The following is a 116,352-nucleotide window of genomic DNA, read 5'->3' on the forward strand; positions in this document are numbered from 1 at the left end:
CAGTGTCAGGGTATGGTGGGTGGAGGTGTGAGGGTGTGGTGGTGGAGTGGGGTGGGGTAAGGGTGGAGTGGGGCAGTGTCAGGGTGGGGTGGTGTGAGGGTGTGGTGGTGTGAGGGTGGAGTGGGGCAGTGTCAGGATGGTGTGGGGTGGTGTGAGGGTGGGGTGGTCCAGTGCCGCTCACCTCAGTCACAACTGCTGGGCTAAACCACACTTGCCCAGCAGAACCATCCAGCTGCCACCACTGTGCTGCCCGACGCGTTAAATCTGCACCAGATCAGGGGAGCTGTGAGACAGGTGATGGGGACGAGCTGTGAGACAGGTGATGGGGATGAGCTGTGAGACAGGTGATGGGGACGATCCTCCGCCGTCTCTCATGGAGATGTCTGCTACAGCACAATTACGCTGAGGAGATGCCTCCATACAAAAGCCAGTAGCACTGGTATTTTTCAAAGTAAACCTCATCTACTGGGTGCGAGGCGTAATTTTACAGTGTGGCATGAGCGGCTTTCTAAAACATTCATCATCTTCCACCCTCAGTCAATTTCGACGTTGTGTTTATTGTGCTTTTTTCACGTCCCTTTTGTTGTAGCGAGTGTTTATTTGTGCGCATAAGAGGGCTTTGACGTTTGGTATCTGAGCAAACAGCAGCGGAAAGTGCTTCAGCAAGTGGAATTAAGAGTGGAATTAATTAGCATGCTCTTAAACGGCTAGCGCAAGGAGAGTGTTTTTGTTTGTGGCGTGAGGCAGAGCAGTGGCCGCGGGGGAGGGGGAGGATCACAGGCAGGTTAAAATCACTTGTCATGGTGGAGATGGTTGTGATGGGATTCCAATTGGTCAGTGGAGAGAAACAATCAGTATGGGCAACTAGGCAGGGCCCCATCCTGCCTGCTCCGCTGGGTTGAGTGTGTGCTTGGAGTGTGTGAGAGAGGGCATAGAAGAGAGAGAGAGAGAGAGAGAGAGAGAGAGAGAGAGAGAGAGAGAGAGAGAGAGAGAGAGAGAGAGAGAGGGAGTGGGAGGCAGAGAGAGGGAGAGAGAAAGAAGGAGAGAGGGAGGGAGGGCAGGGGGGAGAGAGAGACAGTAGCAAACAGGAAACGTTTCGGCAAGGCCCTACTTGTGTATGTCAAAAGACAGAACGAGGATGAACTCCACCAAGCATTAGCGACACTTCATCCAAACATTATTACAAATGTGCTGTAGTATGGACCTCCACACCCTGGAGGGTCTGAAGTGGAGCAGAGGCGTTCGTCTGTCCCAGGCAGGACGAGATCCCGGGAAATGAACGTGTGTGTTTTAATCGCAAACCGCTTGAGATGAACAGGTCCCTCTCACAGCGTCTGACCAGAGCGCTCTCATCCGGGAACTAACGGGCAGAACCGACTACCACACATGGATGAGACACCCAAATTACAAACCTGATCTTTTTATATATATAAACCACTTTAGATGAACTAACTTTGTTAGTTAGATTAGAACTAACAAAACAATGAAGTTTAGATATGCCTAATCCGAAAGTGCGTGCAATAACATTCAATAAATTTGTGGAGGAATATATTTCTTCACCCATCAAAATTCATCTTCTTCAAGTGCGTGTAGTCAATGAATAAAAAGAGTCAGCATGGTGGAAAGGACAGTTAAGAGCACATGGGGCCGATTGTATTGTTTTGTTTTGCACAACCCGCTCACCACTGCTACCACTGCTAAGCTCCCGCACTCTGGAGTGGAGACACTTGAGACACCAAAAGTGACAGCAACTTAACATAAGCCGTGAGGGCCCTGTCACCACCCCCTGAACCCAGATGCCCTCTCCTCTCCCACCCAAACCAGTCAGCAGTGGATCAGGGGTCAGGAGCAGCCCAGCATGGAGGGCAGTCCGTTACAGTCACAGGTAGGGATTAGGGCCCTGATAGTCTACAACACACACACACACACCCCTCCCCACACACACACACCCTCCCACCCGAACAGGGCAGAATAAAAGCGTGAGCGATGGCCAGGGTAGGGGGCTCTTGTCCTCTCCGCAGCCGGCTGTAATTGTCCCCCTCAGTTCCCAGTCACAGGTGCCACCCAACAGTGCTGCAAGCATGTAATCCCCCCAAATCCAGCCTCTTCCGAGGAGTGTTAACCAGGAATGTTCCGCCGGGGTCAGCGGATTAGGCGGAATTCTGCGGTGGTGGCTTGGCTTGAGAGGTGGAATTAGAGGAAGAAGAGACGGAGAGAAAGAGAGAGTGAGGGAGAGCGAAAGAGAGAGGGGTGAGGCGGCGTTATATTAAAATGAGCTTACCAGGTGGTCCCCTGAAAAGTGGACAGTGTGTCGAGCGGGTCTGAAAAGCCCCCAGGCTTCTGCGCCTGCCGATTGGCCGGGAGCCCGCTTTAAAAAGCGAGAGAATGAAGGAGAGGAGGGAGGGAGGGGGGCGTCGGAGGTGGCACCGACGTGGTCCCATTGAGGCCTCAGTAAAATGTCTGTCAGGCTTGGTTTACCACAATCACAGCAGTGATTAGGCTTCTTTTGATGACAGGTTTAGTTTTCTGGCCATTGGAGAGAAAGCAGGGAGGAGTAAAGGGTGTGTGTGTGTGTGTGTGTGTGTGTGTGTGTGTGTGTGTGTGTGTGTGTGCATGGGTGGGTGCGGGTGGAGTGGGGGGTGGTAAGGAACAGGGAGGGGTTGGGGGGGTGGTCTGCCACAGCATATTAATGTCCCACACCGGGAGGGACCTCCTACGTAATTTCCCAGCGGGTCGCGGGGGTCAGGTTTGTATTTAGTTAGTGGTAATGATCTCGTTAGGGATCTGAATAGACCACCGTCTAAGCTCTTTCAGGCCGGTGAGCGTGCCTGCCTGCTCCCCCTCCCCCGCCCGCCTCTGTGTGGGCTTACCCAGCCCCTGAACTGTGATTAATAGACTTCCAGGGCTTAATAACTTGCAAAACAGCATTAAACAAGGGACGGCCTGGGACAATCGGCCCAGGGGAGGCTGCGGAGGCCGCGGAGGGGGGGGCCATAAACAGAGACGGCAACAATTGCCAATGCTTGGAATGAAGTAAGACGGGGAGCACAGCACACAATGCTACAGCTGGCCACTGGCGTGGAGCCACTGGGGGGGGGGGGGGGGGGGCCCATGGCTGCTTCCAGGTGGCCCGGGCTCAGGCCAGACTGAGCCCTTTCAGTTTTGTAAGTGTTAAAAGATAGAGGCCGATAGGGAGAAAGGGAGAGCTGGAGAGGGAGGGAGGGAGGGAGAGAGGGAGGGGAGGGAGAGATAGTGAGAGGAAGCCATTGAGGAGAGACAAGAAAGGGACTAAAGGGCAGGGACAGAGTGATAAGCAGATAATGGCGAGCATATTCAATGGAACAAGTAATCCTTGACACTGCGGAGCCGGAATATGAGCACCCTTTGTTTCTGCGTTTCGTTTCGCCCACAATGCTAAAGTGGGAAAAATGGGCACGGTGACCCACACGCACGCAAAACGCGCAGCGAAAACGCACACACAAACACACACACAGAAACACATACAAACACACACACAAACACACGGCGCCGCGCACACAAACAGCGCCTTGGCAACCCCCTTCCTGCCCCCGGGGGCCCACAAATCTGCCAGCCTCCGTGCTCCCCCTTTTTCCCACCCCTGTGTTCTCTTGTCTAAACTCAAATGTGCTCAGCACGGGAGCTTGTGAAGACTCATGTTCAGACCGCCCTCTCTTCCTCTAATGTAGCGTTTCTTTTCTCTCAGACCTCAGTGTGCATTTTCTGCCTATATATCACCCGTTTGTAAATAACCGCGGTGGAGTCCCCTTGTGGGCCCAAAGAAGTGTTTTTTAATAAACAAATCTGTCTGGATGCCCAAGGTTTTTTACTTCTGCGAGTGTTTAGCGCTGTGTGTTGCTTTAAACTGTATGTTCACGCTACAGTGAACAGCAGTATAGACGTTCGGCCTATAACATAGGGGCATGTCAATTACTGCCTAAAAACAAATCAGAAACGATCAAAGGTTCTAAAAATGGAAGTATTCGGTTTCAATTTTGAAATGTTTTATACTTGAATAAAAATTAATCCTTAATGAATGTTATTACTGTTACTATTATTATTATTGATGATATTAATTGATACATGTACATGTTGGGCTTTGTTGAATTTGCCCAGATAAATGATTTTCATAATTGTCATACAGATGTGACTGATGTACTTGTACAAGGGCACTAAATGTGCTCCAAACCACGAGAGTCTTTTTCACCTGAGGAAACTGGTGTGTTCAGAGAAGCTCACACTCGCTGCCGTAAACAGAGCCAGGATGTGGGCACCCGCGGGAAACACACTCCCACTGCAGGTTTAATATTAGGGAGAAGACTACAGAACTTCCAAAACCAAACTTAAATGTTCCAAATGTACTGGACACGGTGACTGGAGCCGGTCCCACCCTGGGGCTGACGCCTGTCCTTTCATGTACCGCGCCATTTGCATGTAGTCTTTTGTGTGGTTTTAAAGGGGAGTGGCTTAGTGTGGAATAGTGCTGTAATTGGACATAAATAAAGGCCACTTAATGTCCTGGTTAGGCTCCACGGGGCTGCTGTCAATTTGCGCTTGCCCTTAAAAAAAGACAGAGAAACGTGTGAGTTTATTGACCGTCTTTATCTCCTCCAACATTACGAGCCAACTCTGCAGAGCTGCAGAGCTGTTTGACATTCTCTTCAGAGTGTTTGCCAAGAAGTGAGCTGTGACTGAACTCCAAATGCCTGTCCACAGACATCCGGGACACGTCTTGTGTGTTTTTCCTGCTGATCAGGAGTTCTTCCTGCCACTATCTGTAGCAATGACTAAGCAACTCCATTATATTTCCACCAAAATATTTGCCCAGGTCCTCCACACGAGCACTGGCTGAGGGCTTGTGCCACGCCGGTCTGGGCATGTGTTTGTTTCAGAGTGTGAGTGTGTGTGTGTGTGTGTGTGTGTGTGTGGGGTGTGCAATCAGCCACACACGAGAGATCTGGAGTGTGTTTGGGCTCCTCGGCAGTTTCTCTTTTTTTTTCCGCGTTTGGAATCTTGCTCCTCCTCCGTCTCTTTTTCTTCACCTCAGTGCTTCACACCCTTCTATCACCTCCTTTTTTGTCTGCATTATCTCTTCCTCTGCTTTATTTGTTTTTTTTTTATCCTTTTTCAATCCCTCCTCCCATCCTCCTCTCTCTCTCTCGGTCCATCAGCTGCCGTTGGCTCTGCCCCGTCAGGGTGGGGGTCTGCGAGGGCTCGTCCGTACAGACGGTGCGGGTGGGCCCTCCGTGCTGCTAAGCCCCTGACTCCTTGCTCAGCCCCTGTCATGAATAATGGATCGAGAAAATACATTTATCTTTTAATAGCCCCGGCTCCCCCCAGCGACTCGCACTCTGTTAGGCCAAGGCCGAAAGGCTGAGGTTCACGCTTCTCAATTGTCTCCTGCCTTTTTGATGTTCGTTGCTTCTTAGTGTCCTAGAGACGAGTAATCAGGCTTGATTTGATTGGTTAGTGATGATTTTTTTTTTGAGGATAAACCACACCATCAGGACTTAATATTGTGATGGAAGTTCTATACTGAGCTGAACATTTTGAAATGGGAAATGTACATAACTGTACATAATGTTTGCACAGAAATTGTGCACATTTTTACTTTTAAATTTACTTAACTGTTGATTCATGTATACACTATATATACTATTACATTATAGAAATATTACATTATATATTTGGAATACATAAATTACAAACATGCATGATTCCCAAGTGCAGATATTTACTTAATTTACAATCTAAACAACAAAATTAATGTCTATTAGAAAGAAACAAAAACCCTACTTTGCCTTTGCCATTCAATCCCACTAAAAATTCCATATCGGAGCAGTAAGAGCAACACAGATGTGAGAGAGATTGAGAGATGGAGAGAGTTGGGGAGAGAGAGAGAGAGAAATGGAGAGAGATATTTGTGTAGCCAAATGAAGTATTTGCAGCCCAAATAAAGGAGCGCTCCTTCAACTGCTCATTTCCTCTCGCTGCTAATAAAGTGCCTTTGAGTCTCATCTCAACCAGGCTCTCGTTGGGCTCTCAGGCAGTAATGTAGCCCCTCTCTCTCGGCCACGCACGCCCAGCTCACTTTGTTTAAGCAGACTGAGGGAGATTTGGGAGCAGGAGAACACGTCTACCGTCTCAGCCCGCATCTCCACGTACGCCGCTGGTTCAGGGAACACTGCCAACATCGTGCTGACAAATTTGTTTATGTATTTCAAAACTGCATATACGAGGGTTTTTTATTATGGTTTTCATCAAACGGCTTCCTTTGCAGGCACAGATCCATTAGAACAATGCATTATTTGTTCGCTATGGGAAAAAAATCTAGTAGTATTTCTGCATAATTTAATGCATCAATGACTATGTATTTATTACAATTGTTCCTAATAAACATTTCAGAAATGTTATTGTAAATGCTTCTATTTAGGATTTAGAAAGTTTTAGAATAAAAAAAAAACACACCTTGAGAAAAATTATTGTTGTGAACAAATATTTGTTTTCATTTAACGTTGTCTTTGTTTAATTCACATAATTTGTGTCTTAGATTTATCTGTGCTAATTAGGATCACCACATGTTTTCCTGAGAGAACCCTGAGGCACATCCAGCTACCGTCTGTGTGTGGTGTGACAACACTGCAACTGGGATGAGACTTGCATTCAATTAATCATCATTTCAGTCATGGACAACAACAACAACAACAACCCACACATACACACACACACACACACACACACACACACACACACACACACACACACACACACACACACACACACACACACAGGTAGGCCACTACACCATTTGGTGAATGTTAGTTAGACGTGTACAGCGGGGTAAGGTAATAGTGAATTCAGTTCTGAATGTGGTATTTGTACAGGGTTTATCAGTTGAAAATGAGTGGTGGGACAATTTAGTCCAGGACGCTTTTCTAGTATATGTCTGGGCGCTATACACACGTAGAATGACTAATGAACTGTAGTCATTAAACTAAGCAAACAAATGAACAAACAAACATCAAAACCAGGTTTCCATGTCTAATATCACATTGCACCTCTTCGCTCCAGTAAACATCCCCACTCCTCTTCACTCCTTCCCACTCTTCCCTACTGTTCCTTACTCCTCCCCACTCTTCCCTACTGTTCCTTACTCCTCCCCACTCTTCCCTACTCTTCTCTACTCCTCCCCACTCTTCTCTACTCCTCCCCACTCTTCCCTACTCTTCTCTACTCCTCCCCACTCTTCCATACTCTTCCCTACTGTTCCCTACTCCTTCCCACTCTTCCCTACTGTTCCCTACTCCTCCCCACTCTTCCCTACTGTTCCCTACTCCTTCCCACTCTTCCCTACTGTTCCCTACTCCTCCCCACTCTTCCCTACTCTTCTCTACTCCTCCCCACTCTTCTCTACTTTTCCCTACTCCTCCCCACTCTTCCATACTCTTCCCTACTGTTCCCTACTCCTCCCCACTCTTCCCAACTCCTCTCCACTCTTTCCTACTGTTCCCTACTGTTCCCCACTCCTCCTCACTCTTCCCTACTCCTCCCCACTTTTCTCTACTCTTCCTTACTCCTCCCCACTCTTCTCTACTCTTCCATACTCCTCCCCACTCTTCTCTACTCCTCCCCACTCTTCTCTACTCTTCCCTACTCCTCACCACTCTTCCCTACTCCTCCCCAGTCTTCTCTACTCTTCCCTACTCGTCACTACTCCTCTCTATTCTTCCCTATTCCTCCCCACTCTTCCCTACTGTTCCCTACTCCTCCCCACTCTTCCCTACTATTCCCTACTCCTCACCACTCTTCCCTACTCCTCCCCACTCTTCCCTACTCTTCCCTACTCTTCTCTACTCCTCCCCACTCTTCTCTACTATTTCATACTCCTCCCCACTCTTCCCTACTCTTCCCTACTCCTCACCACTCTTCCCTACTCCTCCCCACTCTTCCCTACTCTTCCCTACTCCTCTCTATTCTTCCCTACTCCTCCCCACTCTTCTCTACTCTTCCATACTCCTCCCCACTCTTCCCTACTCTTCCCTACTCCTCCCCACTCTTCCATACTCTTCCCTACTGTTCCCTACTCCTTCCCACTCTTCCCTACTGTTCCCTACTCCTCCCCACTCTTCCCTACTGTTCCCTACTCCTCCCCACTCTTCCCTACTGTTCCCTACTCCTTCCGACTCTTCCCTACTGTTCCCTACTCCTCCCCACTCTTCCCTACTCTTCTCTACTCCTCCCTACTCCTCCCCACTCTTCCCTACTGTTCCCTACTCCTTCCGACTCTTCCCTACTGTTCCCTACTCCTCCCCACTCTTCCCTACTCCTCTCCACTCTTTCCTACTGTTCCCTACTGTTCCCCACTCCTCCTCACTCTTCCCTACTCTTCCCTACTCCTCCCCACTTTTCTCTACTCTTCCTTACTCCTCCCCACTCTTCTCTACTCTTCCATACTCCTCCCCACTCTTCTCTACTCCTCCCCACTCTTCTCTACTCCTCCCCACTCTTCTCTACTCTTCCCTACTCCTCACCACTCTTCCCTACTCCTCCCCAGTCTTCTCTACTCTTCCCTACTCGTCACTACTCCTCTCTATTCTTCCCTATTCCTCCCCACTCTTCCCTACTGTTCCCTACTCCTCCCCACTCTTCCCTACTGTTCCCTACTCCTCACCACTCTTCCCTACTCCTCCCCACTCTTCCCTACTCTTCTCTACTCCTCCCCACTCTTCTCTACTCTTTCATACTCCTCCCCACTCTTCCCTACTGTTCCCTACTCCTCACCACTCTTCCCTACTCCTCCCCACTCTTCCCTACTCTTCCCTACTCCTCTCTATTCTTCCCTACTCCTCCCCACTCTTCTCTACTCTTCCATACTCCTCCCCACTCTTCCCTACTCTTCCCTACTCCTCCCCACTCTTCCATACTCTTCCCTACTGTTCCCTACTCCTTCCCACTCTTCCCTACTGTTCCCTACTCCTCCCCACTCTTCCCTACTGTTCCCTACTCCTTCCGACTCTTCCCTACTGTTCCCTACTCCTCCCCACTCCTCCCTACTCTTCTCTACTCCTCCCTACTCCTCCCCACTCTTCCCTACTGTTCCCTACTCCTTCCGACTCTTCCCTACTGTTCCCTACTCCTCCCCACTCTTCCCTACTCCTCTCCACTCTTTCCTACTGTTCCCTACTGTTCCCCACTCCTCCTCACTCTTCCCTACTCTTCCCTACTCCTCCCCACTTTTCTCTACTCTTCCTTACTCCTCCCCACTCTTCTCTACTCCTCCCCACTCTTCTCTACTCTTCCATACTCCTCCCCACTCTTCTCTACTCCTCCCCACTCTTCTCTACTCTTCCCTACTCCTCACCACTCTTCCCTACTCCTCCCCAGTCTTCTCTACTCTTCCCTACTCCTCACTACTCCTCTCTATTCTTCCCTACTCCTCCCCACTCCTCCCTACTGTTCCCTACTCCTCCCCACTCTTCCCTACTGTTCCCTACTCCTCACCACTCTTCCCTACTCTTCTCTACTCCTCCCCACTCTTCTCTACTCTTCCATACTCCTCCCCACTCTTCCCTACTGTTCCCTACTCCTCACCACTCTTCCCTACTCCTCCCCACTCTTCCCTACTCCTCACTACTCCTCTCTATTCTTCCCTACTCCTCCCCACTCTTCTCTACTCTTCCATACTCCTCCCCACTCTTCCCTACTGTTCCCTACTCCTCACCACTCTTCCCTACTCCTCCCCACTCTTCCCTACTCTTCCCTACTCCTCACTACTCCTCTCTATTCTTCCCTACTCCTCCCCACTCTTCTCTACTCCTCCCCACTCTTCTCTACTCTTCCCTACTCCTCCCCACTCCTCCCTACTCCTTCCCACTCTTCTCTACTCCTCCCCTCTCTTCCCCACTCCTCCACACTCCTCCACACTCTTCCCTACTCCTCTCCACTCCTCTCCACTCTTCCTCCCCTATGTTCCTGCCATCCACCACCACCCACTCTTGCTCCTTCCGTTATGTAAAGCTTTCCTCCCACAGCTCTTTCTCTTCTCGGCAGTGGGTGCTGTACAGTGGCCAGAGCCTCCTTAGCACTGCTTTACATGCTCAGAGAGAGGGAGAAACTAGGAGAGAGGGGGAGAGAGGGAGAGAGAGAGAGAGAGAGAGAGAGAGAGGGAGGAAAAGAAGAAGAAGCTGAAAGCCCTATTTATCATCACTTGTGTGGGCAGTGTTGCCAAGGCAACACTCAGGCTGGCAAATGCCAGCATGCAGAATACTAATGAGGCACTTGGCAGGGCTGCTGGCAGAGGCTGGGTGGGTGGGGTGGGGGGGGGGGGCAACACTGCAGCCGCGATGGGCCCTCCCAATGCAGCCCAACACGCCAACAGACGAATCAATGAAGGGCCTTCCACAAGGCCTGGCAAGACTGCTAATCTGACAGGCCACATTTAAAATAATGCTGCAATCTGCCCATAATACCCTCCAACTCAAGAAAACTGGAAGAAGAACAACAGCTATAATAATAATAATAATAATAATAATAATAATAATAGTAATAATGACAATAAAAACAGCACATGAGAGAAAACAAGATAGTTTGCTTCCCACCAGTGTTACAGAGTTAACGGATACCACGTTTTATCAAAACAGAAGTCCACCCGCATTCTGGGCCTTTCATGGTTTTAACTGGTAATGACTGACCTTTGGAATATCTCATCATACTGAAACAGCATGATGATGAGCATAATAAAACATGATGATGAAAGTATTCTTCTCTTTGTGCTCATGCTTTGACAAGACACAGGGGTTACACCATATTTTATTAGTCTCTCTCGCTTTCTCTCTCCCTATATATATAGTATACTCTCTCTCTCATATGTAAATATATTAATACAAATATTTTCTTCCATTCCAAAGATGAGATGAAATCGACCTTGATATCAACTGAAAACTTTTCAAAGTTAAAGTTAAGCAGCACGAGGAGATAAGTGGGGGAGCGTTGTTTGGTTCTGAGTAAGTTCAGCGTGTGCTCCCACAGCCTACGAAGCTGCTTGGCACCGACGCGGACTCCAGGTACGCTTGCAGCGCTGAACCTGTAATTAACACCTCTGCCTTAGCAAGACTGGCAATTTCCACCTGACAGATTAGCGCACTCTTCCCCACTCCCTTTCCGTTTCTTGAGGAAATGGTGCAAGGAATAAATTGAGCCGGAGCATGCCTTTTCTCCATTCAGCGCTCTTCTTTATTGATTCAGACACTTTGATCGAGCGGGTCCTAATCAATTCTTCAGTGGGGAGACGGAGGCTAAATCATTTCCCTGACAGACCCCTTCAAACGACTTGTCATTAATTTGCCTCTTTACTGGCACTTGTTTGCGCAGAAAACGAGATGCATTTGGCTTTCTCTGTCTATTAGTGGGGGGTTGTGCTCTTTGGGGGATTTTCATGCCCTGCTAAGCGCCAGGAAGAGTGCACGGAGGGATTGGATACACCATGTTTGCTCATCCCTACCAAGTCACTTATTAGCGCTAATTGGGAGGGACAGTTCAAACAAGCACAGCAGAGTGGTGTGTCATGAGAGCATGACACGGGTACAGAGGGGCCTAAGGTGGTGATGGCGATGTCTGAGTGTGCGTTCGATCACCCCCCCCCCCCCCCATATCTCCCCCTGCACCAGCACCGTGGCCCCTAGCTTGGCAGCAGGGAGGCTCCCCTTCTTGGCCCCCTGAAAAAGTGACTTCTTTGTCTGCCTCTTGTCATTAGTAGTCAGTGAAGCTCAGAGCTGAGGCTGGGGCCAAGCCAGTGGCCCCAGTTATAAACACGCACGGCTGTCTGGAACACTTAGCAAGTCAACAGCAGACGGAAGGTTCCTGACAAATGGCATGACTGTCTCTTGTGGAATATATGATAGGCATGAAATATCCCCCCCTCTCACCCCAGCTCATTAATTCACATCCAGCACACAGTCTCAACAACCATGTGACATTATTGACAATCCTTGTTGGCCCAGGGAACCTTAAGCTAATGAAAAATCATACAGTTTCAGTGTCAGCACCAGTACCCCTCTCCTCTCCAAGCACCCTAACAGCACTGTGTAGGATGCATTTTGGCTGAAAGACACTAATTTTCGAGGATTATTTACCGCCATAATAGCTGCAATTATATTCCGTGCTAACCGATTTAAGGTATAAGCACCAATTAGTAACTGGTCATTATCCTGAGCGTTTGAAACTCGCAGTGAGGTAATAGGCTGACATTTGCAACTCTGTGTAAGAGACTGGAGTAGAGTTTCTATAATTAGACGCTGTTTACCTTCAGTCTTGAGAAAATGATGCATATTCAGCTCTACTGTACAGCTGCAATAACCACTCTTATATTCTCCTGAAACATCCTGTTCAATTTTAGTTCAGAAATGTAATAAACCAGAGTCTCCCCCCCCACTTCCACCACTGAATGTAAGATACACCAAAGACTCCAGAATATGTCTAGACCCACTGGAATACCACACTCAAAAGCATTCAGCGTGCTTTGTGTCAGGGTAAAGCAAATTTGATTGGGGAAAGGAGAAAAGGAAACACTTTTCCCAAGGATCAACATACAGCAAATAGGATTGCTGACATCTGCTATAAAGAAAGTCCAACCACAGAAGTGATTCTTTTGTAGAACGGCATGTGAACGTTTTAGACCATCTACGTTATGCTTTAACCACTTTAACTAAGAAATTCCAACAAAATAATTCTCCGAGCATGAATACACTTTCTTGCAAGTAAACAACAAATAACATTTTTGTGCTGGTAATTTAAAAATGTCATAGATTCACTAAACAAGCAGAAAATAAATAATGCTAACCAATAATGGAAATGACAAATGTTAAAGATTAAATGATGTAAACTGTGTTTGTAGATGGAGAGAGCTATAGAGGTTGCAGCTATTGTTGGCCACGACATACCCAATACAGTATTGCATCTGGTCAGCAGAGAGTTACCATTGCCTCATAAATCAAGGGAACACATTGGACCTGGCTAATAGGTGTTTAACAAAACCTCTCATTTCTAACAGTTTGACCCCGTGTCCTAAAACACAATGTGAAAACTCCCCCTAGGATTAGCAGTGACCCCGAGGGCAGGCAGGCCACTGAGGCAATGAAAGAAGCTGCCATTGTTTTCTGTAGGAGCCAAGGGTCCGTGTATGCGCGAGTGTATGCATGTGTGTGGAAGAGAATCGTTTGTGTGCGTGTTTGTCAACGCGGCGTAGATGCATGGCGGTGGGTGTGCACGGGTCACTGTAATGACGTTTTGATGGATCATCATTCACGCCCACCGAACCTGCTCTGTGTCTGGATGCTTTTTAATTAGACTTTGTGCTCCTCGTCTGCAGACACGGCAGACAAACAGTCCGCGGGAGGGGACATGTTTACAACATGGCCGCCTCCTCTTCTTCCGTCCTTTATTCCCTGGGTACGCTCCTGTCATGATTATCATGACCTGGAGTACCACGACCAGCCACTCTTCCCCCTATTTTAGCCTCACACCCCCTTTACCCCGTTCATTAGCATACACGCCAGTGCTGGGACGCGTGCGTCTGGAATGACGGCACCTCGGGAAGAGACTCTGTTGCCATGCGAGCTGAAGCAAGCTCTGCATTTGTGAGGCAGGGACAGCCGTCTGCATCCGGCGTGGTGGAAGGAGCTGTGAGTAGCTCACAACCGAGCAGCCCACAACCGAGCAGCCCACAACCGGGCAGCCCACAACCAGGCAGCTCACAACCGAGCAGCCCACAACCGGGCAGCCCACAACTGGGCAGCCCACAACCAGGCAGCTCACAACCGAGCAGCCCACAACCGGGCAGCCCCCGTCCACCGGGCAGCCCACAACCAGGCAGCCCACAACCGAGCAGCCCCCGTCCACCGGGCAGCCCTCTTCGCGAGCCTTCGCCACGGAGACGCTTTTCACAAAGTATATGAAATATATATATCAATATATATAAATATATATAAAGTCACTTCAGAATGTGAGAATGACACTGTTCTCTCCAGAAGGGGTCCTATTGAGGACTTGATGAATATCCTCATTAGAGGAGGGGATCTACTTTTTCTCGCGAGCTAGGCGAAGGAGGACGGACGTCGGGAGCAGCCAGGAAGTAATGCGGATTTTGTTTTCTTAGTAACCGACCTTGATCAGCCTGGCGAGGAGGGGGGGGGGGGGGGGGGGGGGGGGCGACTCTTGGGTTGGCTTTGTAGGGCCCGCGAGAATGTTAATGAATAGGAGCTCTGCATATTAACATTCAGCCAGCGCTTTTTCAGCGCCGCTGTCAAAACTGCGACGGCATTTCGAGTACCTTTGGCTGAGAGGCGAGAGAGATCTGGTGGTAACACGGGACGGAGGGGACAGAGGAGTGTGGGGGGGGTGGGGGGGTGAGAATGCGGTTGGAGCCATTCCACTCCTTTCCAGCAGGGTGGGCCTTTTCTTCCTCTTTTTGCCTCGCTCTCGCAGACGCTGCCACAGTGGCGTGCGAATGAAAGAGGCGGTAAATAAAAATTAGCCTCGAATGAGGGCCATGTGACATTGTAGTGTTTCAGAGAGCACAATGGGGTCTTTCAGGCCAAGCCTCGCCATTTCCGCCGCCCTGGAAGTGTTTGGAGTTTTTATCAGCGGTTTTGTTTGGTGGACAGCTGCAGGCCTTGTTTGTCTTGGGCTGGTTTTGATCGGTTAGCATGCTTGAAGAGGGCACGAGTCACAATTGTTTCAAAACAGAGTCTGGCATTGTGGCCAGCAAGGGCTGTTTAGAGATTGCTGGCTCTAAAATGCAAACATAACATTAAAGAAGCAGACACTGTTCTGAAGAGAGATGGAGAAAGAACAGTGACTTTGACTGTCAGTAGGGCAGTCAAAACAACACTTACTAAAAAAAAATCCTCACATAAAAATTTGACTTCTATTGGTAAACCAAGTTTATCATGCCAGCTTTTATCCAGTTACATACATTATGTGTATATAATTTATATATATATATATATATATATATATATATATATATATATATATATATGTATATAAAAGCGTTATATATATATATATAAAGTTTTAGTGCATTGAATAGATTATAGGTTACTTTACATTTTATTTTCTATATGCAACTGATACATAATATCAGTTGCATATTATCAGTACATAATATAAATTGGTCTCTATCAGAAAAATTTATTTGCAATGTATCTGTTAATCACTGATGAGAAATTAATGCTTTGATTTAAGAAAAAAGACACTCTATTTGGGAGCATTCAAATAAATAACAATTAAAATATATAAATATATTTTAAAGAAGTTTATGTTTAACAATTAATAAATATAAATTAAATGTACTGATGCAATTCATTTTGTCACCCCATAACTGTTAGTTGAGTGTGACTTTCCTCTATTTCCCTAAGCAGTAAATGCCTTATTTTTAGATAAATAACTGGATTTGGCTTTTTATGATTTTATGAATTATTATTATTATTATTACTTTGTCCAAATAACAGACACTGAAATGTTAATTAAATTCTGTGTTTTTGGTACATAAAATATTTTTAAATGTTTGCTGAATTTTGCCACACCATGTATAGAACCTAATTCAGCGCCCTCAGTTCAGAAAGACAAGCAAGCAAACAACAACAATAACGCCCCCCCCCCCCCCCAACTAAGCTGTCTTCTCAAGATCACCCTCTGCCCACTCTCTTGTTCTGAAGTATCTCTGCATAGAATGGAGGATATCCAGAGATGCTATTTAACACTCTCTTTAGAGGATCCTTTCCACAGATTCAGACAGTAAGCTATGATGACATATCCGAGAGAGAGAGAGAGAGAGAGAGAGAGAGAGAGAGAGAGAGAGAGAGAGAGAGAGAGAGAGAGAGAATGCACTGGCTTGTTGAACCCCTAAAATCCTGGTACAAACATCTCAACGCAAAGAGCTATTCTGTCGTATCTAGACTGCCTTTGTCACATATTTTACATGGCCGCAGCTGGGATGAAAAAAAAATCGAACATAGGGAAATATATCAGCAGACAACATCTGCAGATGGTGATTAGCATTAGGAAATTGCCTCCTTGAATGAAATTGGAATGTCGACTGTCAATTTCCTTTCATGCTCGCGACTCCTTCTCTGGGAAGCTAGAGGGCACTGCTTTGTCCTTAAATTGGTTACAATTTGGATAAAGGAAAAAAAATCTTTTTTTTTCCTCGTGCCTGTTATGATGTAGCCTACTATATAAGAACAAGAAAGAGACACCATTAATTGTGCTTAAAACGAAGAGCTGTATTTGGTTAACTGTTTCAAAGCGTGGGTTTCGTGGAACTTTCTTCCCTCTGAATGGCGCCCTCTTCTTTTCTCTCCGTTATCAAGATGTTTGCTCTAATTTTACACTGAGCTCGCGCGGGCTCTCGTGCGGGCTCTCGCGCGCCGTAGTATTATCTTCGGTATTCAGCTCTCGGCGCGTCCCGCGTTCGCCGACGACGAGGCAGCGTTTAATTGGGCTGGCGCTTTAAAGTCTGTAGAGCTCTCCAGCAGCTCAGAGAGTTGCATTCACGCTTCGCTCGTTCACTTCGAGTATGTTAGATGTCTAAATATTATTTACTTTTATACTTAAAATCAAAAGGCTCACACCCTCGCACAAGCCTGCGTTCACTGGCAACACGGGGAACCCGTGTGATTTTTGCATTTTACCTTTAAATGATGCTTCCCCTGAGGAAAAAAAAAGTTCTATAATAATGTTTAAATTCTGCTGATATTTTTCAAAAAACAAATAGCATATTTTACAAAAAGGTACAAAACCTGGATATTTATTTGTAATATTGCATAATGTAAATATCATAGTATAATAGTAATTTGGCACTGTTTAATATTATTTATTATCATTTGTTCTTTTTTTTTCATGCTGAAAAATTGCAGGTGGTTTTTGCACTTTTACATTTTTGCGTTTTTTCTAGTTTACTATGCTAGAATGTGTCTCAAAAGGGGTTTAGGATATTTGGCCCTTAAAGTGTATTTCTACACTCGTATTTGAGTTACTGTATATATATATATATATATATATATATATATATATATATATATATATATATATATATGAATAAATATTATTTTAATGTTTTCTTTAAAAAAAAAACCATCAACCACAGCAATCGTGAAAGGCACATTGTAGCCTCTATTTAATAGGAACTATTAACCGTTTATGAAGACAAAATTCCTTGTAGTCTAAGCTGCCGTATACAACAGCAGAACACTCTAATTCTTCTCTCCCTCTTGACTATATAGGCAGGATTTACAAAGAGGCCAGATGTGCTTCATTACGGTTTTAACGCTGAAGCTGTCGATGAGGGCACTGGCCGTTACACACACATGCACACACAAAACACCAACGCATCCTAGCAATTAGCACGGCCATTAAACCACAGCGTAGCCGCTAAAGAAAGATGCTAAACGAGAGAAGACCGAATGTGACCCGCTTATCTCCACCAACTCCTATTGGCTTCTGCTGTCTTTTTAGTGCCACACGTGCTGTTACGCCGTTACACAGAGTGTCCCCATACTGAACCTGTGAGGAGGAGAGAGTGTCACTCCAGCAGGGCTGATGAACTCATGGAGATGTAGTGATATTTTCTCCTGCACCGACGCTGCTCAAGCTCTCATTAGTTAGTGTGGCTCGGCAAAGCCGCGCACAGGCATAAATGAGCCAGCTATCAGCCACTGCCTCCATAGTCAGTCTTATCTCATTAGGTTCCACATCAAAGTTAATCAGAGATGGGCATGGTAATTGGTGGAGGAGACAATACCATAGATCGGGGCGGCCGGGGGTTGTGGGGGGGGGTTCATCTTAAAACACTGGCAAGGCTGGGATTAGTAGATAGGCAGTGTCAGGAGAGAGAGGAGAGGTAGAGTGAATGTGTGTGTGTGAGAGAGAGAGAGAGAGAGAGAGAGAGAGAGAGAGAGAGAGAGAGAGAGAGAGAGAGGGAGGGAGAGAGGGAGGGGGAAAGGAGGGTAGGAGAGATAGGGGTAGAAGCTAGAGTGGAGGAAAAGGAGTAATGGTAGAGGCATAACAAGCAAGCTGCTCAGAATTAATGAGCTTAGCCAATAAGAAAAGAATAACCAATCAGTGTGTGTTGGGCAAATATAATTTAGGAATAATTGCTTGATTGCTTTTCTATAGTAGGCTGATTTGACCACACACAAGAACTGAGAATTAAGATGTCAAGACAAGAATTAATTTGGCATGCGAGGGCGCACAAATTCACTCTCCCCCCGCCTGCCGCCCGCCGCCCAGCTATGGGAGCGGAGTCGTCGTGCACTAATGATGAAAACACAGAGGTAGATTGCACAATCATTTCCTGACTCTATTATCCATAAGGAGTCGCTTCTCTATTGCCACAGATGCCCGATATCATGAAAAAGAGTGTGTATGCTAACGCATTTAATTGCTGTTTTTGCACAGCACACTCCAGGCGTGATAGCTGCCACGTCTGATTGTGCAGTTTGTTTCCGTATTGATTTCAGCCTTTTATTTATTTATTTATTTATTTACATTTATTTATATATTTCTTTGAGGATGCGTGGCTATAATTGTAATGGTTGACAGGCACCCCCACCACATGCACCTCCCACACACACACACACACACACACACACACACACACACACACACACACACACACACACACACCCAACACAAACACACCCCACCCCGCCCGCCACGACTCTCTCCCAGAACAGTGCTTGTTTTGAAGCCCTTTCTCTTCTCGCTGGATTGCTAATGTGCGTCAGCTTAAGAGAGCGCGTTTTATTCCTCACCTGCTTTGAGAAATGAGGCGTGACCTCTCTTGACGCGCTCCTCGGAGGACTTTTTTTTTTTTTTTTTGTCGCGTAACGCTGTCAGTGGTCGCACGTCTAACGTCTGGAACCTCACAACGCACTATTCACCAATAATTAACTTCATCAAAATAACCAGCCTCTTAGTAAAAACAATTGGTTTATTTTGACCAGGGTAGTAGAAGCAGGCCTACATGTGGTTAGTTATTTAATAAGGAAGGAGCTGGTGATAACCACTGGATCTAATTCAAGACCGGGTCTGACATTAGTGTGAACATTTGGATTGAGTTCGAGCAGCCCCAGCTCAATTTATATTTAAATAGGTGGTGCGTCCAAATAGGAATCCATGCATATGAATATAGTCGTGTGTTTGCTCCCACATGCGTCTGCTACTTACTTCCAATTAGGCTGAAAATACTGACGCTGATTCTGAGCACACCACAGCGCCTGACTTATCACTGCTCCACAGGTTTCACTGCTGTGTGTTTATTTTCACATGAATGAGTGTGTGTGTGTGTGTGTGTGTGTGTGTGTGTGTGTGTGTGTGTGTGTGTGTGTGTGTGTGTGTGTGTGTGTGTGTGTGTGAGAGAGAGAGTGTTGACATAATTTCACCAGTGGGCCAAGTAAAGGGGGAGTAAATAAGTCGACAGGGCTTGTCAGGTGGGTGTTGCGGCTGCCCTAGGTCTGCCTGCAGCTGCAGTACACACACACACACACACACACACACACACCCACACACACACACACACACACACACACACACACACACACACACACACCCGTAACTCTGCTCCCTCCGGCTTTACTTCCACTATATCACACACTGTGTGGACACACAAGGGGCACAAGGTACCTTTGCTTTGATCTGCATGGGGCCTAATTGAGTCACAGCCGTTGACTCTATCTCTCCACATCAAGGAATTTGCCAGTGTTCGATTATTTTCACTGGGGGATTAAACCTCATTTTGGGGTGTTCCGCATTAACCTATTAGGCGTGCTCATCTGCATTGCTAATGCAGGCAGGGACAGCTGTCAGGGGGCGAGTGGGGGGTGTGTGTGGGGGGGGGTACATGATCACGCAAACCTTGAGTGATCCCGGCTCCGATTAGCAGCGGTGAAGTTCGCTGAGCCTGAGTGATAAGGCAGGCAGAAATTCCCAAGTTGCCAATAGCTGTGAAAATTATCAGACTGTAGGCAAAGGCGAAATTGTGCCTGGCGGCTGCCGGGCTTCAATCCAGGAGCTGCCCAGATTGACATTATTTAAAGCTATGGAAATGTAGCCTGCCTATCAGGCCACAGCTGAAATAAGATTTTTTTTTTCACTCCCGCTCCATTTATGCACATGTCCAGGATGCCGGCATTCTCGAAAAGGCAATTTGAGCGCAATTTAACAATTTTATGATCTAATCTGGATAACGTAAATAAACAAACATGCACAGTGGCATCCAGGCTGGTGGACGCTGCACTATAGGAAGTCTGAGATAATCATCCCCAAGCCCATTTCAAGGAGAACAGAAGCAAGTGAACGGTGTGCATCACACATTGTTTCTCTGGATCATCCTCGCTGTAGCCATATTTGAAGAGTCATCATATCATACATTTTTTTCCAGTGCAGTGGTTACTTATTATCTGCGTATAGCTCATTTGCAGCATATATGTTTTTGCCCACAGAGAAAATTACAATTTATTCTAGCCAATACTCCAAGTATTCTAGCCCACTTTCAGGTGAGTACTGTGGTGTTATCGTCATTGTTCACTGGATTGTTTGACTAGGAGAAATGGGGCCCTTCTGTAAAATTTAAAACAAGTGCATAAGCTTCATCTCAACCTATCGTAGCTGCTAACGCTTCCACAACTGGATGGGTAATTATAACGAGGCACTCTGAATTGATGCCCATCACGGTATAAATGCAGTGACTGCTTTCTAAAGTGTCCAAGCGGACCTATTTGGGGAGTGCTGTCACCGCCCCTTTGTATGTCGAAGCATATTAACGCAGGTCATCACTAGACGTGTTGTTGCACAAAGCACGCTGGAAAGGATGGGGTGGGGGTACGGGGGTAGAAACCAACCCGGCCCAGCAGTCAGTCTCAGCAGAGTACATAGAGAGCATGGCAGGCCAGAATCTAGTGGTCTGCTATGCTGCTCTTCCACTAAGCATGTGTCCGCTCTGGGTACGACTGGACCAGTAATGACAGCTGAGCTGCATGTTTAGCGCGACATCTCTGGTGTGCAAATGTTGGTTCATAAAAAACACATGAAACGGTTCAAAGTCGTCATCACTTACTGCATTTCTTACTTTTGAATGCAAACGACGAGTGCTAATAGGACTATTAGCGGAACGAGGGATGTCAGAGTCCCACCAAATCTAATCAATGTCAGAGTGGAGGGGAGAATCCTCTGGCCTGGCCTGTTTAACTTAAGCGCTCCGTTTGTGCTCGCGTTGATCCCACAGCCTTTGTGTACATTGTAATGAGCGTTGCCATAATCCTGGGATTTTCTCGCGGGTCGACCCATGGCAATACCTCCTCTTCGCCCCGCCACACCAGGCCTAGAGTTTAACCCAACAAGGGCCGTGAGGGGGGGCTCGGGGGAGGGCAACAATGACCTGTCTCCCAAGAGATACCTCCATTTATGGCTGGTTTGGAGGTTTCTGATAGACCTGCTAACCCGTTTTAATCCTATTAGAGCAAGCCCACAAAGGGTGAATCTGCAGCAGGGCAGAGCAGACAGAGAAGAGTCCTCATTTTGGACATGGGGGGACAGCACAGTTCTCCTGTCAATGCTCATCTATTAGAGGAGAGGACAGAAGAATGGAAAAAAAAGAAAAGGAAAAAAAAACAACAACAACAAAGCTAAAATTCCAGCAACAAGCAGAGCTATTGTGCACAGAGAGACTCAAAGAAGAGGACCACCAGGGTCCGGGCATCTACAAAGTCAACTGACTGGACATTCATCTCCGTGCATAAGGGACGTGCTTCTGACAGGCCTGGTGATAAATTTCCTGCAAGGCGAATCGCAGGAAGTGGCACTGCAGTGCCTTGTAGGCGTCAGTACCTAAGGGTCACCTCACAAAAGCTCGAGCAGGCTGGGAGGCCTCAATGTGCTTTTGTTCCGCACTCCAGTTATGGGACATGCGGTGGCCAAGTGTGCTGGTGGTCTGTCCTGTTGCCCCATCGCCAGTGCTGAAGCTTAAAGTCCCCCATTGTGATGTACGAGGAGGGAGGAGTGACAGGGTTCGTGCAGACAGAAAAGTGTTCTTTAGCCAAACAGGGCAGGATATGACTCTTTAAGGGCCAGGCGTTGTGAATGGACAATGCCACCATGGAAGAAAAGATGCTCTGAGCAAGGCGTGCTGAGAGATAATGCACTTTTCGCGCCAAACATGTCCTGGCCAAGATGCCTTTATACAGTTGCTGCTTTCACAGAGCTCTCCCTGTTCCGTATAGTCGAGTTATACTGGAAAAAAAAAACACAACCATTGTTGAGTTATATTGAAATCCTCTCCAGTTGTGATTCTACATGCATATGGAAAGTCCTTTACTCAGGTCAATCTCGTCAGTCATCATTCGTCAGCTGCAGGACCACGCGTGCAGCTGCAGGGCAACCTTAAACATGACATCATCCTTCTACAAACTTCTAAATTCATGTATTTCAGTAAAAAACACTCAAAACCTTCTCAGAGTTTTATACATTGCTAGAACCCTTTACTACTCATAAATGTGACCAGTGGCTGGGGTGCCGATAAAGACATGTGACATGATTCCATGATTCCATGATTCATTCTATCCATTCATCCATCCATCCATCCATCCATCCATCCATCCATCCATCCATCTTCACCCCTGATATGCAGTACCTTGACATCATTACGCGAACAATCGTTACAGTGTATTTACTATTTGTACACTGGCAGCGTAGGGAAAGGCAGGCTGGGCCCTGATTGATGGATGGCTACAGCTCTTTTAAAGCAACACTGCGCTTAGGTCCCTGGCCCTGGCTCCCCTGGGGCTACTGTGTTTAAAATAGCACAAACCAGGGATGCGAAACTCTGTCATACATTTATGTATGGACCTGACCTTTTCTATAATGAGTTCACATCATAACCGTTGACCTAAAACAAATTCACAAATGTTCTCTGCTGAGGTGGGCGACGAAACGAGGGGTAAAAAAAAAAAAAAAACACAGAATATTCTGAATAATGCCTTCCTTGTACAAATGTTAATTCTATGTGCATGTTAAAAGGTAATTAAAACTTGATATTTAAAAAAGCCAGTTTGAAAATGGTCAAGAACCTAATGGCTCTGTGATAAATATGCCGGTCTACAGTGTACTTTCGAAATCCAGAGGAACTTGGATGCCAAGGTGAATGAAACAGTACGTTTATGATAAGGAGATATTTAGACATGATTAGAGCAAAGAAAAAAGATGCAAAAGATGTAAAGAAAGAAAATGAAAATATTTCCATATTCTTCTAATGAGATTTATATATATATACATTATAATTTTCATTGCAAAGTAAATGTGGCTGCTTAAAATAATTTGAACCACTTCTAAGCTGCTACATAATTATTACAGTATTTCACATAGAGTTTTTAAATCTTAATGGTTTTTACAGGAAAATGTCAAAGATAATAACGGTCCACGGGAGGAAAACTGCAGACATGGGTGAGTTAAACATGAGAAGGAAAACATTCCTATATCATTTCACTGGCCTCCTTATGAAACATCTAAACTTTCTTCATAAAAGACTCACAAATTATTTAGCACTGGATCCAACCTCGGAACTGTGTCAGCAAAATTGACAAGTAATATTGACTCTGACCCGCTGCCTACAGTTATATGATAAGCACTTATCAGTTTGCACCGCGCAGTCATTCAGTGCATGTTCCTCCAGTATGAGTGTCCTCCCCCCCGCCCCTCCCCCTCCTGTTTGCATCCTGCGTTAATACATCCACACACACAATGAAGCCCAAACGTAGATGAGGCGCGGTGAGCTGCCTCGTGCTTCACCCCTGCTCAGCTCGCGGATAATTGCCTCCTTTCGGAGACTGTTGTGTGCTCGCGCGTCCCTGCCACAAAAACAAGTGCTTCACGCAAGTTTACGGCCGCGCGCGGCTTACAGACGGAGGAGCCGAACGGAGCCGCTCCTCCCAAACACGGGCGCGATGTCTCGTGACGTCCGCGGAACATTGTCACTCCTAGCTGGTGTGTTGTGTCACGGATACGGCGGGAGGGGAGCTGGCGGGAGCTATGCGTTACACCGCATCCGTGGCTATTTTCATAAGTACCGAGTTTGCTGGCGAATGCCGCCGCGGTAGGTCAGAGAGTGTACTTGACAGGAAATATGCATACTGAGTGGATACTTGTGCTGCCTTTCATTTGCATTGCGTATTGATTTTTGGGGGACCCATTTAATCGAATATTATGTGTTTGTCTTGCATGGATTTCATCTTGTCTGAGAGGAATGGTTATATAGGAGGCTTAATGATGATTGCCCTGGTGGAAGCAAATCTGGGTAGATTTTAGGCCAGTGCGGTTACTCTGAATAACCCTCTTTCACTCTACCCATCTCTCTCTGGAAGGATAGAGGGAGGGATAGATGGAAGGGTGGATGAATGGATTAAAAAACGATGGACAAAAAGCATAAATATTGGAGACAAAGTCCTCTGTAAAACACAATTAACCTTACAGGTTTCTTAGTAAGGTTCACAATAGAAAAATTGGAAACCTCTTTCAAAAGGTGGCATTTCTAATTTGTGCAAGATTACTCATTCTGTGATTGAGCCCAAAGTTAACCCTATTTGGTGTATAGGGCTTCCTTTTCAAGATCCATATGAGATGTTGCTCTGAAATGTCAGAGCCTAAAGAAGACATCAAATCCTATGCAGATCCCAAAGGATCCTGACAAATGCCATTATTGTAATACATTCACTCATCGTGTTGTCTCTCCCTGCAAACACCTCCCCCTCCCCCCCAAAAACAAAGGAAAAATGGCAAAACATAACAGCTAAAATAATGTGATGGTTATCACCACAAAGCATGCATAGAAAATAAATGAGGCATGCTTCCAAAACATACCAAATCATATTATTGTAATGGTCACGCTTGCTTGTCTCCTGATAGAGCCAGATTAAGCTGTCAGGAACAGTGAGACGATAAGCTCCTGTTTGGTCTGCAAATGAAGAGTAATTAGAGGCACTGCCAGACACATACAGTCCCAGACATCTCTATTCCTCCAGGACAGCATTTTCAATTCAAACCTGATTTCAGCTGCACAAATCTAGCCAGTAAACAGTATAGGTGTTTGGAGTTCAGTCGTTTACCATGTAAAATTTTCTCTTTCATATCCCCCCCCCCCCCCCCCCCCCCCCCCCCAAGTCTCCTTCCTCATTACGGCACAGTCAGCTACATTTTTATAGGTAACCTGGTTAGCAATGGTTATGGTTCTAAAGGAGCTTAATTTTGACAGACATGCGTAAACATTAATAAGCTTAATGAATAGACAGCAAGCAATAGTTTTATAGGCTTGACAAACAGCTCTGGGCTTACCAGGTGCCGGTAGGCATGGGAAACTGTTTGAGGAAGACGTCTGATGAATCCAGGAAGCAGGTCTTATGAAGGAATCTACCCAAAGCCAATGACACAAAGACAAAGAAATGCAAATGAATGATGTATCTGCACTGAATCAATGACTGCACATACACAAGTTAACATGGTAAACCAGAAAACATTGCAGACAACAGTGAAAACCCCAGTTATTCAAATCATGTTAACGACGATGTTGAATTTGATCATTTCCACAGTCCCTCGTGAACATGCACTAGTGTGAACCGATGTGCGGTGCATTTTTTAACATTTTTAAACCCATTCCAAAGTTCCGAAATTCTAATAATGGCACTTGTTTTTGATCATCACCAGCACCTCTTGGTGGCGCGTTTTTAAACCTCTATTAGACGGAATTACGGGGGGTGCTTGCGCGCTGGCATTTGGGAAGTGTCACGGTGACAGCACTTTGCGGTGGAACGCTGGGCTGTCAGTGGCGTGCTTTATCACCGGGCTTTTCTCCTTTGCAGAGTGTGGACTAATAAGCCTAGAAATTACAGTTACCTCCCTGCTGAATCCCCGATAGCTGCAAATAATGATATCAGTGCCCTGCTAATCTCCTCTGTTTCGCTGCTTGGCACCAGGCTATTGAATCACCTGTCATACTCATGTCTGATGAGGTGAACTTAATCTCACTGTCTGTAATGACAATGGCAGCCATTTGAATGTTAAGAATGAAATTTGTCAAAGTTTCCTGTATTTTATTATTTTTTTTGTCAACCTCCAACATCTTTCACTGACAGGCAAATTGATATGTTATGTCAAAATGTGAGACGCACCAGAGCTAAGTTAAGACAGCCCTGATGAGTCATGTGTGTTCCTCCCTTCATTTCAAAAGGTTGGTTTTAGTCCTTCTTTTGAGTATTTTCAAGTCAGGGATAAATCTATGAATCAGGAACACTCTATTCCACACAATTAAATGTTTCAAGGATTATAGGCCTTTTATACAGACTGTTGTTCAAACCATACAGCACAATGTCTTGCATGCCTGATGAAAATATTTAACAAGTACACACCACCACAGACCCAGGCTTCTCTAAATGAAAACATTGCACTTGCAACCTACATATCGCTCCATAACTGTCAGGTTCAGTACTGATGTCTGAGGAGGGCATTATATGACAGTCGTATCCTCCCACGCATTGCGATTTGTAGACGCCAACTCCTTACTTAATATAGCCTAATCATTCAGCAATTTCACATCTAACGTTAACAGCGTGGGGTCCTGAGAGTGACGTGAGTAGGGCCGACTCCTTCAAAGGACATCGGCGCGGTGACGGAGGAGGCGGCCCCTGCTGAGAAAGGAATCGGTTTCAAACATAATAAAGCTTGTAAAGCAGTCCAAGGTCAGGAGAAGTAAAGTGCGCCCCACACTTCCACCACCGCTGCATTGTCCATTAAAGACTGGCGGGCAGAGCCGAACTGACCCAAGACGCACAGACAGCAGTGCAGCAAACATAAAACAAAAATATTCTGGAGAGTCAGCAAAAAACAGAAAACGTCCATTCGCAGCCAAGCATTGAAATGCGCTGAACGACCGTGTGACTGGGTGAGAGGCTCCTGTGAGCTGCTCAAAGGTGTTCTCCTCCATTTAATCATACGAAGTGAATTAAAGAGAAGAGAAAGTGGGTTGGATCTGACAGGTCTATGCGAATGCTGCCCGTGAAGTGTCTCGGCACCATTTGAATGAATTCCCCATTCAAATAAGAATCCATGAACACGGACATCGGCGCAGTTGTTTAATGATGATATTTTGATTGGTGTTGACCAGTGTAGACAACAACGAAGACGGATACTGGCAGGTGGAAACAGTCTCGCTGGCATAGCCAAAACACGGCAACCACAACATGCAGCAAAAATGGGTAAATAGACATTATGAGGTAGTGGTTATTGCTGCTTCGTCTTCATATTAGCATCCTGTTGAGAAGACAAGAATTTCCCAAAAAATATTTAAATTGATACGTCAATTTATAAATGCTTCACAATATGGCACAATATGGCACCGATTTTAAATGTGCAAAGTTCACTTGAAAGGAGTGTGTTGTGTTCTGAATAAAAGGTCTCTATGCCCCCACCCCCAGCCCCCTCCTCCACCCCCCGCCCCCTCCACCCACCTCATTGATCAGTGTTACGGGAAACTGTGTCATTAGATAAGTGACTGCTTCCTGCCGCTGTCAGATTACCACTGACAGGACAATCAGTGCTGCCTTACTTATGTCTTCACTGACAAAGAATCATTTAGGTCCAGCATGTACTGTGTGGTGCCATCCCCCTGCTTCCTTCCCCCGACACACAGTCAACAAAATGAGTGTTTCCATACACCATAAAAGGAAGAAAGTACTGATCACCTCATTTAAACAGTGTTAGCTCTATATAGACAGTACAAGCCCTCCCTTAAGGAAATAATCATACAGTGTACCATAATCATACAGTGTACCATAGCTAGTGTCCCCTCCTCCGTAATATGGTCCTGACAGTTCAAAACGAGCATACCTGCTGTTACCCCCCGCACACCATCAGAGAGACGGAAGGAAGTGTGTAACCTTTGGCTGCATTGCGTCTGCAGGCAAAGCGACAACATTCTCTCGGCACTGTTGGAATAACACGGCATAGAATAACAGGTCAAGCTCGTCAGGCCCGCTGTAAAGTGGAGTGGCGCGAGATCCCAAAACATGGCGTAGTTTTGTCCGTGGTCTGCACGGCTGCGTGGTCTGGCTGGCAGGCCTGCCGTGCGAGCTACACTTGCTCCGTGTGCGCAGACAGGTGAGCGGGGCAGAAAACGTCGCTACGGGGAGGACGTTCACGCTCCAGCCTTACACAGACCAAAACACGGCAGGCCGGAGATGATGCCGTTCCTACCACCAACCCTTCAGATGATGGTCAGTTTAGATGCGTGTCCACGCACTCTCTAACAACACGCCAGAGGGCTTGGTGTTAATAATAAATAATTATAAATGCTTGGGTTAGTAGAGAACATGACAATATATTGCAGAACAGGTGATGAAAAAAGGGGCAATAGCACAGAAAAACACAATACATACAATATATATAATAATATAGAAGAGGCATAAACAAAACAAAATATGAAAACGTCCTTTTTGAAGTACTTTAAAGGTAAAGTAATAAGCCGGGAATAATTTCTTGCTCCAGAAGACACATGCACCTTCCCCAAAACAAGCATACCAATTAAGCCTAAACAGCTAGTCTGTTCTCTGTGGTCACCAATCCCCCCCAAAATGACTGTGCGCTTCTTTCATGCTGTAATTTAAAATCTGCTCGGCTCCCCTGAAGAGAAATATTATTTCTGTGCGAGAGACACAGTCACACTAATGAGCGTGGTTAAGAACGTCATTATATTTTAAGTATCATTCTGGTGTTCACAGCAGGGAATGTAAGAAATCTCTGTAATAATCTGTTACTGTGTCTCAATTTCAAAGTGACATGTAAAGCAGAAGCTTTAATGCCAGCAAATCATTAGCACGTCAGTTTCTTTTGACATTCCAGAAGAGGAAAAAACAGTAATGGAGACGTATTAACTAGGAGTAATTTACTTGTGCTTCAGTTGAAGTTGGTATTTGGTTTTATTTGCATTTATGTCTTGGCACAAGCAGCGTGCTGTTTGAACATAGGGCCTGGAGTATGTTAAGTGCTTCTGAAATGGCAGGCTTCCAAGCAGCAGAAACATGTCTGATGAAAGGGTGGGAAATACAATGTGGAAATCGATTTCACAATCTCCTCTTTCGCTCTGCCAATGAAGTGGCTCGGTGTCGCCGGCGCGCCGTGCATGTCTGCACATTTAACACACCCTCAATGAAGGACTTCTGCGGTGTCGTTAAGCCCGACGAAATTAATGCATGTTTGTGCTTGGACGAGTGGTAGACGGACAGGAATTTTCAATTGGTTTGAAATTGATTGGACTGTTGATATAATGTAGTGCCACTACAGTCGCATGTCTGGAGAGCAGGCTTGATTTTGGCTAGCTGGTTCAGCTTTCAACAAAACCTCACAACTTTTCCAGAGGCAAAAAAAAGAAGAAGCATAGCATCACATCTTGGGCCATGCAATTAGCATGCATAAGCGGCGCTAACGGCCATCAAGGAGTTAAGCCCAACGCTCTTCTCGCTTGCGATTGTCATCTGAAGCACTCTCGTCAGGACTCGTGATGTATTTGTTTGTGTCTTCCTCCCATCGTTTACAGTTTGCACTCTGTCACTCCGCCGCATTGGTCGTTATGAGCCGGTGCGTCTCTTCCATACAAATGGAAGCTCGGTGCCTGCTGGTGACAAAAGAGCTACAGAATAGTGAGTGATGGGCCGGGCGGGGGACGGGCAGAGCAGGCCCTGTGCCGAACTGTCTCTACCATCTGTGGGGACGGGGAGGGAAACAAAAAAAAAAAAAACAGGATGCAGACCCAGAGAAATTAAAACAGGATGCAGACCCAGAGAAATTAAAAGCCTTTTTCTTTGTGATTAATGGTGGCGATACACGTCAAGCCGTTTCACCATATTTAACGGCACTATAGCAGTATGCAGCTGTTGCATTCTCTTTTCCAAAACGAGTGGGGGTGAGGGAGAGGGGGTCGTGGTGTGGTGCGGGGCGGCCAACGGGGAAGGGGGCAAATACTGCATGGCTGTCATCAAATCCTACACTGTTTTATTCCCACTCTAATTCTCCACCGAGAGAAGGACATGAGCTCACATTTGCAACAGCAAGGTCTGAGGTTCTAATGCTTTGTTTTCTCATTCTTGGCTTTTAATCTTTCCTCGTTAATTAACTTTTGTTTTCTTTAAACAATCCGCGTCTGCCTGCGACTTCAAAAATGCGCAGGAACAGATGACGAGTCCCTATTTAACACGGAGCCAAAGTACAGCGGCACTATCTTAGCCATCACCATAGGTGGGGAGTTTTCTTTCTTTTGAGACCCAGGCCAAATAAACAAACAGCACAACGAGGGGGAAGGACAAAGCCTGGCCTATCCCAGCATCCCCAGACACCTATTATGAGAGGGGAGGTGAAATTATGCCCTAGCAAATTGCTAATGATGAGCCAGTGATGTCTTGTTAAGCGACATTGTTTGGCCTCGTATCCCATTGTGTCTGCCTCACATTCCTCCCTTAATGAAAGCCAGGGAAGAACAGAGTGCCGCGTCTATTCCTCCTCTTTCCTCCTCCCCTTCCATCTCGTTCCGTTTGGTGCAGTTTCGCTCGCCGCCCGCGTCTTTGCTGGGCTCCGTCCCTTGGCATGAGCGGGCCTGATTTGGCAGAGGAGAGAGCGTGCTGGAGTGGGCTCGCGCAGCAGGGGAGGGCCCTTTGATGTGGGCCCCCCGGGAGCCCCGCCACCGTGCTCGCGCCGCGGATCACAGATGCGTCGGCTTTCATGTGACAGTTAACTTTTTCCTAATTAAGTCGCCCGGCTAATTACGCCCGCCACCGTATCTGATCGCCGTGGAACGGGACAAGGTACGCGCCGGCCCGTGCCGGGGAGGCCCAGATCAAAGGCCTATAGGGGCACGGGGGGGTTAGGGGGCGAGGCAGGGGTCGAACTGCGCGGCCCCGAGGGCCGTTGGGGCTCACCTGGGCACGGGTGCACTGGCGCTCCACACGCTGCAAGGCCCATCTCATTTTTGCCAGTGTCTTCCCTGAATGCTGAAACGCAATTATGGAAGAATGGGGGAGGGGCGGATAAGGGAAAAAAATGACCAAAGGAAAAAAATTCTATAATTAGCAAGGCAACTCCAAGCACAAGAAATGGAAATTAGTCACAGTGTAATAAATTAGCCTGTGCATACATTATGTGAAACGAACACCCTTGGGGCTACGAATTAGCGCTTTTGGCCGTGCAACCTCATGTATCTAAATAAACCATTCAGTCCTCGCTTATTATGGCTTACAGAGACGTCTCTGAAACTGTCCTTCCTTACAAATCAGCCACACACACATCATTTAGAGGAAGTCTATATGTGTTGGGGTTTTGGGGGGGGGGGGGGGGGGGGGTTGATTGAGTGGAACTAGCTGTCATTTTCTGGTGTGCTCTCTCGTCGCCTTCCCTTATGCATTTGTAAGTGATCACATATTTCCTTGCCATTTTAGTTTGATTAGTGCTGTCACTTTCCATGACTATCGAATTTTTTTCCCCTCTATAGTAAACAAACGCAAAATTAAACAGAGCCAAGCTGAGGGGGGGGGGGGGGGGGGGGGTGTTTGTGAGGAGAATTTGCATCAAAATAATACAAGTGAGCTACAGCAGCATCAGATAGCTGCAACAAAGGCAAGAAAATTGCGAATTAAAAGGCACGATGTGAATTGTAGTTTGTCATCAAGCTTCACTGGCCATTTGAAGGAAAGAGGGGGGCAGAAATAAAGAAAAAAAAAGACCGTGCGTGGCAGGCAGCAGAGACGTGTTTTGATGAGTCTTATCTGGAGCGATTATTCATACTTGTCTTTCTGCTTGAATAAAGCAAGAGTGCTGGAGCCCGTTAAAGCCAAATACTTGAATGGCTAGTGAACTCTCACCTTTGCGCGCATCCATTTAGCTTGCAAATGAAAGCCAAGTACAGTCAGCGAGAGTCATAATGGGCCGTTCGTCTTGCCGAGTGTGGTCATTACATACTAATTTCTCCTGGAAGCTCTTCAGGAATTGAAACACTTGGCTGTGGTGGCCCGGCCTCGCGCACAAGCGCACGGCCCACAATGCCAGCACACGACGTGTTTGTTCAGGGCCCGGTGTGCGGCAGCTGACCACAATCAGGCTCAAGTGAAGAGGGCTGATTGCAGCTTGATGCATCGCTGCTTTCAGATACCAGGGGAACATGAATAAAAATATTGGCATGGTGATTTTCATCATCATTAAGGAGAATCTTGAGTGAACAAAGAAAAAAAAGACAAAAAAAAAGAATTCTGGTTTCTCATATTTAAAAAGCAAGTATATATAAAAGCAAGTAATAAGCAAATAACATACATTTCAAAACCAGGCTGTTTTACACAAACACATTTCAATACCTGGCAGTTTTCAAAAATTCCAAATATATTTTTGCTCACATTTTGCTTACATGTGCTTATTATTGGTAAGTAGTTTTACAGTTTTGCAGCATTAGTAATGCTATAACTGTAAAAAGAGTTTACGACAATCAATTACATATATAATGTTTTACTATACACATACATTGAATTTAATGTGAAATAACTTTCCTCCACATCATATTATACAAAGGTTTTTCTTCCCCATGAATAACTAAAACATAAAACTATACTATTTATGTAATAAATGGTTAAAGGTTATTCCATTTGTTCTATGACAATTAATTTGTGTATTAGTTCTATCCATGCAGTAGAAGGTAAAGAGGTTCATTTGTGTGGATGTGGAGAACCCATGTGAGGCAGCGCTGGCTGTACCTGGCACTGAACCCCTCGTGGTGGGGGAACATTTGGACCAGGAACAGCAGATTGTTAACCACACATCAGTTGTCTGGAGGGGCTGGTGATTTAATTAAGCAATTAGGCAGGTGGCTGATTGAAATGCTTAATTCATAGAGTGAGTAATTAGTTATTTGACCAATGCAATAGTTTACAGTAGTGTTTCTGGACATGATTACTTTGACATTTTATAATGACTTTAAAAGTGCTTGTACATTAGGGTCATGATTTAGAATAATGAATTAAACTATATTTGACAGTGTAGTAATACAGATTAAACAATAAATCACAATTAAATAATACATATGATTAACTCTGCATTGTTTTAAGTGTTCAATTTTCCTTGATATGTCTCATATTGAACATTATTAGGCTCTATACATTATCAATATCACCGAGCCATTCAAAAGTGTTATCTTTCTGTGTTATGTTGAAATATTTTCCCAGGAAGTCAGCACAGACGACATGGCCTGTCAGCCTGTCACAGTGTCATTGAGACATCAAACTAATCCATGTTTACCCTGCTATATGTGTGTGTGTGTCATACCACACAGAAACACCTGGCATCACACACTTCAACTGCTCTCAGAACAGAGCATCCATGAGGTGCTCTACTGTAGTAAAGAGGATAATGTTAGAATACACTTAAAATCAACAAAATGTGCGCTAAACAACAAAAAAAAAGGAATAAAAGCATCTCACAGAGATGAAGCATTTTGCAGGCAGATTTGTAAATGTAATACCATGTGAAATATTGAAATTCTGCTTCGTCCTTCTGTTTCCAGTGTTTTTCCTAACTGTCTTTTTAACTAGGTCTCCTTTGACCCAGCACATACGTGACTACTCTCTTACTCTGCCTCTCACCCACTCTCCAAAACTCTCACTCTGTCTAGCATTCTCACTTTCCCTCTCTCACACTCTCCTCCCTTCCCTTTCTTCCACTCGCTCTATCTCCCTCGGCCTCCCTCTCTCCGTTGCTTGCTCAGAGAAGCAGCCAGTGTTTACTTGCCCTTATCCGGCCGGCTAATCCCTGCAGCAGTGAAAGACTCCTCTAAATAGGTGCAGAAGAAAAAAAGGGAGAGAGAGAGAGAGAGAGAGAGAGAGGGGGGGGGGGGGGAGCGAGAGAGAGAGAGGCGCGAGAGGGACAGGCAGGGCCATTAGAGAAGAGTTTATCAGAGTCGCTCAATCTGTTATCACCCCTGTCCCTCTGCCCCCCCCACCAGCCCGCCCACCCCCTCTGTCACAGAGCCACTGATTACAGCCCACCACGCTGCCTGGCTCTGGGTGTGTGCTTGTGTGTGTGTGTGTGTGTGTGAGAGAGAGAGAGAGAGAGCGACAGAGAGACATGCTCTTCACAAAGCTTGTGTGTGAGAGGTAGGGATAGGCAGAGAAGCAGCTGTTCTCAAAAATGTTTGTGTATCTGTGTGGACAAATTCATGAATGTGGGATCTGTTTTTATAAGTTTCTTTTATATTAAATACTTTAAAGAACAGATATTTGTGAAGTTTTTGCTGCTGTAATTGATCTGTAATCTTACAGATGACTTTGTTGTTGTACTGATTTATCTGTTTTGGTTCACTTTGTAATTAATGTTTGTCTACAGAATAATAAAAAAAAAACTTAAATATTTTAAAGATCATTTGCACAACATTCATGCATTGTGTACTGTTAATGAAGATAGCATCATAGTTGTTGCTATTGGAAAGGGCATGACTAGCATTTTGCTCAAAAATAATAAAATTCTGTAACAATCATGAAGTATTTGGTTTAAAGTGCTAATTCTACATGTTCATGTCACACAATAGAAATATTTTAAATGCTGTTTTTCTATGAGTGGGTGACAAAGCACTTTTCTAAGTGACGTTAGATAAGGGCATCTGCTAAAAGCTGTAAATGTAAATGTACACTTACTGCCATTAGTGCCCCATTGAGCACAGGCTGAGAGAGCAGCAGGCCGCCACCTTTGCCACACGCCCTTGGCACAACACTGGGGAAAAGGGACAGAACGCTCCCAAACCAGTAACCCGTGGGCAGATCTCACAGAGGGAGAAAGCCAGTGCCTAAGGAAGGACCCAGGGCATGAGCTCTGCTGTCAGGTGTGGGCCTTTACCTCTGCTTGGCATGAAGGCAGGGTGCTCAGTGTTGCCGAGCACAGTGAGTATCGTTGGGGGACATCCACTCACCAAGGCCATCTGAGAGGCAACTGAGGCCATCTCTCTGTCAGTAAGTAAACAAAATGGCTCTAAGCAGACGTTAGTGTATGTATGAGTAGTGTGTGTTGTTTAAACCATGCATCTGCATGCGGAGACATATTTATCTTTTGCAGTGAGGTAATAATTGCTATTTGTTATGTCTAGTGAAATAGCTAGGGTACAGCGATTTTATTATAATGAAACACAAGCGCAGAATGATCCGGAAGCGATTATTTGAGGTAAACGGCCGACGTAAAACAACAAAGCACCTGCGCTCGGTTACTCCGTGTTTTGAAAAACGCCGGCAGAAAATGTCCTGTTCCTAATATTCACCATAATATCCAAAATGTGCCTTATTTGGGGCCGCTTCCCCAAGCGGGGCAACAGAGAAATGCCCTGGGCCCCTGGCAGCAGCGGGGGGAGACGCGCTCCCAGCCCCACGCACACCGCCATACGCGCAGGCTGTCGCTTAGGCTCTAATGGCTGCTAATGTGGGCTCCATGTTTACCGAGCGGCGGGTCTCCGGCACACAGGCTGTGACAAATTATGCAAGGCGGGCCTGTGTAGCCAGGCTGAATTTCATTAAACTTTAACTGGCCTTATCTGCGGTGCGACAGAGGACAGCATAATAAATGCTGACAGGTATCTAAAGACGTGTGTTTGGCCTGGGGAGAGCGAACAGCAGGGGAGATGCTGCCAGCTTTGTCACCAAAGGAGGGACATATGTTGTTGGCTATAAAATCCTAAAGCAGATGTCGGGTTTTTCTTTTTTTTTTTTGTTAAGATTGCAGTCGTGTTTGGCACACGCGTTTGGCTTATTCGAACTCTGAGAAAGTGTAATCTCTCCCACTGTGTCACTCATAAGGAGGGAATATGGTGATCGTTGCTTTGTATTTGTACATTTACTTGACTCTGTGTAGATTAAACTTGTGGTACAGTTTACTTTCACTTAAAAGTACAGGGGGGTATGAATATTTGGTTTAAATACCAGATACAATACGAAACTTTTGTGTCTCATGCTCATGCAGGGGTCATGCTCATCTCATTGACCCTGTTACTGAAACTAAAGGAAACGAACCATCTGGGCCCAGTAATAACACAGCGGTGATTATGAGATGAAACATTAGCACCTGCCATAGGACCCGTTTGTGATGTTACTTGTCAAACATGGATTCAAACACGGTCCAACATGGGGGGCTGCAACAAACAGTCAACTGATTTCATAGAGCCTTGTTCATCAAAGCTACTGGGTTGGGGCCAAATATATTTGGGACATGCTTAAGAAAGAAGCAGTTAAAGCAACAAAAAGCAGTTGAAGGACTTTGTTTAGGCCTCTAAAGACTTTCAAGCCACATTTTCTTCATAGGGCGCCACCATTGTGAGTAAGCAAGACAACTGTGTAAATACACGCTGAGCAGAGGTCCATGGCCCTCTGAAGGCGTCCATTACAGATACAACCGCCAACAACCAGCTCGAATTTTAGATTTGTCTTTTAAAGCAATGATTACTGCCTAGACATCAATAAGAGCTACAATTCATAAACTATCAAAAGCCTTCTGTTCCTCACAATAGTCTTTGTCAGTTAAAATACTGCAGTATGTCAGACAACAAGGTACATTTAATGTGATTTCAGTGGTAAGCAATGCAGTAAGAATAGCACAGTCTGATCTACACAGATAGACAACCAGATAGTCTTAGTTTTATGCACACTTTAGTTTTTAAAGGTACTGGATCAAATTGAACAGAATGCATAAATATTTTATTTACAAAAATAGTGCATTCACCGATTAACCCAGTCATAACACTTCTGAAATCTTTACACTATTACACCAACTCATAATAATAAAAAAACTATTAATTATTATATAACATATACACACACACATTGATTGACACTGCATGACAATAATATACTATTTTAATTTAAATGATATATATTCGCTCTATGTATGCTAATGTTTGTGTATTATTTACTAGTCTATCAGTAAATGTATGTATAAAGAGCCGGTGCTATGAAGGGCAGAAAAAGGCCTATCCACAGCAACATCTAAAGGAAATGTCACCCACATGAGAGGACACTCAGGGTGGACAAGACCCTCGAGCCATGCCCAAACTCCCCCCCCACCACACACACACACACACACACACACACACACACACACTCACACGTGTGCCGCCACTCAAGTGTCCCTGAGCTAATCCAGTTGGTTGTGTAGCTTTCCAGTTTGCACAGGCCTCTAAGACCTTCCACAAACAGAGAGAGAAGAGTTCAGCTTCTGCTTGAGGACTATTTGCCTTCGTCCGTATGGTAGTCTATCGACTGTGATGCACCAGGAGGGGAGATGGCCTGCCTTCACAATTTAATGGCTGACTGTGAAAAAAAAAGTGCAAAAATAACCTTGCCTGAATATGCTTCAAATTCCATGGCCACTCTGAGTTGTTGTCATGGCTTGTGTGCTCAGAGAAAAGGCGATGTAATCAATAACACACAGCCTTGAAAATGTCCTCAACCAGATGGCACATTGAGGAAAGAATTCCTCTGCCTGTGTGCCTGAACTTTCTCCCGGTGTTAATTCACTGACAGGCAGCAAATCTGAATCCATCTCAGGTCCGAGGAAGCTTTTAAAAACCACTGAGCCGCCTTACTGTTGGCAGCCTTGCACTCTCTCTCTCTCTCTCTCTCTCTCTCTCTCTTTCTCCTCTGTGCACAGAGATCAATATGCGCATTACTGCAAGAGTCATCAGACAAGCAGAGTTTGCAACCCAACTGAAACAGAGCCCACACAATGGGCCCGGTTAAAACACAGCGCGGGAAGAAAAAAAAAAAAACAGTAACGGAACACAATGGCCTTTGGCTCCGTCAGCGCGGCCGTGGTCTGGGCCGACACTCAATATTCTCCTTTCTCGCGCCGTGACTGGAGCTCCGGTTCCCGTGGTGATGATTCAGCAGCAGACCCGAGTCCGCGCTCTTCAGACACCTGCTCGGCTCCCGGGGACGTGCGAGATATTGACCTTCAATTCAGGCGGCATTCAGCGGCTATGAAAGGAGATAAGCACTCTAATCGTCCCTCCGTCTCCGGCACCTCTGTATTGACTAAGTGACACACACGCGGGCCTCTGGCGCGAGTGCCCGAGACGTGCGGCCTGGCAGATGCCACGCACACAATCCAAAGGATGTTTATGTGAAAGGGGGGCTAATGTGAAAATTGCCACTAAAGGAATACAAATCAATTTGCTCCATCAAAAGGTAATTGGATCTGGAGGCATGCTTATTTAATGTGACACTAAAGCAGATCCCCTTTCCAGACTGTCCACGATTTTTTTTTAGAGTCTTTGCTCTATTTGCAGCACCGGGCTGGGGCGGGCTGGGGTGGGGGGGTGATGCGTCTTTATGGCTCTCTCTTTCACAGGCATGCTGCTTTATCAATTGGTTGACAAGGAGAGAAGCCATGAAGAGATGACGGGGCCCTGCTGCAGTTAAAGGCATGGCGGAGGATTCAGGTGGGGTGTGGGACTTAACCTCCGATGGCGTCGCAGTGTTTTCCCCCGGCTCTCTCGGTTTTGGAGGCTTAAGACACTTGAGGATGAGTAGGGGAGCGCGAGCAGTCTCGATGAGGGCTCTAGTCTAAGATAGAGGAGTGCAGTGCCCACTCACTCTCTGTTATAGACATCCAGTAGGAGCAGATGACTAAAACGGGCACTGTTCCCTACACACACACACACACACACACACATATACACACACAGACCTGCAGCTCCACCGCACACCGTCCCCTAGCCCTACGCTAGCCATTTTCATATTTATATATACATGTATATGTGAGTCTCCATCCATGACAATGCAGCACGTTATATTTGAATTCCTGCCAGGCTCTGTTAATACCTTGCCCGGGCTGATACAGTGGCACATTTATTTGACTGACATTGTCTAAATTGAAGTTTGACACTCTTCACCACTCTAACCTTTATGCAAATGCAAAAATCATCCAAATATGATGGACAGAATTCAATTAACTGAGATGACAGAGAATAATCTACTGAACTGAATACATCAGCCATTTGAAAGGTAACATAATCATCGTGCTGAGGTCTGGCAGTGGTGGATGGGCATGAGAGAGCGGGGGGGGGGGGGGGGGGGGGGGGGCCTGCGGATGCAGATATAACCCATTTCCCCCCGTCTTATCTAATGGTGCAAGCTCTATTTCTCCAAAGCAAAGTCTTCAGTCCAGTAAACTCTTGATCTCAAATGAGAGGTCTGAAACACTGTTGCTAAGCAATTAGGGAGCCTTTATTGAGCAGCTGATTCCGAGCGCTCAGTGTCCATCAGTGCAATTTCGCCTCACCTAATAGACTTCTATACTCACAAACAGAATAGCCCTGTGCTCAAAGAAAAAGACTCAGGAGCAGGACTGCAAATGAAAGGAATGTAAGCAGGTTGGCCCCCTCTTCAGAGAGAGCCTGTCCAAAACAACTGTTGCTCTCTATACATGTCTTTAAATGCTACCTCACAGTCTTAAAGAAAGAGAGGAGAGAGAGAGCGAGAGAGAGAGAGAGAGAGAGAAAGAAAAGATACAGCAGGAGAGAGGGGGAAGAAACAAATGGCAGGGAAGAGAAGCTGAGAAAATAAACCTATAAAATGTCATTAAAAAAATCCATCATTGAACCTAAACAAAAAAATACATCACACTTAATAGCACTGCTAAGAGTATGTATGCTGTATACACTATCTGTATACATTCTTAATGAAATGGTATTTTCAAGGTATTTTATGGTTTTCACATCACATGTTTAATTTTGTTCCTGAATATCATAAATGCTTTTTTGTTTGATGCTTTTATGCATTGAACACTGTGCATATGAAGGTTGTCTTACCAGCTGTTAGGTGAGCATAGCCATTCAGTGTGATGCAGCTATAGCATCAGGTACTGATTAGATCTGTGGCCAGATGGGGGCACCCTTAACCAACTTTTAATACCTTACCTTTATTGTGGTCAAAACTAATAGATAAACATTGAAAGGCGCTTTTTACTACTATAGCTATGTATGTATGTAAGTGCGTGTGTGTGCACACACACACACCCCCCCCCCACACACACACACACACACACACACACACACACACATATATATATATATATACATACATAGTGTGTGTGTGTGTGTGTGTGTGTGTATAATACCTTCACAATTATGAAGTCTTCCACCTAAATTTTGACCACCATTGGAATCCCTCATAAACTGTACAAGTTGAGCACAGTCCCGGTTTTATAAATGCTGTCATAGGTGGCCTTAAAGAACAAGAGTGTAGTTTTAGTACACCGCCACTAGATGGCTCTGTTGTGATGCCTGTGAATTAGTGGCTGCTCTTTAATTGTTGGATTTGTTTTAACGTTATTTCAGACGCATTTTCTTTGTGTCTTTTTTGCCATTTGCACTGCTTTTCGGGGGGATTATTTATCTTTTAAGTGTCTGGGCTATGGCAAATTAAACAGAGATGAATGCTTATTGCTAGATCACTCAGAGCTGCTACTTTGAAATTCATTGAACGGCTGCAGTTAAAATGAAAGTCACTGTATCTGTCATGTTCCTTAGAAAAAGAACAATACTGTATGTTATCCTTTAGTGTGGAATATTACTAAAATTCCAGTGTGGACTACTGAAGTGTTTCCCTCTCAACTGATCTCAGAAAGACAGTGTTGTCCCTATGAGAAAACTAGGACAGCATTTGCAATATATGCAGTGTCAATTTATGCCAATTTATTATCACATTAACACATCTCATTTGCACCTTTAAACTGCAAATTCAATTAAAGCATTTTTAATCAGATCCTTTCCCTCAAACAGACTGTTTTATTCTTAAATTGAAACAGCAAGGAAATACTGCAAAGTCAAATTGCATCCATTAATGATGACTAAGTGATTCTCCACCATATCTGTTACATATAATGTAACTTCCATTAGCCCACCAACTGGCTACAGTATGCCATGTAATTAAATACAGCCTTTCAAAGAAACCCATGCAAGCAATTTAGAGAGCAGCATATTCGAAGCTTGCATGAGGTTACTAGTGCTTTTAACCACTGACGTGAGAACATAGACTGTTAATTAGCATATTTAGAATGAAGTAGATTTGTTATGCACTAATCAATGTCTAATTGACTAAGAACTACATCCATTCAGAGACTGGACACTAATCACACCTGCTAAGGCCCAAAAACTGCATAATCATTCATGAATTTCCCCATAGGAAATAATAATAAAAAGGTACTGAATTCCACAAAGCTCATCTATATGATTACCTAATGGCTGTCCGTGTATCATCAGAGCCAGGTGAATTCTGGCCATTTTCTCCTGTGGAGTGATTGGCCTTAGAGTGAAGTCATCTCTGATTGTGGGTAGCAGAATGTATAAAATAACTGGGACAGACGAACCTCGGGCATCCACACAGAAATTTATACGGAGAAAACGGGGAGTAGCATAGGGAGAAACACAGACGCACGCACACGCGCGCTGAATGATATATACCAGTGTATGCACCACTATTTACAGACTGAATTCCTCTCCCTCGGGGCAAGTGCACGCTCTCATGTTCGATTGTTGCCGCCAACCGATTTCCACAGATCACATGAACTTGGTGACTCACGTTTGTTCCATGTTTGTAAACGCCTGACAGTCTCTTTTCACAGACGCTGACTCGCGGTGACATCGCGGCTGATAAAGCAGGAACGCAGCTGTCCAGTCCTGTCTTTTCAAATCATATTTCTGTTTATTTCAAATAGTCTCTCTAGCACCCCCTGCAACTGAGCTCCAACTTTCTTTTTACCAGCGAGGCCCCTTTCCCTCTAGTTTATAAGGGCATTTCTTCCTGTGTCGGCAGGGTAGCCTTGACCCCTCTGATCTCAGTAATATGGCTGGTATTGACGCACAGCTGCCATTGAGAACGGCGGCCCGGTGAGCGGGCCTTACACTAAACCTTTTTCTTTTTCCAGGTGAGCTCAGAAGCCTTCAAAGACCCATGCGGGGTGCTCCCGCTAGCAGCGCTTCCTTTTCAAAAACACCGTGCCCAAGTTGGAAAATACACACAACCTGGAGTGTTGATATTAAAAATACCCAAGAGGAAAATGTCTGAAATATAACACTAAATCCAACATGCTGTGAATGCCTGGAAATGATGAGATACTGGTATGGAAGCTATCATGTTCGCATTAATTCAGACCCAAATCTCATTGAGAAGACAGAAACAAGTTAGCATATTTTGGTGAGCACAAGGAATTCTGGGCCCTATACAAAATGCCCATTGTGATTAAACAGCAAAGTGAATGGAGTATATCAATGATGTCTGTGGGATTTCAGAAGCACATCCTCCAGTGAGATTTATGGGGCGTCGTGCTGGACTGGATCATCTGCCCCACACTGAAGATGAAACAATGTCAACACGCAGACGAGCACAGCAGGCGTAGGCACTGCAGACCACACACCGGCAAACGGACAAGCCTCTGAAGCCTGCGTCTACCGCCAGCCCAGCCTGGGCGTGAACCTGGGCGTGGCACCACTACGACGTTCTACGTCACCACTACGACATCCTATGGCACCACTATGACATTGCATGTCCCCACTATGGTAGTCCGAGTGGTAAGTGGTCAGCGATGAAACACCTTCATTGACTTTTGTCTCGGCAGAGACTGTAAAAGCTCGTCACCAGCCCTATTCTTGTAAAATTAAACATTAAAAATGCATTCAGAGCCTTTCTGGTAATGAAAACACACGGTAGGTTGCACGTACATGTTAAATAATGGTGGATAAATATTCACATTCACATTCTAAATACTCATCTTATATTGTCAACAACAATAGTGGACTGAGATTTGAGCCATTAATAGCACAGTTAAAGGCACATTAAGGGCATGCTTTTTCAAAAAGCTGATGGTGAAATGCTGGCTTGGATCTAGTGTGGCGTTGGTGTGGCCCCTGGCTCAGGGGGCGGGGGCCGGGGTGCGAGAGCTGAGGCTGGAGGCCCGGCTTACGTGCACATTCCCTCACCAGTGCCAGGGTGAGAACTGCAGGAAGGTGAGTGGCACGAGTGTTTGAATTCCTCCAGCAGGGTCTGGTAATGAGTGTGCAGACGGGCCTCGCGTACGACGGCACAACACTCGCGGCTAACCGCGTCTCCTCTCTTTGGTGAAGAGGAGTGGGAAGTCCAACAGCCGGCAGCAGCTTCTGACCCAGTTTAATAGTTTCAGCACAAACCGCTGAAGGTGTTTTTCCACAGCTGGGAAAAGGACCACGCGAGGCTTGTTGGGGTCACAGATTTATATCGTTTGCTTTACCAAAGCATCCAGTGTTTACTAGATACACAGGGTTAGGGTTAGAAGAAAAAAAACAGATGGTGCACAAGCATGACTTTGATTTTTGAGATATTTTTATGAATTAGAATTGGTTTGGGTATGATTCTTTTGAAATGCACTTCAGAAATATCAAAACCAATTGTGTCAAATGTTACTAATCTAACATCATTGCACTCCCAGACATAATATTTATTTCAAATAATTGGCAAAACATCAGTGGTAAGGCATTCTTGGCAAGATGAGTCATTAAATTTGTTTTTCCAGTACTGAGATTTCAGACATGCCATTTACAGTGTGTACGTGGCTCCCTACACCTATATTTGAGGCATAGGCAAATAGAATGGCATAAGTTCACAGAAGATCTCCCACAATAACTATACCAAAATACAGGCCCAGAGAGAGCTTGCTAAAAGATCCTCCTCTCTGTTGGAAAGGGGAAGGGGGTGGGGGGGGGGGGGGGGGATGCTATTCCTCGCAAGCACCCTAAAAACAGATCGAATGGGACCGGGTGGCGTGTGTTAGCTGCACAGGGAGGTTGGTAAGCCTCGGTTTTATTCATGCGCATGAAGGCTCTGCCAGCCGAGAAAACCCCCTGCAGTCTCCCACCGCACATCAAGGTTTCACGCCTGTGCACGCGGGGGCCAGGTCTCAGCTCTGCTGCACCATATTAAAAAGCAACAGGGATTAACGGGCTCCGAGTCAATCTGAGCACTGACGGGTGTTCTGCCGCAGTGCCGCGGCGGTCTGAAACAGTCCGGGTCACTAGTGTATGCATGACACACTCATTCTGCTCATGGAGGTTGATTTAAAAAAAAAAAAAAAGAACAGAAGATGAGTTTTATTTTTCATGGGAAGGGGGAGCAGGATTTTAGGAGGGGTTGGGCAAGGGGGGGGGTGGGTCTGCACATCTGCTGAAATGTATTGTTGCTGATAATCCAGTGGAAATTGAAAGAGAGACTTGCTGGTCTCGGAGACGGGGCAAGGCTAGTGGATCCAGGCAGCTTACCGGCGGGCTGGCGAGACCGACGGGGAAAGCGGCCGGCAGCTGAGGGGATCCTGGGGGGCTGTGGAGGGGGCAGAGGGGATCCTGGGGGGCTGTGGAGGGGGCAGAGGGGCCGCAGCTCCCCCCACAGCCTGCGTTATTCAGCACACGAGGGTTAACGCTTCTGCACTCAGACTAGAACAATAGGCAGGAAAAAAAAGCCCTATTTCCATAACCGCCGTATGCTGTAGAAGCAGGCGGCTGATTTTGCATCCGTCTGGCTGAAGTGGGCTGTGCTTGGATAATTGCCTCATTTTGAAACATTAATTATGATCCTGGAATCTGTGCAACATTATGTAACAGGTGTAAACAAGTATGGTATCATGCTGGCAGACTAAAAAACAAAGACACACACACACACACACACACACACACACACACAAACAAATGTACGCATGTGTGCACACATACCCACCCACCCACCTACCTACCCACACACACACATTTATATATATATATATATATATATATATATATATATATATATATATATATATATATATATATATATATATATATATATATACACACACACAATATATATATGTATGTATGTATGTATACAGAAACACACCACTGATGAAGATGTTCAACCAGCCTTGGTACTTTAAAAAGACAAATAAGTCACTTTGCCAACAGGAGGAGAAATAATTGATCCACTTCCCATTATGCTAATACACAAACAGTAATAATAAACGAAGTTCCAAGTCTGACAAAAATAAATAAGTAAATAAATCTCAGCAGGAGAGCTCGTATGCCATCTTCCCCTCCCCGATTCAAAACAATTACACGTATCTTACAAGGTGAAACCACAACAATGTAATTATTATTACTATTTTTTTTTACATGCCATCTGCATTTAGTTTAGAGGACGTCTCTTAATTGCCCTCTCTGATTTTACCGTCCCAAGGCTCCCTGTCATTATGGCTGCATTGAAGTTCTAATGAGTGAAATTGTCATCCACAAAGACCCCCCCCCCCCCAACACTTTTTTTCCTGCTGTGTGAGCACATTAGGTCCAGACAGCTCATTTCCATTCCCCTGCCATCTCTCCAGAAATGACGTGCGATGCTTGAAACTGTTTATTTCCAAATTCAGGCCTCCTCCGCGGCAGCCATCGGCTTCAATTACCAGTTTTTCTGAGCGCAGCCATCAGGCAGCCTGACACTGAGGTCCAACCTAATTCCCACCTTCTCCAGAGTCAAGAGCATAATGTGCAGATAAAAAAGGTGGAAAATAGCCTGGGCCTCATTAGCATGCGGCGGCTGCCTGTTCGCTCGCTCGCCCGCGAATGAAAGTTCTGACACTCGGCTGCCTTCTGCAATATGAGAATGGACCTCTTCAGACAGTGTTCTGTCCTTACTGCGATGGAGGGGTCACGGGGGGAGGGGCCAGCGCCGAACTCTGCTAGCCATGCTCCGCTACAGAGGGCCTGGGCAGGAGGGGGCAGAATGGGGCGTTGGGGTTGGGGTGGGGTGGGGGGTGGTGTATTGATTCTGGGAGCAGCTCATTACCTGCTGAATCAACACATTACGGCCGTGTTTGAAGCTTGTGCGGCCGAATTGTTTACGAGTGTCTTTAGCGCGGGCCAAAAGCTAGCGTCGGCAGGGCACGACCGCACTCATTAGCTCGCGCCCCATCCGATTAGATGTTATCTGATCCGCTACTATGCGCAGTGTCTGTTTGACCAGGGCTCCTGGCCTGCGTTGGCCTTAGCCCATTACTGCCCCTGGCACCCCCTCCCTCCCTGTGCCCCCCCCCCCCCCCCCCCCCTCTCCCTTTTCCTTCCTTGTGCTCACTGCTGTCCATGAATGTATCCATTAGCCCACCAATGTGTAAATTGTCTTCACCTGCGCTGTGGGCAGATTGGGGAGAAGGAGAGACGACGGACGTGTGATTTCCTATGCATGAGCTTTCTAATCAGCTGCACAGTAACACGATTCTCCTGCTCCTCATGGATATATGGGGGGGAAAAGGTCTCTCAGAGGCACATTCTGCAATCAATATGCATGCTATGTTATGGGGATATTGGAGGCAGGCAAGCTGGTGACAGAGTTCATCATATGCGCTTGCCTTATATAACTGACATGGCTTAATAGGAAGAATGTGGCAGCCAGCCTGATCCATCCACTGGAGATGGGAGTTCAGATTGTGCTGGGAGAATTGGGGGATAATTTGACCTAGGAGACAAAGCCCACATAAGCACATTTTCCAGTGGTGGTGTCAGCAGAGGGCGACCCGCAATGAGTGAGGACGCGAACGGATCCTCACAGACACACAAATAAATGCTGCCTGCAGTCAATGCTCCGAATAACCCCACAGCTCTTTTTTAAAGGCAGGTCATGGTGTCAAATAGGACATCCGGGCTGGAGCTGATTGACCAGAGCTGAGGTTAGGGGGGAATGGGTAAATAATGCCGTTGACAAGCAGGCTACGGAGCTGACATTACAATTACCGAGGTCCAATTCTGCAGGTCAATAGTTACTGGACCATGATGCAGCAAAGGAAAAAAAAAAAAAACCCCAACAACAAATGTATTCGCATCTAGTTATGAACATTATTTCTTCAATAATGGTTCCTTAAATGTGATTTCATTTTACTCAAAATAATATTTTAGATTATTATTGTAAAGGCACTATTATTTAACCAGTAAAAGACATTCCAGTGTCACATCTTACTGAACCAATGCTTTTAACAATCTAGATCAATAGTGGCGAAAATTAATTCATTTCCATTTTAAGTTTTAAGTGCTTTCTGTAGCTGCTAATGAGAGCACCATATTTGTAATGTACTTTTACCTCATGTTGCAGGTTATGTGTGTTTTTTTGGAAAGTGTTGCTTGAACAGACTGGTCTACTCCAGAGCACACCATAGGATTACAGTGTGATCGTCTCAGGCTAATAATACACAGACATGTTTTAGACACTTCATTGATGTTTTATTCTAGTGTTTAGGTCAATGTCTTGACACACGACCCCAATTGGAGTTTGAAGTCATAGGAAGATGCCGTACAACTTCCTGCTAGAGAACTTCCTGGTGCTAGTCATCTTTCTTTGGACCCTCTATGACAGGGGTGCTCATTACGTCGATCGCGATCGACCGAGGAAGTGTCGTTCCCCCCCACCCCCCCGCTCAACAAATTACGTTCGCTGCCACCCCGGTAGATCTTTCTGACTTGGTCATCTTATAAGTAGCTCGCAAGCTGAAAACTGTGGGCACCCCTGCTCTATGATTTCAGGCATCACAAGCTCTTAAAGCAGCGGGCCAGATCCCCATCACTGTACCTCCTGTGCAACGAAGAAGAGGTTTTTATCAAACACAATGCAGTCCATATTTACCAAAAGGTTCACCTTTTAGCTCATGTGTCCATAGAGCACTGATACGGTGGTGATACGAAACACACAAGTGTTCTTTTGTAAACACAACGCAGGTGTTTTTAGAACGTAGTGTTTTTTGTAATAACCCCCCGGGCTTTTTTATTATGGTGGCCTCGTGATCACAGTTCAGGATGCCCGCAGATCCTTAGATGTTTCCCTAGGGTTTTTTAGTAAAGAATGCTACGCCATGCCTCTGTACCGATCCTTGGAGGAATGCCCACAGCTGGAAAGAGTAGCATTGACACTGAATTCCTTCTGATGTAAACAGCCTGACTATGAATCCTTTTCAGTCTCAAGAGCTTAAAAAACCTTTCCTCTGAGGTTGCCTGGAATCTCTCTTGATTGGGTCACATTTCACTTGAACAAAATTCTGGTGTGAAGAAACTGTTTTCCATGAAGACATTGTATAGTTTCACACACATTTTCCATCCTTTCTTTCGACCTTGATCATGATATGGCAATGTAAAATATTATGTGTGTTGATTATTTAAAAGACATTTGTATTTAGCCTAATTTGTTTCTTAAAAGTAATACATTTTGAAGATCTCCTTCCAAGGGGGATGCAGGACCCAGATTATTTCAAAGGTTAGGTAGTGAAATAGAGTTAACATAAAACTTGGATAAGTCTTTAAAACACCTATTCTGCTGCGTTTCATGTTTATTGAGCATAAACAGAAAACCAATAGCAACCTCTCATCTAGTCTAAGTAACTCACTCAATGTACTGCAAGAGTGTGAGTGGTGTGAGCAGTGTGCCCCCACTCCAAACAACTGTAACCTGTGCCACTATAAAGGTAAAGGTAACCCATGCAAAAATAATGGATGCTAATGCTAATGCTCGCTATGTTCAATTTACACAACAACCTAACTTAAAAACAACTTAGTAGACCGTCAAGTTTGTAGTGCCAGACTACAAAATGCTACATGGACAAGGTACAGTAAAGAAAAACGAATATAATTATATAACATAAACAGTTAATGACGCTACCAGCATCTGCTGATATTACTAAGAAAACTATGACAAATCCTTCATGTGTTTCTTGAGTGTGCAGCCATTTGCACTTTCTCTGTCTCTAGTTCTGGAAATAAGTCTAAGGCAGAACTCACCCACCATGACATGAGATATCTCCCATAAGCAGAGTGGAAATATGGAGACAACCAGGCAGTGTTCTTTCTGCAGCGCTTCCTTTAACCTGCAGTGCATGACTGTCTCCTCAGACAGCACTCGAGACTGAACTGCAGCCTGTATAAAAATAACAACTGAATCAATGAGTTCACAAGGTCTGGAGTAACACTAGTACTTGACAAAAGTCTTAGAGGTAACTATTTTTCATAACACCAGACACTCATGTTGGACTCTGTGTGTTTATTTCTTCGTACCCTTGGAGCTGGTTCCATTCTGTCTGATTTCTCAGAGTGGTGGAGGAAAAGTTAAGATATTTACCTCCGTCACCATTGTTTATACGATCTCCCTTCAGATCCCTTCAAAATCTCACATCAGCATGAGGCTTTGATTAGCATGTAATGATCATATTTCACTGACTGCTTCAAAAGCACACTTTGTGATCAAACTCTGACTGTATCTCGGTATCTCTCAAACCACAATCACAGCTGGTCAGAGAAGGACTTTGATCACAATCGACCCAAGTCTAAACTTTATTCCTTTTTCTTTATCTGCATACAAGTTGAAGAAGCAGAAGCATCACAAAATAAATATCTGTCCAGTATGTGAAAGAACGATAATTATTCGGGTGAGTCCAGATTTATCTGCAATTCTCTCCCACCAGTCCTGGTTGCTTTCTGGTCCCCAAATAGTCTTTGGGGTGGTACTGACATTGACCCCTGCTGAACTCAGTGTGACAGAATCTTCTCCCCTATTATTTTGAATGATACAACAATCTGCTGTTTTCCTGTAACACTGGAGATACATTTCAATGAAACGTGTAACTGTAATTGGGATTCAGCATGCCTGGATGGTATTTGGATAGCAAACACATGCAAGGTGTAAAGTGAGCCCCTGTCCTTTAAAAAAGCTACCTATTGAGATGTACCAATGGGATGACTAGAATGATAAACCCAAGGTAACGAAACAGAGAGAAGATGAGGTAACAAGGTGTAAACACCAGTACCGTAAAATCGGCACTAGCACCATAAAGTCACTTCTGCGTGACTGCAAACAGAATTAGTCTGCTCAATAAACTAACAAATAAACGAACACAACATGCCAGAAATGACACACTTACCATTGTGATCTGATATACAACCGGCTTTAAACATTGCATAAAGAAAAGAATCACATCCCCTGTATGAAAACTAGGCGACTATAATGTATGCCATATTTTACTGTCACCCACAGGTATAATTCTCTTCTGCATAAGACACTCTTGATTGTCTTTTGACAGCACAACTCAAAAGCGATCTACCCTGGGAAGAACGAGCACAGGCTGTTTCAATTACATTTCTCTTAATACGTGGATCTACAGACATCCATATAAAATTTTGTTCCTAACACTAAACTGCATATTCTCTTGTTAAAAGCCACCAAAACGACACCACTACACAGTAGTGCTTTTAGACCTGCAGCAACTTAACACAGGTAACGCAATAAATTAGTTTTTTACTTGGGAGAAAGAAATTGAAAATGTATCTTGCGCAGCTTCTTTGAACATAAATTTGTCCTGCTATTTTACTATGGATAAATAAACAAATATTAAGAGATAATCAGATATTCTCAGCAAAGAAAAAATACAAAACGAAGGATATAAGTAGGCCACCAATTTTGTGAAATGTACCCAAAATGACTTAGACATAAGTGACGAATTTAGACCATCCATTTTATTTGAACTCTGATACATGACTGGAATGGGGGAAAAATAATTAAATGATATTTGTATTACTGCAAGCAATGTCTGCACTAGACTATCTTTTGAATTGTTTTATTTTTCGTGTTTCTCTAGTAATGGACGGCTTTTACACCTAGGTGTTACTAGGCAGATTCTATGCAGGTTACCTTTTGTGACACTGCATGCTTTTAGCGCAGTCCTCTCCATTCTCATCAATTTGGCCCAATTAAAATGCTTTACATTTAGCAGTGCATGTTTTCCAGAGGCATTTCAAATTATCTCTCATAATTAGACACAATGACATCCCCAACCTACGGAAGCCTTTGTTTTTAAATTAGCTTTATACCACATCAATTCATAGTGTGAGAGAGGTCATCTATTCTGCAAGTCAACTTTGAGTTCTTCTACTGGAGAGTGACAATTACTGTAACAGGCATAGGTGACATAATGTCTTGACATTTGTTTGGGAGACAGGCTGTGTCCAATTCCCCCTTAATCTTGGGCTTTGAAGAAAAGCTTTCAGAGAACTGCTTCTCGTCAAGCCCCTCTCCATTTTACTTTATTAACGTTTCTAACACAAATTTTAAAAAGGGAGGGTTTTGCACCTTTTTATCCACTTGACAGCACTTCACTAATTGCTTCTCCCTCTCTGTCTCGCTCTCTTTCTCTCTCACTCTCTCTCTCTGACTTGTTCTCTTTTTCTGTCCCACTCTTTAAATCTCTCTCTGTCTCTCTCTCTCTAGCTCGTTGTCTCTCTCTGCCCCCCCCTCTCTCTGACTTGCTCTCTTTCTCTGTCCCACTCTTTTTAGCTCTCTCTCTCTCTCTCCCACTGTTTTTTTTATCTCCCTTTCTGACACACACATTCCTAGAATGAATGTAATGCACAGGAGAACATTTCTATACGAATATGCAAATATCATTCTATACAGAAATGTATAAAGTTATAAAGTGTCACAAATGTTTTGCAATGATCTAAAATGCAATATTCATGTTTTCAGTGAACATGGAGTCAAAAAGGGACCAGTCCTCAAAAGAACTATTTTCTGTATACATCTTAAAGAGCTTTTATCATTGCATACATTTTCTTCTACATTATACTGCTAACATGATACACTGAATTGTAAAACAACGTTTAATAAAAATAAAGAAATTTTTTTCTAATAATGATAAACATGATTAGATTGAATTCAAGTTTCATACAAATTTTGTAATGTTTTAGATTTTTCATAATAAGAACTCGGATCATTACTTGCAAATTGCATATTCAACCTTTTTGATAAGCATGTGTCAAAATGAAACCTCAATAATGCTAACTATGAGTGTCCATTTGTTGGAACAATGATAAAAGCTTGGTCAAATTCACTTTCCTGATGGTATAAACCTATTATAAAACAAGTGACCATTGAATTAACACAAAAAACTTGAAAGCTTTTATACTCTGATGTAGAATACATTCAGAATAAAAATTAATTCACCTCATTTACAATTACTCTGGGACTCTCTTGAGCCTCATGTAGACAATTTACTCACATATAGAAAAAATATCTTTATTTTGTGCATGCTAAAAATATTTTACATATCAGCTGGATGGCTTCATATCCAGCATTTACTGCTGAAGTAATTTATCTAATACATAGGGTTAGATATCTGAGCACACAGTGTTTTGATGTCACTACGGTATAGTCCATTTTGTTTTATTCCCAGTAGAACACATCAAGCTTTTATTTCCTCTTGGGACCTTTACATGGCTTTAAATGAAATCCAGGTTACATTCACACTTGGGCATTACTTTCAAATCAGTCCCAATTAGACAAAAACATGATCAAGAGTGACAGCCATTAGAATCAAAAAATGGGCAGAAAAGCAGATGAAACCAAATAAGGCATTCAGCTGAGCCGAATGGCTCCAGACTTTACACTGGAGACAGAAAAGAGCCTTCAGCAGGGGCAATTTGGAGACGATTTGTATTTGTATAAGCTGTTTATCAAATTATTGAACAGACAGATGTTTCTGACTGCTTCACGGCTGCACCCTGGATCTCCTAGGCACAGAAACAAAGGTCTAAAGGAATAATTTGCGATGTGCCCAGAATTTCAATTCAGTTTACTGCTGTTAATTCACATGCAAATTCTGACCTCTGTTAAGGCATATCAATTACCCTACATACAGTATCTGAGGGACAACACACTCTGGCAGGGGGAGGCGAAATGAAATATGGACAATCTCAAAGATACAAGAACCAAAAAATAGTACATTTCTCCAAGCATTTAGAATCTGGGACAGAACAAGAACAAAAATTACAAGAGTCCAGTGATAAGATCAAAGTCTCCTATGTATATCTCCCACTGTTAATAACTTGCTGAAATACAAATATCCCAAGATCCTAAATAATGAATAGAAAGATTCAAAGCACAATTCTGAGAACTTATTGTTAGATTATTAATAGTAATATTATATAACCTGCAGTAAATTACAGGCTCAGATTCTGTAATAAAGTGAGTTTAGGATGCGCAAGAAAGTGTGGGAAAGAAGAATAAATGTGTCCTGCTTTTCTGAATATATAAGGAATTTAATTGTATGCCATAAAATAAATCAGTCTATATCTCCAGCTCTGAGTCATGATCCGACATCAAATATCACCAACAAGCAACCTAAACATGGCCAAAAACAAAGTCTACATCTCATGCATTTTCTCTTTCAGTGTCAGTCTTATTCAACTGAAGTGCACCATTTTTCTGCCTATACTCACGAGCAATGTCAAACCCACTCTGTGGTATGAATGCTTAGCGAGTGACACATTTGTCAAGGAATGATGGCTTTAGATCTCAAGGGGAAGTTGTGTTGACAGTGACTGGAAGAACAGCAATTCAAATCTCGCTGTTATCACCTCCAAAATAGTGCCTTCCAGCCTTTCCTTGCTCAAACAAAGAGCTGTGTAACAATATCAATTATACATGCAGGAAGCAAACAAGAGGATTTATTAGCCAACAAATAGCCTCACAGAGTGACCATGAATAGGGGAGATTAGCATGTGAAAAGCACAGCAAAACTCCCTGTTTCAACAGCTAAAGAGCAATTTGATGGGGCTAGAATTGGGGAAATTGCTTGGGTAGGGACCACATGGGAGGGGGGTGTGGGGGATCACCTCATCTATAGGAGATGGGGGCAATATAAAATCCAGAGGCATCAGTCGTCAAAGCATGACAAGACTCACAGGGATACCTGTAACTAAATGTTGATATGTGTGTGTGTGTGTGTGTGTGTGTGTGTGTGTGTGTGTGTGTGTGTGTGTGTGTGTGTGTGTGTGTGTGTAAGACAGGGGTTCTTACACTATGGTGCTCCAAACTAACATTTGTTCCCAAAAGGAGTTTTAATCACCCTTCAGAGAAAGTCTGTTTTCTACAGCACGAGTTTGCTCTTTGGCCAGGACATGGTCAAGAATGGCATGTTTCATATGTACTGATTTGCATGAGGCTCTTGTGAATTAACAAAGAATTAACAACCATAAACAAACCAACACTAAGATTTTGTCTTTGATCTTATGACATTAGATTGGAATCAGATTAGAATCTAATTAGAATTACAATCAAAATGCTGTGAATTATGTTAATACTACTTGAATTGCCTTGTGTTATGTAAAACACTACAAAACACTTAATGTAACATTATGTAATGTAATGTAACATTTCCTTAAATTATATTGCAATGGTTGTCAAGAAACATTTTTCTGAACAAAAGAAACATTTCTTTTGTTTCTGTTTCTGATGACAATCAGCATCAAACTAAATGTATGACAGGGCTCAGGATAGCAAGAGATTTCGGCATTTTGTTAAAACTGACCTTGTGCCATTTTACCTCCATTACTATTGAACTCAAGTAAATGGCAGCAGTATTCTGGGGCTAGTGATTTGAACATGCCCTTTCTGAAGAGAATTCTATTACTGTAAAACAGGCTAGCTGGGAAATGGAAGAAGCTACAAACATATATTATTAGATGCCAGAATAGGAGAGCAATTTACAGTAAGTGGGTTCAAATTCTCTCTATCTCATCTTGGTGAAACTGTGAAAATCCGGAAGATTACTATAGAAACTGAATCACTGAATTCCAGCCAGTAGTGTCACCTCCGTACCTCTGTCAATGCCCCTCACTCACCTCTATCGACTTGAGAGACACTTACCTTCATGCACTGAGAATCTAACACAGTTACTTGCCCGTTTTGACAGAAAAACCCAATGAGCTCCCGGAACATTCTGCTTCTTCCTTTTCACTGTATGTGAGACAGAAAACAGTGGTAGTTCTTTTTGATGAAGGTCAGTAGTCTCTTCAACAAGTTATTTTTTTTCTGAGCCACAGCTTCAAGGAAATCGGGATGTTTACCTGCTGCCTGGGCTTAGGGTCACGAAGGAGAGTGTGTGGATGGGCTCTCGTAGTGGCTTACAGGGCAGATGATTGGAAAAGGATATGATGAAATGGGACTCATAAAGTAGAGCTTTGTACGTCAGGCAAGCTCAAGCACCAATCTTTCTCTGTACAGATCCAGGACTGAAGAAGTTAGGAAGCTCTGTGGCGCTAGGATGGCCACTGTTGACATTATAGGGAAAGGGTGACTCGCAAATAGGGTCAACATTTATAGTTTGTCATATCTATCTATCTATCTATCTATCTATTATATATATATATATATATATATATATATATATATATATATATATATATATTGTTTATTGTCATTAATACTGTTTATTTAGCGACCTAACTAATTAAAGTATTAATTAAGCAAATTGACTGCCGCTCTTTCGATTCTCCCAGCAAGTCAACGACAGTGTGTCATGTCAAAGCGTCCACAACTCGTTTAGACCAATTCATTCTTAACTCTTCAGTATTTGTAAGATACCTACATTTTTTAGATCCTAAAGTTACTTCACGTCTATCCGCTTCCAAATAGCGCATAATACACTTTAGTAGTCAGTTAACCAGCTAAATTTGCTCTGTGCCGCACGGTGTTTTTCTCCTCACGTACTAAATTGCGTAGTGTACAGTGCGCTACAATTCGCAGTGTCTTGTGGGATTTCTATAGTGCACTATATATATATATAGTGAGTCAAATCTATCACGGAGAATTCAAATATCACTTCAAAATGGCCGGCACACTATATAGTGCACTATTTCTACAATAGAGCGCGAGTTCAACCACGGTCGCGTGAAGCCGGTCTCGAGCCTCCGTCACGGCGCGCCTCCTTGTTTACAATAAGGGTCACGTGGGTAGCGGTGCGTATGGCAACGCGTGTAAACATCGTTAGCTCGCGCGCTAAAGCGGAAGAGGCGGCTGCTAATGCGCGATGGCGTTCTACAGTAGCGAGTACTGGGACACGGTGGCGTCCCTCCAGAAGAGCGTACACCACAGGTAAGTAGCTCGTTCGGCGCGCTGTTGGATACAGATGAGACAAAGAGTCGATCTGAAGGCCGCGAATGAAAGTTAAGGGTTTTAGCGTGTGGAGTTCGCGTGTTTGTGCGGTGTGTGTGTGTTTGTGATGGTCGAGCTAGCCGTCCGCCGAGATGTGTGGCTAGCTAACAGCTAATGCATTGATGTGCTCACTGAGCGATCAGTGTAGCAGTCGTGTGATTTATACAGCGAACAGTGAAATTAAGTTAATGTTGTCTAGTTTAAGTTAACCACTGATCCAGCTAGGAGACTCCTGGTCACCAGCTGGGTGGTTCACGCTAGTTAGCTGAATGTGCCTTTTCCTGGCTCACCTAGCTGTTTATTTATCTAGTTTAGTTTCTTTTATAAGGTTGGCTAACAGGATTTAGATGATTTTTGCTTTCCGACCTGTATGCATGTCTGTAGTTTAAAGGAGGAAGGTTTAAATAAGGGATCATTACTTGTTTTGGACGTTCTGTTCTGAACACGGTGGTCCACAGGGCTCCAGGTCTGTTACAGGTCTGTTGGTGCTGTGTTTGGTCTGTTGTTTTCTGTCGTTATCACCAAATATCTCGTTCTCCTGCTCCTTAACTTTAGTAGCTAATGATGTGTGTTGTCATGGGAAGAACACGGCTCGTTAGGCTTATTCATACCTACATTTTATACTTCAGGGAAAAGAGGAGACATGAATTGGAGGAAGAGTTGTTTGCCTACACAAGATCTGAAGAAAGGCTGTGAGTGTTTTACTTCTTGTGACTGTGTGTGAGGCTGCTGAAGAATCCTGTCTATCTATCTGTCTATCTGTCTATCTATCTATCTATGCAGGTATACACACAGTGTATGTGTGTGTGTGTGTATGTATGTATATATATATATATATATATATATATATATATATATATATATATATATATATATATATATATATAATACATATATATATATATATATATATATATAATACTTCCACAGATTGATATATCTTTATAGTTTCAAGGTAAGTAACTGCAGGTATCATGTAGAGATATAAAAAATTGTAGTAAAGTACAATAAAGTAAAGAGGTCCTTTGCCAGCTATGCAAGCAAAGTGCTTCGTGTTGTGTACTTTACTACAATTTTCTATACATGTATTTTATACTTTTATCTCTGAATATCAAAGTACATTGCAGTTACTTACCTTGAATCACACATAGATTTAATCAGCAAACATGCATTGTATGCTGATTAAAGGGTGGGAAGTATGCAAGAGTTTTGTGAATTAACCTTTCCAGGTCAAATTTAAAGGTTATTCATAATGTTCCTTTTGGTTTTTCTCCACCACTGGCTTACAAATGAATGAATGTACTAAGCCCGAGTGTACCATTATTAGGCGTTTCTGACTTCAAGGAGTTTGATTAGGCCTACATATTTTTCATTTCACTTCATATGCAGTTTAGCAGCTTGTAATTAAACATTTCACAGATTTTCTGCACTAAGACTCACCAATACAGAATGATTCTTTATCCACACCTAGAGAACGGTATCCAGTAATGTATTTGTTTTTATGACATTTGCTATTGTAAAACGTGCCATATAAATACATTTGACATTGACTTTTGCAGAGCAAAGCTAAAATGTGTCAAGATGCGGCACTATCACAGGGAGCTCTGTAAGCGAGAGCAGCAGGCAAACGCTCGCAACCTTGAGCTCCTCAGAAGTGTTGAGAGCCTGGTATCCAAAGCCAAAGAATTCTCCATTGACTACAGTGCACTTCATAACTTAAAGGTAAAACCTTAAGTAGCTTTTTTTAACTATACGGTCCTGGCATCTACTGTGCGGAGCACTGACTAGGAACTATAACCAATGATCTGTGTCACCACTACACTTTCTATGTGAATCTAATGCTGTAATACAGAACAGACTTTATAAGCCAGTAATTCACTTTTTTCCCTAAAGGTGGTTATTTTGTTAGTGGAATGATGTATCCTATTGTTTTATGCAGAGCTTTTTGGAAGTTTTTCAGAGCATATAATTTTTGCCAGTTCTGTAAACACAGATGCAATATGTTTTGTGTGGTGTGGTCCCTATGAATGTCAGTAACAGATTTAACCTAATATGTTCTTTATAATAGCTAATTGCCCTGAAACCAGTCGAACATTTTCACAACACAGAAGGCTTCAATTAGCATGCTCCGTATAATCCAATATCATTGTCTAATTCTCATCTGCTGATTGAATGTTTATGCTCATTTTTGTTTAGTGACAAGTCATAAACACTCTAACACTGCCAGTCATCACTGAAAGGAAATGAGGAAACACAAAACAATAGTTGTGGTCGATTATCGCTTACAACTGAACACTGCTGAACAGCTTAATATCAAATTTGCCAATTTGTTTAATTACACTACCCCAAATTAATTGCCCACTATTCACACACTGAAGTACCTCTGGTTTATTCCCTTTATGAAAGTGTACTGTCTCTCTCAATTTCATTGTGTTTTGATAGCATTTGTTTTTAATTAAAGAAACTGTATTCTTTTCATGTTATTTAATGTTACTGATGCGGAAGCTGTACCCCTAACTGTAACAGACACCTGTTAAGAAATTGATGGTTGTCATGCTAAAGTTAATGAAATTGCTAAATGGCCCAGGTCCTTGCTCTCATCAGGAAACCCAACAGCACTGACATAACGGCTTTCGCAGGCCTCACTCTCTCCCCTTCCCACTCATATTTCTACTAATATTTGCCCATATAATTCTAATTATGTGTCCACTACAGTTGTTATTGCTGGTTTGGAAGTCATTGCAAACAGATAACAGATTGTGCTTAGCAAGCAAAATGTTGCTTCTGGGGGGAGCCGCTATTGTCTTAGGGGGATGAAGTGGGGGGCTGGAGGTAATCCCAGCACCCTCAGTGCTACCATTAGGCTTTTTAATTGAAGTTTGGATTAGGCCAGTCAGTCTGGCTAACCACAAAATTGATTACGGGCCCTGGCAGGCGGTGTTAAGGGCACTCAGAGAGCTGAATACCCACACTGAGGGACACTACATTTTCAATGATAAGCATAAGCCGCTCTTTCTCCTCCTCTTTCCTTGAAGTTCACTGTTTTCCGCGTCTTGTTTCCACAGTGTAGCTTCGAGTATGCTCTGTAGTCACGATGAAGCATTTAACACATGCACATTAACACGGCCGTTCAAACTGGAACAGTAAAAAAAAATATACCGAAGTGTTCGACACGGCTTCGTCACTGGTTTTAACCACAGCAGGGTGGGAATTCATGTCATTAATGAGACGAGTGTGTATCTTTTCTTTTCGCTGTAATTCCGCACAGCTGGAATGCAGACATCACCTCACAAGACTGGCGGAGGAGAGCAGATGGAGGGAGAGTGAGGAGCCACGTGAAGCACCAAACGTAAGAGAGATCAATGATGTCACCGTATGGGGTTACCAAACTGCTGCACATTTACCAGGTTATCTGTCAGCTTCTGGTGAACCCTGGTGTGGGATCTGATATGAAAGTATAGCTACTGTTTCACATTTTGATTAAAAAAAAGGATCTTTGGTGGGAATAATGGATTAACATATTCATTGTATACATTACTACTTCTGTAGACTCGTTTTTTATAGTTTATATGGGAATTCTTGGTTCAAATCCCACCATTAATTTATATTGCAAAGCAATTTGAGCAGTTTTACTCACAACAACTTCAAGTTGCTCCTTTAGTTAATTAAAAAGTATCTGAACCTTTAAACAAACTTATGTTACACACTGTTATGAAGCTCTTGAAAAGAACTAGCTGTCAGTCATGGAAACCCCTGCCCATCTGAAGTCCTTTAAGGGTTCAGCATTTCATGGCCACAGTATGCAGTTGTTAATAGACAGCTGTGACTACGACAAAAAAAAAAACACACCCTTAGTCTCAGCCTTTAGTGCTGCGAAACAGAAGCCGCCATTATGTAGACGGCTCAGTGGGGTTGGGGCGGGGCAGGCTGGGGGTGGAGGCCGTCCGTTTTTGTCGCCATATCTGTGATGGCGCAGGTGTCTAATCCGCGGCGCCGTGACCGTGCCACCGATGTAGTTCAAGCCGGTGGCTGCTTCTTTCCCTCACTTCAAGCAGTTCGAGCGCTTTCAGATGAAATGTGGAAGACAGCTCATAATGACTTGGAGCATGCTGTCTCGAGCAGTCACTTGTGACTGTGTGCCACTCCCCCTCCTCTCCTCCTCCTCTCCTCCTCTCCTCCCCATCTCCCTCCAGCCTGGTGATATTGTAATGAACAGAGATGGGAGGAATCACTCCATTATGCATACGCGCCACTGCTGGCTGCGTGCATGTCCCCGAGGCTGCAGCATTCATTAAGGGGAGCTTACCGGCCTGAAAGCTGGGAAGCCATGATAACGGGATATGATTTTCATATTTAATACATTCCTTGGAAGAGCAGGCGTGTGCCGCAGATTGATAGAAGAATCAATTGCTACTTTAGCGAAACACTTTCTACTTTGCCCTGCAGCTAGCGATGGAATCACTCAGCCAAGAAATTAACTTTTCCTTCCTCTCCCTCTCTCCCTCTCTCTCTCTTTCTCTCCCTCTCTCCCTCTCTCTTTCTCTTCCTCTCCCTCTCTTTCTCTTTCCCTTTTTTTCATACCTCTGTGTTGGATCTGCCAGACTGGCTGTGCGGTTTACAGTGGATGTTATTAAGCAGCTAACTGTTTGGTATTTAAGACCCTTATCAGAAAAGAAACAGAAGCTCTGCTTTTTGTTATTGTGTGTGGCAGATTTTTTCCTCCTCCGCCACTCCGTAGCTCTATGGCAGTCGTGAATCAGAGCCGGGGAGCAAAGCATCGCTAATAAGATTAAAAGTTAAGACACTGATCTCAGCGCACTCGGCTGAAAAGACAGTTGGAGAAGGAATCTAACCTTGACCCAAACAGGCAGTTGTTATAAAGGCAAAAAAGTGGCACTTTTTAAACACTTTGGAGTTGTGTTTCTTGGAAAGGAGCCCTGAATCGTCAGGGTTGAAATAGCTAGGGAGTGTAAGGCTACAAAGAGAGAATATGATCTTGCATAAATAAGGCTCCTAGCACATGAACTCTCTAAACTTGGTGGCAAATTATAGAATTTTGAATTATGGCAAATTATAGAAAACAGAATATAAGTCATATGCTGTTTAAATTTTTTATTTGGTTTTTTTTCCAGGAGAATGATTTGCAGGAGAACAGCACATCTGTCCCCCAAAGTGTGGGGCGATCGTCCCAGTCTGTCTCTGTCATCACTGGTCAGCAAGCTCCCCACCGCCGTTGGGTAGAGGACGGTGTCCTGAGCGCACGCTCGCTGTCTCTGATGGGACCCTCGCCTCATCACCCCTCAGCCCCCCAGCCACAAGTGTACCCTTTGACGCACGGCCCGGTTTCGCCTTCATCTGACGTTCCAGACGTGGACGGTCCGGCCGATGGCGTCGCGCCGTCCGTCGGGCCCTCGGTGGGGCGCGAGCACGGATCGGGCCGACTGGCCTCGCCACACGGGACCTCGCAGGTGTCTGGAGCGTCCTCTCACCATCCGACCGTGAGCGGTTCATCGCACCAGCGTCACCTCAGCCAGAGTCCTTCCCCCGACACCCCTCGCTCCACAGACCCCACGCAGGACGGGGGGCAGCAGAGTGGAGGGGCAGGGGCAGGGGCAGGAGCGGAGCTGCCACCAAAGTGCCCAGACATTTCCGGTTGGGATTCTTTACTTGTTTAACACATCACCAACTTCTCTCCTCTTTCACCTCCTGCTTCCAAGTCCTCAGTGTTTGTTTATATTTCTGCTCTCGCTGTGTGTGTGGTCTCAGAGCAGGGTCAGAACGGGAGCCCCAGCGCTGGCAGGTCCGACGTGGCTCTCACGCCCCAGTCTTCGCCGAACTCAGCCAGCGACGCTTCGCTCTCGCTCAGTGACGTCCTCCATGAACCACGCAGCCCAGGGGGAGGGGCTGCAGCTGCACGCAGAGACGGCACGCCCAGCACGGGCGGGAGAACCCCGGCGGACACCGCGCAGCCTGGCGGGCCTCTTTCTCCAGAACCGGAGCCCAGGTAGGGCTGCATCTCGCAGCCTCTCAGCAACATGGCAAAATTATTCCTCAAGCACTTGAAGGGTTATGCAAAAAGACTTTATACTTTTAAACCTACTGGAACACAGTTCAGATGAATGTTTGTAGTACGTCAACTGTATTGGCTGAGTTTTAAGATGCCAGGCTTAGTGGGGCAGGATGGTAGAGGCTAAAAGCACAAAGGCTGCAGAGCTGCTGATTCAGCCCAGCATGGCCGCCAGACCAGTCCGCCAGGCTCCTTAAACGACACAAAGCAGACCAAGCACAGCATCTGCAAGCGGCAGGCTTGGTTCAGGTTTCTGCCAGTTTCTGTCTTGTGCGTGCGTGCGTGCGGGCGTGCGTGTGCGTGCGGGCGTGCGTGTGCGTGCGTGCGTGCGTGCGTGTGCGTGCGTGCGTGCGTGCGTGCGTGCGTGCGTGCGTGCGTGCGTGCGAGCGAGCGAGCGTGCGTGCGTGCGCGTGCAGGCTAACACACACATCCGTGAGAATATGATGAACCAAAGTCACGCTCCAGAGGGTCTTGCTCATTGCGGTTCAGTAGCAGCTTCAGGGCTCAAACCCCGAATCCAACATTACTGCCCTAATCCCAGATAATGCCTTAACACAGCAATTTTCTGCTCTGGAGATTTGCCCGAGTCCCAGTAGAGTCCACAATTTCTTGACTCCCCAGAGTATCATGAAGAGTGGAAGTGTGGACAGCACTTTAGGAAAAGAGACCACGAGATGATGTCCACCAGTTTAAATAATGCTCCCACTGAGACTTGCTTGGTAGACTGTTTGATTCCACACTGTCATGATGTCATATATATATATATATTCAGATATATATATGACATATATATATATATTCAGAGATATATATATATATATATATATATATATATATATATATATATATATATATATATATATATATATATATATATATATATATATATATATATATATATTCAGATATGATGCTATTTATTCGTTACATATTTTTTGTAAAATGGATAAACGAATCAAATAAGTCTGAAACATGTATAAATTAACATGGCTTGATAAGGAACTACCCATGAGATTAGCTGAATAATATGGTTTACCGAGTGCTGAATCCTGTAGAGAAGTGTTGCCTCTCTGTTCCATCTGGAGATGTTTAATGCTTCTTTGACATTAGAGGTTTCTTTTTCAGTCAGGTGAGCACTTTATTCCCGCTCCCTGCATTTCAGCATGAGCGGTGTCCACCCAGCCGTCCAAGGCCAAACGTCTGTGTCCGACTGTGTCGCCCGGCAGCGTGCGAGGCGGTGCGTGTCGGCGTGAATGGGTGGCTTTTAGAGTGCAGGGGAGACCCCGGTCCCGTCTGACCCAGCTCGGAGAGAGTGAGCCGTTAGCGTGTGCGTCTGGCGGCGAGCTGCGCGCTGGCCCGTGGAGTGCTGGGGAAGGGCACTCCTTCATTTGCGTGCAGAGAGGAGGGCACTGTGACCGGGCGGATCAGGGCCACAGGGCGGATCAGGGCCACAGGGCGGATCAGGGCCACGGGGCGCGTCAGGGCCACGGGGCGCGTCAGGGCCATGGGGTAGATCCTCACTCAGCCGTTCAGTCCAGGGCTCCGTGGGCCAGGCTGACGGAGCAGTTGCAGTGAACTGTTGACGCAGATCAGATGTAAAGTTCTGTAATATCTGTAAGGGATCATATATCGAATGGACACGGATGTGGGATTGTGGTCTGTGTTAGCTGACCTAATTTCTTCAGTGTTGCACACAATTCCACAATTTGGTGGTTTTGCCGGTTTATTTATCGTTTTTTGTTTGTTTGTGCTCTCACGGCCATCTGCTTCAGCACAGAGGTGTAATCCAGTTATCCAGAATGAGCCTAATGTCTTCATTTCTTCATTGTGCTCAGACTCACGACATCAGTTTCTTTATAACCGTTTGCCAGAAACCGTTCACTGGAATACAGATGAACCTTCACAACAGACACCAAATAACAACAATAAGAAATTGTGACTACACTACAGAAACCTAGCACTGTAGCTAATAAGGAATCAAATGTTCATAGCGAGTCATGTTTTCTTTTCTTGTTTTTTTTTTCTGGGGAAAGGACTGGTTTGAAGAGTCTTGCCAAATAAAATGGAGAGTCTCTCTCTGTCCCTCAGCTGTAGGGGAGGGCTCATCCTTCTGCAGCCCCTCTGAAGTGGACTTAGCACAGATGGATTGTGCTCTACAGAACGTCATGGATATAATTCGCACGGGCGGCTTAATCAGGATGTTACCAGGAAACGACCTGCCAAAGAGAGGCAGGGATTGTTCGGTGCCCTCTGACCCCCCCAGGCCCATTATAGATTGTCATAAATTCTTTTTGGGGGCTTTCATGTGGTGGGGGCTCAGGGTTTGGGTCTGGGCTTTGCAGGGTCCATTCAGCGAGGGCCACCCAGTGCTTAATACTGCAGAAATACAGATAAAACACCACTGCAGCTACACCTATTAGAAGCATGGCTCATATCTTCAACTGCCATGATCAGCCTGATGGAGAAATGTTTCCTTTAAGTCATAAAGACAATACTGAATGTTGGGTTTATGTAAGGATTTTCAATTTTAAGTGTTTTGGTTAATTTGCCTATGAGGGAAATTATTATATGAATTACATATAACAGTATTGACATACACCAATGTTGGCTTTACATTCATTATTATTATTGCTATAATATGATAGCTAATTATAATACTAAATCTAAACTTCTTTTTTATTTTTATTTTTTACAAAAAAGCAGCGATTATTTCAGTGATGCCTTTTCCTTATCTGGCCTTTCCCCTTTCATTTCCAGCCTCTCTCTGGAAGGATTCTTTTATCTTCTGGACAGCATTGAGGAGCGTCTGCCTGCCAGAGACGCCCAACTATACGCCAGCCCTGCAGTGAGTGAGCAGGAGCTCCGAGATGTTATCAGGTCCGTTAATCTGCTGGCACCCGTCTTCCTCCCCCATCGCTGTGTCCTGTTCGGGCTTGCAGTGCTCGTTGCGTTCTCCCGTCTTTAAGAGCCCTCACTTTCAATTAAGTGCCATTATGTGGGACCAACAACACTTTAACCATAAATCTCAGCCATTGAGGGTTTCCCAACGACAGAATTGTCATAGTAACCCCTTCCTGCAGTATAAATGTGGATCTGATCATTAGGAAGTCTACAAATCGATGTGTACAGCATCTTAAAATCATCTCCCTGCTTTTTTTTTTGTTTGATTTTACGTGCAGGCTTGAAGCTGCAGTACATTTAAATCTTGTGACTAGTTTATCATAAATGGTTTACAGCTATGCAGATCAGTTGCACGCGTGTGCGTGCACATTAAATGCTTTACGTAAGCACGCATTTATGCTGGTGTACGAGTGTAATCCCTCCGTGGGGATGTCTGACGGCCACGTCCGCTCGTGTGTGTGTTTGTGTGTGTTTGTGTGTGTGTGTGTGTGTGTGTGTGTGTGTGTCCTCAGCCGGGTGGGCGGGCACGGCGAGACCCGCAGGGAGGAGCTGGCGGCGTGCGGGGCCGTGGTCCTGCAGCAGCTGCCCCGCTTGGCACGGAGCGGACCTCACGGCTGCCTGCTGCCCAGCCGCCTGGTCCACGCCCACTGGTCCACGGCCACAGATGCAGCTCCGGTCCGGTAAGGTCCGCTCTGGCAGCGCTGCATGTCCGAGGAGTGCCTGCTCTCCTTCACAGCTCTGTGGCCGTTCAATGATGTACAGTTTATTGTTTATTAATATTTATTATTGATTATTTATTATTGCAAAATGAATATCAAGAAAAATATATTGTTCAAATGAAATATATGTATTGGGTCATGTTTGGAGCTTGGCTCTCCTTCACGCTCTCATGTAGGTCTTCATTTTCCCCTATATGTCTTTTGTGGGTTAAATAATGACCATTTAATTATCTCTAATTTTCAAACAATAGTTTGATTTCAAATGGTGGCCAGTTATACTAATGCTGATGATGTGTGTGTGTGTGTGTGTGTGTATGTGTGTACGTGTCACAGGTCATGTCTGTTTGGTGATGGCGCTCTTCTGTGGGATCGCTGGCTCTCCCATGTCTGTCGGCTCCTGCGGTGGGAGGTTCTGCCCCTCGAGCGCGCCGTGCGGCTCTTCACGCCACTCCTAGTTTGCGACGGCGCCTCCTACACGGACAAGGTAGCGGCCCCGCCCTCTCGGTCCCTCACACAGGGCTACAGCCGGGGTCTAGGGTCGCCACTGTGCCGTTTTGGTTATTGTCCGTAAAGCTATTCAGCCCTTCCAGCAGTTCCTGACCCCCACTAAAACAAATGGTGTGGTATCCACAGCTCTGGAAGGTCGTGTCCTATTGGTGGATGAAAATGTGGCAGTGAGTGGATGGTTGGTAATGCTCCAAAATCAACTAGCATCGTAAAGGTGAACATCAGAAGAGTCTACACAGTGGTGTTTCTGGAGTCTGTTGGGAATTCAGGTCTCACACAATCATCATAAACTTTGCACTTTTCCACTGCAGTAGTTTTAATGCTGTGATTTTGTCAGCTGTCGAGGGCTTCATGCTCTACCGCCCCCCCACCACTGTGGCCCTAAGCAGTTGCCTGCCATGCCTAGTGGTGCCTCTGAGTCTACACATAAAATGACAACAAATGTTTCTGTTGTGAAGGGCGGTGCATGATGCTTCTAAAAATGTTACTTGGTACTAGATTATTAACATGCTTTATTAGTCCAGACATTGTAGATTTGGGCAGACGCGGCACAAGTGCAGAGATTACAACGCAGGCATGTGTGAATCTAGCTTATTTAGTTGAAGTCATTTTATTTTCATTTTGGTTGCAATTGATGGCATTAGCCTGCACCTACAATAAATCTACAATATATGAAGTATCTTTGTCAGTCCACTTTGTCAAAGAATTTCTAATTTAACCTATAGTTTATCAACAAGACATCAGAAACTAACTAAGCTAGCTAGTTTGGATGCTTAGTCCAATCTAAAACTATAGCTAGCTAATGTTAGCGTGGTGGATGTTTGAACTGTGAAGAGGTTGGGATATATGAATATATGAATATATGATTAGCAGGTGTGGCTAGACATGCCGCCGCAACGTCCAATCAGATTAACTCCTCTCGTTCCCTTTAAAAGTCAATCCAGCAACACAGATGCACAGATGAGGAAACAGACATGCTTGCCATGAAAGTACAGAGTTGCCACACAAATATATGCTAATAATGTCTGCTCATTAATAATAATAATAATTTTTATTATTAACAATTATAATACAATAGTAATTATTAACCTTACCAACACGAATTCTGATAAAGCATTATTACTGTTTTGACCGTAAGATTTACATAATTGTTATATTCTTATTTAAATTATATAATTTTCCATGTGTAATGACATGTGAACTGTGTTTCACGATACAGTTGTTTTCCCCCGTACACAAAAGTAATAAATGGCATTTAGTATTTGGATGGTAAGGTTGGTTAATATTTTTGGAGAAAATCCCATTGTGAGGAACTGGACGTGTTTTTTATGTGCGTACTTGAAGTGAGAAACGTGATGTCCTTGCATTTTACGCTAAGAGTGGGTTCGAGGAGCCGCTAGTGTTTTAAGATGAAAAGGTTTCAGAATAGGCTACCATTGCACCAGGGGAATTTCAAAAATCTCACCCCTGTGTCACTAATCCAGCCACCTAATCACGGGTGTATTTCTTTCTGTCCGCCAAATTACCAAATGACAATAAATTCACATGTACCATACAGTACTTTTTGGTTGCTTTAATGCTCAAATCTGAGCTCGTAGATTCTTCAGATTCAAATCCGAATAATTATTATTAATAATATTATTATTAAGTAAATTATAAATAAATGAGAAATAGCCTGATTAACACGATATTAATTTCAGTACTTGGTTGTGTATTAAAAGCCCAGTTCATAAATGTCCTTGGATAGGCCTTATTTTTAAATTGATATCTGTGCCACAATTGCCACCATTGAGAATGAGGAGGGAGATTGTGTGAAAGAGGAGGTGAGAAGGAGGCGTGGTTGTAGAGGAGCTCTCGAGAGCTACACGCCCACCCCTCACGTGTTCATGCTCCGAGGGAGCGGCCAGACTACAGCAGGACAGAACGGTAGCCGCTTTGCAGGCTGGTGTTGTCACTCTGCCGCAAAGCTTAGGGAAGGAATACACACACACACACACACACACACACACACACAAAGGCCAGTATGTGCCACACATGCACATGAAGAAACCTCTTTGAAAACCGGCGTGCCAACGGTTGCATTCATTGATATTTAAAACGCAGTGGTTCATCAAAACCCTTCCAGCATGGTGCACTTAACTGATGTTCATCCTTCCGTTCAGAAGCTGCAGGTCCGTGATGTTCACACAGATGCTCGTGCCAGCGTCTGTTCTGTTTATCTGTGTGGGGGACTATCAGACTGCACAGATATATAGAATGTCCCTGAAGTGCTAGAACTGCATAAAATATTTGAAGTGTGTGAGTGTTCAGATCTCCCGATCAACTAATGTCTCTGATATTAATGCCCATTAAATTATGAACAGCAGTTTTGAATTGAGATCTGCAGTGCTGAAGGATCGAGAGACTCTCTTTTTATGATTACAGTGATTGGTTTGCAGATATGTTCAAAGATGTCACCAGCGACTATCAGACTTCTATTTTGCTATAATATGTTCGCTCTGATCTTGCAGCACTTTCTGCGAAGTGATAATATAAGTGGATAATGTGGCCGGGATATCCTCACCTGATAACGATTGACATTTGAGTACATTAGTATCAGTTACACAACTGGAGACAAAACAATCAAGCAAATCCTGAATTTGATATCAGACATGTCACACCAGAAGTCTCTGTCTGCAAGTGGTAGGGAATATAAGTCATCTAGGATCAGAAGTGCTGGATAAATCAGATGCCTGTAGATGCTGTGTGCTTTGGGTTGGCGTGTCTGGCATTACAGGTGTGTGTGTGTGTGTGTGTGTGTGTGCTGGGTTGCAGGCAGAAGTGCTACTGAAGAGGCTTTTAACCCAGGCGGCCGATGCTGTTCTCTCAGCGGAGAGCGAGGAGTCCTCTTCCTGCAGTTTACCCTCGCTCCTGCACGATGGCCCGGAGATCAGGCCAGCCAGACCCTCCAAGAACCCAGCCACACAAGGTCAGAGCACCAACAGGCCCGGCTGCTCTCTGCAGCTGCTCACACATCGCAAATCTCACTTCCACGAGTTTTTGGAAGATTGCAGAACTGCTAAATACCGATTGGTGACTGAGTTTCAAAAGCTAGTACTACTGCGTCATGACCAAGTCACTCTACATGGAGTCATGCTTGTATGTTTTGTTGGTAATTGGTAATTGACTTACCTGAGTTACCTCAGCTCTAGGTAGAGAAGTTCAGACATGTTCTCCCAAACAAAGTCGCAGTATGTACATTTTTTTATTGAGATTTCTAGACTTCGTCATACATTATTACAGATTGATGTTATAATCTTAGCCGTTTTATACCCAAGTATTGTAGCCATGGCTCATATAAATCATGGTGAAGCACACTGAATGAGCAATCATTATGAATTGTCGTCATACCTGGAGAATACTTTGAAATGCTAACTTAAATAAATAACACTAATTGTCCTTAATGATGTCACCCACAGTTAATTGACAACAAACCTAGTCCTGGTGTGGCATTTGTTTTCTCAGTGTCTGCTGTCAGACTACTTTGTATAATTGACATTAAAGTTGCTCTAGAATACATTTGTCCGGTATTTGTAATTGTTCTCTATATGTCTATATAGTATAGCATATAGTATATAGTAGACTATATAGTATGTGACTTTGGTTGGGGTAAAACTTACTATCCTGTTGTTGGCCCTAGAATTAAATGGGCCATTTTCTTTTATTTACATCCCCTCACCCCCACCACCTTTTTTTTTGGTGGGTCCATAAATAATTGATGAGCTAAGCTCTGATTGGCTGGTTTACAACAACGTTTGATGTTTCACAATGGCTCACAGAATCAACAGGTCAAAATTTGCGTTTAGATATCTAGATAGATAGATATAGATAGATGTATTTGTTCGAGCTTGCATAGGAGGATATAGTTCTCCGACAAAGTGATTAACTGATTAAAAGAGTGACTACATGTAAAATGTCTTCTTTCCACTTCAGCAGCGAAGCTAACATTAGCTGGCTATAGTCTTAGATTGGATTTTTCCAAGCAACCAAACTAGCTGGCTAGCTTAGTTAGCTTCTGATGTCTTGTTGATGAACTATAGTTTAAATAAACTTTTGACAAAGTAGACTGACAAAGATAGAGCTTGTATTGCAGATTTATATGACAATGCAGGCTAATGCTATCAATTGTACCCAAAATGAAAATTACTTCAAATAAATAAGCTAGATTGTCATGCTGATCATGCCTAAAACATTCTAGCTAGTTAATTACTTGGAGCTTGCTGGTAGCTAACATTACCTAAATTACTTGCTTTTGATCTCGAAAACAAGGTCAATTGAAAACCATGGAGCATGTAGACATAAAGCCATGTTTGTCCCTGTACTGGGGTTCTCACACCGATTTTACAGATTGACTATGTATTTTCAAATAACAATTGTTAGAATTTGTTATTAGCTGTGTAACTTATTTTTACCTGACAGAAAGACTGACAAATATACATTATTTGTAGATCCATATGACTTCATAGGGTATTTCTTCGAATTGGTAAAAAAAAATATAGTGAACCTCCATATGGATATCCACATCATCATAGTATTTAGCTAGCTACCTGGAGTAAAGTAAAATGTTACGGGGGAGGGGGAAAATGGACACAGCGAGAAAAAAAATACGGATTTGAAGTGTGCAGAAACAGTCTAAATAGTCGTTTGAACTAACCTAGTGAAAACCGGGACATTTAAATGATTTTTATTTATTTTTTGCCGGGACCGAATATTAAAAAGAAGGAAAACCGGGACAGCCCGGGAAAACCGGGACAGTCCCGGGAAAACCGGGACAGGTGGCAACCCTACGATATTAGTCTAATAAGGGCGTACCCACACTAGGGTCTGTGATCCGGGCCCAGGCACGGTTGCCTGCCGAAGCACGGTTCGTTTGGCTAGTGTGAGCGCTCCAACCGTGCCCGGGCCAGTTAACCGTGCTCGGGCCCGCTTGAAGAGGTGGGCCAGGGCACGGTTCGCTTCTAGTGTGAGCGCTATCCGTGCCCGGGCCCGCTTGGTGCCTCGTGTGATTGGTTCATTTCGCTGGAACTCAAACATGACGTCAGTGATGCGACGCTCACGTTAAACAGTCATGGCGGCAAAGCGATTAGCAGACAATCGTTGTGTTAAATTATCGATAAATCTGTGCTTGCACCGTGTTTCTGCACTCCCAAAACGACTCCAAAAATACAATAAAAAGAGAATCGTGAACTCCATAGTGTTGTGCGAGCGCGCTTTTATTCCAAATAAAGTCACGTTGTGATGACGTAAGCGTGCTCGGGCCGGGTTGATGAAGCCAGTGTGAGTGCAGGCCAGAGGGGGAGTGGGGAGGGGAGATAACCGGGCCCCAGCACGGAACCAGCAAACCGTGCCTAGTGTGAGTACGCCCTTAGGATTGAGAAACTGTCCGAAGTGAGATGTGCACTGCAAACTAACATCTTGCCTGGGATCCTGTTAAATATGAACGTCAGCCAAATTCTAGGGGTGTAAATATTATTCAGTCAAAACTGGGTTTTTGGAATTGTTACATTGTACACATCTGTTTTGCTTATGATGGATTAGGGATTTGCAAGAGGTGACAATAGAGTTTGAGTTCACAGTATGTCAGTTCCATGTACCAAAATCCCCTCATTCAGCTATTCCAAGGTAAATACAGAACAGTGTTTTGTGTCACCTTTAAATCTTTCAAATTGACACGTTCATGCCGGGTTTGATAAATAAAGTTTTCATTTTTCAAAACACTCAACTAATACTGAGGAGGCTACAGTAAAGGCAACAGATAATTACATCCATGGAAGACAGTTGCTTCTTAAATCTTAATTAAATTCCCATTGAACACTCCCTGAATATGTATTCATATGCAATCATGAGATTATAATCCGCTCAGGGGAAGGATGCACAGCACAACAGGGTACAGAATGTTCCTCTGTCAGTTGCTCGCAATTACATATTTCTACCAGATAGGACCCAAATCCCCAAACTCGGCTACAACATCTTTACATGATTCATTTCTTGGAATGGAGCCGCAGAGTAAGTGCTTTTTGTACGATTTTAGATCTTAAGCTTTTGTCAGTGCTTTTATTTTGGAGAAGTGACAATTTAGTTACACATTATCTTTCCCATATTCAAAATAAAGCCATTAGCAGTAGTTTGGTGTTATCCCATAAGGACCCAATGCTTAGGCACTACTGTATAGCATTTTAGGACCTAGCCTATTGATTGATTAATGTAAAAATGTTATGTATTGAGTAAAAACTCATAAAGAAATAACATTATCAAGGTGACTCTTGTGATTACACTCTTGTGAATGGAAAATAGAAAATTTCCCAAGCAGTTTTTGTAATCATGAAATAAACTCATTATGTCATTATGACTCATTAATATTAATGAGGACCGCTCATTTCCCTGAAATGTGTCATTGGTTGTTGGTTGAGGAAGTGGCAGCAGAAAGATTGCAGTATGTTTGCTAGGCACGTCAGTCAGCCACCCACAGACCTGAGCGTGCGGAGCAGTTGAGAGCCACACCCGTATGAGGCAGAAACGAAGTCTGCTGCTTTCAGCACTTGCTGCCCCACAGCTCAAAGACTGCAAGTGTAATTGTTCCACGAGCAAGCGTGCAAGCCCGCACCGTACGCGGCGAACTGGAAGAATGTGCGATGGAGAGCCCCAACGCTGTGGCGGCCATTCTGGAAGATGGAGCAGGGTGCCAGAGCTTTGAGGTCCTCATGAGAAAACCCTGCTTCAGAATGCTGTTTCTCCGCTCTGCTGAAGCCTCGTGGGCCTTGTTTTCCTCTTTTAAACCTATCAGTCTCTGTCCTCATCAGTCCAGGCTGTTCAGATACAACAAGCCTGCTCAACAGCCCCCCTGCATCTCTCTCTCTCTCTCTCTCTCTCTCTGTGTCTGTGTTTCTCTCTCACTTTCTCTTGCAACCCCCCTCTCACTGAGCGTTGCTTTCTCTCTCTCTCTCCTTTCTTCCAGGAGTACAAAGTGGTGAAGAGGACAGTGCCGACCAAAGCCCTATGGAAAGTATTCCTATTAGAGGTAAAAAGGCAGAGCCAGGAACCGCCCGTTTGGGAGTTCTTCCACGCTTCTTTTGTCCTTCTGCTGCCTCAGTGAATAATGTGGGGGGGTCCCCCTTTTTTCCCCAAATGGATAGCTGTGGAAGGATGATCAAGGTGAAACGGGTCAAAGTCCCACCTGAAGAGTAGAACAGGTCCTCTAATTATCGGCAGAGAAAACGAGCTCCCCTCTCCTCCACCACCCCCACCACCCCCTCTCCCCTCAGTGCGGGTGAAAGTGAGCTCCTCGGGCAGCATAATGTGGCCGTTTAATTGTCCTCTGGCCGGGTAGGGGGTGCCACGCGAGATCTGCTGTCCGCTCTCATTATCTCCTAAACAATGGCGGCCAGGGTCAGACTTGAAAAGGCTGGATGTGAAGGCATGTCTCGAAGAGTGCGGGGTAGCAAGTCCCCAGCACTGGGCTCAGAAATGTAAAACTGTCCATTTATTCCACTTGGCCATCTGATTTCATACTGTGCCTTTCATCCGCAGGCCTCCCCAAACCGCAATGGCAAACAGAAAGAAGTCCGGCTCCTCACCGCAACTAATCAAAGGCCTGCTAGTACAAACGGCACCTCCGCCTGCGCGGCCTGCTTAGGAGATGTTTACAGGCGGACAGTGGAGACTTAGTGTGCAGTTGCTTTAGCCCTCTGGCTGTAAACATCCGCACCATCTAAATATAACCGGTTTTTCGTGTCTGTTCATTTCCATGTGTGTACAATAGTGTTTTGCTATGTAGCACACATGAAAGTGACCTTCATATTTGCTACATGTAACTAATGCCGGCATTTCTCAGTCATTAAAAACGGGTTTGTTGTACTGTTGCAGAAAGTTGCATGTCAACACCATTGGAAATAATAAGATAATGGGGCCGTTTGTGCTCCGTGCATGTAATTGAGCGATAGACGCGCACGACTCCATCAGTTTGGTTCTCCTTTCTGGATCTTCAGATGAAGATATTTTGGGTTTTGAGGTCTGCATATTTCACAGAGCAATTTATGTGGGATTGGTCACCTTAATGTGGTGTTTATTTGGTATTAATTACTGATGATTTCTTGTATAATTGCCTGCAGTGTGCCACAGAGACACTGAATTCCTTAAAATGGCAGCAGTGTTAATATTTGTTGTCCCTTTATAAATAAGCTGGCAGAGAATCAACAACATATTTAGTTTCATCGCTAACATGTCGCTATGACTATTGATCTTGCACTGCATCAGTGTTTCATAAGACGTATTTAGGTGCATATGTATGTGTTGTCAGAAGCTGTGTGAGTAAGGGATCTTGTAAAGCCAGACGGTCAATACCACAATATAAACCCATGTGGCGTGATCAAGATCTTCTTACCATCCTTGAGTAGTTTATTTTCCACTAATGACTAAGTAGCTGTCCATAACCATAAATGACTATTCTACAGCTCCATGTGCGATGTGTACAAAACAAACAGGAGAATGTTTTCTGAGTCTTGAACGGGTAGTGTCGACACTGTTGGCCAGCCGTGGGATCAAGAAACCCCGTGACATGCTTCCTCTGAGAAAGATTTCGGTTAAAGAGGCTGCCTGCCAGACTGAAGCCGGTCCACCACGGATGGCTTGCGTTCAAAGTTTGCGGAAATGAAGGCCAGTTTGTCTGAGTGGACGTCTGCCAGACGTGGCGATTAAAGGACGGGGCGGCGGTGGTCGTCCGTCTACGTCTGGGCCGCATCGCTAGTTTTGTTCCCACCCCCCCACCCCCGCGTCTTTGCCTCTTTTTTTACCCGTCAGAGTTTCTCAAAGGGATCTGTTGGTTCAACAAACATGGAAAGTCCAGAAAGTTGGAAACCCAGGTCCTGGACAAATATTTGATCAGCCTATTTTGTGTTTGTGTGTGTGTGTGTGTGTCCCTTTGTCCCTTTATTCTAGAGACAAAAGCATATCGGCTGCTCAAACAGTCGGTCGCACAAGAGAAGCGGTGGAGAAACAGGCAGGAGGAAGACGCGTCTGACTCGGAGCCGACAGGTAAGCAAACTTGACGCCGTTCTGGAGAGCCGCGCTCCGCTCTGACGGTACACAGCATGGCCACACTGCGGCATTCACATATCGATATTCATTATATCGATTCTTACATTTTGCTTGTAATCTTCATATTCCTTTACATTCAAAGGTGTTTCTGGAGCGGAGAAGCCAAAGACCGTGTCGCCCGTACAGGACTCGCGGTAAGAAACCGCACACATAACGGTTCACGCGGACGGTTTCATAAATCAGGCCCGTGTGCTTAATTCCCGTCTCTTATTCCGAACATGGCGAACAGTGATTGCCGTCCCAAATCAGACCTTTGAATCACAGAAAGCTCGCGAGAGGAATATTTTAAGCGCTGCGCGCCAGTGGATCTTGGTACAATCAGCGGAGCGGCGGCGGGCGGCGGGGCTCTCCGCGCCGCTGCGCCTCTTCACCGCTAACGCTCCGGGCCACGTAATGGATGGGCAAACATTATGAGGAGTAATCGTCTTTGATTTCACGTGATTACCGAGCGCGGCGCCGACACGAGGGCCAGAAGTCTGCTGCTCCAGCTCTGCCTCTCCCTCCTACACGCGCCCACCGTTCTCGCCCACTCCTCTCTTCGCGCCTGCCTCCTTCTCTCTCTTTGGCTCTCCCCCCCTCTCTCTCTCTCTCTTTCTGCCTCCCCCCCTCCCTCCATCCTGGCTGGCATACACTATTAGCTGAGGGGAGGGCGTAATGGCTGCACTCTACCAGAGTTCTCTGATGGATGCCATGGCCTGCCCAATGAATGGCCGCATTAATAAACATGAGCCATCTCCAGGCCGAGATGCTTTCAGATCATAACCCTCTCTTTCTCGTCTCATCCTCAGAATGTGTTCAGTAAGACACCCCCCCCCTCCCCGAGCCAACACCCCCAGCACCTGAAAGCTTCTTCGACTGTCATGAGGTTACAGTGCTTTGTTATGCTTTGTTGTGCTTTGTTTGTTTGGATTGAAAGCCCATAAAAAGAAAGATATTTTCAGTGTTGTCTAGTTGTCTGATGACTGCTTTCAATATTTTTTCCCTTGTGTTTAAGAATTCTTCTAGACGTAGTGCATACAGTGTAGTCTCTCATCCTCTACTGCGTCCACAAGTGCTGTGCACTCAAAACCCTGGCAAAACATTCTCTCTCTCTCTCTCTCACACACACACACACACACACACACACACACACACTCACTTATTGCTGTTATTTTGTTACTGAGCTGATGAGCAACATCAAAAGAACATGCTGGCTGGGCCCAAAAAAAAAAAACATGGCTGTCTCTCTGTTGTCTTAGCCGTGATGACGCTGTGGTAGTTAAGCCGGGCTACAGCTGAGGGATTGGAGTTTAAAGCAGAGGCTTTGGTGCAAAAAATGCATTTATGGGCCTTTGTGCCACTCCTCATTATGTGTGGGGCCGATTCATTAAGTAATTGGTTTGCAGTTGTTTACATGAGTATTAAGGCCCCCTATTCAGCAGCCTTTGAGAGATACATTGTGCAAATGTTGCATGTTATGAATGGCCAATGGGAGGCGGGGGGCCAGGCCTATTGGCCAAACTCTGCACTCGGCTGAAAGGAGCAGAGAAAAGCACTGGGTGCTGCTTTGCATAGCAATGACTCGCCCTTAATAAGCTTTCCAGATTAAATACATGCAGTCCATACAAGATGCAAGAGATACTCTTAACACATTTATATGTGCTCATTTCACTATTATGGCACTGGAGAGAATTGGGGGCTTTCATATTCCTCTTACACACCAAGATCTCCCCCAGTCCCACACGCTGCTGCTAAATACTTCTATAGAGCACAGCATCACGCCCCCCCCCCCCGTCTTATTAATGATGAGGCAGCGGTCAGACCTTCTTGGGTTTATTAAGGACACGGCGCTGTAAGTCTTGGGCCGGCCCTGTGGCATGCAGTGCTGAGGGAGGGTGTGTGGGCGTGGGCGGCTGCCCTGCGTGGAAGGGCCACTTGCTCGCTCTCCTTCGTCTGGGGCGGCATGACTCGTCTTCCTCGCCGCGCCCCAGGAGTGTGTGTGTGTGTGTGTGTGTGTGTGTGTGTGTGTGTGTGTGTGTGTGTGTGTGTGTGTGTGTGTGTGTGTGTGTGTGTGTGTGTGTGTGTGTGTGTGTGTGTGTGTGTGTGTGTGTGTGTGTGTGTGAGAGTGTGTGTGTGAGAGTGTGTGTGTGAGAGTGTGTGTGTGAGAGTGTGTGTGTGAGAGTGTGTGTGTGAGAGTGTGTGTGTGAGAGTGTATGTGTGTGTGAGAGAGTGTATGTGTGTGTGAGAGAGTGTATGTGTGTGTGTGAGAGTGTGTGAGAGAAAGTGTGTGTGTGTGTGTGTGTGTGTGTGTGTGTGTGTGTGTGTGTGTGTGTGTGTGTGTGTGAGAGAGAGTGTGTGTGTGTGAGTGTGGTGGTGTTTGGGGGGGGGGGGTTCAGGGAATTTAAGGGTTCTTTCGGTGTTCATTTGCGTGGAGGGCTGCACAGGACACGTGTGTTGGAGCAACAATGAGGGGCCTGTGGCTGGTTGTGGGGTAAGGGAACAGCAAGCCACGCCCACACAAACACACCCTGACAATAGTCCTCCTGACCCATCAGCTAGACACTTGTGAGTTATTGCGTGCGTTTGTGCTGTATGGGAGAGAGGGAGAGAGAGAGAGAGAGAGAGAGAGAGAGAGAGAGTGTGTTGTTTGCAGCTGCATTGAGCATTAGCTGACAGTGGGGGGCGCTCTGCTTCTTTGTGCACTGCTTTCAGTTGTTTTGATCAAAACAAACCCTGTTAAGTATGCCCCCTCTCGTTATGTTGTCTAAAACAAAAATCATATCCTGGTCATTACCCTTCATTTATGGCCATCGTTATGGCCAATTATTAGATCATTTTCTAATAATAAATTTTTTTATGTTTTGACAATTAACATATATTTTTTCATGTATTATTTTTGTTATTACTACTCCCAGTCAGCATTCTCTGTTTTACTGTTCAGTAACACAGTTAAATTAGTCAACAGTTAACGTTAACGTTAATCCAAGATCCAACGCATGCTGAACGTAGCTGGTCCTGTAGCAGCATAAGAGAGATCACGTTAACAGATGCAGCTGAGCTGTTCTCGGAACACCCACCGAGGCCTCTCTTCCTGCAGTTCCCCCGCGCTACCAGCAGAGGGCAGTCGTATTAAGGCCTGCTGGTTCCGAAGGCGGCAGTTCCAGGCGGCAGCCCATAGAGGGCGGCCCTGCGGCTCTTCTCTCCGTCATTACCTCATTGTGAGCCCCCTGTGGTGTGCTGCAGAGGTCTAATCAATCCTAAATCACCGTGGTGGAGGTCAGTACCGGGATGAGTGTAGGAGTTGGTCAGGATGGTGGAGCTGCCTCGTTTTTGCACCCTTACACAAACATTGTTCCAGAGTGCATGTTCTATTAGCATTTCTGTGTGGGTGGTCATTTTTTTTTCTTTCATTTTTTTATTATCTCTTTTTTTTTCTTTCAGCCAGGTAAATAAAGGGAACAATGAGGGACCAATTATAGCAGATTATAATTTCAGTTTGTAATGATTCTTGAGCCGTCCAGTAAGGTGCAGGTGCTTTTATGAATTCCCTATCATGTCCAGTTAAGTAACGGGTTTGACTGAGCAGAGACGGCCTTCGTTTTCAGAGTGTTCCTTCTTCCTTTCTTTCTTCCTTTCTTCTGTGTTCTGACTTATTTTTCTTCTTGCTTTGTTTTCTTCAGCACCACCCTTAAACAACATTATGTGAACTCTGTTATGCCTAATAAACAGTTTAGGGACTTTGACCATTTCCTTGCAAAAACAGCACACGGGCGAGGTCCCTGGCATTATGAATAGCACCACCCGTGCCGGGTGGGGGACTCAGTCTGATGCTGTTTACATGTAGCACACTGAGCCCGGCGAGTCACATCACCTTTATTCTCAGTTCAAATGTGTTACAACAACCCACACAGCCCTTATATTAATGTACCAGTTGGTGCTCATATGGAAATGAACACATCGCAAATATGTCCAAATGCGCAAAACAATGTGTAACAGGGAGGACAGAGCAACACACACACACACACACACACACACACACACACACACAGGCGAACCGGCGGAAGCAAAAGAGAGGCTTACCGTCAAAGTGGTAATTTGCATCATTTTACACATTACATTCACCTCTGTGTATGAGACTGAGCCAAAACAGTTGCTAGTCCAGTCTTACATATTCAGATCCGTTGCCTCAATTAAGTGAATCTCAGCGCAAGATGAACTGGCATAAATGTTTATGGAAATGGAATATTAGATTGGAGGGGTCAGATGCATGCGCGCCTCTCTATGGTAATGGCGTCTTGAAATCAGACCCGTCCCTGTCTGAAGAGCAGCATCTGATGGAGCACTCCCATGGCACGCAAGTTATATAAAAGAATAGCCCAATTTGCGCCCTGAAACATGTATTTATTATTGTGCTTGTTATGGCTACTGTGTGTGTGTGTGTGTGTGTGTGTGTGTGTGTGTGTGTGTGTGTGTGTGTGTGTGCGCGCGTGCGCGGGTGTGTGTGGAGAGGTGTTGGATGTTGTTCTGGATTTTCCAGCGGTTAAACAGACAGGCTGCTGAGAAATTTAGTCACTCGCATCTGTTGGAACGGAGCACAGCACAACATAGGCTGTGTTAGACTGAATAAGTAGTCCATGACGAGTTGTGAAATATACTCACACGTCTACATATGCATCATGCATTATGCGAGATTGTAATTGTGACGGTATTATACCTACAAGAAGAACAGAGTCTTATGTATAGCAGCAGGTTATTTATTATTATATAGGAAAATATAATTGCAACACTGGCCTCACTGTTCTGAGTTGGGAGCGTGTTTGTGTAAAAACTCCTGCATATTTTTTTTCATTAAACTCAGTACTAATATTGGCTTCACAATACTCTGCATTCATGCCCACATGCAGTATTTTTCTCAAGGATATCTGTCAAGTGGGGAAAAAATTATGATTTCTATATTTACAGCATAGATCTGTGTGATCATTATATATTTAATAAGGACTTTCTAAAGATCATTGACCCACCCCGCCCCCACCTCACACACTGGGTTTATCAAGGCTACGTCTTTCTTAATAAATAAATGCATCTTTTTTGTTCCTTTCCGTGTATTTAGCAGACTAAAGGCCTTTCTGAGATGCTCATAGATATACTAGTTCAATACTAGTTCATAACTAGTTCATCTTGCTGAAGGACTGTGACAAAAGCAACGTGCATTTATGACATATGACCACTGTCCAAGCAGATTAATGTCTTTTCTTTGTTCTTCTTGGTTAAACGCATTTGTGTTGCCTTTAACCTTGGCCTGTTGTGTCCTGTTGGTTAAGCATTTGACGATCTCGTATAGGTAATGGCCAAACCTGCTCCGGTAAAGAGACTTAATGATCAAATGTGTGCATTACAATGTATTTACTTTTGTATACCTATTACACAATTGATAAAAACGATATGATATATTGAAGAAATTGCAGAGTGAGTTTGAATGGTGCTGGATATATGGTCTACGTGTTTCTGTTGGCGACTGATAAAAGGATGAATGCTGATAATTAAGGTTGTTTGTGTAATACATGCATAAATCCACACCACTTCGTGTCACATTGATCTTTTGATCTGCACAGTCCAGAGGAAAAAACACAGGTTTTTTCCTTCTTAGTTGAAGAAGGTCTTCTACCACTCCACAAGAAGAGAAAAGAACAGAATAAACAATATGGATGTATCATAACCGAGGACCCCGATGAAGATGAAGATGAAGACGTCATTGTTAGGGTATGAATAGGCCCTGTGCTGATTTAAATTGAAGAGCACGCCTGTATGAAAAGTAGATCGGGCTCTTGCATATGCATTGGTTCAGATCAAAGGCTTGACAGGGGTCACTCATTTACATAGAGATATCACTGATGCTATGGGAACCCGGCAACCCTGCGCTCAGAACACTTCTGAATAAAGAGGGCCTTGACTGGGCTCTCCAGCACAATTAGAAAAGGAGTCAAGGAACTTTAGTTGGCAACGCGGCCCTTCTGCAACTGGTTCTAGCAGGAACATGATTCTTCTCTGTGTTTGATTAAACACTGTCCACATGTCTATAATGTAAGGCCATGTCCCATGTCCCATATAACGCTATATGGGAGTTTTATAGGTAATAGGATTTTTCTTTTCTCTGAACACATTGCATTATTTGCATTAATAACAGATTATTTGTGTTATTAAAATTTATTGAAACATTTTAATTCGTATTTCATAATTGCTGTGTGACACATTTTGTGTTTGTTGAATATGGTTTATTAATGATGCTTTAAAAATGATTGGTTTATACTTGCATACAGTTACCAGGTCTTAAGACTCCTCATGAAATATCCGATATCAAAACCAAGTCTCATACACAACTGACTGTAAAATGATGCACATATACTGTGTACTCTCCTGTGAATTAAGTGTTTTTTCTCTTTACAGGGAGGATCCTAAGAGAAGTGTTCAGGGCTTCTCTGCTGTTCAGTCCAAAGGTAAGATGGCTAACTGTTGAGAGTCACACTATAGTAATGACGAGGTGTCATGGTCCACGCCTGGCTCCTCCCTCCAGCTCATAGTGTTCCTCTATACGTCCGTCTGTGTCTACGTGTGCTCACGTCCGTGTGTGTGTGTGTGTTCATCTGTGTTATTCGTGTCGCCTGCCTCTTGTCTCATGTGTTGCACTCATCTTGTTATCGTCAGTGTATTTACGTGTGTGTTTTCTATGTTTTGTTAGTCGTCTGACTTCAGTCCTGTATGTTCGTCATATTTACTGTATTGTTGTTGATAAGTTGTATGTGGAGAAGACGCTCTCTGCTCTGCATCTCCCTGCACCATGGCAGAACCAACCAGGCTGCCCAAGGGTAAGCAGGACAGGTAGGGACAGAGGCACCATCCTTCCCCTGCTCACCCCTGCAACATGAGGGCTAACGCTTGGGGCAGCCCGGTTTGGGGAGGAGGGGAGACCAGCCAGCCAGCGAAGGGAGCTCCTCCACAGCAACCCAGAACTCCCTGGGGAGCTCAAATTCTGGCAATGGGGAGGGTTCTCCATCCGGGAGGCGAGCTCCCCTCTGCGTGTGTACCGGGATTGGTACAATCTCTCGCTCTCCTCCGAGGGGGAGGAACCACTCCCGGAGTATGGTCTCTATGACCACGAGAGCTCCCCTAAGCCATGCAGCCAGGCCCCTGCCCTAGCTGTACCAGAGTCTGCACCAGAGTCTGGGCGCCCCCCAGTGGAGGAGGAGTGAGAGGATTGGGAGGGTGAGAAAGGGTGGAGAAGGAGCCGGGCTGGGCGCACCACCGAGGAGCTGCCGAGCTCCTAAACTCCCTAGCTGCTCCCGAGGCGGATGTGTGCTCTCCGGCTGCTACTAAATCCAGCGTGCGTCCCACGGGTACGGTCACGACACCCAAGGGACCTCAGCCAGCGACTCCTCCCACAGGACCGCCCCCCTCCGCTGGGTGCCTGGGTCCCAACACGGTGTCCTGGGCGTCCTTTTAATTTTGATTTTGTGTGTGTGTGTGTGTGTGTGTGTGTGTGTGTGTGTGTGTGTGTGTGTGTGTGTGTGTGTGTGTGTGTGTGTGTGTGTGTGTCCTCGATGCCGCATGTCTGCGCTCTAGTCCCGCCCGTCGTTGTGGGTATAGGGTCAGACTGTCGGTGCAGGGCACTCCAGGCATACGGGCCCCTCGGTGGGCGGGGTTCTGGCATGGTCTGCCTCTGACTCCTCCCTCTGGCTGGGCCCCTCGGTGGGCGGGGTTCTGGCATGGTCTGCCTCTGACTCCTCCCTCTGGTTGGTGTTCATGTTCGTCTACGTGTGCGTACTTCCATGTTATTTGTATCACCTGTCTCTCGTCTCGTTATGTTTGTGTTGCACTCGTGTCTAGTTATCATCGATGTTTTTGATCGTACGTGTTCTCTGCGTTCTTTGTCAGTCGTTGTCTGACTTCAGTCCTGCACGTTCGCCTTTTTTTACTGTAGTGTTAATAACGTCCTGTTTCCTCGCACAGCTACACCAGGGAGGCAGTAATGTAAAGCACCTTCATGTGATGGTAACTGAGAGCTTTAGGTTGTGCTGAAGCATTACATGTGGTCTGCTAACACTACTGAACACATTCCTGGCCATGTCCTCGGATTACGTGCATTTTCTTCGCATTTTAATTAAAGTGCCTTAAGTTGTCATCTTTATCTTGCTGTCATTCAAAGTAAGAAAAAAGCAACAGTATTACTGCAGCTGAGAAAACATGTTTAGAATGTCTGTCTTTTCTTCAGAAACATCAATGGCTACCAAGGGATATCCATAGAACAGGATGTATTGTCACATAAAATAGGAGTAAACACAAGTAAAAAAAATTTCTCAAGTTTTCATTTTTGCTAATGAGGTAGGAGGAATTACAAGAAGGAATTAGTTTTGTTGAGAGGACATTATGCAAAGCAATATTAAGAAACAATGAAAACTGCAGCTGATAACTCCCTTATGGACATACCTGTGTACGAGTGCCAAGTTGCTCCTAATATAGCATATTTTTATTCTCGTTATTCCAGCAACGTGACTCATTTTGTCCTTTTTTTTCCCCCCTTCAGCATTTTGGGGGGATTCAGATGACACCAACTCTGACATCGAGCTGGCCCTACGCCCTCAGGCCCACGGCACCAATAATGGTGACTTGGATGACTTCTATGACTAATTTCCCACAATAACCGCTCGCACCATCCATCCAGTTTTTCTATCCGTTAATAGACTGTAATGAACTGTGTTTTCCTGCAGAATAAAAAAAAAAAATACGTAAACACAAATCTTGACAGACATCGTATTAACATTTCATGACAACAAATAAGAGGAGACCTCTTTATTGTGGGCAAAGAATGTGGAGAGTTTTTCGAAAACATGCTCGCGTTAACCCTGCTTGAGTCTCTTTAACTGAACAACACTTGGGCCTGGTTGAAATAGATTAAACTTGGTTTTTAAAGTGATTCCTTTGCTCTGTGGTGAATATTATGCATTTCAGATGTTGCAGGCATCTCAACCACGTTTTAGCATCAGAGAGATGGAGTGCGGTGTTGTGAGTCAACTCCTCTGAACAGCCGACACACAATGGCCTCTCTGCATACTGCTGAAATACCTTTGAACTCGCTCAAGTACCTGTGGCCCATTTGGAAGGACAAAATGCGCCGCACGCATCTCAATATAGAAACAAACGCTCTCTATATCTGTAGTGGTGCAGGAACAATATCTGATGGCTTAATGTGACGGTGTATTCCTGTCTGCAGTCAACACCTTACATCAAATATGGAAGCGTGTACTTCTAAATGCTTACGTTCTGAAAAGTTTAAACGGCGTATTTCACATTTACTCAGCACCCGCTTACTGTGTTATAATTGCATGCAAGTTGAGAATCGTTTGTGAAAAGATCACATAAATTGCGTTTAGGGGAGTTTTTCCATATTTGTCATTTCTGTGGGATTCGTCGGGCAGTTCTGTGAACACGAATGCTCTTAGTGATGCTACCCATGTCCTTTACGCTGTCTTCTTTCTCATATACCATGCTAGCAATTATTTATTCAAATTAATATCTACAATAACAATACAATGTGGATTTAGAGCTGAGACGGTCCAACATAACAGTGTCACTATAGTAATATGAGATGTTTAAAAAAGCAAATCAGTTATAATACGTGCCACTATTTTAATGGACTTGAGAATAACAATAAACATTAAAATTGCTATATACTGAGATCAGTTTTCTGACCATCAGTAATCCTGTTCACCTGTGACTTGCATGCGACATGGTGGGAGTATTATGTCTGCTCCACAATCTGCTTCACGCTCTTAAGTTCATTTGGTCTTATCATTGCCACAATATATTTAGCATGCGTAAAGGCACCGAATCCTGTAATCATATAAAAGCACTGGCATTCAGCCCATCAGTAGGTTTCCATTAGTCAGCTTTTAGGTGACTTTATCAGGCTGAACCTGCTAAAGTAGGACTCCACGCTCATTAGCGGTAATGGCTACAAGCAGCCTTGACCCTGGAGAGCTGAACATACCACTACCTGTCTGCATCATTTGGAGTTTGCTAAAAAGCACCCCTCACATAATATCCATGTTAAGGATCATGTCAACAGATACTTGTGTGGTGGAAGATAGCCCTGGGAGAGAGTTCCACTGTGCTGATCTCTAACAACACAATAAACTCTTTTTAAAGGACCGTTCCCTCCAAGCAGTTCAACCTGGGAAGCAGTGTTCGCTTGCCACGACCTCGCTCCACTGCGTGACGCCAGCCACAAGAATGAACCGCACACATGAATTATAATCACGCCGATCGCTGGGAGTCAGTCGCGATGTGAGCATACCACACCGTAACTCAGGAGACGAGACAGATCTAGCTTTAACCTGCTACTTTTATATAGAACGTTGCTCTGAAGTGCAGAAAGCCGCCATGAACCTATTATGTTTGCTTGGGACATGCTTCAGGTCGGGTTCGTATTGGTTAGTTTCAAATCCTCAAAAGACAAATAGATGTGAAGGATCTTTAACATGCCTGTACACACAATCTTTCAGAACTGTGTTTGTGGTTATGTAGTCTACACATATATTTGCCAAGCCACCGTACAGTTTTGTTCATGTGCACACAAAAGCCTCAACATCTCCGCTGCCAGAATATGAAAATTGATTGAGGTATATAGGTTCATCTGAGCCTGACATCTCCGTTTAATCGTGCAACGGCTTCGGGTTTGCTTACGTGCAAACATGATCATGCGGTAATGAGCCTTGAAAGTGGGCAGTGCCACCGACCTGTGGACGTGACCAAGAGCTCGGATTTGTACAAATCTGGATCCAAACCTGCCATCACCTCAGCTCCGTGTGCCGTTGTGTCCCTTTGCAATGAAAACCGAGCATTCATGTCTTTCACTGAGGCGACTCTCACAATAAAAGAAAGGAAGACCCAGATGAAAGCAAGTAGGCAAGTTAAACACTCCTGTTAACAATGGTATGGCAGCACTGTGTCATTTGCATATCGCGTGTTTGTGTAATTTATTCTTGCTTGTTGGGCAAGTTGAAGTTTGAAGTGTGTACCTTCCATTCCCCCCCCCCCCCCCCCCCCCCATCCACTTTTATTTTTATCAGGGAATAATGATTTAAAACAAGGTCATTTGATCTGTTTCAATGGGCCTTAATTAAATATTCATTCATGCAGCTATGGTTTCTCTGACAGTGTTTCTGAGAGAGTGTAGTGAAGACACAAAGGAGAAGCTTTTTGTTATTCAAGCCCATGTGAGCCCATGCTTTTTTGAAAGACTTCGACATATGTGGATTATAAAAGAGTTCTCTTCCTATAACCTTGGATTCTGCAGAGTTTGCCATAAGTAATGTTCAGAATAAAAGGAAATTCCAGATGAACTGGAGTGGTCTATGGTTTGCTGTCTTCCTTATATATGCTTGTGCGATTCCTACATGTATTTCAGGCATGTTAATTAGCATACATTCTAGTCAGATTGTGGTTAATCTGAAAAAGATGCCGAATATGCTCAGTACATGATGACAGAATATCACAGACACATTTAACTGGCTATAGAATAAAATAGCACCTAGACAAAAGGGCAGGGCTTGTAGAAATGGGGAAAAAAGGGAGTTACACAATGCAGATTCTAAACTGCTTTACATTGTGTAACTTCCTTTTTCCCATTTCTGGTGAGTGAATACAGCAGCTATTTCGGTGTGCTGTGAATTATGCACCCACTAATAAGAGATATCCCTCACTATATGTCCCAATGAATTCAGCTGTCTTGGATCCTGCCATTAAAATGTAACTCGATTCAACAAGAATCTCAAGGAGGAGAAGGACAATAGGTGCATTTGCACATGAACGGCACATGAAACAGGGGGGGTGGTGATTCAGGAAGGCCTCCATGCTCTGAGTGCCTGGATCTGCTCTGCTCTCTGAGCCCAGGTGAAGATCTCGCCACTCGACGGCCATGATACAAACTCGCATTCAACATGAATGGCGATTTTCGACAGATTTCAGATGTTCAGAGGAGAGAAGATTCCTCATTGAGTCATCACCTTCTACCCTAACATCACATCATGGCTAAAAGCCATCAAACCCAGACAGTAGACACCATGAAGCTTATTTCATGAAGAGGAGGCAGGAAACCTTTGGAGATAAATAAATAAGCTCTTTGTGGTTCACTTTACTTAGAACCAATAAGTTGCAAAGCTAAACTATGGGGCAAAGTGAGCTGATCATTATGACACACAGGGTCTTCACAGGCAATGCCACTCCACACTGCCGTACCCCAACGTCTAATGCACAAAATCAAATTATAATTAACCACATTTAAGTTGGAGCAGCAAGTCCCTCCTTATAGGTTTTCCTGTGATCTCTCTGTTTTTTCTCCCCTCATGCCCGTGGAGTAATTAATATGGGGAGGCGTCATGCTCTGCAAATTCCTGTGAGATGGGCTCGCTAAAGCTGTTAAAGCCAAGAGGCTGAATTAGTATTCATGCAGGTCTTCCTGCTACAAGTCCTCTCTCCCATCGGGACCGGGGGCTAGATTGGGTAGACAGACAACGTTCATCCTTGATTATGTGAGCAGAATGCCACCGAGTGGGGCAGGCGTGCAGGAAAAGGCCTTTCCTTGGGTAGCAAATCAATTTCTGTGATATGCTAAATGGAACAACAATGCCATTTTTTTAACCCCACGCATATCAAGGAAAAACAAGGGGCATGTTCAGAGTGAATGATTACTGGTCGTTGTCTTTAGTGTGGTCCCTGCCTCGGCTAATAACATTCAGTCCATCAATTACACTTACGTCATGAGTTTGCTGTGATCACAGTGGCTTAAATGTAATACTCATGTTTACTCTGCTAATTTGTTAAAATGATGATACCTGCTATTGGGTAAAATGAAGAAGGGAGAGATTTATCAGAGAGTTTCTGTTCGCTGAATGTAATGATAGGTGCATATTCCACATCATGGCAATATTTGGGTTTCTGCATTTATTCATGCTACACCAATCTACAGTATGTGTACATGTATCTACAGACCAAGTACTAGCATTTCAAACACATAGGTGGAATGTAACACTGCAGATGTAAATATTTTTTTCTTTTAAATCTGTGGGCCACCCCAAACCTATGACATTTATTCTCCATATTTCATTAGAAGGACAGCTTTAAAGTCATACACCTCATTACAAATACAGGTGTTTTCAAAATGAAAAGGGTTTGTTTGGTATTTTTCTAGTTTCTTCTCAAAATAATGGTCTAGTTGTACCCGTGTGCCTTCTCTCATTATAAACTAAGCAGGCATTGTTTTTCCGGCCTCTACGGTCACGTCAATGGCACTTTGAATTACTGAAATGTTAGAAAATCTTCCATTTTAGAATAACATGGGAGTATGTTTTAAGTACTCCAGATGTTATTTGCTTTTAAATGATTAAATATGAAAAAAGGGTATAAATGCAGGGAAAGGTGCCACATGATGATCTGATCTCTTACAGTACAAAAGAAAGTCTTCAGTAGGCTTCCGAGTCCCAGGTTATACTGTGCATTTTGTATTTCTTTCTGCTGTAATTTGCAGCATTATGAAAACTTATCAACAGCCATAGTTTGTGGGGAAAAGAAGGGTCCTCCTGTGAGCATTGCAGATAAGGTGTTAAATTCCAGCGTCCTCGTCCGTGGTGGATGGCAGGAGGGCAGACCCTCTGCTCCCTGAACTGGGCCCCAGCTGACCTGAGCTGCTCTTCCGTGGAGAAGCTCACCCTCCGATCGCGAGTTCTGACTACCCATCGGGTAATTAAGCTCGCGCGGCGTCTTATTAGAGCCCGTTCGGCAATCTGTCAGGAGCTAATTCGTTGCTCACAGGGCCACAGTGCTGGCACCTTGTGCTGTGTGATTGAAGGCAGCCCCCAGGGACGTGCAGAATTATTCATCATCTCGTCCCACAGATAGAGGGAAGATGGGCTGCCATGTTTCCCTCCGCCTGCTCTGCTGTGGCTCGCTGATCTGCAGTTCTCTGAATACTCAAACAGCGTCAAATGATCTCAAGAGGTGATTTCACACAGAAGAGGAACACAACTTTCTTACTTGTTCCCGTGTGTGTGTGTGTGTGTGTGTGTGTGTGTGTGTGTGTGTGTGTGTGAGGCCGAGGCTATGTCTCTTCTTAACCTATGCACTCACATATTCAAACCCAGTTCATAACCCATTTTTACCTCCCCAGCACTTCCTCTTCAACCCGCTTTGTCTGCCGTACCTCCGGGAATACAAATGTTTATAGACCGCCGGCCCACGGCTCCATCTGGGCCAGCGCAAGTCACATTACGGTAATCTCTGCCTGGATTAAATCTGTTGTTCATGGAGATGTTAACAAAGGTGATAAAACAAGATTAGCCAAGACACATAGTGCGGGGATTGTGGAGTGTGTTCTTATTAGCATGCACTGTGCTCTGGTGACGAGAGTGGGCTCAGAGCTGCTCACAGGGGGAACAGGGTTCAGCCATTAGCATGAATGGGAAATGCTAATGCTGTAGCGCAGGCACCTGCTCTTCGACAGCAGGGCTGTTTAGGCGCTGATGAGACGCGGGGAGAGACTCCAGCCCAGAGCAACGTGAGGTTCTGAGGTAGCACCCATATTTAACTTCACTACTGGACAGCAACAGATCAGTGGGATGGCTGAACATCACATTAGACTCATTAACGCCAGCAATCCTTTCTGACTCGTAGCATGTGTACACACGTGTTGAGTGTATACGTGATGTATGTAGTATGTGCACTGTATTTACCATGCAATTAGGCGCCTTTATTTAATGTTAAAAAGCCACTGCAAACGGCACAAAACAAGCTTCAGAAAGCTATATCCTTGAGGTTGTATTTTACGGTATGTTACATTAGGTTTTGATGTAGTTCTTTAAAAGATACTCTCCTATTCCTTTGTATTATAAAAGCAATGTAGTCGTTGACCTCCACCCTGTTGGCTTAGAGACTTTGTTCATGAAAGGGGGGGGGGGGGGGTTGATCACTCATAAAGGTGTGTGAAGAGCACGGGCCCACTCCAGGGTCTGCTATGCTGTTTTGTGGCATTGTGTTTTGAAAAAGGCAACCAAGTGCTCTCAAGTTCCCAAGCTGTCTGAATGTACGGTATACCAACTATTTTGACAATTAGTGTTTTGACAACATCTCATGCTCAAAATAAGATGGAAGGGCTATCAATTTTCTCAAGAAGGATTATTATCATCTCTCTTAAGGCAATGATATCTGCACCCTCCAAGCCATATTGAGGAAGAGTGGGAAGAGCATAATGGTATATAAGATGGTTTAATGTAGCTGATGAAGGGGTTTTTTTTCAACTCCTTGTTCATCAGAATGTGATAAACATGTTAAGCATTAACCAAGTATTTCCAACTCCAAGTTTAGTTCTTACTCACACATATAGACAGGGAGATGCACAGAAACACCTTATACGAGTACGGTTAATGCCTTTTACGCTATCTGCCGCCATGCACAATGGGTCAGTCACTCTGCAACTCTTTATCAATGCCCAGATTCTGACCAGTCCCACTGTCGGCTGGATATCATTCAGCGGCAGATGATCCAGCAATGACAGTGATTTGTGAAACCCTCCAGCTACGCTGCTTTGCCTGATACATGCCTCATCGCTGTCATTGCCATGTCAGTCTCACTGCAGTGTGAAGAAGGGTTCACCAACTAAATAGTACCTGGTCATATGTAAATACCACCTGGTCCTGTGGGCAGAAACTGCCCAGGGATGAAAAGGGTTGACGGATTGTTTGTGGCAGCAGCCTGTAAACATCCATGCAGCTAAAAATTCAGCTACAAACGCAAGAAATAGACTGAATTCTGAAACAGAATTGTTTACTTTATGGGATTAAAACAACGGCTTTTATATCCAAACTTGTTTTCAAGCATTATGAGTGTCCTGAATAATGCAACTGCAATTTCCAAAATGAAATTAAACAGATTTTTCAGTGAAGATATTGAAACACTAAATATGTAGTTTGCAGCCAAATATGTATTTGTATGCAGCCAAACAGGGGCACGCCCACACACACACACACACACACAGCCACTCCCTCACACACACAAGGGCACGCCCACACCCACACAGCCACTCCCTCACTCGCACACACAGGTGCACGCCCACACACACACAGCCACTCCCTCACACACACAAGGGCACGCCCACACCCACACAGCCACTCCCTCACTCCCACACACAGGGGCACGCCCACACACATATAGCCACTCCCTCACACACACAAGGGCACGCCCACACCCACACAGCCACTCCCTCACACACACAAGGGCACGCCCACACCCACACAAGTGCACGCCCACACCCACACAGCCACTCCCTGTCTCAATCCCTACATTACTACCATCTCCCTTCTCCTGTTCCCCATCAGGCACTCTCACTATTTAAAGCCCACAGGAACCCGTTGTATTTGCTGCACATCCAGCTATTCCTGCTATTTGCTGCATCGTCAGCTTGTTTGTGCTTGTCTACGATGGGTAATAAAATCCATCTTGCTACACCCTGGACCCTTGTGCCTCCCCAGCGGTCGTTATGGCTGTCCTGTTACCTTGTGCCACTGCAAGTGACTGCATAGCTAAAGTGGAATTAGAGTGGGAAGAGTCCAGAGATAGTGAAATCGCTCTAATTTGAGACAAATTGCTCCATATTCAATTCTAACTCTATCCATATAAAGCTGCTACAAGGCCACTCGTTTCGGATCTGTAATGCGCGTTGGAGTCCTAGAGTGCAGTGTTGTGAAGCGTTTCCTTTATGACCGCCGCTGAATAGGGACTCGTGTGGTTTGTTTTACTTGCCAGTGCGAAAATCAGGGAATAGCTTGGTCCTCGAGCGTGAGTGTCTGTCTGTTCATGTAAGCATCTCCACCTTTTATTAATGTAGGACACATTTACAAGTGCAGCAATACGTGCCATTCAGTTGATGATTCAAAAGACCATCAAGCGCTACTGAAGCAAAGGAAGGCCAAACCACATTCATTTGGTTGCTGCTCTGACTGCCTGCCGCTCAGATCTCCAGATAATATAGGCTCGGTCCCTTTCCACCCCGGCTTTTTTTTTTTTCGTTGAAAAATGGTGCAGCTTCTCTCTGCTTTTATTTAATCTTACTTTTTAAAATGAAATTTGATTTAACACCTACACCCCCAAGCCTGCCCTCTACAATTAACAAAATTAAAGATTTTGTTTTTTGTTCTAGGTGTAGGAGTGAGTCTTTTACCCATGCAGAGCTTCAGTAACCTTATGCATATCTGTTGTAATTGAGGGCCTGTAAAGTAGAACTTTATATAATCATTGAAATTCTGGTCTCCCAAGATCCTAAAAGGGGAACTATTTACACAGTTGTATGAACGAAGGCCACACTTTCTCTTTAATCAAGATCAGGGGCATTAAAAATGTTCACGTGTATGATTTAGCTCACTCCATTTGCATCTTCATGTTTTCTGGTTTTGTTTTTATTTATTCAGGCTCTTTGACCATTCACCACTTTAGCGACCGCGATATGTGGTTTACCGTAAACTGCTCGACATTGCTCTACTCTGAACTAGCGTCCTGTCTCACCTTCCTGTCTCACCTTCTTCTGTCTATCTGTTAAATAAGGTCACACTGCTCCTCATATAGTTCTACTGTGTACCGTATTACACTTGACTTCAACTCACACTGGCACACTCCCCAGAACAGTTTTCTTGAGATGTCCAAGTTCCATAATGCACTATTATGTCTTGATTTCATGAGACAACTGGGAAAGAACCAAATTCCATTTATCTACCTAAATGGCCATTATCTGAGTTTAGCACTTGTCCGGCGGTCAAACTGGCCTCACTGGGGAATTAAAGATGTTAATGTGGGCGAAGCGTCTGGAAGGGCAACACGGTCAATCAAAGGCTACCTTACGTCTCTCGGCTCTGACATTGGGTGTTCCTCTCCATAATTCCCTGATTTGACTTCGATGTGCCAATTTGTGGCTGATGAATAATTGTCTGGTTTGCTGATAACTTGTGGGAGTCAAGAGCATTCTGGTGGCACTCAATGCAAATGGGATATTTGGGTTGGGCGAATCACGACAGTGTCCCCCGTATATCTGCTATGTGATTCTGTGGATAAACTTACCAATTAGAGCCGTTTGAAGGAGCCATTTTTGATTAGCGCAATCAGTAAACAGCGTAGCCTCTCTATGATTGTCCTTGTGATTAGATGAGTTGTCACTTGAGAAGTTGTTGGAGATTTTAATTTATGGCCTTATAGTCCTGAAAAGTACAGTAATTACCTGATCCGTTTTCTGCAACTCACTGCTCTGAGCGCAACTGCATAATACATTTGAAAAAAAACATGTCTAACCCTGTGGAATGCGACATAGAACATAGACTGTGAGTTTGCCGTAATTGCCTGTGGTAATTTATGGGATATGTAATAGGTAATGCAACCAACTCTGGACAAATTCAGGTTGTGAGCTAACTGAGATGCTGAACTAACTAACTAACTAACTAACTATATATATATATTCATACTCACTGGCTATTTTATTAGGTACACCTTGCTAGTACTGAGTTGGACTTTTGCCTTCAAAACTGCCTTAATCCTCCGTGGTACTGGAAACATTCCTCAGAGAGTCTGGTCCATACTGACATGATAGCATCACGCAGTTGCTACAGATTTGTCAGCTGCACATCCATTATGCGAATCTCCCGTTCCACCACATCCCAAAGGTGCTCTATTGGATTGAGATCTGGTGACTGTGGAAGCCATTCGAGTACAGTGAAATCACTGTCGTGTTCAAGAAACCGGTCTGAGATGATTCACACTTAATGACATGGTGCGTTATCCTGCTGGAAACTACACTGTGGTCATAAAGGGATGGACATGGTCAGCAACAATACTCAGGTAGGCTGTGGTGTTGACACGATGCTCAATTGGTACTAATGGGCCCAAAGTGTGCCAGGAAAATATCCCCCACACCATTGCACTACCACCACCCTGAACCATTGATACACGGCAGGATGGATCCATGCATTCATGTCGTTGACGAATGTCCGAATCAGAACGTCGTAGCAGAGATCGAGAATCAGACCAGGCAATGTTTTTCCAAACTTCTATTTTCTGATTTTGGTGATCCTGTGCAAATTGTAGCCACAGTTTCCTGTTCTTAGCTGACAGCAGTGGCACCCTGTGTGATCTGCTGCTGTAGACCATCCACATCAAGGTTCGACATATTGTGTGTTCAGAGATGCTCTTCTGCATGCCTCGGTTGTAACGACTGGTTATTTGAGTTAATATTGCCATTCTATCAGGACATTCTCGTCCAACCTCTGGCATCAACAAGGCATTTGTGCACACAGAACTGCTGTTCACTGGATATTTTCTCTTTTTCACACCTTTCTCTGTAGAGATGGTGGTGCGTGAAAATCCCAGTAGATCAGCAGTTTCTGAAATATTCAGACCAGCCCCTCTGACACCAACAACCATACCACGTTCAATTGGCTGATTCAACATTTGCGTTAATGAGCAGTTGGACAATATGCATATATAAGTATATACAGTATATATAAATTAGGGTTAAGGTTAGATAAGACTATCATTTCTATCTACCATAGAATTAGTCCTGTTTCAAGGCCTGCAGAAACTCACAACTACTCAGACAATGAAGACTTCCTCCAGAAAAACAGAATTTCCTAAGGAAGTCATTGATGGTGCTTTTGCTCGTGCTTTAGCTTTTCAGACAGTGGACGCACTGACCCAAAAACTGTCTACTATTAAGACAACAAGATTTCCTTTGGTGCTGACTTATCATCCTACAAATAAAACAGTGACTAAGGTTATACTGAAACACTTCAGGATCCTCTAGGATGATGTACAGACTGTATCCCCTTTTTAAAAATCCTCCACTAATCTCGTATAGATGAGACATGAACATTAAAGACATGCTCATCAAGAATGATATAACAAACCATTCAGATTTCCACTGTAGTACTGTAGCCTGCAACAAATCTAGATGTGCTACATGAACATTTATTAACACAACCACAAAAATAACCGGCACAAAAGAATCAATTGTCATCACTCCATCCCCATGCAGCACAGCAGTTATGATTTAAACATCTACTTTTTCATATATAAACTGGTTCCTCCTCCTATTAATTCAGAAGCACTTTGCTTGTACAGCTGATAAAGGACCTCTGTTCAAAACATCCTGTTTCTCTGGAAACTTTGTGTACTTTGCCACAAAGTAAGGACGCTTTCAAAAATAGACACATTAACAGTTGTGTCAATTAACAACATGCAAAGTGAATAAACAAAAGAATCTACATGAAATCAATATTTGGTATGGTCCTCCTTTGCCTTCCAAACATCTCGGCCAACTCACTATAGATCTGTGGATGTAGGCTTGCTCACATCCGTCTGTCTCTGTGGGACAATATCATCACTTCCAGGACCATCTTCTTCTTGACACCAAATATAGTGCCTAATGACATTGGCTGTATGTTTGAGGTGGTTGTCCTGCTGCAGAATAAACGAGGAACCAGTCAAACATCTCCCTGATGGGACCAATCAAAATCCTGACAAAATCACCAACTCCATTTGCCAAAATGCAACCCCAAATGTGCAGAGGAACCTCCAGCTTGCATCACTGTGGCCGACAAACACCCATTACTGTACCGCTCTCTAGCCCTCTGGCGAACAAACTGCATTCTGTAACAGTCAAATATTTCACATCACTCCAAAGCACCTGTTATTTTTCTCCGAGTTCGTATGTTTAAACGCATAGTTGAGTCACTTGGCTTTCCACTTGGCTTTTTGGCTACAAACCCTTCTGTGGAGGTCACGTCTGGCCAGACGTTCCTGCGCTGTAGACGTGTGCACCTGGATCCCGCTGGTTCTGCGCTGATGGTGCAGCTGGACACCCTCCAACTTTCAGAGGGAGTCAGCGCGGTGTCTCGTCTGCTGCACTTGGCCGACCGCTGCGTCGTTTCTTTGTGCTTCTTCAAGAGAGCTTGTACAGCACATCTCGAAACTGAAGTCTGTTTTGAAGTCTTTGCAGGAGAGACACAGTGCTGATGCGGTACAAGTACGTTGTGATTTGTTGCTGTGCTCAGTCTTGACACGGTGTGTGACCCGTGACATGAAGCAACCTCAGTTTTGTAGCAGTCTGGCTGTTCCTCACCCAGTTTTAAGCCTCCTACACAACTGTTGCTCTTTCAATTAATGGCTGTGTTTCAACCTACACATGAAGCTAATGATCATTATCACCACATTGGTATTATTGGATAATCACACAACTGACTATAATCCTATGAAGTCCCTGACTTCAAGAAAGTTTAGAAGAAGTTATGTTGTTTTGAAAGGCAAAGGGACTGACTGGATAGGGATTTCTCTTTTGTGCATTCACTATTATATTCTTGCTTTCTGACAGTATATATATATATATATATATATATATATATATATATATATATATATATATATAATTAACTAACTATTCATGCTCATTCCCTGATGCATTACCCATAACCTACTAAATATGATGTTTGCAGTCCATGTACATTATGCAAATGAAGCCATATATATATATTTTTTTTAATTATTGTTATTTATTCATTCATTCATTCATTCATTTTTTAAATATTGTTATTTATTTATTTATTCATTTATAACTATTGCATAGTGATCAATAATATGGCTCTAAATATCACTGGATCTATTAAACTCATTGCCTTTTACTATGGATTTCAAATTATTCACATGACCAAAGGAACACTGATTCAAATCAATATAGTTAGAGACCATGTAACCCTTGATTAAGAATAAGGGCTTGTGAGTGAAAGCACAGATCCAGAGGTAGGCCTGATTAGGACAGCTTTAATGTGCTGTCAGGATTAGGGCACTGGCTGCTAAAGCCTGCTAATTAGCTATGAAGTGTGGCTGGACAGAGGATTTGTGGGAAAGAAGAAGAACTGATTGCGTGCTACTTGTCCTGCTGTCCCCCGTCCTCACCAACCCCAACAAAAGCCTCCAGGAGGGATGCTGTGTAGAGGAAGCTAAAACTTACTTCACTTTCCCTTTCAGCTGCCCAGTACCCCCCATGGGGCAGGCTGAATGTGCTCTTTCTCCCTCCGGCTAGACCTAACCTCTGTGACCAGCTGCTTAAATCAGGCCAAACAAACACTCCAACGTCTGCTGCGGCTAAGAGGCCGGCCAGCTGTAGCACACCTTTATCCCAAGCGTTTCCTGGCCTAATTGGCTTCATTTGCATAATGTACATGGACTGCGCACATCATATTAAGTAGGTTATGGGTAATGCATCAGGGAACGAGCATGAAAAGTGATATGGAGGATCAAGTGCACAGATAGACTCAGGGAAACATGAAACAACAGACACGATGGATGGATGGATGGATGGATGGATGGATGGATGGATGGATGGATGAATGGATGATGGATGGATGGATAGATGGATGAATGGATGATGGATGGATGGATGGATGGATGGATGGATGGATGGATGGATGGATGGATGGATGGATGGACATACAAAGGAAAAGATGGACAGATCTTTTATGTTCTTCAACACTGTCTCCTTCAAGTATTTTGCCAACATACCAGCTCTGAGTGCCTAACCCCTGGTAACGTACGAGTTGGTGGAGGAGTAGAAACGTGGGATTTGCGGTGTAATCCTGTTTGTCCTCTGGGGCACATGGTCCACAGGCTATTGATTCCGAAGCAACCGTCTAGAAATGTATTAAGTTAAACAACAGGCGAATGCCCTCCTTGGAGTGCGGGTAGTATTGATGAACAGAGAAGAGGAGACAGGTTGTACCGTGATGTTAATTGGTAAGAAAGTGGGTGGTCCTGCTCGTCTGTCAGACTCTGCGTAGTCTGTTTGGTTTTGCTCGGCACTTTTTGAATGCCGGGACAGCACAATTGCAAACGCGCTGAAATGCTTAGGTTCATCTTCACTTAATGAAGCAGCCGTTTGTCACTTAATTTGTCGGACTTAATCAGGCTGATTAAACTTATTAGTGGGAATTATCCCATGGGTAAATGAACTTTATGTTAACCTATTTATTGCTAAGCTAATATACATATGTTCCCAGACCAAACTGGTCCTGTGAGACTAGAGGCAGGAAATGTTTGATACATACATATGCTAATCACTATATAATCCCTGATTAGATAACCCCCAGTTATATAATGCCCAATTATAGTAACTTTTTGAAGTAATACTTGTTATTTTTTGTATTAGTTTCTGCAATAGAAACAACATGTTAAGATTTATGATTCGGAAATAAGTTTCAAAGTTTTAGTGTGTAACCGTGCCCGTGTATGTTGGGGTGTGTGTTTGTGCGTATGAAAGCATCCATGCCTCTGTGAGCTCCTAAGTGTGGATATATAACGGGCAAAGTTTTTTTTTTTTTTTTTTTTTTTTACACAATGCAGTACACACAATAAAGCAGAACCCCGACATATGCAGCTTCATTCATTCCTCTCACACTTCTGAAGTGCTCACACACAAACAATTCATGCTACTGCCCGGCTCCATTTGAACCGTTATCCAGCCCTACTCCTATAAACAAACAAGGCCCAGCTTTGCAGCTGGCCATCGCCTTGGCAACTGGGGATTGGGCCGAGGCTGTGCACCAGTTAGAAAGTGTAGCATTGTGAGAGCCCTGCAGCGACCTGGAATACTTCACCACTTCACAATGCAACCCATTCAGGCCCGATTTGAATTTTGGGGAGCGAGTACAACTCGGACACTTGTATCTCAAGGATGCTATTGTTATCTGAAGCATTTTTATCCAGGCATACAAACCTTTTATATATATATATATATTTAAACTCAATGCTAAGAAACAGCCTGGTTAGACATCAAAGGCTAAAAACTTTGGTAAATGGTTTATAAAATATTGCTACATGCCATGGAGCCAATGAAGAGCCTGTTTTATGATGGGCATTCAGCTCTCTATTGCAATACCGGTATCATAAGAAGAGGAACACAACTGCCTTATCAGGCGATGCAATGTAAGATGATGGAGAGGAAGACTATGGTTCTGCGTTTCCAGAACACTAAAGCTAAAGACGGAAGAGGGAGACCTGGTCTTCTGCGTCCTTCTCAAAAAGTGCTCCAAGCAGGAGCGCTGGAACTTTTATAGTCACGTGTAGGTCACTGGAGTGGAATGAACGTCAGGATCCAGGCATCACGTTCACCAGTGAGGTGTCACCCTCAACATCTTATCACTGGAGTTGCCCAATATATTTGTAAATAAAAAAGAACATGCCCTTAGACAAACAATACATCACATACGTAAACACTTTTAGATGATTTCTTATGAGAACATCAACTCTTCAAAAAAAGCTCAAATTTAAAAGGACATATGCTGAAACGTTCACATTTAAAGGGATACCTCTCGAAATGTTCACATTCAAAAGCAACTGTTCATCCTCACTTTCTTACCATATGCTTGTATTATATATTCTCTCTGCCCCATTCACCCAGGTTCAATATGGTCCCTAATATAGAACTATATTAGTTGTTTAAGGGTAAACAAATTTTCCTTCAGGGGTGTTTGCTAAACTTAATGAGGCATAACTAATGGAATGCTGCTATAATTACTGCTAGGCCAAAACCAGCGGGTAGGGACAGACCAGCCATTGATTCTTGCTTCAAACCTCTTCAAGTACTAATCAGCTTCTTTGGTTCGGCAGCTCGGGCCTGCAAAGCCTTTGTGGGCCTGTGTCACTCTAGGTCAGTAGTTATTAGTGGTGACTGAAAACAGTTTCTTTAACTACTTATGGGCACCCTGAATAAGATGCATGGGGAACTTGGAGGGGGATTACAGGCTAGCCAATGTAGCAGAAGCAGGCACTGGGAAGAATGTGACATGGTTCGGTAATAAGGGACTCTTCTCTCTTTCTCTCTCTCTCTTTCTCTCTCTCTCTCTCTGCATTTCTCCTGCTGTAGATCTGAAACAGACCACATTGTAAAGGCTTGAACTGTTTTCACAATATTGACGTATTCATAGTGAAATACACATCCAGACACTTTAAGCTTTAGAAAAGTATTGGATTTTTAAATATATATATATATACATGTTTATGTCACTGTATGTTTGTGCTATAATTTTCAGCAGAGATACTGCTGGAATGTACTATCATTGATTTAATTTGGTGGAAATGCATTAGAGGGAGGATTGCTTTTGGAGTCTTCTGGCATCCTTGAAATGTTTTTCATTCAACTTGAGGATGGTTATTTGTCTGCCGATTTCCCCCGGTGTGGAATTAGGAAAGTTTTTGTTTCCCAGGGCACTGATGGTTGCTGATGGATTTTCATGTGACTGCATTATGTCCACCCACAGCACCACCACTGTCAAACGCTGCACTGGGCTCAACGTAAAGAACTGCCTTCTGCACTAGAAAGTTAAAATTCAAACCTTGGCAATCTGTGTTTGGTGGCAATGCTCTCAACCAAAGCAATGCTAGCACCTTTATTGCCACTGAGGAGGCAACGCAGGGCCGTGTTTGACAAGAGTTTTGAAGAAAATATAAAGAGTGGGAACCGTGTGTTGGGAGCAATGCACAGTGACCTTTTTTAGAAACAAACCTCAACTCAGCTCAACTATTAAGATCCAACAGATATTGTATATTATGTTCAAATGTGACCTAGACTGCTCTAAGAAGCTCAGAATACCATACATCCTCCAGCATGAGCGTGAGGTCTGAAATAAACTATATTCAGACCTCCTGAATTGGTAGTAAGAGAAGTGGCTCTTGTGTTTGGGGGGGGACACAGCCTGCTTGCCACAGAGGACTGGTGGGGGTGGGGAGCATCATGCTATCTCTCTCTCTCTCTCTCTCTCTCTCTCTCTCTCTCACTCAAAAAAGAGAAAACAATTAAAAATGTGGCAAAGGGATCCAGTAATTTTATTAAATGAATTCTCAGATGAGTAAAATGTGAAAAACACACACACAAACTGCTCAGCTGCTTTAAGACAACTAAAAAAAGCTACTCAGTAGCTAAATTATTTAACAAAACTGATTTGCAAATCAGTGCAACCAAGAAATCAATAGTCTTATTGCTGCTATAATCATCTCCTTTCCAAGAACATGGAATGGCTATTGATATCTTTCATCCTTTCATGGAACCTATAGCATTCATTACCTGGTAACTACATTTCATAGCTGGAAGCAGTGCGTTTTCTCTTTTTCTCTATACGATCACAAATTGTTTTGCTCAGATATAGTCTACAGCCATTGTTCTAATAATTTTGTAAATTTGTTCATGATTTTTTTTCATTTGTTCCCACAAAAACTGTAATGCTGACGTCAGGTAGCCTGTTCCAATTAGCGCTGGCCAGGTTGCTAGGTCACCATGGTCAATTGAAAGGCACATCAATAGAACTTGAAAAGGTTTCTCTGCGATCAGACCTTCTGACATATTAAGTAGAATAATAGCGGGGAAAATACAGGCAAGGCCTCTAGCCTGGATTCAAATTACTCGCTGTTAAGAATTCGTTTGGATCCTGCAATTAGCAGCAAAGAATGGAGCTCCAAGAAACCCAAGACAGGGTAGAAACAGAAAGTAGAAATACTAAAAGTCCTTTTGAACCTTTATATTTATGTTTTGCAAGTATTTAATAGATAGAAGGAAAAAACATTTACCTGCAAACTTGTGGTGAATATATGAGTTGGTTAATAGTAAAACTGAGACATGAAACACACTTTGATGCCTGCTAAAATGTCGCTCAACACGTTGGAACCACGTACACAAATTCATGAAGTACAACTATTACGGTAGTATTCTAATAGCAAACAATTTACATTTATTTTTATTTAAATGCAATCAGTGCAATCACCATTACTAGGATTCATCAGTGAAAGTAGATTATAACATTAAGGCCTTTAGAATAATACAATACATAAAAAGGGGCTTGCATTGTTCATTGCTTTGGTGCAAATATCAAAACATACGAGAGGCCCCAAGAACTGCAGCAGCTGTCATGTAGAACAGTAGCAGAGTCCTTATAGATTAGCACTAAAGACTGTGAATAATGAAACAGGGCAAGGTCATAATCCATCATTTACTTCCAACCACTGTCCAGCGCAATATTATTTGGATGCAATTTGCAGACACATTCAGTATTCCAAAGGCCACTTACAGCAATATCGTAATCAGGTGGCAACAGGTTAAGGCATGCTTTTCAAATATGTCGAACAAAACAGCCATTATCAAACAGTAGCCATTTCATAATGACCTCATAATCTTGTGTAACCGTGAGTGTACTCATTTGTTTTACTTCAGGAGAATGACAGATGCTTATGGCCTGTAATAATTGCCAAATGGCTGCTAATCACCCTCAAAAACCAGAGTCTGCTTGGTAGACAGAAGCTATCGCTACTATTGACCAGTCTCTTCATAATACTCCTTAGAAGTGATTAGGGTTCACCACCACTTTTGGATGGGATTCTCTGCAGCTAAACCAAGTAGCATTTGTGGACACTTTTGATCACTCTGGTCTGTGGTGGCACAAAATAAGCCTGGCGATTGGTCTGAAACAGATTGCCAGGATATGTGTTAGTTAAATGTTGAAATCAGGTTCTTCATACACTCTTCTACAACCATTATGGGCAACGATTAAAAACACGTAATTTACACATGTAGCCCAAATGTAAAGGTGTAAAGGTTTAGGGCAAACTCACTAATGATTTTTTTTTCTGTATAACTTTATATATTCAGTTCATCATAATTCCTCACAAATCATAAATGAGAAATTATAGAAGCCTATGAAGCATAGTTGTTTATGTAGCTTCTGGCTTCAAATAGATCATTCAAATGTGAGTCAACAGGTCTTTAGGATAAGGACGCTCTTCTTGAGTGTAGGTATGCTACCCTACCGCCACTGACCGCAAGATTCATCTTGTTTAAAAACACACCATGTTATTAATATGTACTTGTTGTGAACTGTTATTGTCCCTTTGTACTTAATTTAGATATATGAAAACTTTTGTGGCTAAGCATGCGACGTATTATACACAACACCATATCTGTATTTTCCACGGACTCGTGTATCGCAAATGGCAAATTAATTTATCTTACCATGATGCACTAACAATGAAAACAAGTGATATGCACACACAAAATACACTTCAGTTATACTTTAGTAAGATGTTTTAACCTTTCTCTACATACAATGTTGTCTGTCATAACTTTTTAGTTATTTTAAAATTGAAAAATTAAATATAAGCTGAGAAAAACAACAACAAAAATCATCGTAGGTCAGACATATTCGAATATTTTGAGCTGTAAATAATACCATTAAAAATAAAAACAAAATATACATATATACTTTTATCAAATCAAATCAAATCAAATCTATCTATCTATCTATCTATCTGCTAGTCTTCAAAATAAGAAATTCTAATTTGATATTTATGGATTTTTTTAACAACTTAACTTTTTTCGGTGTAGAAATGATAACATTGTAAAATTTGACATTTCTAATAAGCATGTTTATGTAGTTAATCATTCCAATCAACCAATCAAATACAGACTTGCTCATTCTGAGATGTAGAACCACTGTTATTTAAAAACGAACAACGCTGCTAAAATAAAAACAACATAAAATTGCGCACGAATAAACCTTAGGTTGGATTTTTCACATTTTTGGAACAAATTGTTTTATTTAGTGAAAAGTGTTTTGATTTGTATTTGATTTGTAAGTCCCGGAGTGTGTAGTCAGTCTGCAGTTGACATAATATATTTAAAGTAAAGCCTCGTAACTTACATGATAAACTATCCTCCTCTACTAGCTGCGTGCTGCTTTGCAAGCTCTTAATATTCAGCATTTGACCATGCATGTTAACTTTCCGTTCATCGACGTTGCTTTCCCTTCCATTTGTGCTCGGTCGTAACGCAGGCCTAATCAAAACGCACTCCAAATTAATTCCCGGAGAATGGCTTGCACTTCAACTGATTTATTGTTAACGTTCAATTGATTTGAAACATATACAGCAGCCATCGCGTATGTGTTTGTCTTAACTTACAAAAAGAAATAAAATAAACAACAAAAATTACATTTATATTACAAGTAAACAGAAACTCAATTGTTAGCCAAATATACAGTCCCTACTTCTCATTATTCTAAAAGGATACATTAGCTTACAATAGTCATATCATAAAAAGTTCAGGTATTCATTGCGGAGGGATCATTGCAAGATCTGGCCACTGGTGGGTCTTGCGTGGATCCTTGGTTCGTACCTTATATCCTAGCATCCCGTGTGCTGTCTTTATCATTGATGAGGAGCAGCGACCTTGTTCAACAACAGATAACCTTCTACTACAACAATAATGGGAAGTCCAAAACGCACAGAATAAGGCTAAAAATGACATCTCGTCCTTCGTTGGCAGAAGTTTTTAATGTAGAAAAATCATGCCCTCGAAATGAAAGAGTGGCGTTCAAGGCTCGCCTCGAAGCCTCGTGTAGTCCGTACATTCGTCCCACACTCTCACATCGATAGACACGTCAAGTCTCGTCTGCGTTTGGCCTCGTGTTTAGTTCAGAGTTAGTGTAGGTTTTTTTGTATAAAAAGATGTAAAATCGCGGCCGATCCTACCACGTTCTGCCATAAAGCAGGTTTGATGTGACCATGTTGTTAGTGTAATCTACTGAAGCGTCTATCTGTCCCATGTTGTTCAGTGAAGAGTGAAGTGACGGTGGACTAGGAGACATTTCTTCCAGGTCTTGGGCCTGCACCAGCGCACTGACCTGCGGGTTCTGGTGTTGGTTTATAGAGTTACTGGCAGCAGTGAGCACCACCCCAGAACCGTTCTGTTGTGGCTGGTGCTGCTGTTGTTGCAATTGCTGCTGGTTTGGCGTCGGAGTGTTTGAGCCGTTTTGGCACGGCTTCCCGTCCTTAACCAAGACGGGGACAGCTACTCGCCTCGGTGACTGCTGCTGTTGACACAGGCTGCCCTCTTGTTGCAATTGTTGCGCAGCTTTGTCCTTGGCCTGCCGTTTCATCTTATAGCGATGATTCTGAAACCAGATCTTGACCTGCGTAGGGGTGAGGTGAATCATGCTAGCCAGGTGTTCTCTCTCTGGCGCTGAGAGGTATTTCTGTTGCTTAAATCTCCGTTCGAGCTCGTAGACTTGTGCTTGAGAGAAGAGCACCCGTCGTTTCCTTCTTGGCGCGGCGTGCAGTGGCGTCATGGCTTTGGATGCGTCCGCCATGCCGGTCAGCGTTCCCATTCCTGTCATATTCATACCTGTGGAAGGTCCCATGAATCTAGAAACTTAAAAATATACATAAACATGTACGGCCATTCAATCATTAGCAGTACCAGGATAAGTTCGAATTTAGCCACCTGTCGTTAAAATGCATATTGCATATTGCATATTGAAAACGAAAATATAGCATTTGCGCATACAGTATATTCAAATATATACTAGCTTTATTCGTTGAAAAGATGAATAAAAATACAGTAATTACAAAGTCTGTGTAATGTCTATCAAAAGTGCAAAAGCAAAAAATATCTGTTTGTACAGCCAAGTGATATTTTTTCGTGCGTAAAACTCAGCCATTCGGTGCATTAATCGAAGTACGCATCGATGAAAAGTAAAAAAAATCTTTCTGATCATCGTAACATATCTTTTAGCTAAATAAAACAAAAAAAATACAACTTACTTGTTGAATATCTCGGGTCGGGGTTGGCGCCGTACCACCCTGTTGCTGCTGCACTGTTTCTCATGGTTTCTTGGTAAGAGGGTAAATCCCCCATGTTGGCAATGCTGCCATTGCAGTAGCCCCCCATAGCGCTGTGCGAGAACTGGGAGACGGAGTGGGGCATGTGGTAGGTGGTCGCAACTGTGGCGTTGTGGCCCATGGAGTGCTGCTGCATGCCCGTCTGGGACACCTGAGGTTGCCGATATGCTCCCAGTGGAGACGCGAGGTTTCCCGTGCTCTCCATGCCACTAAACTTCTTGTACGTCTCTTCAATTGGGCTCAAAATATCTGTCACTGAGAAAGGTGTCGTGTGCTTTGGGCTCAGCGACATGGTTCAGAAAGCAGGTAGATGTTTTTGTGGAGCAGCTCAGCCGTGTTGTTGTGTCAGCGCTGTTCTCGTGCACGTCGACGTAAGAGAGTGCTTGTAGTATGCCTGAGATCCGATTGATCGCCTTCGAGAAGGAGGCGAGCCCTGGCCACTCTTATCTCGGGTTTATTGTAGCCAGGCGCCAGGTTTACGACAAACACGAGGGGCGGAGCGACGTCCTGTGCGAGCAAACAATAGTCATTGACATCTCAGCAAGATAATTGAGGGAAAATGTTGTTAGTTTCATATTAAGGTAAGCATTGTGCCGAATAAAATGTCCCCCCTTTCCATAATTCCCATTTTTGTTCTATGGTAGTTGCATCATTTAAATGAGCGTCCCCTTCTTTGAGACACTGTTTTCGTTCCCTTCAGCGGCTCAACTCGACTTTTTTTCGATGGTCTGTTGCTCTGCGTCAATAGGGAATTCCATACTTTAGCCCAAGTTTGAGAGCACTTTGACGAGACATAAGCGCCACCGTGCACTGTCAAAGAGGCACAATGAAGGCCCCCCTCCATTGTATGACCTAATTTATGCGTCTTGAGCATCATTTTGTGTCACCAGAGAGGGACTCTTCCAAATTAGCTAAAGGTAATATAGCTATATATATATATATGTAGCTAATATAGCTAATATAACATATGTATCCATTCTATGCATGTAAACAGTTGGGGCTATATATATATATATACACAGCTCCAACTGTTTTGGTTGTGTGTTTTTAATGTATTTATTTTATTTGCTTGGTCTTGTCTGATTCTGTACAAATAATAATAATACAAATATTTTCTAAAACTGCCTGACCTCTAAAATAAATAAAGATTGCAACATATTATCGATTTCCAATAACATTTAATAAAGTTTTGCAGTCTTCCGACATAGCAAGAGGCTATAGGCTACCAAACCAAATAATATTGGCTTGACTTAAGAATGCGCTATGGGAATGTGCGATGATTTCTTGTTGACATTAGTAGGCTATTGTTCCAACAACACATAGTGAGCGTTTAGTATTTCTTCTGTGTTCAGTTAGCAAGCTGGTAAACTGTAAAAATGTTGTAACTATTGAAATTGTTGCTTATAGTCAAAATAATATCTGACCAAACATTTAAAACAAAAACGTTCACATACACACAAAAAAGTTCACCTGTTACTACAAAAATACTGTAAATAAGTATTTACATATATATTTTGAACTTTTCATAATTTGTATATAAATTATGAAAAGTTCAAAATTCAAAGACACCGAGTTGACCTTTAGCCAAGCTAGCAGTGTGAAAGCCAGGAATATCAATATAAGTAGTATTGAAAGCACAACTTTTCAAATAAGATATATTTTGGATCATGAATTAAGTTAATGTATATATGTAAAGATTAAACTATATTGATGGACATTGGCTATTGCATATATAAACTGCTTTACGCCAAAAGATCTAATTGCTTATTTTCATTCATGTAGGCTATTTGAACGTAACACTGACATTATTTTTCTTAACCATATTTTGAGTGATTAATGAAGAAACCAAATATATTTTTAAACGCGTGTAAAATTAACCAGAACTCTGTTTTGCACACTGCAGAACGAAACATTGCGCGTTGCTTATTCCAGTACTTTAAAATTGGCGCTTTCACATACAAAAGACAAAATATGAAAGGTCAATATCTCTGCGTACAGCTTCCACGTTTAAATGTTAAAGAAAGTGACAAAAATAATTCCTTAATTCACTTCTATTTATTTGGCTTGTTGGTAGACATTTAACATACCTATAATATTTAACAAGTATCCCATGTGTTTTGTTTATGTGGGAGACGGTTATCCATGGTAGGCTGGATTCAGAGTAGACTAGGCTACTTGGATGCTGACAAAAACTTGGCCAGGGTATGTGCGTCTCAACCATTAGTTAAATGAGCCCGGCCACTCAACCTTGTGGAATATTAAGGCAGAGAGCATGACCGCGGGCCAACGAACCGCCTCACTCCGCTTCAGACGAGCCCAGTGGCTGGTTGACCGCTCAGGATTTCAAGTGTAACAATTCACTTTTCAAAAAATCCGTGAGTAAGCAATACTTCACTAAGGGACAAATCACCAGAATAAACAAATGCAGACAGGACTGGGAGGCACCGGATCACACTTACTGAGGTATTGAAACAGATGATTCGTCATGTGGACACTGCGGTATAGTACTGATGGAACTATAGGCTATATAACTTTGTATGTGTATGTGTGTGGCGAGCGTCTGTATATGCATGCGTGTGGTGCGAGCGACTATGAGTGAAAACAGTTGCAATGGAAACACAAGAATTAAGAAAGCCAGTTTGCAATATATGCAATATGTAGGTATTAATTATATATATTGTGTATGATGTAATAAAATAGGTTAATATTGAACGAATGAGCATTTGGGTATTTTGAGTGCGCATGGGATGTTTTAGTCATCGTTAGAACAAATTAAAATCTCTCGGTAACGCCCTGAGTAGCAGTATTGCTTGTTTTCATATACCCTACTTCTGAAATTTGTATAATATAGCCTACTGCACTCGGCAAAAGGTAAGCAATGCTTACATGTAACTGCATGCGGTTCTCATTCGTCTTATCTAACAAGAGTTTAATACACACTAAAGTTAACCTAATTAACTTGACTAAAATTATACCTAGTGGACGTGGTAGTCACTGCCATGAAATGGCTTGTTTATGAGGCTCTACACATGTCGCACTACAAGTGACGTGAGTATAAAATATAACCTGATGCTCCATATATAGATTACGGTACAGTTCCTGAGGGAGGTCTTTCTTCTTGACCTTGAGTTGGTTATGAAGATATTGTGTGATCACCCCAAGCTCCTCTTTGCTTTCCGTTCACGACAAAGGCAGCAGAAATGTTAAGCGCCATTGGCCAGCCATCAGAATGGAAACCAATGGTGCTGTATTCATCAAATATGCTCTTTATGTCCAAGATGCACTTAGGCTTTGATATTTGAGGTATGAAAGCCCACGATGTAATATGGCCACATAAAAAAAGCTCAAATTTTAAGGTCTGTGGTCGGCAGAGTGAAAGGACTAAAACTTGTGTCCACTACAGTGCTTGATGCACCAAGGCGCGCGGGTTTAACTAGCAAAGAGCGCCGTTGAGGGTTCAGAGGGGGCAAGAGCGCTTGGAGTGAGAGATGAGGTCTTGACCCGGTATCTCAGAGATCCAACGGCGGAACAAAGTGTCCGGACTGAGCGAAATGGGCTCCTTGGCAGGGCAGCGACCGCGTCGGCTATACTACAGTAGCTTACAGTATCATATCAAAAGAGTTTAAAAGATGATGGGGGGGGGGGTGTCCAGAAATAATATTTTATTTGGTAGCAGAAATTAAGTACCGAACTATGAAAAATACATAAAAAGAAATAGCACTTCGAAGTTCTAATAATTTCATGGCGCAAAGCAGGTCCCTCAATAATGAACAAATCGTGACGAAGGGCGGTTATTCACCATCCACGCTTAATAAAACACCCACGAAAGGTTAAAAACAGCATGCTATTAATTATTACGTGTTAATAGTTTTTAAACTGCAGGATTAAAGTAGGCTACTGGACCACTAAGACACCGACTTAAGGAGAAGCGAAGGGCAACGAGCAACCGGAACCACATATTCACGGCCAACTCACGAACCTCTCTGTTTTGTTAATTTAGAGGATAGTTTACATAAATTAAGATCATCACATCAAATCTGTTAACTTTGCAATTACGAGAAAATAATAGAATGCCAGGGCCCACTGGGGGCAATGCTAAAGTTGCCTGTGTGGCCGAAGCGCGTTTATCTTATTAAGCGCCTTAATCTAAATAGCTTGTGAAATATTTGGTCATAGGTGAGGCTAAATTGTTAAAGTATTTTAAAGCTTCGCCAGCATTTTGGAGCAATCCAGCACATGTAAAAAACATGCTAACAAAACGACTAAAGTCCAATATAACTTTTCGCTAACGTTTTGACCATAAACTTGATCATTTAGGCCAGATCCGAAATAAGCCTGGTTCCCATCTCATGTCAATACTTACATATTTCAATAACTCAATGGCAGACACACGATTACGTGTAAATAGCATATGCCTCAGATAACTACTTATAAGGCCGTTTGTTTCCTGTTTTGCTTTCAGGCAAGAATGTTTATGCGTATCAGCAAGTCAACATTTTTAATATAGTTGAATTAATTAGAACACGTCTGGTTGAAGGCATATTGTGCTTTTTATTATTATATTTTACTGTAGGGACTTCAAAGTAAATTAGAAATATGGTACAAAATCATACTTAACAAGGTTATATTTGTATTTGAAAGCTTGTTTACAGCTGTTTTCCAGACGTAGTAGGCCTAATCAATATTCCCTTGGTGATAGTATTACTGCTAAAATCAAGGAGGAGTGATCAATTATAGCTAAATGACATCGAAACCTTTAGCCCACAGCAAATTTTGGCATTTCTACTGTCAGTACCATTTTCGGGGGAAAAAAGTAATCATATTATCTTTAACTTTTATCTAGACGTCACTTCTTTCTTACCATACGCGTGGAGTTAGTGCACACCCATGCCAAAGGTTTAGTGCCATGGGCACTAACAGGCATTGACAGTATACTTTAAGCCATAATAAAAATGACCAGACACTCACCATATAAATGACTCTAATAAGGCACTGGCTATTACGGTTTCTTTCTTTTTCACCATTAAAATCGTTATTGTTTTGTTTTACATTGGGACTATATTCTTTACTCTTTCTTAATTCCGAATTGTTTTCTTCTGTGTGATCTTTGAAAAATGTTTCATGTGAATCCATGATCACTTCATACACTGTCAACCATTTTGCTCCAAAGCTAGCAGGTGCTTGTCCCAGCTCCCTAGCTGCCCAGAAAGCACTCCTTAAGCAGCGCATAGCCACCGTTAAGAAGGTTAAAGGTCCTCCCAAGAGTACCAAGTATCTGACAGGCCTCTCCAAAACGTTATTCTTCAGCCCAAGTTTTCATTCAAATGCAATTAATGGAGCTCGATGGACGAAATGACGCTAATAGGTTGTAAAAAACACTGGCGTGGAGACACGACGATCTAGGGACGCACGTTTCGCTTTTAGCTGCTTTTTAGACATTTTTTACGTAACGCAGCACGACATATCCCGTGAATTGTGAACCAAATGGAGTTTATTAAACGCTTTTGTGTTTGTTTTGATGAAAAGCAAAGAGAACATATTTTAGCTGCCAGGAGTACCATCTCAATACTCTGAGAAGTATTTGCAATGTCTTTTTCTTGGAGAGTGCGCATTTATGTGAGTATACTAAGCCTAATTTCCGTACAACTGGTGCGCTAAAGGTTGCTTTGACCCATACTAAAATCATTTACATTAAGCAAGCTGAAAATGAATTCGTGCACGTCCTATGACATTTTCTGTATATTCTTGTAATTGAGGTTATATGTTAATTGGGAGCGCATGTTTGTTTACACCATCGTAATATACGCAACAACTTATAGCCTACATGAAAATACTTCGGGGTAATTGCTTTGTTACCACCGATTGATAAACCGATGAGGGCGACGGAACACCGTTTACAAATTAGTTTTGAGTGAGCTCTATGAAAACCCCTTTTCGAGGAAAGAACGTCAAACTAGGTAGTAAGCATGTCCCAATTGTGGTTGATAGCAGATCTCTAAATCACTTAGATCAGTATACGATTTTATCAAACGTTTATTATCCAAGTTAGTAAAATATTGAAATGAAGGCAAAATGAACGTTTCTCAACTGTTTTTCCATCACTTTGACAAATCTTTAACACTTTTGCCATTTAAGAATCTGATGTAGCCTAATAGTTTAAATTAATTCACGCGCTAAACCGCAAACATGAGATCCTAGACAAGCTTCGATAAAATAAACATTAAATCGATGATATTGTGACGTATGAACACGATTTTAGAATTCTAGCTACAAGTGGGTTATGTAAATTGTTTAAGTCACAATCAGCTATTAGCTAACTGAAATGAACTTTTCTGTTCACTTTCTGTGCATTTTCAGTCAGGGACAAACAGACAGACAGGCAGGCAGATAGACAGATAGATAGACAGAAATATCTATTAATTTTATTATAATATCAGTCAGGAATACTCAGAAATTTTACTTGATTTTGCAATGGACCACATTTCGAACAAAACTGATCGACCTGCTTTGGAACTGAAGCAGAACCACGCATATTACTGAGTGGGCCACTGTGGACACTGCTCCTGTTGACACTGAGATCACACAAACATCACAGAGCAGAAATATAGAAATATATACTGGCACCTGTGAGACATGGAGAAACCAAAATATATAACAGTTTGTAATTAGCTTACCAATATAAATATATAAATATAAAATATATAAATATAAATTTTATAAATATAAAAAGTGGGCTTGGCTGCACTAGCATGGAGTCAGCTAATGTACAGAATAGTGGAAGTGCTGATAAGCAGAATTCTCTGTAGTCGAGACAGATGTTTTATTACATCTGCAGTTGTAAAAAATATATACATTTTCTAAACTGAGTTGGCCTTTCTGAAAGCCCATATTAAATAAATATTATTGCCCCATCAACCCTCAGTATCATGTGCAAGTCAAAAAAGATTAAATCTGTGCTCTACAACCTACCTTAACTCAGTTAAACCATATCAAAATGTAATCAACATTTTTTAAATATCGCTTTAAATATAAAAGAAAAGGAAGAAATAAAGAATTTGTGTAAGAATTACATATCTGGCATTTGTTACAAAGCAAGGTCAGTGTGTGATTTATGATGTGGGAATTCTATTGATAACATGAACAGAAAGTGTTCTGTAAAGCTCCAGGGATCTGTCAGAAAGCCCCTGGGTGCTTCACGGTTCAAGGATAATAAGCAAGACTTTATAGTTTTATATGCATAAACAAACAGGTACATCTAAAAAAGTCTGTTTTCCCAAGCCTACTAGACATTTTGCACAAAGCTGCAATTTTCTTCATTGACAAATAATTCCAGAAAGCAAAGCTTTTGTGTGCTAGGACTTTATTACCTGTAAGAATTTACTTGCATCAAATCTAGTGCTAAAAACTACCATTACTAGTGCATATTGCGCATGTATGTCTTAAAGCTGCATTAAAACTGAGCTAAACTATTGTGGGATTAGACCATATGAAGCATACAGGAAATTTAATGACAAAAATCACCAAGCTTTGGATTGCGTATAGTAGTAAAATTATTTATTTATTGCTACATAATAACATTTAGATAACAGTTTTTATAACATATTTTATTATGTGTTAAGATGTAAGCACAAGTTTATATTGACCTTTATAATTAGCATTAAGGCCTGGAATCCTGCATGGTTGTACAGATATTAAATCTTCACACAGAAATTTATGAGCAAATTTTATGCAGATGAAATATGTGAGAGCCTGCAGAGCAATCTGGAAAGAATATGGTTCTGTACACTTGTGTTGTCCAATTATAGATGGCACACAAGATGAAAAGAACAATACAACTTGACCAGTTTCATAATGTGTAAACATCCTGGCCATGCACAAAAATCCCCTCTCTGGAGGGCTGTAGAGACACATTTTGTCCACTTTTTCATTGATAGTATGCCCTGATGCAATTGTGGGCAAATAGCAACTGAAAAATAGCAACAAATCAACCTGATTACCCTGTAATTTTCCTCAGTGTTGTCTGAACAGACAAAAAAATAGTTTCAAGCAATTTTTGTGGTAATGCTACATTTCTGCAAAATCTAGATTGAGAAAAACAGGGATATGGCTACTGGATCAGTTACCACTTCAGTCTTTTCTATCTGATACCTCTTGTTAAAGAGACAAGTTCAAAAGTTCAAAGTCTTTGCACTTAATTCGTGAAAATTCTTAGTTACTGGTATATTCTTCAATACTTCAAATGTTGAAGGTTCACAAAATGTTTATGAATAAAAAAGGTGACTCATTCTTTCCTTGATGATTCTTAAACATTTAGTATGTAATAATTTGGAAAAGATTAATACAGTGTATTGAGATGGTTCAGCTCATTAGAGGCTTCAATTAAATGTTCGAGAAATGGCAACAGAAGGACGAGACCAGTCTCCTGCTGTTCAGCGCCTCTTCATCCACCATTAGCTCCAAATCACAGTCAACATACATTTCACACAATTTATTAATTGTTCTTCGTCAGGCTGCTGTTTACGGTTTCTTTTTTAATCTTTTGCAGTCCCAATTCCAGGCTGGTACTTTAATATATAATACTACTTAATAATGACTACAATCTGTGAATGCTCACGTGTCAGGATTACTGGTTTACATTTTATGTCTTGGTGGGACATTTATTGTATTAAAACATGAAAAGCAGTTAATTGACAAGCTGAGTATTCATAGAATAAAACAATTGTGAGTACATAACTGTACAGGTACTACCCCAGGTAGATAGTATTAGGTCAAGCATCAGCACCATGTTCTTGAATTGTTAAGTAGATATGGTAGCAATAATAACAGCAGGCAGTGGCAAGTTGCCATGGTAGTTTTAAAGCTAAAACAATATGTGGTAAAGCTAGCATCACCACCATAAAAGATATCACAATATCACATTGGGCACAATCAAAAAGACCTAATATTATAATGATAATAATATCATAATAATATTTAGGGCCTCTGTCAGTCACAGGCATGCAGAATGGTCCTAATCAATCTTTCCCCTCCAGTTCCCCAGGGCAGATCTTCCAATGATACAATGATAATGTAAATAGCACAGGGGCACTGAAGATATATATATACTGTATATATGTGTGATATATATATATATGTGTGTGTTAGGCCTGTGTTGAAAAAATCGATTTCCCGATTCAGAATCGATTCGCATATGATGATCTGATTATCGATTCGTACGTCCAAAGATCGATTTTTTAGTGAACTTTTACCCCCGCCTCGTCACTGAATTCACGCAGGCATGCTCGGTCTAACTAACACGCCCAAAACTGAGGGGTCGGGGACTGTAACGTGAGAGTTCTGTTCTTATATTCTCACTTTAAAGAAAAATACACGTTTACATTTTATACTTTCAGTTTATTAAGTGTGAGCACTTTTAAAATAAAAATGCATTTGGTAGCAACAGCTTTTGGGTGACTTCTTAATTATTTCAATCATAATAATAATGCACTGGTTAGTGTCCCAGTAGGAGCCCACTGTTGCAGATATAGACACCTCAAAGATGTCCTCTGTTTATTGTCCTGGATTACCTTTCTTGAAGGTAGATTTATGATGACCCTTTTCACCAGTCTTCCAGCCATCAGTAACTACCATCTACCAGTAACTATTTGCTGATTAATATCGATATAATACTAGTTTTAACATGTTGCTTCTGTACACAGTCAGGAAACAGCTCAAATACATTTTTAATAACACTAAACCCCGAATTGGATCGAATCGGATCGAATCGATTAAATCGGATTAAATCGATTCTTAATCTTCAGAATCGGAATCGGATCGATTCTTGGAATTTGAATCAATACCCAGCCCTAATATGTGTGCTATTTACATAATATTATATATATGTGTATATAATTAGCATGAGTAGCATTAGCATTAAAGTTGTAACTTACCATTTATCATTTAAAGTTTTAATATTTTAACAGCATTAATACAATAAAGCAAGTAAAACAAAAAAAAAAAACAAATAACACAAACAAACACACACACACACACACACACACACACACACACACACACACACACACACACACACACACACACACTTGCACAGTTGCACACACGTACACATGCATGCACACACACAGAA

General features: G+C 43.5%; 2 protein-coding genes and 1 long non-coding RNA gene across 6 annotated transcripts; 1 reads left to right on the plus strand and 2 right to left on the minus strand.

The window, feature by feature from the left end:
- Nucleotides 1–4,624: 4,624 nt before the first annotated feature.
- Nucleotides 4,625–49,322, minus strand: LOC143480916 (uncharacterized). The gene is made up of 5 exons (XR_013121913.1): nucleotides 48,926–49,322; nucleotides 31,026–31,097; nucleotides 25,399–25,473; nucleotides 24,928–25,021; nucleotides 4,625–5,297 (listed from the first exon to the last, which is right to left on the minus strand). It is a non-coding gene; the product is annotated as an uncharacterized LOC143480916 (long non-coding RNA).
- Nucleotides 49,323–55,834: 6,512 nt separating this feature from the next.
- On the plus strand, nucleotides 55,835–85,140 carry kiz (kizuna centrosomal protein). 3 transcript variants are annotated; one of them, XM_076978247.1, is made up of 16 exons: nucleotides 55,835–56,066; nucleotides 56,756–56,818; nucleotides 57,686–57,848; nucleotides 59,395–59,475; nucleotides 61,259–61,778; nucleotides 61,893–62,130; nucleotides 64,951–65,070; nucleotides 65,607–65,774; nucleotides 66,147–66,297; nucleotides 69,135–69,288; nucleotides 73,315–73,377; nucleotides 75,294–75,389; nucleotides 75,535–75,586; nucleotides 81,876–81,925; nucleotides 84,010–84,087; nucleotides 84,435–85,140. In XM_076978247.1, exons 1-16 carry the CDS (start codon nucleotides 56,002–56,004, stop codon nucleotides 84,461–84,463), a joined length of 2,091 nt encoding a protein of 696 aa, XP_076834362.1. In that variant the 5' UTR covers nucleotides 55,835–56,001; the 3' UTR covers nucleotides 84,464–85,140. The 3 variants fall into 3 exon arrangements, with proteins under 3 accessions (XP_076834362.1, XP_076834364.1, XP_076834363.1); XM_076978249.1 differs by lacking the exon at nucleotides 73,315–73,377 and having other exon boundaries at nucleotides 55,837–56,066; nucleotides 84,435–85,138; XM_076978248.1 differs by lacking the exon at nucleotides 84,435–85,140 and having other exon boundaries at nucleotides 55,839–56,066; nucleotides 84,010–84,263.
- An 18,720-nt stretch (nucleotides 85,141–103,860) lies between these two features.
- On the minus strand, nucleotides 103,861–106,629 carry nkx2.4a (NK2 homeobox 4a). Of its 2 annotated transcripts, none has more exons than XM_076979088.1 (2): nucleotides 106,149–106,629; nucleotides 103,861–105,729 (listed from the first exon to the last, which is right to left on the minus strand). In XM_076979088.1, exons 1-2 carry the CDS (start codon nucleotides 106,516–106,518, stop codon nucleotides 105,074–105,076), a joined length of 1,026 nt encoding a protein of 341 aa, XP_076835203.1. In that variant the 5' UTR covers nucleotides 106,519–106,629; the 3' UTR covers nucleotides 103,861–105,073. The 2 variants fall into 2 exon arrangements, with proteins under 2 accessions (XP_076835203.1, XP_076835202.1); XM_076979087.1 differs by having other exon boundaries at nucleotides 103,861–105,756.
- Between the last annotated feature and the right edge of the window lie 9,723 nt (nucleotides 106,630–116,352).

Source organism: Brachyhypopomus gauderio, chromosome 17 (genome assembly GCF_052324685.1).
Source record: "Brachyhypopomus gauderio isolate BG-103 chromosome 17, BGAUD_0.2, whole genome shotgun sequence".
Taxonomy (NCBI): domain Eukaryota; kingdom Metazoa; phylum Chordata; class Actinopteri; order Gymnotiformes; family Hypopomidae; genus Brachyhypopomus; species Brachyhypopomus gauderio.

Bases quoted from the DNA above. Each gene is read 5' to 3' on its own strand.
- nkx2.4a (XM_076979087.1), bottom strand. From the start codon at position 106,518: ATGTCGCTGAGCCCAAAGCACACGACACCTTTCTCAGTGACAGATATT. The intron at 105,757-106,148 runs GTAAGTTGTATT...TATATTTTTAAG, and splicing joins CGACCCGAGATATTCAACAA to TTTCTAGATTCATGGGACCT.
- kiz (XM_076978247.1), top strand. From the start codon at position 56,002: ATGGCGTTCTACAGTAGCGAGTACTGGGACACGGTGGCGTCCCTCCAG. The intron at 65,071-65,606 runs GTCCGTTAATCT...GTGTGTCCTCAG, and splicing joins GAGCTCCGAGATGTTATCAG to CCGGGTGGGCGGGCACGGCG. The intron at 81,926-84,009 runs GTAAGATGGCTA...TCCCCCCTTCAG, and splicing joins CTCTGCTGTTCAGTCCAAAG to CATTTTGGGGGGATTCAGAT.